The 121,896-nt window shown below is 34.8% G+C and overlaps 2 protein-coding genes across 2 annotated transcripts; one reads left to right on the top strand and one right to left on the bottom strand.

Moving 5' to 3' along the window:
* Window positions 1-209: 209 nt before the first annotated feature.
* LOC145685175 (uncharacterized) lies at window positions 210-48,998 on the bottom strand. Its single transcript, XM_081757528.1, has 14 exons — window positions 48,978-48,998; window positions 47,116-47,176; window positions 44,794-44,875; window positions 41,397-41,494; window positions 38,098-38,401; window positions 35,269-35,394; window positions 34,806-34,994; window positions 23,757-23,879; window positions 21,235-21,322; window positions 17,772-18,063; window positions 12,893-12,946; window positions 9,258-9,351; window positions 3,194-3,300; window positions 210-817 (listed from the first exon to the last, which is right to left on the bottom strand). Exons 1-14 carry the CDS (start codon window positions 48,996-48,998, stop codon window positions 711-713), a joined length of 1,746 nt encoding a protein of 581 aa, XP_081613654.1. The 3' UTR covers window positions 210-710.
* A 49,792-nt stretch (window positions 48,999-98,790) lies between these two features.
* On the top strand, window positions 98,791-112,675 carry LOC145685174 (uncharacterized). The gene is made up of 2 exons (XM_081757527.1): window positions 98,791-103,792; window positions 112,662-112,675. Exons 1-2 carry the CDS (start codon window positions 98,791-98,793, stop codon window positions 112,673-112,675), a joined length of 5,016 nt encoding a protein of 1,671 aa, XP_081613653.1.
* The last annotated feature ends 9,221 nt before the right edge of the window (window positions 112,676-121,896 follow it).

The raw sequence follows: 121,896 nt of genomic DNA, 5'->3' as shown, positions 1-121,896 counted from the left end.
ATACATCGCCTACATTACTTGCTCGATACTTATTAGCTGCCAATTAATTCATACGACTATTTTCACACATACTATACAAGATTAAGAAAAATAAAATACATACATAACAATTATTTTTTAAATGTAAATAAATAACTAGAAAAATATAAATACATGATTTCAGAAGACTTTGTGATGGAGCCTTCTTTTTTTCGTACATTATTTGTGCACTAGGTGAGATCAGATCATTGCATGCACTTCTATTGTATTACTTTTTATTTGCTTTTGGGCATGACATCTACTTGAAAATTTAACTTGCTCTGTTGATAATTCAACAAATCCATGCATACAGATATGATACTCCGCCCGTGATTCATTTCTAAACATACAGTACTTTAAAACACTAAGTTAGACATTTTTATGCGCATGAAATATTTCTGCTGTGTTGCAGATGCAAATGTTTGAAGGTTACAATATCACCCAATCTCATTTACTTACACTTATCCCAACAACCTTAATATTGCTTTATTATCAGTACAATCAATATAACAGGTAACATAATCTTTTAGAGTATAAAGTTATATTCCTCTTAGTGATTTAAACACCTATTGGTAATTGAGTAAACTACCATTGAGATCAAAAGGAATTGAAAAATCTTCTTTGAATCCCAAACTAGATTACTTTATTTGAAATTTCTTAATATATGTTCAGTCATTTTTTTAAGTTTTTTGTTACAGACGCAGTTGTATCAGTGGTTTCACTAAGAAGAAGTAAAGTATTTCCACCAAGCTCATGTAACTTGCCCCAATGAAGAATCCAAAAACTCCTCCGATAGAAACTGAAACATAAAACATATAATTAGATCCAAAAAAATTTATAATTATAATTTCAAAATTTAGTTAATTATTATTGAATTCTACACCTTACCATAATATTCTACTTACACATTGAAACGGTAAAAATGAATTATAACAGTTTAAGTTTAGTATATAGGTCTTGAATTAGAAACTAACATGTCCTACATTCGTTAACACGGTTGGATTGGAGTTGGGTGTCCAATACTGAGGCCATTTGAGACAGATTCAAAGGGCACACGTTCCCAAAGGCAAGTACGCTAACCATATAGCAAGAAAGGAGCTCTTACAATCGTTAGTCTAGCTATATTAAAATGTAACATTATTAATCAAAGGAAAATACCCCGAACTCGTACTTCTGTCTATATTTTATTTCGTTAAGGGAGAGAAATTCTACTAACCCTTCGCAGGCCGTGGGAAGTATATTTCCCTCCCACTACTTTATTTTTTATGCCCCTGGGGAAAAAAGTGTTACCATATTAGTCGATGCTGTAGTATTAACAGAACCTGACAACTATTAATTTCTGATCCTGCACTGAGTAGGTCTATTGTATCAGAAGTTATGAGACCTAAACGTGTCAAGAAAATAATGGAAACAATTAACCTCAATAGTGAGACAAACTTTCCAAGTTGTCACCTAAATTATGACAAAATTCGTCCAATTATCACATATCAACAACACATTTGATGACTCATGTGCTGCGCTGGCTGTTGAAATTATAGTAACTTTCAAAGGCAAATCATTATTGGAACAATAATATATACCCTTACTATTTGTGATGATACTAGGTATAAGGTGTAATGTTCAGCCAATTCTAAAATTGCCAATATGATAATCCTGGGTCTGCCACTGTCTCAAGGAAGGAATAACTTGTCAAATGAACTCTCACACTGCTATTGCTACATGTAATGAAATCGTGGTATGAGCACTTCTACCAGCTCCGAGAACGTTATCCAATTGGTCTACATTCCCGAAAATGGTAACATCAATGTATTTCCTCATTGATTAAGCAATTGTGAACGTTTTTGTATTCTGGAAAGTAAGCAGAAGAGATCGGCATTCTTAAGACTAACATCTATTCTTAGTCTCGGCTAACAAGACAGTTGATTGAAGATTTCTCAGTTTGTAAACATAAGGGACAGTCTCGTAGTTTTCTGAGCAACTAAATAACTGTTTCAAAGGAGATAAAGTTAAACATAGTTACTAATCACATGCCTGCTTTGGGCAAACCTTGCAGACGTCGACGGTGGTGTTCCACAAAAAATAAGTAAAAAAACCTATATTTCCCTCTGTGTGTTGATCCATTTAAAAAATCATGGGAAACAAAATGTGGTTATTAAATGTTAAAGCATCTTATTAATGTTATTTGTGAAAGTCTACATTATTGCAGCACTTCCTTTCCTGTAACTTGTTTGTCTAAGGTAAAAAAGAAAAGAAAATTGGTGAACATTTCATAGTTGCACACTATGGACAATAGGAAATATATTTCCCACCACAAAAATTTTCGCTAGATGTCAAGTAATTCCTAAAAAGAAAAAAAGAAGTTCAATGTGTTTAATTTTTACACCCGATGTGATTCCGAGTATTCATCAATTTCTAAAAAAAAAAAAAGCCTTCAAAAGCATTAAAGTAAAATTTTATTTAATTCGCAACCTACTGAAACCAAAGGAATTTTAAGAAATATCCCTAAATGTATAGATATCAATAAATACTAATGAATTTCGATAAAAATACAATTTGCAAAATACTAAGGAGATTTAATTGAAATAATCTAGACTAGCTTTTCCCAATCTTTCTGCAGTAGCGGACCCCTGTAGGTTTGTTAATTCTTTCTCTTGAAATCAAAAATGATTATTTAAAAATATTTTACGTATCTTAAAAATGAAATGATAAACTACAATTTCACAAAAGTAAATGTGCCATTTTGACAAGGGAACACTACTATAAATGGAGATATGTACCACAATAATACCAAATAGGCTTAATATTCTGAATTTGACATTCACCTAATTTGATGTGTGATTCATCTTTCATTCTACGTTCGTAATTTTATTTCTTTGTTTATCTTTTGGTATTTTATTCCTCTGTGCCATACACGATTCTGTTAATAAACATTTGGATATGGTATACCACACATTCATTTTAAAAAAAGAAATCTTGAAGGTTAATCGTAAGACATTAAATTCAAGGATTTTATTTATTTATTTATTTTTGTATGAATGCTCAGTACCATATGCAAATGTAGATATTAATATCCTCCTAATATTCAGCAGAACTTACTTGTATTCACTATTGTGGATTAGAGGTCTTTTAAATTCATTTATCTAAATAAAGACTGAAGAAATGATTAAATGTTTACCTGCAATATCCAACATTCCACGGACAACTTTGAGGCGGCGTCTCGTTTTACCTAATTTCATGCGAATATTCACTTTTATGTACTCTCCAACTTTCACTGAACCAACACTGAGAAAAATTATTATCCAAGAAGTTATTAGAAATGATAATACGTATTTAAAATTATATAATACTTAAATATATAGAACATAACAACAAAAGAATAAATAACGAAAAGATACAAAATTTATTATAGTAATAACAAATTGTATGTTTAAAAAAGTGTTGTTAAACAATATGCTTAAGTTTCAATCTGCGTGATAATTCTTGGAAGTATAGAGTGATCTCGTCTTTAGTTGTTTTGTTTTCATGAAATATTCAGGCACTAATTTTGAGTTAATTAATTATTACTAATATTCTTGCAATTACAGCTAAAATAGTCGAAGCCTACCTTAAAAAGTAGAATTTAAGATTGAAATTGATTTCATTTACATTGTTCTTCGATTGCAAAATTTATTTTGAAACACACTCAGACATTATATTTATCTTGTGGGTGTGGCATGATTATATCTATTTGGCCACCAACATCTCATAAACTTTACGTAAGTAAGTCCGTAAACTATGATAAGATTGCCATTGGTGCAAGTAAACTAATTTCGATTACAGAAATATAAAGTTTCTTTCCTTCGCGCTTACAGGTGGATAGTACCATTTCTTTCAAAAATTGAACACTGCAACAACAAAATTAACATAAACAATTATTTACGATACATATGAGTTTGACGACCCACGATTATGCTTCAAGGCTAAGGGGAAACGATTGTTACTTGTGCATAAAAGTAACAAAATAGTGTTACTTGTTAAAGAAAAGGCTAATCTACTTTGTCTCAGTACGATTTTACTTTTGTTCATTCAAAGCCAGAAGAAATTGTGAATGTAGATTAGTTTAGAGCCCCTGATTACATGTCTGATATTTAACAGTCTTCCTTATTTTACATACATATATGTATGTTACATTCGTCAGTTATATGTTATATATGTCCCTTTGTATGTGAAATCCTGACCGCCTAAATTGTTTCAAACGAAAAGTACGTATAGGTGGAACTCTTATACAGAAAGTATTATAAAACATGCATCTTCAGTTATACGTTTGCTGTACGTTAAGTCCAAAAACTACAGGATTTACAAATATAACATACGATTTTACGTACGCCCCCTACGATATTTTTCTCGGTGTGAGGATCCAAAAGCGTACGTTACTGTTTACTATTTTCTATTCAGAGCCCGGACGAAGCAATAACCACAATGTGCCGAAGATATTATTGGTATGCTCAATTGGTCGAATATTAACTTCAGTGTTAAGGAGGTCTTTAAAAAGTCTGTGGCTGACGGAGACAGTTCAGTATGCTAGTTTCCTCTTTTAGGCATTATCCTCAAATATTCTACGTTGTGTAATGTTATTTACTTCCGTTGCATTCCCTGATTCAAATATACTTTGAATATTTATAAAGTACGCGAGATTACAATGATTTACACCACAGTTATGCACTTTTGGATATATATAAATATTTTGCAATATATACCGTATTTGTCACAGTAAAATATTATACATTCAATCCTTACAAGATGGTTCTTCGTTCTATATATCTTAGTTACCACAACAACGAGATAAACAAATTTCATAACAACGAAAACAAGAAATATGTCAATATAATACAAAATATTTAAATTATTTCTTTATATATTCTCTTCTTCTTTTTCTTAACTGCTTGTGCCTTTTAAATAGCACTTTTGCCCGTAAATATAAACAATACTTAGAAAGTACATACAAAATATACATTATCGTTGTAGGTATGGTTCCCGAACTATAGGACTTCTTTAAATTGGTTACAATTGAAGAAAGAATCCTGGATCGTTAAACATTTCAAATACATAAATAATGAATAATAATAATAATTACCTTACTTTTTGAATAGTCTTCATATATATAAAAATTACAATTCATGAAATAATATATTATTTTCATATTATCTCAATATCATTCTTATATTTATCCAATTATCAATTTTAATTCTATAAGATTATCGATGAGAAAGACATTTTCAAAGTATGATAAGTTAATTAATTATTTTTAGGTCCTAAATAGATTCTTTAATTCAATATCATTTATACTTGCTAACAATGAAGTTGGTACAAGTTAAAAATATAACATAACATATTTCATTTATTCGGGCATAGTTAGCATAAATTTGATAGACAATATTTGTATTGATGCATAGATATGATTGCATAGAATGTGAACGAAGTAAAAATTATAAGGAAATCATAACAATATGCAAAGTGAAACAAAACAAAAACTAATCGATATCACACAAAATAATCACACAACAAAGAAATTATTACATTAAGAATTAACCTGAAACTTGGATATTATCTATATTGATCTTAGATAATATTCCTGTAGGAACTAACTTTTCAACTAATTGCATCCATTTACTTTTTGTATGCTTTGACGGACGCCATAACTTTAGCTTAAGTTTCATTGCTAAAAGATTCGATTAGGTTACATTGAATGGCACAATCTTGAGTACAGTCGCGTATGTTATTTACTTCACCAGTTCTTTAGTTCCTATTCTGAAAATTTCTGCCACCTATGTAATTACTACGAAATCTGGGATTACGTGGAAAATTAAATCGATTGTTTACATTATTCCTAAAAGCTGTACGATTATTATTTCTGTTTCTTCTAAAATTAGGTTCGGTCGTATTGCCATTACGAGAAAATCCAACATTACCTCTAGTATTATGATTGCAATCTTCTCTAACATTGATGTTTCGCACGGGAATATGATTAGCTTGATTTCTGTTAGTATTACCTTGCAATCTAGTCTGACTCTCATAATTTTGAACTATCATTATTAAGTGATTAAAATTAATACACTGCGAAGAGATTAATACTTGCTGTAGCCTAAACGGTAATAATATTCTTATTGATGCAATAATACATGATTCCTGCTGATATGGATTGATCTGTTTCAAGTCATTATAAGCTCAAATTACAAAATCTGTGAGACTTTTGTCCACTTTAGGATCAAAACGTCGGTTTCTAATCTGGGTATCCCGGTCTGCTAACATAAAATCGTTTTCAAAATTTGCCAACAGCGCATTTTTAAAATCTGTATAATTACGCAGACTACCTCTGATCGCTTTATACCATACCGAACAAGGTGGTAACAAAATATGTGTCAATATTTTGAGGAAATTAGCCTTATCTATACCAATTAGTTCACGTTCTTCAAATTTTTCTAAAAAGGTACACGCTGGGATGTCCTCAGTTCTACCTCTGAATTTAGTTGATATTATTTCATTAAATTTCACGCTATTATTAGTACTAAAATACCTTAGATGTCTAAGTTTTACGTGTGTATGGTTCCTTCAACGTGGTCTTCTTTCTGCGTCCTCAATATTAAGGATGGTGTCCTCCCTTTCAGAATAGACTACGGATGAGTTGCTGTCTTCTTCACATGGTCTCGATTCAGTTCTCCTATGTTCCTAATACACTACGTTGAGGGCAGGATCAGGATTACACTTGGGTGTACTGATTTTCTCTTTGATGGTCTGTACCTCTTCTTGCAGTCTCCGAATTTGGTTTGTATGTTCATTGACTTGTGTTTCTACTACATCAATAGTACTTCTCTCCAGTGCAAAGCTATGGATAATTTGCTCTATCCTATTGTCGGTTATTTCAGTTTGGTATTTATCTGTTGCGTTACTTGCTCCAATTTAGAATCCATCTGCTGTCCTATTTGTAGTTTTACTTGTTCCAATCTGGAATCCATCTCTTGTCCTATTTGTTGTGTTACTTGTTCCAGTCTGGAATCCAAATTATGTTACTTGTTCCAATCTAGTTTCCAATTTGGAATCCATCTGCTGTCCTATTTGTTGTGTCACTTGCTCCAATCTGGAATCCATCTGCTGTGTCATGGAATTCATCTGCTGTCCCAGCTGTCGTAAAAGATTAATCACATCCGTTGAAGTCTCAGTTGCTGGGATATTGACATCATCAACTCCTGTATTGGTATTCATTTTAGTTCTTCGATATATTTTTCTTTTATTAGACTATGTAATAAAATGTAATCCGTGATGTTGAGATAGCTTACTAAAACTTCTGACTGATCACAAGGTGCCACGGTTTCGACACCAGATAAATATGTAACGTTATTTTACTTCCGTTACATTCCCTGATTCAAATATACTTTGAATATTTATAAAGTGCACTAGATTACAATGAATTACACCACAGTTATGCACTTTTGGATATATATATATATACCGTATTTGTCACAGTAAAATATTATACATTCAATCCTTACAAGATGGTTCTTCGTTCTATATATCTTAGTTACCATAACAACGAGATAAACAAGTTGTCATAGCAACGAAAACAATAAATATGTCAATATAATACAAAATATTTAAATTACTTCTTTATATATTCTCCTCTTCTTCTTCTTAACTGCTTGTGCCTTTTAAATATCACTATTGCCCGTAAATATAAACAATACCTAGAAAGTACATACAAAATATACATTATCATTGTAGTTGTAGAGTTCTAAACAATAGGTGAAATATATTGAATTAATAGTGTTAGGAGCTCCATCGACCAAGTACCGTCATATGTGAAGTAGGAAATATCAAACACTTAGTGAATTGATGGTATGAATTAAGATACATATGCTTTTGTGCAAGCATTGTTTCACGTGAATGTGGAACTTTGAGAACCAGAAGCAATGTTGTGAAAAAAAGAAGTGGTGGTCAACAACGATCAACGATCAACTACAGCAGAGGACGACCACTACATTGTGAAATAGCCAATCAGTGACCGACGTCAAAAAGTAGATTCATTTGCAAGCACATCTAAGAGGAATGCAAATTTCCTATCTCTCGCTCCACAATGGTACGTCGACCGTATGGGTTGGTCTTTTTGTCCAACAGCCATTGCATTTTATTCTGTTGACATTCGCACATCGGCGTCACCAATCGCGGTGGTGCGAAGAGCATTAGGGCCGGACCGAGGAGTGGGGTCGCGTTCTCCGATGAAAGCAAATTCTGTCTGAGTAGTAATGCTGATCATACACTAATCTGCTAGAGGTGGGAAACGCTATGAACCCAGGAATCCTTTGAACATGATCAGTTTGGTGATCTTGTTATCTTTTGTGTGGGAAAGAATAATGTTGCATGAGCCTATTCATCTACGCAGTTTTTAACAAGATAAACTTATCGGACACCGTTATCGTGATACTGTACTCCTTCTTCCCGTGCGCCTTTTCAGAGGTGCAGTCGTTGAGTGCATCATTTGCTTTATGAATAGTAATGTGCGATGGTTTGGAACAGCGAAGGTGGCGGAGCTCTTGGAATAAGATGATATTCAACGAACGGAGTGGCCTTCCTGTTTCACTGATTTTAATCCTGTCGAGCAGGTTTGGGATCATATGGGGAAGCGTCTTGCAGTATGTTCCGATAGACCACGGGCTACCTAACAGTTGTCAACAGCGCTAGTGGAATGATGGAAGTCCATATCACAACAAATTATTACCAACTTATGAGCAATAAGAAGGCATGTTGCAAAGCACATTTCGCTGTAATCACACGCATACGTCTAAGGATCATTATTCCTCCTTCTGTAATGTCTGGAGATATCATGAGTCGAGTTGGTTCAGTGTAAGCCATTCAGACTGTATAATAGTATCATTTTTGTCTTTCTAATCATGTGTTTCTATCTGTTATTTCCTTTATCACACTATCGTACTACTTTCTATGAGTGATTTAAGTTTCACCAATATATGTCACATGGGAGTGATATAGCATCCGAAACTAACTTTCGTCTTTAAGTTTTACACATTAGTGCATATTGTAAATTTATTATAGCATTGATATCTATAACCAAATTGCTTTTCGAAGAAATATCCAAAGCAGAAGCCTTTCTTAGGCTTAGATAATATAATTAGATCTCAAAATAGGAAAAAAATGTAGAAAGGAGAACTGTTTCTAGCATATGAAATTAGGAATATAATTCTGAAACTCACCCATTAGTTCTCACTAACATAACACTGTCTTCCACACAGTTTCTTGGACAGTTACATCGAATCCCTTTATTTTTCTTTGAAACCTTTAGCGATTCTATAAATAAAACAAATATTAGGTTATAGTTATTCAGTTTCCATCAACTAGTGGCGTACCCAAAGGAAGTTATAGGGTATTAACTTAACCAAGATAATATATAAACTTAACATTTATTATATTAAAACATATATAAACAGCATAAATTATATAAACTTCGGAGTTTGAACCCTCGCATGAGGAACCTCTGCGTACCTCACTATCTTAAATTAAGTACACTGCTCCTTAACTTCTCTACAGCTATTCTATTTTCATTATATTTTCAGGGGGTGGATATAGTTTACTGGCTACATCTCAAGCTGATGAAAAAGTATCTAACTAGATCTTATAAAAAGAGATGCTAGGAAAGCTTTGCACACATTATTTTCTATCTGGCAAGGCGCGCATTAGGAAATTTTTGTTGGAAGGGGTCTAAGCTTCAGGAGGGACCTATGTAGTATTGAACAGGTATTACTTAACCTGTTATTCTCTTAACCTTAATTATTCTGTACCTCAAAAGACGATAAGCAATTGTAAAATGCTTCCACCTACTTTTTCGAAAAAAAAATGATAGATTATTTTTATGAGTGAAAGGGCACATATGAAGTGTAAGATCCAATTTTCATACTTCATAAATCATTTCCCTGTTAATCAAGTATAATTTTATTTAGAAAATGTACACATGTATGTTGAGTTAGGAAATTTGGAGGAAGTGTCCGGATCCAGTGAAATCGCCCGCGGTTGCGCCTCTGTATTCTGCTATGGGCTTATTATATTGAAATACGTATTTCATTAAAGCTATATAGGACAACTAATATAGAAGCTAAATCAGTACGGAGAGTTTCTCGAATACAATGTGTTTAACTTTCCCATTAGAGTGTTATCAGTTTTCAGTGTAAATGTTCATCTCACACTCAGTTCATAAGCTTTGGTGTTTATCAATGCTGGAAGAAGGATATTCTCAATATTCCTACCAAAAACAAAATAGTTTTCCACACTGCAGTCTATATTATGTTCCTTAATGTCTGCAGCCAATATGTTTTCACTGCAGCCAGTAAGTTTTCATCCCATCTGGCCTGAGAGTAATCAAAACGAACCACCATTGCATAAAGGGAAAATAAGTCATTCGCCTTGTCAGCAAGGGAAACGTTTTTAACATAAAGTATTATGTAAACTCTTGATAAACCGAGACCTATGAACAGAAATTTCGTAAGCAATAATGATAATACTAATTCAGGGAAGGTGTATACGTTTATATGTCTAAGGATAATGGTAATAATTATTAAGAACGTCAATGAAAGTAGATGAATGGCAAGAAATGACTAAAATGCTTCCGTGCAAAATTTTTTGTTGTCACATTCAATATCGATGAAATTAAAAATAAAAAAAATATAAACGTATAATCCCGCTCGTCATATCATATGAAGTTTAGAGTTTAGTCTCTCAAAGAAAAAGAAGAACAGGGACTGAACATCTTTGAAAATGATTTTTAAAAAATTGTGGAAACAAAGACAAACAAACAATTTAACTGAAAATGCTACACAATGCTGAACTTCACATCACCTGTAGATTGGCGAATATTATACGGATAACAAAGTTGAGAGGTCTAAGCTAATCGGGATACGTCAGTTGATTGGGAAAACAAGTGGAGAGAGATATTTGGGAAGATCGAGAAGAATGTTCGATAATAATATAAAGCAGGATCTTTGGAGGATACGTTGGAAAAACTTATAATTGATTGGCGTTGCATATGATAAGATCCAATCGAGAGATTCTGTTTCTGTGGCAACACAGACCTTTGATTCTTTAAGTCAAATTATTATTATTACGATTTCTATGTCTGTGTGTGTCTGTTTGTTATTTGCGATTTTCTCAATTTTTAGCCCTCCATTCGATAGAGCATCAAAAACTATCAGAGAAAGTCGTGGAATTTTTCATGTCACTCTTATCGTTCCCGAGATATTGACCGATTTCCGGAGATTTAAGGAGCCATATCTCGGAAACCACAAGTTAAAAAGAGATGATCTAAGAGAATTATGAATATTTTGATACCAAATAGTATCCGGTGGACAGTATGCAACTGGCACTGGTTTGGCCACTCGCCAGTTGGCTAGTGAACCCGGTTAATATCGGCATCAAAATGTTTACCATCCTCTTAGGTATTGATTAACACCAATATCATCTCTCTATGACTTAACGTTCCCTACATATTGTCCAAAAATAGTTCCGATTTTGAGATATTTAAGGAGCCATATCTCGGGAACCGTAAGTCATAGAGAAATCACATTGATATTTTTTTGATCAGTACCTAACAGGATGGTGAACATTTTCGTACCAAATAGTGACCGGTAGCCACGGGCCAACTCTCCACCGTTCCCCAGATATTGGCTAAAAATGTTGGAATTTCGAGATATTTAAGATGCCATATGTCGGGAACCGTAAGTCATAGACGACCCGCTCGGGAGAGTAATATTCCCGCGCTACCCTAGCCAGCTGTTTTAGCTTGGTCACAAAATTTATACCATGGGGTTCAAGGTGGAACAAAACGAGTCCTGCGGGATTTCGGACCCGTTCCTACTACTACTACTCGTTCTCCTACTTCTAGTACTCGTACTCGTACTCCTACTCCTACTACTCCTACTCCTCCCCCTACTACTACTACTAGTTATCTGCACAAAAGTAAGTAAATCACTTTTTGAGTATTATTTTCATCTTATTTTAATGAAAAAAGTTACGAATTTTTTTTTAAAAATAAAAAACTTTCGATGGGGCGGGTTTAAATCCACGCCAAAAGCGATTTCCGTTACTAGCCCATAGCGCTAGCACGCTTTGCCACGAGGACCGAGCGCAACTAGTGTATGTTTTCTCGTATATTTATGCTACGCGGCAAGAAACGCATAACACAAACCAATCAGAATAGTGTATTTAGTTGCTACTTCCGGGAGTATTACTCTCCCGAGCTAGTCCTAGTCATAAAGAGATGATATTTTGCGAATTTTTGCAAGAAACAGAAGAAGGTGCGGATAAAAAGATTTGCTTTTACATGTAGGAACAATCTCAGTTATTCTTCCCGCCCCATTATTTTTTTTCGTTGTTTTTAAGTTCGTTCTGGCAATGATTTTGGAGCATTCTCAACTGGTTATTCTATGCAAATATTGTATTACTATATGAACCGTTAACGCGTTCAGCGCACGAGGAAACAAGCGCACTTTTTGGTCATTTTGTACATATTTAATCATTAAAATTAAAATTTCTATGTGTAGCTCCTTTCAGAGCTTACAAGATTCATGGACCAGATGTAAATTACTCTTATAATTTAAAAAGTAGTACTAGTACTAACTTTTCCATGTACTTAAGCGTAACGTACAAACTTTATATCTATTTTTCTCACAACTTTGGTAATTGCCTTGATTCCCTTGTAGGCTACTCTGAATCCATCTTATAGCACTAAATAAGAGTGCATTTTGCTTTTGACTTGATTTACAAGTAATGTAGAATATGTTCGCCTAATCGTTAAAGGTAAATCTTGTAGTAAAATTGTCGGATGTACTGGTGTAATTACCCGCTGCCTGTTGAATGCACGCCATCTCCTCATCATTGCACATTCGTTGTTTGTCTGAAAGTAAAAGTCAATATTGTCATATTATTTAGACTTGGCAAGCAAAGTTGCAAATATGTATGTAATAGTACTAAATTGAAGAAATAAAATATTAAAGATAGATATCAGAAATATTTTCCCTTTCGTGGCTTTATTCCATTGTATATAATTAGTTCCATCTGATGTCAGTGGTGACTCATTGGTAGAGCTCACCTCTGGTGCGTAGGATCTCAGCTTCCGTCAAGTCCTCGGCCTTGTGGTGGACAAACAACAAGCGTGTGCATGGGTTTCCACAGCGGTATCCCATTTCCTCCCATTTTCTTCTTTCCGTAACATCCATTTCATCTTCATCGTCCTTAGTATCGGTGCGTAATCGTGGGATGTTAAACTAAAATAATATTTTCATCGGAATAGACTATGAATATTATACATTTGTGAAGCTTTTACATTTGGTTCCATCTTTCAAGGTATTGCTAACAATTTAATATTTCTGTTTTAAAACACCATTTTTGTGGTAAGAAAGAAATAAAGATATAAATCATATATGTCAATATAAGATTATGCTAATTTATTATAAAGTTGATATTATCAATATTAATTAACTTAGTAACTTCAATCCATACATTTTTTAGTTACTTCGTGAGTTGCTTACCCATATAGTAGCTCTTCTTCATAATATAATAAAATATTGTATGTTATGAAAGTTTCAGTTTTCACTTTATAAAGTTTGTTCTAAAATATACTCTAGTCCTAGAATGTATTCTTCATAATTAGTGCAATGCACAGGGTTAACAAATATTCTATTTCCTAGGACATGTAATCTCTTTCTTTCTGAAAAATGCGCCCGGGCTAATTTTTAATATAATAGTTATTAAAGAAAAAAATAATTAGAAGGAGGTTATTTATTGTAAATAATATAAATTAGATTGTGCAAGTGGTGAACAAAATCAGTCTCGTTTTAAAACGACTAGTGGTCATGTTGTGTTTTGAGGTTGGTACTGCTGATTACGTTATATGATTTTATTTTGTCTGTCAGTTCAATGTTGACATGTTGTGGGATAAATTACATGGCGTAGGGATTTTTATCATGGAGAGGGATTTATAATGAACCATTATCCTCATCATTATTATTAAGAACTTTCCTCAACAAGAAGGATTTGTCCTACCATCTTTAACTACCATTGTTAGAATGATTCAGAATGGGAAATAAACAAATACAAAGCCGAATAAATAACGAAATAATTATTGTTATATTATTATTTCCTTACTATATTATATATATATATCAAAAGTTTACATAATTATAAAATTTAGATATTTAGGGTATGTGTCATTATTGCACGACTCACTTCGTTACAATCCATTTTTATAGGCTTCTATCTTCACCACACAGGCAGAACAGCATTTGAAAGAAAGATAGTTCTAGTGGCGTGTCTAGATTTTTAACGTTTACATAAATCCCCTATCACAATACTTTGTTTAAACTATCAATACTTGAAGATCGTATTTTTAATTGCATGAAATTTGTTAACCGTAAGAATGAAAGAATCTGTTCTTAATAACTGAGTAATTCTTAGTCACCTTCATGGTTACTTTTATTTTCTCCCTTACATAGATTGTACGATGAGATTTATATTTATATAGAGACATTTCCAACAAAATGTATTGTAATACCACACTTCTATTTTTGTGTTTCCACTATTTTGTGCATGAATTCTTATTATATAAAAGAATACTACTAATTATTAGTATTAAAAGACTGAAGAATTTACTACTAGATCACACAGAGAAAAATCATGTCTCCTGACTGACAGGAGAAAACAGTCATATACGGAAAACGTACAATTTCTGTTTAAACCACTCTGAAACATATTGTATATAGAACATACAATACCTCTTATGAGAAGAACCTCCTACCATGCAGCTGCAGTATATGCTACCTTTTACCAGTATTTTATTGGTACAGACGCTATGAACAGGAAATACCTAAAAAGGGATGCATCATGCCACAAAAATTAACCATACACAATGACTGACAAGGAACAAGAAAGCGTAATTGGACAGGAAAACGCAGGGAAAACCTATAATTGACATAAAACCAACTATTGCTGACTGGAATAATATCTTTGACGTCATTAGGAAAAATCAGCTGGAAAGAGAAAATAGGAAATAAAGAGGTTCCTCGAAGAGTGAATGAAGAAAGAAGAATACTTAACTTGATATCAAAAAAGAAAAGAAATTGGTTAGGACACTGCCTAAGGATGAATTTCCTTTTAAAAGATACTTTGAAAGGATTAATTTCTGGAAGTAGAACGTGGGGAAAGAAGAAGGTGTCTGGACGATACCTGGATCAAGATCGAAAGTTCTGATACATTAACAAAAACTAAGGTTGGGAATAGAAATGAATGGAGAAAGATTGGTTTGCTGTAAGGACCTGTCAATGTGGCAAAACACTGATGATGATAGTAAGGTTATAGTAATGCTCATAATAAAATATGTAGGATTTGTTGCCTTCATAACGATACGTAATAATGCCCTCTTTTATTATGCCCTCTTTAAAAGAATTAGAATTATTTATGCGTTATATTGATATTTTATGAATATATACATACGAATATAGTAAAGAATTGTTCCGATTTACAAATTGTGGTTGAACGGATGTATGGAACCTATTGAAAATGGCGAATTACTTAAAACATTATTACTAACATTTCTAGCAGTAATAGCAGTAGAAAAAGAAGTAGAAAATTTGGAACAACTCCACAATTACTAGGAAACAATAACGTTTGTTGTTGGTTAGTCATAGTTTTACTAAGGATATGTCTTATGTATTCATCAATTGTTTGCTAAACATTTTACGTTCCCAGACAGTACGAATGAAGATTGAACAGCTGACGTCCGTTCGTAGACGTGTTGTTGGTATTTCCCCTTTATATAGCGCACGCTGTGAAGATCTAGAGAAAATGAATATGTTTCATGTTATTGTACATGGAAAGTATCAATATAGCAAATGATAAAATTTTCCTTAATTAACTCAGCGAGAATCGAACCTTATACCCTCAACTTGTGAAACCAACGTCTAAGACACTAATCTAAAACATTACTGTTAAGTAAGAGGAAAAAAGACTCGATGTGAAATGAATTTAATAAATTCCACACTTTTACCATTTCAATGTTGTAATAACAACGAAACACTCTAATTTCGGTCATGATAAAATACTTAAGTGTTATCTAGAAACAATAGTCCAGAAAATTCAAATTTAAAATGGAAATCTAAAAGACATACAAACATGCAAGGACATGAAGAAGAAAATGATCTTTAGAGGGATTCAAACCTTCAACTGGCACTCCTCTTGTCTGGAATTTGGCGCCTGAGACCACTGGATTAGCTAAACATTTAAGAAGATTTAACCTATTTCATTAATATTTCTCTTGTTACTCTTACATTAATATTTCTATTTCAATATTGATGTAAAACATTTCGTTCTGTGTTAACATTCCACACTCTTCAAATTGACAGTCTGCGCAGGAAAATACATTAAGCGATGAAATGGAACAAACATTTAAAGTGATGATCTGCTGTTCTAGACAGTTTATACAAGGCAGAGCGTTATCTCAATGCAGAAATTATGTACCAGTGGTTGAACAGAAATTTTTAACATGTGAATTTTAAAAAATGTGAATGTGTGTGAAATGTATATTCGGTCACCTGAACTAAACCATTGGACTTCATAACGACATCTTTAAAATCTGAGAAGGATTAAGTTAAAATACTGAACCTATATTATCTACGGGAGAGAATAACTACTCAATAGCTCTTTATTCTTGCATGCTATAAAAGTTCAAAAAAAGTTAATTGAAACGCATAGGAATTATGTTGTGAATAGTGATGGCATGTGGTTTATACTATCACATTAAGACAATGTTCTGGTCAACAGTTCTCTGCCCTTTATGAAAATGTTCTTTATTGATAAAAGAACTGAAATTAATATTTGATCATCGTCTTTGTTTTTGTGTCAATTCGAGCGAATCAAAGTGTAATTCAACTACTGACGCAGATATTTTGTCAGTCCGGTTCTTTCCAACCCGTGAACATTAATTTGATGAACATGGTAATTACATTTATATCTTCTATATTTCACGCGAGTTAATAAATCATAAGATTACTTTTACATTTGAACTTTCTTCCACATTTAAAGTATCTCCTAAATTCACTTTTTATTAAAAACAAATATTTTTGAGCAACTGATACTCATCTGTGTTTTACGAGATAATGTCAGGTGGTGGATTGAACCACTAAGTAACCGGGAAAACACCCGGTGCGCTCTCCCCTTTATAGGGCCATCCCAAAATCTATTTAGTAACGAAAATAAAATGAATATTTTCTGAAATGTTTACATTATGGTTCGGGTATAATTCGCAAAATAATAATTAGCGTATCTCCTAAATTTCCGTTTGTAATAACTGTTTAAGACGTGCGTAAGATTGGGTAACCTGAAGTTATGAATATATGACCATGCTTATCTTTCTTAATCAAACATCAATTACCTTAAAACATCTAAGTGCCTTTAAGTCAAAATTACTGTATGTCTTGTGTTTTACTAAAAAAAAAATTACATGTGGTAAAAGACCTTACATCAACAGAATCAATAAATGACAGAATATCTCCCCACCTACCAATTAGTATGATGCTATCCAAACACTTGCATCACTGTCCGTTTGATGGCGCACTCCCAATATTACTCCTACCGTTCTTTTCATAGAACAAGTCCACCCCTGAATGGCATATATCTTAACGAATCCCAAGCTGTTACCATTTTTGTAATTTAGTTTGGTCATTTACCTTGATTTCTTCCGATTATTGTGTCCGTACAATTACAGAGTTCCATATTCTTTTCTACTCTACACTGCCATAAACATGCTGTGTAGCTGTAGTATTGGAAGGCCCACATTCCTTCGTTTTCATCGACGAATCTACACCCTCTTGACTCTATTGGAATGTTACGAACATCTTCATCCGCAGCTTCATCTGTTAGGAGAGCTTCCGCATTCACTTCACTCGGATGAAATGGAAGAGGTATACCAGGAAGTTCAGCTTCTTGAGTTGGAATTTCGTAAGGCGAATGCATCATCATCTGTAAATAAGCCGTGAATAGAATTTAATTAGTGCATATTAATTGTATTACATTCATAATATACGAACATATTTGTATAATTTTACAACGAATTTTGTTAATAATAAAATTAAACAAAATAGTGGACAATATTGTGTTCGTCCCACACTTTCATTCCATCAGTTTTATCATGATCATTCATGTTCATTTATTATCCTTCTCTTTCAGCCTGAAGGACAATCGTGAGACGTAAAGCTGGATATTTTATTTTTAAGATTAGGAGTATATTACAACTCAGCGTAAATAATGACAATGTAATAACTTTATTGAGAGATCGTCTTGACAAGGACTTTTCGCGGAAAGCAATCATGTTTGATTGGGAGAAAAGCGTTTGTTTCAGGATGTACCAAAGACAGATAGTACATTGGACGTAAGAAGACGTGTGGAGAAAGATGTGCTGCCGTCGCCTGGTCAATTGCGATGTCTACAACGAAATCGCTTCGGAAAAGTATTTGTGGAGCATTTTCTATCAAAGCTGAACTGAATATACCGCGTTCAGCAATTCATGACCTCATTAGAAAAGATTTGCATGTGAAAGCACTTATTCTATCAGGAAAGTCAAAGATAGCAACCGGGACATAGAACTGACTGGTATTCACCAGGTTATTGTTTATGTTGATGATGTAAATTTGATAAGAGAATGATATGAGGACAGTAGAAAGAAATGCAAAGGCTTCATTAAACGCCTGAAGGGTAATGGATTTAGAAGTAAATGCAGAGAAAACTAAATACCTACGTAGAAATTCACCCTGATCCTAATACTGCAAATTATGGATACGCATATATATATATATATATATATATATATATATATATATATATATATATATATATATATATATATATGAAATAATACTTCCAATAAATTAAGTACTTTCAAATATATAGGATCAACATTAACAGGCCAAACCCATATCCAGGAAGAGATTCAATATTGACTCAAAATAGGAAATTCCTGTTATTATTCAGTCAAAAATCTTTTGTGTTGTTAAAGAATTTGAAGCTTAAAAATACAAAACGATAATTATACATGTTGTACTGCACGGTTGCGAAAGATGATTCCTTACTTTAAAGGACTAGCACAAACTGAAAGTATTTCAAAATAAAATCCTAAGGCAAATATTAGGATCCAAGACAGGTGGGAATGGGAAATGATGGAAAATTCATAACGAGAAACTCATAGTTTATATTGTTTAACTAACATTGCTAAGATCATTAAACCTAGCAGGCTTAGGTAATCAGGCTATGCAACCAGAATGAAGAAAGTAGAAACTCTGAAAATTTTAACTGGAAACCCAATCGAGAAATGATCATTCAGATGGGGGTACAATATTAAGATGGATCTCGCAGAATTAATAATACAAAGTAGGAAATACATCCAGTTGGCTGAGGACAGAAGACAGTGAAGAGTATTTGTGAACACAAGTGATGGATAGGTTTCGTGAACGGTTCGGCAAGGATCCACCAAGTCATCAGAGGAATTTAGTGAAAATATGTGCACATGTAAAGAGACTACCTAACCACCGTCCACACCTGGAAATGACGGAAGAAGAGTAACAGATATATCAGTCATTTAAATTAATAGTCACTCTTTCACAAGTTGATACACAACTCCAAACTATTCTAATCTTCTTAAAGAGGTGAGCACCAACTTGGGAAGAAAACTTTCCTACTCACCATGATATAACTACATATTTAGATTCTTTCTATTTTTCTTGTTTCCGAAGTTCTGTATTACAGAGGTTGGTTCATTTATATTAAGTCGAATTTGAATGTGACACTTTCCTAGGAAATCCATGTTTCCACCACCGGTTGTGTTCGATCTGTAGGGCCACCGGTTGTGTTGACTATTGCCCGACATCGGGATTTCCATTGCAGGAGATTGCGCTGCAGTTGGACCATCCCACTCCTCTTACATATTTTCTATAGGATGGAGACGGCGCAGACATGACGAAGGTACAGGTACCGCTTGAGGAGTCTGACTGCACGATAATCCATTAGGCTGGCATCTGGACTCTTAACAAGGATGTCAGAGAAGGCAATTCTCAAGATTCCAATTTTCTGTTCCTTGCTACGATAGAATTCCAACAATGTTTTCTAGGGTTCACCTCTTGTTCGTACAATACTGTCATTTCATGCTGGTGCATTTCAGCCAGGATATGAGTTTGGTAGTACGTAGCGTTGATTTTGACGTTTCACTCCACCTTTTAGAGACACAGTTTGCCCCTGTAGGAAAAACCGGCCACAATCATGAACCCTTTCGGAAAACTCTCTGGAAAATCGTGCTTCAGCCCCTAGCGTCAACAGGTATGCATGTAATGGTACGAACTTTACTACAATCTGTGAGGTAGATCTACCGCTCAAAAAGGGAAACAACAAATTTCCACCGATCACCCGCGAGATTAACTTCATACAGCCTCCTGTAATTCCTTTTATGCTCAGCCACATTGCACTGTTTCACGGCGTGCATACTGCTCTGCGAACGACCGTGAGGTAGTGGTGATTCTCGTCTGCTGACATGTGGATTTGCTGGTAATCGCACGCTGTATGCGGGGATTTTTTGAGGTCGCTGTACGCCGAACCACACACAATAGCAGCGGGGTCCTGTTCACGAGAGGCTGTTTCTAGCTGCTCACGTTAATGTGGAGGGATCAGGATTCTATACTGCGTATTTCCGTATAGTACGATTCACAGTGGCACGGTGATTGTACACTTGACAATTTCTACAATGCACGATACAGTGAATTCAGCGTTGGGAAGAACCACAATTAACCTTTCCTAGAAACTGTTCAGTTTCGGCGGCATCAGATTTATGCTTGACCGCACTGACCTATTATGTGATCAACGAGATATTGTTACTTGCCTTGTGGCAATATCACATCGGTAAATTGCGTATTCGGTTCGCGATGGCTTGATTTCAGCTCAACATAAATGAATCAACCTCTGTAATAGTGCCAATGAATTTTTACTTGAATAGCAATGCAAAAGGGACTATGGTAACGATCAGGTAATAGAAATATGAATTACTTGCCAGTCCTGTACTTACCATTACAAAAATTTAAAGAATAAAAATTTACACTAAACAAGATAATAATAGGTAATACACACACTCTAAAAGAAAAATCTGCTAACCTGTGATAGTATAGGCAATGCCATTGCCATTGCCTTGAAATCTACATCCGTGTCTTTGTCCAAGTATATGTGTTCACAAAGAGATTCTCTGAAATAAACAATTTCTATTAATTTACTATTATGCGTTAACATATGATGCCATTCAACTATTTTTTAACCATACACTATATCCTTAACACAGTAAAATAGCACTACAAAACTCCAATTTAAACAGATAATACTAGAAAAGTTTAATATCAGTTTCAACATATCAATATAATTGGTGTTTCCACATTGATATTAGTAACTATCTGATATTAAAAGAGTTGAATGGATCTAAAAATCCGTATTTCTAACTTGTCTTCAATTTGCAGGCTTTAAGAGTTACGTGGGAGAGAAATTATTTATTTGGGTTCTTTTTCTGAAACCTCACATTGACGGTAAGCAGTCTGAAGGTACGTTAATGTCACTGTAACGGTCATATTCAATTATACTTGAGAAAAGTTAAGTGACTAGGTGAGAGAAAGGAGATAGTATTAATCGGTGAAAGGAATAGACTAAAACTGTTAGAATATTCGAGGAGGTAAAGGAAGAAAAAATATATAAATTTGTGATTGAAAGTCTGGTGTCTATTATAGCGTTGAATCTATTTCATTATCGACATTCAAAAGGATACTTACTCAGATTGATATGTTTGTTCTCAAAAAGGTAATAATAAATAAAGAGATGAAACGTTTAATACGTATTCTACTTAACTATGACAGTTAAAGGTATAGAGATCATTCTGTGGAATAATAGAATTTAAGTAACAAGAAAGCACAGGGAAATTATTTACCTTTCCAGTCATAAAGTGAATGGCTCGGATCTAAGTCTTCTGCACTCTAGTAAAATTTAAAATTCTGAAACATTTGAGAATATCTTTTCTCCACAAATTCACCAATTCTTGGACTTATAACTGAAGAGAAATTAGATTATATGTTAACCTTACGGTATTTTTTGTAATTGTCAATACGGCCGTTACATAAGGTTACGTAACATTAAATAACACTTCAAGTTGCAAATTTGAAAAAAATAAATATCTCGATGCATAATTAATAATAATTCTCATGTTACTTGTGACATTTACTACTAAATTTGTACACATAACTCTTTAGAATACTATTCAAGCTAATTCTACAAATAACCTAGCTGTAATATCCTGTTCTATTACGAGTGCCTGGGGTCTATGTAGAGATGCAATGGTTGCCATGTATGTGAATATATTGATGACCATTTACTGACCCATTCCACCTCTATCGAGAACACATCTCACACATATACGGAGCCACCACCAAACAGCATGATGGTTTGGTAACTAAGATCTATTCTATGGCCTGATGGGTTTTGAGCCAGAAGATGTCAACTTTGTTAATTTAAAACAGATGTAACTGTTACCTTTAGAGCATATCACTTTTTTACAACCTTGTATGATTGTTACATTCAGACATCACGAAACCAGATGAAAGATCTCTGCTGTAACAGAGGCACCGGATGGTTCTGCTTCTGTGGACGCTAATTAATGACTCCCGTCCGAGTGAACACATAGCTAGTTCCGTGAAGTTAGTCCCGTCCTAGTGAACACATAGCTAGATTCGTCAAGATCTCTGATGACACTTGAGTCAGTGTTTTGTCAATTGCTTTGGACAATTCTCACAAGCTTTTCTGATTGTAATTACCAATTAGCTGTGCCTAATCTCTGCGCTATCCATGCTGGACGGTAATGACTTCTATTCTGTAATTATGATATCGTGATCGGGTAAAGTTAATTGTATCTAATTAATATATTGTATTGCTTTGTCATATACAACCGTGTGCCCCACACAATCTCCGTAGTTCTCGTTTGCTAGGTGTTGGCTAGCTATGTCCAGTTTCAGTTTATATATTTCGATTGACATACACGATTGACATACACTTGTATATTCCCAAGTCATCGATATATATACTTTCACCCCTTGACAATTCAATTATCAGTGCATTTGAATATCATATAAATAATAAACTATCTATGAAAATTTTCAATGCCATCAAACCCTCAATGAGTAATCTTTGTACGCAATTTTATAACTATCTGAAAATGTGAAATGTCCAGACAGAACTTATCATTTGAGGAAAGTAATATTTATTATTTTAAAGGATAATAATAATTTATTTTTATTGTAAATAGAAAGAAATTACGAAATTCCCTTTCACATATACAATTAATAGACAAAGTATAACTTGGTCTCCTAGATCTAAACCGGTCTTTAATGAAACTTTTGTTAATCCGTCAAGTAGACGAAAAATGACATTATTTATTATTCAACTGTTATGATTTCTAATGAAGTTTCAAATATTTTTGTAATATTTATAATGTAAAGGAATGGTAAACATCAAATTGTAATTGTATCTTGTATATTTTACTTCCATTGTCATCAAACGACTAATATTTTAGTAGCATGAGCTATATAACAATATTAATATGCAGAATAGATATTATATTTTATGTGTTGTGCTGTTCATCTTACCTGATTTGAAACGAATTTGTAGTTAAACAATAAAAATGGCCATCTGTTAAAGTTTTAAATGTAGAGCAGCAATCAATTTCAATCCCATTTACCGAACAGTTTTTCAATAATGTCTCGCAAGGCCTGTAGAATAAGAACATACATATATTTGACATGTTTACATTAGAATGATCATTACTTTACATGTAAATTTTCGTATGCTATTTGCTGAATAAAAGATTTAATGAGTTTAATATGACACCAGTGTCTTATTTTTAAAAACTACTACTCTTGTAGTACTAGTGTAAATATTTTCAAAATTAAATATTTTACCATTGAATATATCATTAAATCATGACCAATTAAAGATATCAGAATTCGTATTTAAAAAGGAGTTCTACTGTTATTCTAGTATTTCTATTTCACGAAATTTTAAGAGTTGTAAAATCATAGTCTAGGCATGTACAAAACTAGTAGTTTTGAGAAATAAGACACTGTTCGGTTCATGACGAGCAGTGGCGGCAATTGAACGTTAAAAGTGGGGGAGGCAAGACATGATTATTTGTATTTTAATCTTAGTCTCCTTGGTTGTTTCTAACACTTTGTTTGACGAAAGGTTGTATAACCAATAGAATAGTATGTTTTTCATTTAAAATGCCGTATATCGTATTTCATATTCTATTAAGTAAATTCACAAGAGCAACGTAAGTGGGTACTAGTCCTTTGTACTTTTAAACAACGAAGGTGTAAGAAAGATTCCATTCCTTGCTCATGAACATCTTAAAATTCTATCTGGAAAATTGTGTGATCAGATTATTTAATAGGTCTAACAATTTGCAAAACAAATAAATAGAAAATATAATATTAATCAGTAATGAATAATGAGACTTGTTTTGCAAAAGTTATATTGAAACTGGGGATTAATGAACAACTTATGTTTTTAATTCCATACATGCTATTAAATGTATGTTATTACTCTTAGAAAATGAAAGACAGTAAATACTACAAGCATATGCTACGACATTTAAAGAAATATTTGCTTTTGCAGCTTCCCGAAACATTCGTTCCCAATAGGTGCAGTTTTCACTTTTTTGGAACATATCAAAACACAACAATACTTAGAATCACTCTACACTCCAGTTATACAAGTAATCCTAAAACCTAGAATTATGTTGAGTTCACTAAATTTAATTGTATTATATATACACTCGCACACCCCTAAGCACAATACTTCAATCGTATATTACACTGCAAAACAATGGAAAAGGTAGAAGTTGTTTCTTATTTCTCTTTTTTTAATCAATAATTTTTATTACTAGAAAGAAGAAAATACATTTTAGGAACTGTCAGTTTTGGAGCAATTCAAGAATAACTTGTGAAATACTTTTTTTCGAAATGTTCTCTCAATTAGTTTCAAAGCGGCTGACTTACATATCAACCCCTTGTAAGAAATGAAAGTATGCTGGAATTGTTGTGCTCCAATAGGTTAATTTTTGGGTTATTTTCTGCAGCAATTAAAACGCGAGGCTTTCTTAACTCCTCGAGAAGACAACCAATACGTACTCACGTAACGGCAAATATTATATGGTACCATTTTTTCTATGAAACAGTAATACATACAAAAACTTTACATTTCCAAATGAAACTATATACATTAAGTTTCAAAAAAGTGGGGACAACTGCCCCTTTGCCCCCTTCCTAATCGCAGCTCATGATGACGAGAGTGGCTTGTCTTAAATACAAGCTCAATTGGTTGTTCGGGATTCACTTTCAATTCTAGGATCCGTCTCATATAGCCTCGGTGCTTAACACAGATGTTAAATTCAATCAATCAAAATCAAGTAATTAGAGTAGTGATGAGCAAATTCAAGACCAAAACCAAAACCCGGGTGGTCTTAGTCTTGCAAATCCGATCTTGGTCTTGGTCTTGGTCTTGGTCTTGGTCTTGCACACTCAGTCTTGGTCTTGCACATCCCATCTTGGTCTTGGTCTTGCTAGCAAGAGTCTTTCAAGTTTTGCTTTTAAGAAAGCTTATGCTTTTCATAGGTAAGTTTTACTCTGGATATAAGGGACAATAAATTCTACAATACGCCAATAGTAATGGAAATGCAATGTATGTCTCTAAATGTAATATAGTTTACTTTTGTGTAAGTAAGATGATAGTGTACAACCTAGGCGATGATCTTTATTTTTTTTCAATGGGTGCCCACGCTTCACTATTTATGAGATAAATCACTACGTTTCGTAATCTTTTTATATATATTTTAACACATCCAATACTCCACTGGTTACCAAACTGGGGAGGCTACCCCTGAGACGCATAAAAGAAAATAAAGACAGCACAGATTACTCGTACTATGAATTGCAAAACTATTTTTACTCTAAAGGTATCAGATTTGTTTTATCTTTTCAACACGATTTTCTAATCTTTGCATTGAACAAACTTACAATTAAATATTTAGATTTTATTTTACTGATTCCAATATATACTCTATGGGGCAGAGACATGGATATTACGCTAAAGCAATGAAAAAAGTAGGAGGCTTTTGAAACGTGAGCATGCAGAAAAAGGAGAGAATCAGATGGGTTAAACGAAAAACGAAATGAAATGAAATATTTGAGTTTTACGTCCCACGGTTATGTCCGTTAGGCTAAAGGAGACGGTGAAGATGAGAAATGAATGAATTGGTGGAATGAAGAAAGTGAGAGGAAACGGGAGAACCCCGAGAAAACCCACGAGCACGGTGTTTGTTTACCACAAAGTCCACACGGCGCGAGCTGGAATCGAACCAGGGACCCTAAGCACCGGAGGTGAACGCTCTACTACTGAACCACCGGGCCCCCTAAACGAAAAACGAATGAGAAGGTGTTAGAAATAGTAGCAATAGGGAACAAAAGAAGACTTTTAGATACAATTAAGTGGAAGAAGTGTAGTTGTTGCGAGTGTTAAAAAAAAAGAAAAAGAAAATAACCAGCCATTCAGTTTTATATCGAATAAGTGAAGTGATCGCTGTGCCAGTTCAGATATATCGTATAATAAATTTATCTTTATTCTACGAGCAGCAGCATATTAAAAAAATAATTGTATCATAAAAGAATAATCATAATAAAATTAAAAATCACAGTGAAACAACAAATAGGCTTTACGGGTCACACAATATTAATTTTGCATTTGTTTCGTCAAGGTCAGTTATCAGTTTTATCATTGACTAGCAGCGTTCACCCCGCTTCGCTGCGGTCACCCCGGAACGCAATAAACTTTGTTACTTAGATAATTTTTACTTTTTCGCTTTCAAGTGATATGATAAAAACCATAGAAGATTGCAGTAAATGTTAACATTATATCGCCTGTCATTTATGTTAACCCGTCCCGCTTCGCTGCGGTCACCCCCGAACGCAATAAACTTTGTTACTTAGATAATTTTTACTTTTTCGCTTTCAAGTGATATGATAAAAACCATTATAACGCCTGTCATTTATGTTAACCCGCCGAGTGACACGGTGATGCGGGTTGCATATACATACGTTTATTTTTATACCTATGATGAACTAACAAAGGATTTGTACGTAATGGACACCTGAATGGTCAATTATCTCAAGACACTGGTAATTGAAAATTAAAGTGATATGATAAAAACCATCTAGGGTCCAAATCCTAATAACCCCCCAAAAATAAAAGAAATTGGTTCAGCCGTATTAGCGTGATGAGCGGACAAAGGATTTGTACGTTCTCTTTTATATATATAGATATTAATATACGGTAATTATTTTGAAGTTATTATATTTTGTCAACAGCTTAATTCTTTGCTCAAGCATAGTTTACTGAGCTTGGAAAAGAAAAAAAGAAAGTCAGTATTCAATTAAAAGATTCAGATTCGATTCTTAAGCATTTTCGTTCTCTTTATCCAGTTAAAAAAGGTAAGTGTGATGATTAACTATATCATATGTTATTTGAATATTCTCTTCATTTCATATTCGCTCAGCTCATGCATAAAAAGTTTACGAGCACGGCACATGCCAACCTTTGATAGTTGAATGATCACGGTAAGTAATCAAAAATAAAAAATTATACCATTCTGACGTGCTCGAATACGTTGCGGTAGGCCGGTAGGTGGACTGACTTGACTATAGAACAATGCCTCATGCGGTCAGTTAAGAGTATTATTGCTCTGTGTCACGGTAGCAGAGTGTCAAAGACAGTGTTGTGACTAAATGGATTTTGAGTATCCCAGTCACAACTGGAATTAACAACGTCCTCGAAAACTCTTGTGATGTCAAATACAAATCGGGTGAGCAACACGTAGAACTTAAACATTCAAGGAAAGCTCGTGACGATACCGATGTTACGAAGTTGGTCGTCTTGCTTCGATGCTACAGTCCTTTTCCTGAACACACCGAACCGAACCTATGTAAATTGCTACCGGCATCACAGGTGGTGATACAATCACCTGTGATGAGGCTTTCGAGATTGAGATAATAGCACTACGAAGTAATATTGGAAGGAATTTCAAAGATGTAAAACTAAAGTGACGCGATAAGGTACGTTCCTGGGTAACAGTGACAAGTGGTGAACGGATACACGATGTGACTGTACCTGTAAACACTACACTACTGTTTCATCGAATAGTTGGAGTCGTTAAATGTACCGAAGATTTCGAAGAGTGCTTCTCCTACGAACTGGTACCAAGACCATTGTCTCTGATGATATTTCTTTAAGGAAAATGAAGGAGTCAGTATTGTTCGGAGTTTTGTATTTCATCGATTTAGCAGATCCAGGAAGTGACAATCATTCCGAACAAGGTGCCACTGTCATATATAGTGGATAACTTTTGCATCGAGTTATATGGCCTTAGCAAGGAATGTTTGGTGATATTTTCGATTGTTGCAGCACTTACCTCAATCGACATTATGGGACGCAAACAACTATTATATTTGACGGTTATAGCCAGAAAAACGCCAAAGAAATTAAATAAAAATGACAATCGCGAACCATTGAATCAACAGATGTCATATTACAGCTTCAACACCAGTGGTAACGCCTCGGGAAAAAAAATCCTTGCTAACAATTGCAACAAGAGTCTCTTCATTGCTCAGTTTTCTCGTCATCTTTCCACAGCTGGATTCTCTGCTAGAGCTCATTTTCAGCAACTGAAAATCTGGTTACGGGAAAGGCTGCAGCTGAAAAAAAAAGAAAGAAAAAGTGGGCTTCTGGTGTTCTGCCCAATGTGGATACTGCTGAGGCACTGGCTGCATTAACAGTTCATATAAAGATAAGGATTTATGTAAATGATGACCTACTGTTGTATACTGAAGAATTCGGGCATGTGGATAAACCTCATGATTTCGAAGATGAATGAATCGATACATGAATAGCAGAAAGACAAAAGTTGTAATTGGAATATATCACTGAACAGGTGCGTTTATCTCTTTAGACAAATGAAATAACTATCCATTTTCAAATTTTTGTACTAACATTTTCAAAATCAATAATTAACTAAGTTATGAAATTCCACGTTCCTTTCCATACATTGCTGCTGGTTCACAACTTTCTAGTGTAAAGGTATACATGTTGTAATAGCTGAGGATTCAATACATACATCTGTAAATTCTAATTGGCTAGGTCTTCATTACCTGGGCTGGAATAAAATCTAAAATACTCGTTTCGAAAAAAGGCGTTTCACGGTAGTGGCGACGGCCATTTTTCAAGATTGTGGTCTCAGCTCTACTCAGATTTCCCAGGACTTTTAGCATGTTGATTAGACCACTATTCCAAGCATCTGTACTGATTTTCTCTCTCTCTCTCTCTCTCTCTCTCTCTCTCTCTCTCTGTCAATTTTCTGGTATTTTGCGTGCGGAATAACGAAAACCGTTGTTTTATGGCATCAGAGGTGGACATTTTTTCAAGATGATGGTCAAAGCTCCACTCGAAATTCAATACTGCATTTTTCTTTAGTTTCGCAAGAACACTACTAATATGCTTTGAAATGAAATGAAATATCTAGTTTAACGTTCCACAATTATGCGTAGATGTTAAGGGAGACGGTGATGAGAAATGAATAAAATGGTGGAATGAAGAAAGTAGGAGGAAACAGGAAAACCCCAAGAAAACCAATGCACACAGTGTTTGCCTACCCAAAAACTCACGCAATCTGGGAATGAACCAGGGACTCCATGGGACCACAGGTGAACATTACCACTAAGCTGGTACTTGTGCATGACTCTTGAGCAAGAGTCGTGGGCTTGGTCTTGCATCGGGATTCCTGGTCTTGATCTTGCATGCAAGACTCTTGCACAAACTGCAAGACCAAGACTTTCGCTCATCACTAAATTAAAGTTCGATAAAAACATATTGAACTTACATAAAGTGTAAATAAAATAATGAAGACGGCATTAAGGTAGGATTAGGTGCATAAGATGATATGACACTCTTTGCGGATAAGATGTTAGGAAATTTGAGGAAAGACTGTGAAGAATATGTGATGAAAATAAATGTGAAAGATAAAAGCCATGGTGATTGGAAAGAAGTGGTCAGTATCAAGTATAGAAATGGGAAAGTAGAAGGGGAGAAAATAGAACGGGTGACTAGTTTTCGATATCTGGGTAGTATTATTAATGATGATATGAGTGCGAATGTGAAATAAAATTAAGGATAGGAGTGGCGAAAGAAACCTTAAGAAGGATGAAAATACTATTTTGTGGGACCTTGAATAAATAGTTGAGAAAAGGTTCATTAAATACTTCTTGTTGATTATTGTACTGCATGTGGCAGAAACATGGACATTACGTAAAAATGATGATAACCGACTGGAAGTTTTCGAAATGTGGATGTGGGAAAGAATGGAGAGTATTAGCTGAATCAACCGGAAAACGAATGAGAGGATGTTAGAAATGGTTGGAGAGAAAACAATATTTTTTGATATTATTAAGAAGAGGAAGAGAAACTCGTTGGGATATTGCCTAAAAAGCAATTGTATCATGAGGGACGTGGTAGAGGGTGTGGTTGTAGAAAACAATATAAGGGGTTGAGTTGAGTTGAGTTGATTTTAGTTTAGCGTCCCTTTCAGCAGCGAGGCTATATGAGACGTGGACCTACTGATTAACGTGGAATCGGAACCACATGAAACAATATAAGGGGTGAAGGACACTATAATTAATGGCCGAAATCAAAACAGAAAAATCGTACGTGAAGACGAAGAGGTTAGCAGAAGATCGTGGAGCATGGAAGCTTCTCAGTTGTATCAAGTGATCTGTCAATAATAGAAAAATACCTATGATGATGATAGATTGGAATAAACAATTCCAGTTATGGAGGTAGGGTTTGATGCACGTATGTAAATGATCATTATGTGCATTCTTGCTTTTTTTCTCAACCGACAGAAGCAGTGAGTCACCGACAAACAACCGAAGCGTGAAGAGGTGAAAATGAACAGCGTTGGAATTTCGTTTTTGGCAATATGATTGAGAAACTTGTAATTACAACGCTACTGGATTCTATGTCAAGCTTGGAGAACCCGAAGTGGAAACGATTCTCAAGATCGAGCAGGCGTTCGACAATGATAATAGGAGCATCTCGCGGATGAAGTGTGGACAACAGATTCAAATTTTCTTGATGAGACACAGCATTTCCGTTGTTGGTCATGCTTAACCCCGCCAAGTCCGTGCTGTGTTGTGCCTGTTCACATGCCTTGTGATGGCCTTGTTTTCCTTCAGGGAGAGATAGGGTTTCGGGAGCAGCGTGGGAAGATGCTTCGCTCTTGTCTATCCTTTGCCAAGAACTGACAATGTCTTCTAGTTGCCAGTGCGTATCAGGATAACAACCTACCGGCGGAGGTGAGGCTGCGGCTATCCTCCGAAATGGACGACTAACTGGTGCCATTGGATCTGGGAGAGTACGTGTGACCTCGTTATGTCCTCAGCGAGGTAGGTAGTTTTCAACTAACCTCCGAAATGGCCAACTAAGCCGTGCCCTTGGGTGCGGGAGATAAGGGTGCGTGGTACCTCAACACGTATGAAAGAGCAGGTAATTGATGTGCCCAAGGTGTAGGCGGATCCAATGCCCTACCGGAAGGATGAAGTAGGTACTGCCCTCAAATAGCGTGTAGTGCGTGCTCTTCGGTCCGGGATGGGATACCTAGTATCCTAACGCACACTCGTACCTCAGGAGGTAGTGTTTCTGCATACTGGTTGTCACCGACTGGGTGCAGTATTCAAGACCCTACCAAATGAGCCGCCGCTCCCACATGGCCATTGTCTTTAAAGGTAGACAGTCTACATCAACTATTAGGTCTGGTAATGTACGCTGTACCTCTACCGTAATTAGAGGCTGTTTCGTATTGTTTGAACGACCTTACCAAGGGAAGGTGTAGTGGTCCCTTCTAATGGTGGCCTCCACATGCCATTGGGTTCAGAGTGGTACCTAGACACGTAAAAGATAGGTAGCAACATATTGTTTGGGCAGACCTACCAGAGGAGACACGGCTCCCAAATGACATTGTCTGCCTTGAGTAGACTGCCTACATCAGTCATTGGCTCTGGTAATGTACGGTGTACCTCTACCGTAATTAGAGGAAGTCCCATATTGCTTGGACGATCCTACCGAGAGGGGAGTGTCGGATTTCTGCCTACTAGGGAACTAAACGGGGGTGGGGAAGGGGCCAATCCCAGGAATCTGGGTAACGGTTCTGATCCTGCCGAAGGGAGGAAACTGTAGGATATGAGCTGGCACCAAACTCAAATGGTGACTTAACACGTACTATTGGATCCGGGATGAGATACTGGACGTGTGCGTGGTACCTCTATACAACAAGGGTGTTGCCAGTTGAACGATAGAGATTGACAGGGCCGGGATTGAACAAGCCCCCTCGGGAACATCTAGGGCTCCCAGATTTGGGTTGGACTCTGCCGGGCTGTGGTAATACCGTGGGATTAGATACCATGCGGGACCTAATCCCAGGATCCTGCGTAACGGTGAGCGTATGGGGGAGGTAAGCTTACCTTGAATCGCTCGGGCGCCATACCTGCAAAGTATGGTAGGGCTGACTCGCTAGCAGCCTGACTCCTCCAGGAGGTAACTGATAGTTGGAGCTTAGGCTCTGCCTCGCAGTGAACGTATTCCACTTCCTCAGAGAATGGGGGTTACACGCTAAAGCGTCAAGGTTAGAGGACAAATCTTGACGGTGCACTTCGTGCACAAGGACACAAAGTCCAGGATTCGGGAAGGGTGCTTATGTTAGTGGAACCGGTCCATTAAAAAAGGCCGAGCGGCCACAGCACGTCTTGCTAAAGTGCGATAAATCGTGGAAGTAGATCACTAGCTCTAATGTTTGTCATGCTTACTACACTCTCTGCATGGCTTCATATGATTTCTAACTATTCTCCGAGCCGAAAAAACGAAAGGAACCAGATTTTAATCCAGATTAGACATTCAGAATGAAATGGACCAATGTCTTGCAATTTCCAGCGCTACCTTCAACAGTGAAAGAAACGTCTGGAAAAGTGTGTAGCAGTTCAAGAGCACAACTTTGAAGGATACTTATCAAGTCTTGATAGCACAAATGTCATATGCCTAGTTGTCTAAATTTTTCAGGAGACTGTTTCGAAGTTTCAAAATATTGGCAAAAATCAGGATCGTGAATAAAATAGTTGAACATTGAGGATTAAGTTAAACATGGTGTTGGCTTTTCTATACATGCTAGCATATCAAGCTATCATAACAAGTATCAAGCTATCGAAATAGTTGACAAAGTCAATATTGAGAAAAATTGGACATATGACATTTGTGCTCTCAAGACTCATTATGTAAGATTGTGGTATCTAAATACATATCTTTAAGTTTCTAAAGGTTTACTCCCGGTTAGGAGCCAAAGCAGCTTTTTTTTTTTTTTGTGCTGGACTAAATACAGAAAGATAATTGAAGAAATTATAAATATTTAGAATCTGACTAGCTAGGTTAAGAACACTCTTTACTTATGGTCGTGTATTGTAGAATCATTTAATAACTGACATATGTCTCAGAATATTCTTGTTATATATTTCATGCAATTATTACATATTGTAAAATAGCACACGGACTGGAATATATGATCAATGGTCACAAGGTACTATTAGTACTTGATTCAAAACATATTTAGGTTAAGTGAACTCATTATAATGTAAAAAATAAGAATTAAATATTTACATTTGCTCATAATGTACCATAAAAACGATAAGTTTCTGTCTGATCGCATCACACAATTACTAGTGAACAAATTGGAATTTTACTTTTCATGATTATCAACCTGAAGCCTCACATGGATCTTATGATATTAAATTGATTTAAATTTGTATCCTAAGGGGAGACAAAGGGAAAAATAAGACACATGGAAAATATATAAAGTTTCCCAGGTTTCAGGCTACTTATTGGCACAAGTTTAATTTCATGGAAGTCCATAAATTTTCACATAAACGACCCTACACGAGTTATGTTGAAGGTGACAAATAGACCAACCGCCGTTTTCCCCTTTTTACACTCGAATTTCGTAAAATCTCGTCTTATCCATAAGACAATTTTTAAAGAGAATATTTGATAAAAATTTAAAGTGCTTTCACAAAGAAATTTGAGAGAATTGAAAACCAACTGTTCAAGATATTTGTTTTCGTTAGAGACTGAATTTAGTAGATAAAAGAATATATTAATTAATAGTATAAAAATCAGAAGTTCAAATAAATATTTTACAAATGTTTAAGAAAGCCTTACAATTTCTGAGATTTGAAGACGACATAAAACATTCAAGCTTCCTTTTACCTCTTAAGGATAGTCTTTCGAAGGATAGTCGTATTAAAATCCTAGGATTCAAGGTAAACATTTGTATAAATTTACAAGTTTACACCCTATGGTTTCAGAGATCTGGTGATGAGTGAGTCAGTGCATTCATTCCTTTACGCATATGCTAACATGATTTTTCTCTATTATATATCATATTATTATATACTTACGTTATAAGTAAGTTGTGTAATTGGGAAAAATCTTGTTCATGTTTACTGTGAATGTACTGTATATTGCTTTTATAGTAAAATTGATATATAACTTACCAAAAATCACTTTTGTCTTTTTGTTCCCATGTGCTGCAATATGAGAAGGCTATAGTATTAGGCCTTTTAGATAACACAAGTGTATCTATTTCATAAGCTACCGAACTTAAGTAATATGTATTCCACAATTCAATAGATACAAAGATAGTGATTGCGACCATCAATAACCAGAGAATAAACCAAGCGATCCTGGAAAATGAAGATATGCTTTCAGTATAATGTCCATACTATTTAGTATTACACACAATAATGTAAATTTTACGTTAGGTTATTTAACTAGATGGCTTTATGGAAAATAAATAAATAAAAAATGGTTACTTGAAATATTTAGCCATTTTAAATTACATTTCACATATATATGTACATTTCACATGGATATGCGCGTTAAGGTGTTTGCGCAGTATACGAATAAAAATTACTTTCCTTGAATGTTCCTTATAAGGATAAACATTTACTTGTTTACCTGATTGTCCAATGCAAAGATGAGTACTGAATAGGTTTGAGACCATGAACTGAACTCTCAGAAGCAAACTGACCAATTAGTCTTGAGACCTTGGAAATAATCCTTTGAAAGATCGCAGGGAGATAACTGTGAAGGAATAAAACAGTATTAAAATAATAAGTATTTCTATTTTCTGGTGTGGTATATTGAGCATTGTATTTTAAGTCTAACAAGTTAAAAATCTATTCTGGAACAATGAAAGATTACTCGTTAGTGTTTAGTTGGAGGATAAATGTCCTTTCTCATTTGTATAAGATGTAACCTCAATCACATGGACTGTTGCCCAAAGTGCCTGTATTAGCGTTTGCCTTGCATCAAATAAAAGTGTTTTACGTATTAAAAGGTTAACTTACATGCGTAGTTACAGTAATTACTACGGACATGAGCCCGTGATTTCGTTTTAAGTGAACTGTTTAATTGTAATAAAAAAATTCGACACTGGTGCCAGTAAGGGCGCCCATCAGGAGGAGCAAGGTGGGGCGCTTGCCCCCTAGAGGAAATTGTACTTCAGAATATCGAAAATCCAATAGAATTTTACATTAGTTACAGCAAAATTTGAAACTATTTTTGTAACGTCGCTTATACTTGCCCCCCTTGGAAACCACAACATGGGCGCCCTTGGGTGCCATATACATTTTACTTAAAATACATATAAAATCATATCAAAAATCAAATTCTCTAAAATAAAAGTAATTTTAAAGATAAAAACTAAATTAAAAGTGAGTATAAAACTCTGATACTTATCCGGGAGCCATGTTGTACTATTCAAAATCATATGTTGCTCATTTATAGCCGAAACTACACTCCTTTCTTTCTTTCAAAACCAATTGAAGTTTTGTTTTCATAACACCATTATGCACTAGTAACCTATGTTCTTATGATGTCGACGACTATATGGAGCCAAAAGGGCGTTTGCCTCAAGGACTTCTCCACGGAGACATTGTCCCCAATGCACAACTAATGTCTTAACTAAGTTCGCAACATTATCTCAGCAAACAATAGTTTTTACCCTACATGCATGTACGTTCCAGTTTGCCCGCTTATAGGCGGGCAAAGCGAACTTTCGCGTATCAACATTAAATCTCGTCTGTCATCGACAGGCTTAATTGTTTTATTTCCGTTTTGTTGTATAATATGGCAAAAGGTCAAAGCTTTCCATACGTGTATAAAACATTCTGTTATTGTGTTTTGTTCCGACAATATTACGTCATGTATAACTTGTGTGCCACTTTGCCCGCCCTCTACTTATATATATATATATATATATATATATATATATATATATATATATATATATATATATATATATATATATATATTGTATATGTGTATATGTATATATATGCGTATATGTATATATATATTGGACAATACAGCACCTATGGTTTACTGGTCTATCATATAACTTAAGTATATACATACACAACTAAACTGGAAATAAGGTTATTGTTGGTGCACCCACTAAAATTTAGAAAATTCGGTTCTGGTATTCCTTCCGTATAATAGTTATTAACAATTATGTTGTAACATTATACATTAACAGTTTATACAAGATTCATAGTGCTAATTGTTTCAAAGATTCCATCTCTCTTACACTTTAAAATTATCCTATTCGAAGTGTACTATCGTATATAATTATTCATTACTCTCTGGTGCAAGAGATCTCGATAAGGTAAATACTGTAATCTTCCTGTTCAAACATTGTTTCTAATAATACATATACAATAGTTTTTACCATTATTGTTAAATTCCTATAGTAATCAATGTTGTAAGTAATAATTGAAGTAAAATGAATTTTCTGGAAAAGTCTTCATAAATTATTCTTTAAACAACTTTATGGCTTATGGAACCCAGAGGTTCCATGCCGTATTCACAAAAGCTCTCCACTGACTTCTGTCTTTGCCAAACTGGATCCAGTTTCTACTTTATATTCCTATTTCTGCGAGATCCATTTTACTATCGTCCTCCCATCTGCGCCTAGATCATGCTAATGGACATTTTCCGATTGGATTTCCATATATATAAAACGAAAAGTACATATGAGTTCTCGCTGGAGGCGCGAATAGCACTATATGGCCGCAGATAAAGAACTATAGAGTAGAACTATCGATCCTTCAAATAATTACATCTATTCTTTCCAATGGCAATTAAAGTCGATAGATGTTGACACTAGAACCACTTATTATCACAACAATCAATATACCTATTGATGGATTCGTAAAGCAGTGGTAATGGTTCCAAGCTAATCTATGACGTTGCTATATAGCTAACTCTTGATTCCCCATAGCGGATGAAAGAGGATCCGGAGATGTATACTATTATGTTGCATATTTGCATTATTTCGACCCGTTGAATAGCACTCTGTTCCCCGTGGGCGCCATTTTTAGAACACCCGATATATATATGACACTAAGTAAATATAATTAATTAATTTTGTATTGCTTTTCGTGTTAAAGAACTCATTGTATGATTAAAAATGATAAAAAAATAAAGTTGTAAGTAATAAAAAAGTGAAAAAACTGTTCAGTGTTGATATATTATTTGCTAAATCTTCACTCGTTGATTCGCTTTAAAAGTACACTTAAAACTAAATCATTGGAATCGAGATTCATATAACTTTTTTCTTCATCACCCATCATTTCCATCAGTTTTTACATTAAAATTATTAGATTATAGCATAATGATTTATAAAAAAAAACTTAATGGTATAGGAGACTAAGACTTAGGTCTTTACCTAAAACTACGTATAAATCCTCAGTCAAGGTTAAGAAAAGAAAACTGAATAATTACCTTGAAATTGCTTCCCAAGTCTGAGTGGTTCTTAACGTATTTGTGCTCCAAGCATTCGTTTTTATAATAATAACATGCGGTTGACATAGGCGGTGAGTTGTCCTACTACAATGTCTTCGTCTATTTATAAATGAATCATTGTAGAAAGCCGTAGGATTCTTTTCTTTGTTGAGTATTTTCTTTGATTTACAATTATATTTCGTGCAAACAAAGAACATTGCGTGGAAGATGAAGAAATAGAATAATTCAGTAAAAGAGATGAGACTGCATCCAAAAAAGAGAGAGCAAATACCACCAAATGACACTGAAACAAAAGATGCAACTAATTAGTAGTATATTAATTACTACAACACATTGTTTTTTTTTTAATCTTTCAATTCTACAGATAGTAATGATTTTGGTACTAGAAGCGGTAGAAATCCTATAAAAGGTCTGTAATGCGAATAAGGAGCGGAACCTACAACGATAATGTATATTTCTTATGTACTTTTAAGTATGATTTTCATTTACGAGCAAAATGAGCTATTTAAAAGGCACAAGCTATTAAGACGAAAAAGAAATTACATAAAGAAATAATTTAAATATTTGTATTATATTGAGATTTTTCTTGTCGTTGCTATGACGATTTGTTTATCTGTTTAATGTCGTTGCTATGGTAACTAAAAAGAAAAGTGATGTAAGGAAGAACCATCTTGTGTACTCTGAATGTATAATATTTTAATGTGGCGAACGAGATATAAGTTGAAAGATAATAATATATATTTGAAGTGCACAACTGTGTTGATTTATTCCAGATAATCTTGCGTATTGCATAAACATTTAAAATCAGGGAATATAGAACGTAGCTGACGAAAGAATTAACGTTACATATTTTATGGTGCCGAAACCCGGGACCTTGGATATCAGTTTGAAGTATTAGTAAACAATCCCTCAGTATCACGGGTTATCTGTTGCTTTGTAATAAAAGAAAAATTTACAGAAGACTATAATGAATGTGAATACCGGAGTTGAAGAAGTTGATATTCCTGGAAGTGAACTTCAACAGATGTAATTAAACTTTTACAACGGCTAGGACAACAAATGAATTCCATGTCACAACAGATGGATACTAAGTTGGAACAAGAGACACAAAACTTTGATAGCAGATTGGAATAAGTGGCTCAGCAAATAGGACAACAAATGGATTCGAAATTGGACACCAAATTGAAACAAATAGATTCCAGATTGGAACAAATGACACGACAAGTAGGACATCAGTTGGATTCCAGATTGAAACAGATGAATACGCACGTGAAACGACATCTAAGGCATTTTAGTAATAATAAGAATCGGGTGAAATTCAGTGAAATAAGGTCATTAACTAAATTTAGTGGCAGATCAGAAGATATTCCAGCGAGTACGTTTCTAGAGAAATTTGAGGAAGAATGTGAGTTAATTGGCATAGATAAGGCTAATTTTCTTAAAATCTTACCGCATATTTTGTTACCATCCTGTTCTGTATGGTACAAAGCAATTAGAGGTAGTTTTCGTAACTATTCCGATTTTAAAAATGCATTGTCAACTAATTTCGAGAATGGCTTTATGTTAGCAGACAGGGATGCCCAGATAAGGAATCGACTTTTTGATCCAAAAGTCGATATAAGCCATACCGATTTTGTAATCGCAGCGTATAATGACTTGAAACAAATCAATCCTTACCAGCAGGAGTCACGTATTATCTCATCAGTAAGAATTTTACTACCGTTTAAGCGTCAGCAAGTATTGATCTCGTCGCAATGTATAAATTTCAATCATTTAATAATGATTGTTCAAAATTATGAAAGTCAGATTAGATTGCAAAGTAATAAAAATAGAAATCAAGCTAACTATATTCATGTTCGAAATATACATGTTAGAGAGGATTGTAATCACAGTACGAGAGGTAATGTTAAATTTACTCGTAACTACAATACGACAGAACCTAACTTCAGAAGAAATAGAAATAATAATAGTACCGTTTCTAGAAATCATGTAAATAATCGAGCTAATTTCTCACGAACTCCCAGATTTCGTAATAATTAAATAGGTGGCAGAATTTTTAAAAAATAGAAACCAAAGAATTAGTGAAGTAAATAACACGCAGGACTGTACTCAAAATTGTGCTATTCAATGCAACCTAATCGAATCTTTTGGTAATGTAACTTGAGCTAAAGTTATGGCGTTCGACAAAATATATTCAAATTGTTCTGATTTCATTGTAATTCTTACTTCGTCTGAATTCTATGCAATTACATCTAATCAAATTTATGCCAACTATGCCCGAATAAATGAAATAGGTTAAATTGTATTTTAACGTACACCAACTTTATTATTATCAAGTATAAATGGCATCGAATTAAAGTATCTATTTAGGACCTAAAATAATCAACAAACGTACCACATTTTGAGTATCTCTTTATCGTCGGTAATTTTATAGACGTAAAATAAAATTGACTATGGAATAAATATAAAAATGATATTGAGATAAAATGATAGTTTATGAATTGTATTTTCATATATACGAGGGTTATTCAAAAGCTAAGGTAACTATTGTATACGAAATGTCTAACGGTTCAGGATTCTTTCTTTAATTGTGATCAATGTAAAGAAATCCCATAATCCGGGAGCCATTATACAACGCTAATGTGTATGTTTAATTTACTTTTAAGTATCATTTTTATTTACGGGCAAAATGAGCTATTTAAAAGGCACAAGCTATTAAGAAGACGAAGAAGAAATTACATAAAGAAATAATTTAAATATTTGTATTATATTGAGATTTTTCTTGTCGTTGCTATGACGATTTGTTTATCTGTTTAATGTCTTTGCTATGGTAACTAAAAAGAATATAGATGTAAGAAAGAACCATCTTGTGTACTCTGAATGTATAATATTTTAATGTGGCGAACGAGATATAAGTTGAAGGATAATAATATATATTTGAAGTGCATAACTGTGTTGAGTTATTCCAGATAATCTTGTGTATTGCATAAACATTTAGAATCGGAATATGTAACGTGGCTGATGAGAAAATTAACGTTACAAACCTAGGAGAAACTCACAAATTATGGCTTCCTAACATGTCTGTTTTTTTTGTTGTCATTCTTCCATCTTTTCTCACATTGTCATTTCACCAATTCTTTCACAATCATTCTTATACAATTATTCTTGTGTCATCTTTAATTATGAAAGGGTAATTCTAAGAGTTTATTTTCACTTTTTAAAAATTGAATGCAAAGATTTCTTTTGGAGTGTTATTAGTACGGAAAATTCAAACTTACCTAACATTTCCAACTTGCCGAAAATGACGTCCCTTGTATATGCAACTGACGGAAAAACAGGCATAGAATAGAAAATTCCAGGAGGAAATTCGTTGTAACTGAAAATTAAATGTTCTTAGCTTGAAAATAGATTCTCCGTCTCTATTCATTTCTTATTACTACAATAATTATAAAAAGGTATTATTTACTACAGAATATGTTACAGTGACAATACAACAGCTATTTAACGTTGAAGGACATTAAGTATTTTCAGTACTATCCTATTTTAGGTGGGCACATTTACTTTCAGAAAATATAACTTCTCTTATCACGAAATGTTCTCTTACTGTCTTATAAAGTATTTCTTAACCCTTTGCTTCCCAAAGAATGAATTTATGAAGAAAATGAAAACCTTTTATGAAACATATACTTATTATGATACTAAAAGAATTACAATAAAATTTTGGACCAATAATTACAGTGTTGCCAAATGTCGTGGTTTCACTCTGAAGTCACTGGGCAATAAGTGCTATTACGTTTTTACTACACTAAAGTAAACATATTTCTATATATTTGATGATACTAATAGAAAAACAGAAATACTAATAGAAATATCACGACAATGGATATATTGGGGCAACATTTACAGCAACCAAATGTTGTGGTTCATTTGCAATCACCAGGCTATATCTAACATTGTTCTTTCTTATTATAGTACTGATCAAAGCAGTTCTTATGGTTGTGTTTGTTATATACAGAGTCCAATATTGCAAGTATTGCACGTCGTTTGATGAGGTTCCTGTGCAGTGTTACAGAATGCACATTTGCGACATGTTCCTCTTACTGGCATATGTGAAGCTTTTGTAAATCTTGTTTCAAGTGGAGCATACGGCTTATGTTTACTGAGACGTTGCTTTTGCTCCCTTTCCGGAAGTTTGGTGATGTTGGTGTCGCAATAATTCCAGAAATACACCGAGTCAGAACTGCTTCAAAGAGAATGGGTTCTCACAGTTCTTTATGAATCAGAAATGCATTACAACAGTCACATCAAGGAGGTGCCACAAAATTTCCCTTCACCCCACGCCCCTCGCCTCCGTCAGAATTGACATTTAAATTTCATTACACTATATACGGTTTCCATCACTGGGGAATATTGATTTCTATAAGAAATACAAACAAGTACTCTAAGAAAATGTATGAATTCTAATAAAAATGGTAAAACCTACGGGAAACAATGTGTGCTGTAACATGTCATTGTTGCCCAGTAATTTCAATCTGAAATCATATATTTTCAAATAAAATATATTTAGGATAGATAATTCGACAGGAGTACAGTATCAATATTACCTTTCCTCCTGAAACATTTGTCCCGAAAGGGATAAAACAGTTGGATTTCTCCGATGATACAAGAGAGCTGCTACAAACAACAAACTCTGAACGTCAATTGCCTATACAGTTTCAGCGCGAATGAAAATCATAGAAATAATTTAAACTCCTATCCCTAGATGGTTTGCAAAGTTCATACTAAAAGGTGGTTTTCTTCTAGATTAAGTGGACTGCATGTAGAAAAAGTTTAAATTGCGGTTTCACACTGAAACCACTGGGCCGGAAAGGATGAAGGAACTGCATTACTGAGTGCAGATTTACTTTAGAAGACTTTAAAAAATGGCATTGTGCTAGATGGCGACTATAGAGCTCGAATGCTATTTAATCGAATCAGTAGCGGAGCAGGGGAGCCGAGCGATATCACAGGGATGCGTCCGTAGGGAGCAGGCGCCTCAGCTAAAGTGGGTATACGTATAAACAAGGATAGTGTAAAACATATCCTATGGGATAAAAATACATGACTTACGTGTCGCACAGCTTTACAACATTTCTTTGATAATTTTGCACACTACCTTCATATAGCACTTTACTTCATCATGCCTTCCTTGTATAAATTAGTGGTAATTTTTGCATTTTTCATTTCATATTTTTACTTTATTATACATGTGAGAGATAAGATCGCGATGCATTTTGATTACTTATACAATCCTATTCGAAATCAAGTAGCATATTTCTTCCGTAGACTTTACAAATTTATGCCCTAAAATAGGATGGACCGTTCAACTTATATGGCGGAATCAGATAATAATTATTAATTATAAGGTTGTTTTAAACACTTAAAGATCCAGATATTGTTTGGTTTAAAACATCTGGATTCCATATTTTCATAACATCTAGCTCAGATGTAAAAAGTGCCAATATAACAAACTCTATGGGGATTCGCCTTGGCGAGGATGTTCATTCTATATACGTCTTTTTCTCTATCTGATATTTGGGAAATAAATGTTTCAACAGTGGCCAATTGCTGAATGAGAAGGACGACCTTATTTGCATATTTAATAAGTTTAGTTAAACCCTTAAGTTTTAATTAATCTAATGAACTAGTTTAACCTGTAAGATTATTTTTTTAAAAAAAAACGGTAGCAACAATATATGTTTTACAAGGCAAATTCTTACTTTAGCTTCAAAGAATGTTCGCCATGGAGTTAGTAAAATACTGGTCACGACACCGAAATGCATAATAGCTTTATTTTATTACCATCTACATGACAATAAAATCACTTGTCAGTTAGATGTAAGAGCCTCAATGAACCATCTTCAGGACCCATGATCGTAATTAATATACAGGCATGTTGTTACTGCATCTTGACATAGGCACTATTACCTTTAAAAGAGGTATTCTTTAAAATACTATGTAAAGGTACTGAGTTTTCAAACTCTGCTTGTTTCCTCTACTGAAAACTATTAACTTCCAATTTATCAGTTTTCGTTAGTATGTATGAACTACTCTGTTTTGAACCGCCGAAATATTTGTCTTTCTAACCAGGAGACTTCACAAGTAATACAAGAAATCTCAAAGCAATGTAATTGAAATATCTCATATACGAGTATTTATTCACTTATCGCTCGAACAGCTTCACCAGAAAATGTTAAATTTTGTTTAAAATGCTATCTTTATTACTTATTATTGTATAGAGAAACAATTTCTGTACTCTTGATATACATGTATTTGTTAAACTTTTACTTCGTCATAGACGTTCATATTTTCATAGGGAAGCACAGTTCCACAAACATATTAAATTCAAATCCAATAATATCATTACTTTTAAATTACTACTTTTAATAATATAGAAGTTTTATCTTATAACAAAAGTACTACATGATTAACATAATTCAGTGACTTTTACATAATTCAGTAAATTACAAAATAATGATTTTTAGCATTTGCATATTTTCCTTATACAACAACTGACAGAATGTTTTGTAAAAAAAAAAAAATGCATCATTTATTAGATGGATAAATCTGCTTATTTTAATCTTAAGTGCAAAGTTTATAAAAATACTTACGATGTAAAATTATTTTCTTACTCACTTAGCTCTGCTAGCAAACTTTGTCTCATAATTCTCTTCGTCACATGATGGGTAACATTTGCATTCGCCTTCAACCTTTTTCCCTTTAAAAAATAAAATAGAGTAGATTCAAATTAGGTATACTCAAACGTAAATCAATTAATAAATTTGCAACTTGTGAAAGTCAATATTGTGGCGGAAATGTTATAACTGTAAAAGGTGAACAAATAGTCTATTTGCGATTAGTGATTTTCCTAGAAGTCAGGCCAGGAAAGACTAGCTGTCCTAGGCATAGAATTCCTGTTCCTAGTAGGGGCCTATACAATTTACTTTTACTTTCCTATGCGTTCCAATATCTATTTACACTTTTATATATATATATATATATATATATATATATATATATATATATATATATATATATATATATATATATATAGGGTGTAACAGAAAGGTATGGCAAAATTTCAGGGGTGGATCCCGTATGGGTAGACAAGCAAAAAAGTTCATATGACATATGTCGGGAAATGCATACTTAGAGAGTTATGGCCATTGAGCCGCTTAATGGTGTGAAACAGCCACATTCTGGTCGCTCCTTAATGTGACTCAATTTAAACCTCAATAACTTAAACCCTAATTAAGCTAGGAAGATAATTTTAGTAGCAATGTGTTCCTGAAGGATGAAGCTTTCCGCCGATATGCATTTTATGAGTGTACCCCCAAAGGGGAAGGAATGCCATCCCCAAAATCTTGATGCAAAAACCACGTAATTATCGTTCCCTGTCCTCCGTGGTACCTCCCACATACATAAAATACATATCGGCGGAAAGCGTCGCCCTTCAGAAAGACATTGATACCAAAATTATCTTCCTAGCTTAATTAGAGCCTGAGTTAATGAGGCTTAAATTGAGTCACATAAACGAGCGACCGGAATGACCTGACCTGAGTACGATGGATTTCAGTTCGATTTCCGTTGGACTCCATTTTGAGCTACAGTCTACGCGGATGTAGTTTTGGTGCTAAGAAAAGGTACATTAAATTCCAAATATACAGTGAAATTGAAGATAGCATGTTGCTTACAGCACTTAAGAATTAATTGGTTAAAACCTTTTAAAGAATGTATTAGTTACACTGGATCCCCACATGCGAGTAAACATAAAAGAAATCATATTATTAACCATGATCTACATAATTATATAAAAACTTTGGCGAAATGTACATGATATTTTTAAATGGTTATCGGAGGTTTAATTAAATGTATGTAACTTCTCTTTTACAGGAGTGAAACATACCTTAAAACGAAAGGTAACTCAAGGAGTTATTTTTCTACTTACATGTACTATTTCATAACTCCGCAGTAGCACACGCTAGTTGTAAAGATAGTGACGACTTCCGAGCGTAAAGTCTTCTGTGCCTTGGAATTTGCTAGGTATAACTCAGCAACTGTAAAGCAATATGCTTTCCGGCGGAGATATCGATGTGATCTCCTATCAGATAGCAACAACCGAAGTTGGTACAAGCAATTTCAGAATACTTCTGCCTGTGCAAGAGGAACAACTGCGAAAGACGGCATGTATCAGATGACCAACTGAAATAAGTCAGTGTAAGTTTCGGAGTAGCAGGAAATCAATAAAACTCGCTATACAAGATCTACCAATGCCAAACTTGATTGTTTGGAGGGTGTTATGAAAGAGACTGCAAACGGAACCATACTGTCTGCAAATGTTAGAAGCCTTAAAGGTTGAAGGTAATATGACCCGTACGAACTTCTGCGAAAAGTGCTAGACATGAAAGATGATATTTCACTTTGTGACAAGGTTTACAAAATCTCTAACGACATCTTCTACGATTTTTTAGTGTGTGTGTGTAAAGGATCGTGTATACGTGCCACCGGCACTTACCGACCTCCTCGAATTGTGGCACAGGATTGTTACAGCAGTGAAGTCTCTTACACCAGACATATGCTTCAATGTCGGAACAAATTGACTGCACGCAAGATGTATGCCGTGTCGCAAGAATATCCTACATTGAACACTTGTAAGTTGTGACAACGTTCTGCTTGAGTTTCAGGTTGTTTCATTTCTGTATATAATATATACTTAATTAAAACACCCATAGTCACTTAGGAACACCCTAATTTAATACCAAATTTGCTTAGAATTTTAACATAATGCTATCTAGTATAATTTCGGAACATAAGTAAATATAATACCAATTTCTTACTTTAGTCATTGATCACTGTTAATCACGCATGTTTGTAAATTTGCAAATATGAAAATTCGATTACAGTATCTTTATAACATATTTTACTTACAGAAAGTGAGTACATTTTTTATGAATTTACGTACGGACAAATAGTCTTGAAATACATACAAGTCCTGAAGTATTACACTCTTTATAGTCACCTAAAAAGAAGATAAATATATGAAATTATAATTTAATGCATAGGTTGGGCACAACTACAAAATATAGATTTCACGTTATATTTTATATAAGTCGTCCAATTCGAAAAGTCTCTTGTCCATGCTTTTGGAATGTATTTTTCTTTCGTGATTTTGAATTTGTTCTGATTTATCCCATTTAATGTGTTTAGGTATTTATTTTCCATTAAAAAAAACTTATTTTGCTAAATTAAGGTGATATAAAACTGATTTCCCGAAAGTTTTGTAAAATGGACAAGAAACGTTTCGAAAATGGACATATATGTAGTAATGCTTGTGCAGTATATACGTATTGCTGTTTGTAAAAATGTAACATCGAGAAGGTATGAAATGAATAAGTATAAAATAATAGAATTTCTATCACAGAGTATGTTTGAACGCTTAACAAATTTAGCATGAGCTCACATGAGCTTCACATGAGAATGAGCTTTCCACAATGAGTTCACTCCTTATTGTAAGCAAAGCTGTCATCTACGCATAAAACGAATTCATAGATATGATTGTGTATAACAGAGCGCATACATCATATTCCAATTGCTTACATAGAATTATTTACAATTAAATTTAATTGCGTGTTTTTGATTTGTTGCAGTTTTATACTGTTTAAGTGAAAATGGAATAATTTCCAAATAAAATCTAACACTGTTTTTCCATGATACATATGTTGGGTCTAAATATTCATAATAACAAAAGATTATATATATACGTACATGCAGACCTTCAAATTTGCAATACTGCTTCTAGTGATTCCCACGCCTTGTCACAACGTTCTCCGTTTCTAACAACTGCTCGTTACACTGAAGGATATTAACATAGCTAAGAGGATTAACATAAGAGCATTGCAAAGGTTTCACATTTTCTTTCCTCCAATGAACACAAAATAATTTTTGTTATACCGTTTTCATCATCATATCTTTTCCTTTTATACATGTTTACCATGCCAACAATGTTAGGATCACTCTATTATGACTATTAAATTGTCATTAAATCTCTTCTAAACTGAACCAATTACGCGAAAGTTAGAAGCATTAATTTTCTTAAAGATATAAACAGGACGTTCGGTATGTTGACAATTCCATGTAGTAACAAACATTTAAGAAGAAACTAATTGCTCAAGACACAGACAGACCTAAACAAATCGTTCGAGAGCTTTTTACACAGGTCGAAATATACAAAAATCGAATTTTTACAATAACCTCAAGTTTACCGCAAACAAATATGAAAAATAAGAAATATATTGTTTAGTAATACTATGATGCAAAAATTTAATTATATATTATGCCTTATAAATATAGTTCTTACAATATAGACGGTAAAAAATAACTAATTAATAATCACTCAACAAAGTTAATTACTTCATACATGATTCACTAGATGGTTCTCAAAAAAGAATTTATAAATTTAATAGTGTCCTATGAGGTCTACTACTTCTTACCTCAGGTGTGAGTACTGCTCGTAAATTTTACTTATATTAATTAAGTAGTAATGCATGAATTTACGTATGTTCAGTGTATGTAACTTGAGGGCTATATGTAGTTTTAAAATTGATATGGATTTCATTTTGAGTTCTTGTGTGTTACGTTCCGAAACATCGAGGTTACAAAAGATGGAACTTACCACTGACAGTGCTCCAAACCCTGACTATTCGTTAAATTAGATGTAGTTGGCTTGTGCACAAACCATCATGCAAGATTAACCCTCACACTATAAACTGTTTCCTACACACTATTTCGCGTTCAAAAGTGCACAATTCCAGGATTCTTACCACCACTCTCGGCAAGGACATTTTATGTTATCTCATAATACGTATTGGTCCGCATTAGTTTTTTTAAAATATATACGAGGTATGAAAAAGTTTCGAGACTAGTTCTGTAACACGCCAACAAATGGCAGTGCAAGGTTACACACAGGTACAGGGAGCACCAACCTATGAAGTCAGTGTGCCTATGGTGTCAGTGTGTCATGGTCCTGTGTACATCAGAAGCTGTGCAGCTGATGCTATTCTGCCTACGTGTGTTACCACGTCTGCGATTTCATCATGGACAGCAAGTTTGTACAACGTGTGAACGTTCAATTTGAAGTGAAATTGGGCAAATCCACCACACAGACGCTTGACATGATTTGGGAAGAGTACGGCGATGCTGGAATGAGTTGAGCCCCGAATGTCCTCCGTCAGACCACTTAAAACCTGGCAGTAGAACTTGCTATTGACTGTCTGGTCCTTGGGGACGAATTCGTGATGCACAATGCTACGAATGTTGAAAAAGAAATTGAGCATGCACTTGGTCGAGCGGTGTACCTGCCTCACCTTTTTCGGTCGTGGAGATGATGGGTTCTTCCACTGTGAAGACTGTCGCAGAGTCGTACCCGCACACCCAAGTTTCGTCACCGGTAGTGATCCTCGACATGAAGAACAGGTCATCCACGGCATGCTGACGGACTTCTTGGCAGACTTCGACGCCATCTCCTTTCTGCTCCTTGGTCAACAGCCTGAGGACGAACTTAGCAGCAGCACGGCTAATAATATGTGTTCAAATAATATGTGATGATTGCCTGGACTGTTTCCTATAACACATCGACAGTGGCAACAATGTTGTGGATTATTGTCCAAAGGTTCTCATGCCCAAGTTGCCGAATCGTTTCTACATTTTTGGGTGTTGTGCTCGTTGAAGGTCGTCCTGATATCTCATCGTCTTTCAGGATGTTCTTCCGCTCTTCTAGCGTGCATGCCACTCAAAACATTTCGAACAACTCATTGCAGCATCGCCATACACTTGCCGAATCCTGTGAACAATATCTATGGCTTATTTGTCCAGTTTCACACAGAATTTCATGTTCACTTGTTCTTCTATCTTGTTGTCCATGATGAAATCAGAGACGCGTAACGCGCGTGCTCAGAACAGCACCAACTACATAGCTCTCGATATACACAGGACGATGTCTCCTGGCACATTGACTTATGAAGGTCGGTGCTCCTTGTGCTTGTGCGTGCAGCCTTGCACTACTATCTGCTGCCGTGTTAAAGTACTAGTCTCGAAACTTTTTGATACCACTTCGCATATCAAATTCTTACATAATTTACACGGAAACAGTGAAAAAGTTCGTTTTGAAATGTTCTTGAAACAAATTTATTTTTTAATTTTTAAACCATACATTATTATATGACTTTTAGTACAAGTTTTCAAGTACACACATTAAAATGTATCTTTTTCGTTTTCCTTTTGGAGAATATTTCTTAGTAAACGAAATAGTAAATCGATTGCGTTCATAAATAAGTACTCCCTAAGTCTTCTTCTTTGCAGACAATTCTCAGATGTCTGTCATTGTAAAAAAAAAAAAATCCATTTCATGTAGCTTCGTAGCTTCGATGCTGAAATGCAACGTTCAATCAATTAAAATATTAATGTAATCAACAAATTACATTAAGTTAATACGAATTAAATTAATGTAAAATCTAAAAAATGTTTTTATATATATATAAAAACGACTTACCATAACTGTGAAATAAGTGAGGACAACAGCCGCAAATTTCCATAAGAGGTTTAAGCTGACATTCTAGTTTACAAGCCACTGGGGTGTAAATCGGGCTTATATCCATAGGTTGCTCCTTATGAAACAAACATTTTCTTTGACTCAAAGATAGTTCTTTCACTGCAGGTGTACTGGTTGTTGAAAATAAATCCATTAGGTATACGAGTAAGACTCCTTTATCTTTATCAGTATATTCAATGAAGTTCTTCGTTATTTGTGGAAACTCGTCCGGTGAATTCAAGAAAACCTTTTAACAGCAAAGTTTGTTAATAAAATGAATTATAGCACATAATTTCTTTTGATAACAGATAGTGAACACAAGAATCAGAGTATACTAAGTACATAAGATACTTTGAAATTGGTCATTGTAATAAAAATAAATATATTTTTTATTTCTATTCTATCAGGCCTTGTTTCCATTTTGTACTAATACACAATAACACACTGAGCAAGGCTATGTGATAATATGTAAACAAACATAATGAACAAACTCCATGGCTCTGGATAAGTAGAGTAACAAATAAAACCCAGTTCTGACCAGAGCAAAATTAAATATATTAAAAACTATACTTACAATGTGTTACAGTTTCAAGGACCTAACGTCCTCTTCATCACACACAAACATCAGATTGTTTGTGTCTGATGAAGAGGACGTTAGGTCCTTGAAACTGTAACACATTGTAAGTATAGTTTTTAATATATTTCATTCTGCTCTGGTCAGAACTGTGTTTTATTTGTAAACAAACAGTATCACGTAACAGTTTCAACACAATAACTGTGTCTTCATCAGACTTCCACTCCTTCTGGCTTCTTGAGAGTTGGTCATCACTTATATAGTCTCCGGAGATTAACTTTTAATTAGGCTCTGCCCCTCCATTAAAAAGTAACACTTGTGTGGCTTTCACTTTCCCTTTTTAGCTGCACACGTGTCCAATTAAAAGTTTACTTTTTTCGTTGGATACATTCTGCCTTTTAATTATCCTTATTTTCCTTATTAATTTTTCCTCTTTCTTTCTTCTTCCTTTTCATTTCTTCTTCTTTAAGCAGAATCTTCTCCCACTCTTTATTTATCGAGAATCTTGCATTCCAATTCATCACCTTGTCTCCTGCCCTCATAATCTCCCTAGCTTCCTTCCATTTTCTCATCAAAGTTCTGTTCTCTACTTCTATGACCTCTGCTCCTTCCCACCCTATCCTGTGGTTTGTCTCTCTGTGTTGCTTGTATATCACATTGTTGTCCCTTTTCAATCTTACAACGAAGAGGATAAGATAACAAGAGACATAGCAAGGGAGAGAAAGAAAGAGGAAGAAGACAAGAACAAAAAATGGTTTGGAATAGAAAGCCTAGGCAAAGAAACAGAGAAGATAAAGAGAATGCTTCGGAAAGCAGGAATTAGGACGTACAGAAAAGGAGGAAGCAGAATAATTGAATTAGTAAGAAGAACCAAGAGAAAAGCAGTAGAGGACAAAGATCAAAGGGGAGTAATATATAGAGTAGGATGCGCGGAGTGTAACAAAATTTACATAGGAGAAACTAAAAAGAAAATGCAAGAAAGGATTAAACAGCACCAGGATGATGTAAGATTGAAAAGGGACAACAATACGATATACAAGCATCACAAAGAGACAAACCACAGGATAGGGTGGGAAGGAGCAGAGGTCATAGAAGTAGAGAACAGAACTTTGGTGAGAAAATGGAAGGAAGCTAGGGAGATTATGAGGGCAGGAGACAAGGTGATGAATTGGAATGCAAGATTCTCGATAAATAAAGAGTGGGAGAAGATTCTGCTTAAAGAAGAAGAAATGAAAAGGAAGAACAAAGAAAGAGGAAAAAATTAATAAGGAAAATAAGGATAATTAGAGGACAGAATGTATCCAACGAAAAAAGTAAACTTTTAATTGGACACGTGTGCAGCTAAAAAAGGGAAAGTGAAAGCCACACAAGTGTTACTTTTTAATGAAGGGGCGGAGCCTGATTAAAAGTTGATCTCCGGAGACCATATAAGTGATGACCAACTCCCAAGCAGCCAGAAGGAGTGGAAGTCTGATGAAGACACAGTTATTGTGTTGAAACTGTTACGTGATACTGTTTGTTTACTTATTATCACATAGCCTTGCTCAGTGTGTTATTGTGTTTTTTTATTTCTATGATACTTTGAGAAGGATCATTGCGATAAAAGAAACATGTTTATCTATCCTAAACTGGCATTAAGACTTGTATATACGTACGTTTAGTTTAAATATACGAAGATTTAACATATTTAACATTTTCAAAACATACTAACAACATTTATAAACATGTTCATCACACATTCCAACTTCAGGTATGGTGAATGACGTCGGGCATATGGCCTCCTCTAGTGCGCCGGAATACAATAACTAACAGCTACACTGTCATGAACCACCGCAATGTTTTGCTCAGAGCGACCACTACGACGACGCCCAGGACTTTTAATGTTTGCTATTGAACCCGTTTCAATGAAATTTTTCGTAAGTCTGGGAACTGTTGATTCATTCAGTGCCTTATTTCGCCCTAGAATCGCGCGAAGTCGCCTTACAGTTGCTGCATAACTTTTTTCGTTCTGATAAAAAATTTAAATGTTTTCACAATTAGCATATGTTGCACTATAATAAACTGCTCCATGATTAGACACAAACTGAAGAAATGTCAGAAATTCAGACTAAGGTGACAATCGAAATGTTTGTGGGTAGAGGAACAATACAAAACAATGTTGACAACCGCAAACAAAAATTTGTCAGGCGATCCAAAACAGGTGCGCTTTTCGAATAACTGATATATATACAGGGTGTTAATGAACTATACCGACAAACTTTAAGAGGTGATTACTTACATCAAAATAAGAGAAAAAGTTCATATGGACCTATGGCGAAAAGTGCATAGTTTCAGAGCTAGGGCTGTCCAAATTCGCGAAAAAGTCAAATTTCAAAAGGCCCTATTTCAAATTCAAGAGACTGTGGATGGTGGTCCTTATCAGCGTAAAGGAAATTACGCATACGCAATCCAAAAATGCATATTTCATTAATGTTCAATAGGTGTACAGTTATTCGCTGCAGGGTGAATTTCCCAGACATGCCATCAACCGAATTTTGAGATATCCTCTGACTTTATTATTGGTCCAAAGTAGGCAAACGATAAGCCTTGATAGCAGCGAACACGGAGTTCTTTGGCACGATGTCGAAAATGTTAAGGATCGTCAGGAACACAGTCTCTTGTACTCGGGAAAACGCATGGTGCGATGTTTTCTTTCACGCTTATAAGTGAGGAAAATGTGAAATATACCGAGGCGAAATACATATCATCACACGTTATTCCAAACTCAAAGGAGTAATGCTGCGGCCGGTTCCTAACACTTCCGCCTTCACTCCGAAGTTGGATGTTCATTTTTGTCAAAGTTTACCTCCTGTCTACTTTGGACCCTTCTTGAAATCAGGGTATATCTGAAAACTCTATTGAAAAATCTGAAAATTATAGGTAATACCAGTAGGTAATACCCTCTACACCTATTGACAATTGATGAAATATGCACTTTTGGATTGTGTATGCGTGGCTTCCTTTACGCTGATAAGAACCACCATCCACAGTTTCTGGAATTCGAAATAGGGCCTATTGAAATTTAGCTTTTTCGCGATTTTGAACAGCTCTAGCTCTGAAACTATGCAATTTTCGCAATAGGTAAATATGAGCTTTCTCTTATTTTGATGTGAGTAATCACCTCTTACAGTTTGTCGGTATAGTTCGTTAACACCCTGTATATGTAACGAAAGTTGTCAGTTTCTATTATTGTTAACAGAAAAGAGATGTATCGTCTGTATATATAAAACTGTTAATTAATTTATCTCTTAGTTGTAAATTTAAATCCAAACCACGTAATGTTCACAAAAAAGTAGAAAGAACTTCGTAGCATTAACAAATTATTTTTACCTAATTATAATTACCGGTGTTACAATACCCACAATTATCTTCAGTTAACGATTAGATGGGTTACAGCAAAATTTCTCATGAGGTTATGTGGGAACATCGAAAAAATAGTATATGAAACAAATAATTTTACTATCATTAATAGAAGACAACGTTATCCAATTCTAACATATATTTTTACATTCAGGTTGGTCTATATTTTTTCTGTTTCTGTACTTTTTATATACCTAGCTGTCATAGGCGCCGACTTGACGAAAATATTGGGGGGTCCAAGCAATGAATAAATATATCATCATCGTATTCAACCGTTTTCAATTAACTGCTTGATGAAGGCCCCCTCCCCCCCACAAATCTCGATCCGCTACTCCGCTGCAAAATTCACACTCCATTGATCTTCACTTGTCAGGTCAGTGTTGCCAGAGTGTTGGTTGAAGCTTCAGTGCTCTATTCAACACCAGTCTGAAAAACGCCTTTTCTATCGAATAAGAAGGCTGTAGGGATGGCCACGAGCGACTTCGAGCGAGTTTTCTTTGAAACTCGACTCGACTCGAAACAGACATATTTAAGCTCGACTCGAAAACTCAGTTCGAAAAATTTCCTCCAACTCGACTCGAATTCAGGTCGAGTTTCGAGTCGAGTCGAGCCAGAACGAGCCAAATGGAGCTAAATTTTATCTAATTTCAAGTGCTCTCTTCAACTATCCTACATAGACAGTGTAATTATTATCACTGATACTAGGCCTACTGTTACTACAACTTATTATATTATTATTATTATTATTATTATTATTATTATTATTATTATTATTATTATTATTATTATTATTATTATTACTATAACAACACCGTGTATAAACATGAAAGATAGGTAGTTTCTATCTGAATACTAAAACCTAATTGACTGCCGACCTCGGTAGCCGTGAAGTCTAGGAGGCATGGCCATCGTTGACGAGATTCTGGATTTGAGTTCCTTAGAAACAAGGATTTGGCTAAGGCCAAATATTGTTAAAAGTTATAGGGCGCTGGCCAAACATGTTCAAAACTGCTCGGCTCGGGCTTATGGTTGTCAGCCTGGGTTAGCCGATCTAAGCCGATGGCTCACCCAAACCGAGACGAACAGAGCTGATAGCTCAGTTGGGGTGAATCGATGGCTCATCCCAACCATGCCGGCTCAAGCATTTCACTCCGTTGAACTGAGCCGAGCAAGTTTACATCACTACCCGGGTTGAGCTTCTGTTTGGGCTCAAAAATTCGACCGTGCAGGTCTCAGCCTTGATGGTTAGAACTAAAGTATATACTTAAATTGGTGCTAACGACATTTGAGGTCTCGTTATAAAATACTTTGTCGTCTCGTTATCGAGACGAAACGAGATACATGCAGTGTCCCCTCTCGTGAACAATAATAAAAGTATTCTACTTTATCGCTTACATTTCTTATGGCTTTCGCTTTCCAGTCTAATCATACCATGATTTTAAACCGAGCTGAACGAGCGAGCCATTTATCAAACTCGACTCAACTTGAAACTCGACCTAAAAAGCAGCGACTCGGTTCGGAACTCGACTCGAGAAAATTACCTTTGACTCGACTCGGAACTCGATTCGAATTCGAGTCGAGTTTTAGCTTGACTCGTGCGCATTCCTAGAAGGCTATTCCTAACGTTGAATTAAAGGAATGACGAAGTTTACAACAGAAATTCTTGCTCCTCTTTGTTAATTCTTCCTCGGCCGGATTATATTGGAGGGGCGAGGACCCTACCTCTAAATATTGGGGGGGCAAAAGTGTCCTGCCCCCCCAAAGTCGGCGCCTATGCTAGCTGTAGTATTTCTAAACAATATCAACGTTTGAGAGGTGACACCACAGAGGAGACACCTAACACCAAGAGACTATGAAAAATATAGACCAACCTGAATGTATAAATCTTTCCATCGGGAGTTATGACTAGGCAAAAATTTGAAGAAGAAAATTATCAACAGCAAAATTATCGAGAACAAAATTTTAATTGAAATCGTTGGAGTATAAAGTAAATTCTCGGAAGAAGAATTGTCATTGTGATCGATATAGATTTTGAATGTATGACTTATCGTTTACAAATAATAACAACAATAATAATAATAATAATAATAATAATAATAATAATAATAATAATAATAATAATAATAATAATAATAATAATAATAATAATAATAATAATAATAATAATAATGTATGTTGTTTGGGAGTTATCAGCTTCTGTAATAGTGTAATTATTACTAAGGATGTTTTGTGCTATACGAACAATTAGCAACTTTTCCTAATTTCTCTATTCTCAAATGTTTTGTAGAATCAATCATTGCCGTGTATGTATACCAGGACTAATGTATTATTGCCTTTCCTACTACGTTTGTTACTTTCCTACTACGCCTTTTCCCCTTTTAAACTTCGTCATACTTGAGTTTCAAAGTGGCATGTACTTCGTAGTACCTTTTAATCCATATACTGTTGCGATACCCTGAATTGTAAAAGCGTTAAGATTTTTTTTTACTGAGAACTCTTTTATTTAGATTATAATAAACTTTTGTAATTTGGGGTGAGTGGGGAAAACACTTTTCGGTCTAGGGGCTTCAAAACATGAAATCCGTCCCTACTTCAATATAGAGGGTGTTTCAAAACAACACCGACAACGTTTGGGAGGTGATTCCTGACGCCAAGATAAGCCAAAAAGTATAGACCAATTTGGGTGCACAAATGCTTCCTTTCGGAGTTAGTCTATAGTCGTCGGAGTTAGTCGAAATCATGGAAAATTGAGCTTTAAAGGCCCATAGGTCCAAAACTATGGGACCTACCGTAGTCGGGTCAAGACTTCACTGACGAACTACTATGTGCCCTATCCAAAAATCCATGTTTCAAAATCCTGCGGTACTTCCGCAACAGTTTTTATAGAGTGAGTTTGGCTACGGGCTTATAATTTGAAGTACTCACCAACTACCTCTATAAAAGTTGTTGCGGAAGGACCACAGGATTCTGAACATGAATTTTTGGATAGGGCACATAGTAGTTCGTCAGTGAAGTCTTGACCCGACTACGGTAGGTTCCATAGTTTTGGAGCTATGGATATTTAAGATTCATTTTTTCATGATTTCGGCAGCCTATAACTCCGAAAGGAAGCATTTGTGCACCCTATACTTTTTGTCTAATCTTGGTGTCAGGAATCACCTCCCAAACGGTGTTGGTGTTGTTTTGAAATACCCTGTATATTTGTCGTACTTTATTTGAAAATAAAAGGTAGACATCAGCCAGGGCTAGTAGTAATACGCAATTGCCAATAGAAATGTACCAATAGAAAAGCTCATTTTGCTTAATAAAAAGAATTTGCATTGTTTGTATACTTGTAGAAATATACTAACTATAACATCCCATTGACGGAAGCAATTCGAAAGACAACTTGAAGGAAATGAAGAGACGCAAGCAAAGTTACAAACACAACCTCTCAGTTCCGAGGCTATTGTTTTATGTACAGGTCATCATCGACATGAAAGCAGACGGAAGATTCAGTGATTTTTCGTTGGGCGATTTAACGTTAAAGCTAGAACTGTTGGACTGGTTTTATAGTTCTAGGTATTGAACTTCTATAAGTAACTGAACGTATTATTCAGTCTACTTTTTACCTTCGTGGAGTGATCAAGTTACTATGAAACGCGAAAGTGAGACGCACAAAGATTGACCCAGAACGTCTACAATGGATTACATCGGCAATACCCGCCTTGAAGAAAAACACCCGGAGTACTTCGAAGACCTGTGTGGGCAACTGTCAATGCACAGTATTTCCACCCCCAGTGACACATGTTACTCATCATTACAGTGAGTATTACAGTGTTTTATTCGTCAGGAATTTATGCTGGAAGCTATACAATTCCACAATTACTGTTACTTTAGTGAGCCAGGTAAATCTAAATCTTCATTTCTGCAAGTTACTGGTCCATTGCATACTGTGCGATGAAATTAATTTTCACTAAATCAGAATACCTAGATTATACATCGTTACAGAAGAGTATCAGCTGTTTCTAGTCCTGGTTTCTATGAAATTACATATATTGATTTCTTGTTCAAATGGCCTCATTCTGAAGCAATATAGATATTTGTATTAATTTTAAAGGAATCTTCCCTTTTACTGAAGGATAGGAAAGGACAATTATTCTGCACGTGCCCTCGTCGCTTTAGAAAACACGAAAGCATTTGCGACAATATTGTTCACTGATACATAACATGATCATAATACTGGTATTACCGTAGATTTTGTCTTAAACCAATGGTATATGTTCTTCAGTCGATTAGAATAGGTACCATATCGATTTCATCTGTTTTAATATGATTATCTAGTTTTCGTACTGGACTAAACACTGGTCGATAATCAAATAATCTAATTGAATTAAATTTTACCCTTAATACAATGCGATCGAAAAGTAATTACACACCCAATGTCATACAGTAGTTACAACAATACGTAGCATAGACTTGGCATGGAGCTGTTGTGACTATGTTACATAGCAGTTGATATACCATGTGTCCATAAATTGCCTTTACAAATTTAATAACTTTGAAACTGTATTAGATAATAGCAAACAATTTTCAACATTACAAGATAACTCATAAACATTTTTCCTCATGCATATCAATATGTGCACGCCTAGTGGCACTATAAAGTACAGTCGGTATTCAATTTCTCTTTATGCATTCCAGGAACTCACAGTGACATATTCAAATGCACTGCGAGTGCGTGTCTTCAGAATCTGTAGGTAGATAATCTTGGTTTGGTACACTTGATCCTTTAAAAAAAAAAAAAACACCATAAAAAGCAGTCTATTAGTGTGAAGTCATGCGATCATGGCAGCCACCAAATCGGACCCACTCCGTTCAATCCACCTATCCGGAACTTTCCATACCCAGAAATTGATAGACATCTAGGAATAAAGTGTGGTGGTGCCCCATCCTGCTGAAATAAACATCACTGTTGATGGTAGGCTCGCTGAAACAGAATGGACCAATGATGCAATCGTGCATACGTCTGCACTTCACATTGATCTTGAGACTGTCTCTTTCCATTTTACGTGTAACATCACGACGCTCTGATTCCCATATATGAATCTTATGATGATCAAATTTGTCAGATATTTGAAAAGTTGACTTGTCGCAGAAACAAATCTTTTCCAAAACGTAATTATTTGCGTCAATCTTGGCTAGCATATCGACTGCTAGTTGTTCGCGCTGAGGTTTGTCCGTAGGCTTTACTGCCTGAAGCAGCTGTACCTTGTAGGCATAAAGACTAAGAATTTGACCACAGTTGAACGTGGCATTTCCAACTCTCTGGCCGCCATATGCATTGATTTTGTTGGTCTCCTTGCAAATGCCTGCTGTGTCTTGTTCACGCTGGCGTCCAAGCAAATGGGCGACCCGTCCCTGTTTAAGCACTGCCTGTTTCCATAAATTCCCCTCCCGAATAGATGGTTGGGATGGTGGTCCCATATTGTGTCCAAAAGTTTCGTTGCACTTAGTTATCCGGCTTCATTTCTATGAACCAGGTTATACACTGACCTTTATCCTCTGGAGTTTTACATTTTTTGTCAAATCTGCGTCACCTGAAAAAAAAAAACACTTTATGAGTTTTGTCAAATGTTGAAAACCATTTGTTGTATCTACCGTAATTTTAAAGTTATTAAAGTCTAAAGTTGAAAAGACTATTTATGGACACTCGATGCATTTTGAACTTTTTTTGATCAAATATTCATGATCTACCACTTCTTTCATATTCTTTTACCGATCAAGCCTCCGTAAATTTCTAGATTACCTTCCTCACGCAATGACGACTAGAAACCGTAATGCCTGGAAATCTAACAGAAAACTTATCTTTTATTATCTATTTGTACTCACCATACTCACGCTTAACGAGAAATATTCAGTGTTCTAAAATAGCACCAGTCTCAGGACCACACAGAAAGACGTGTTTTTTTTTTAAGTCAAAGACATATGGACAGATAATAAAACTACACACACACACACACACACACACACACACACATATATATATATATATATATATATATATATATATATATATATATATATATATATATATATATATATATATATATATATATATATATTTGTCATAATGTCGACATCCTGGCGAATTGCAGTTATCACAGAATTGCATACGTTTGCAGGAAACTTGCACCGCTTGGAATAAATCTCTCAATATGTAATCATTTATATGTATAGGTGTTTAGTTATTTTTGAAACATACTGTATTATTTCTACTTTTTAGTTTCCAACCAAGCGTTAAGATAATAATATGTTTCGCTAAGTTTTATATATGGCAGGTGGTTGTGTAAAGTGGGTTAAGTCAAAAAATAGTGTTTTTGAGAAATCCCATTTGAAAGTTCAGACATAAATCTAAAATCCGGTTTTGGGCAAATGATTAGCTGCTGTAGCTCTTCGTGGAAAATAGGATTGTTTTTTGGATTTATGTCTGAAACCCAAAAACCGGATTTTTGAACTACTTATATCTGAACTATCAAATGCGACTTCTCTAAAACACTAACTTTTGACTTAACGCACTTTACACACCAACCCGCCATATTTCTGACATGTTAGTATTACGTCAAATTCTTAGAATAAGCAAGATAAAGATTCTAATACTTAACTTTCAGGTTGAAACTTTAACACTTATACTTCTAAATCTTATTTTATACAGTGAATGAGAATATTGTTTTATAACGTATTTAAGAATCAAACGAAGGGTCATCATGTACAAAATGTATATGAAAACTATTACAATACTTTCCTAGTGTGTTTCCATTAAATCTGGTTTCAAAATTTCCTTAATTTTATTAATAATGAATGTCATCATATCTTAAGAAGGATTTAAAACTACATTTAGATTACCTTTAAAGACATTGACTGAGTCAATGCATATCCCAATTTCACATCACTCATATCGTATTTCTCTATCTTCGTACGTTCTTCGTTATCAAACCTAAAAATTTAACAAAATAAGATCATCGTCCTTTAATGCTTAAATTTAACTAATCCCAAATTAACAAATACGGTTAATAAAATGTTTAGATTGGAATTTTCGGGATACCGATTAGAAAAAAGTATGGAAAACTATATACAGTGTATCCGTAACCCAAGGTTGATTGCCTATATCTCTTGAACCAAGAACGGTAAAGACCTGAGACTTGAAACAAATGTAAGCTTGTACTACGTAGATATTTTCGAGATCATGACAAATGTTGGAATTTGTAACGTTTATGTGAAGTAACGCAAGATAGTACCGAAAGTCTAAAATAAAAAAAAAAAATGTACAAAATGAAGAAAATCTATATCACTTGCAGAAAACTGATTTCCTGCGGGTGAATTCCTGTGTATATATATATGCAGAACAGATGCATCAACATTTATCCGTTGGTGCAAAAATGTAACAAAATTGATCTAGATTTGCCATGTAAAAAAGCTACTTAATGCAAGTCCATAAAACGAGTGTGGTCATTTGAAAGAAACGTGGCCCCTGCCAACGCTGTTGTCGTCAAATTACTGCAACAGGTGTGTTTTAGGTTAATTAATGATAAGCAATGAGAATTTACACATAATTGATAACCCAAATTTTATGCAAAAATTTGCGATAAAAAATTGCGAAAACAAGCTTTAATTTTCATCCCATTTCAGTGAATTAAAATTGAAAATTGTATATCGTGATACTTGCTAATAATTACTTCAACTATATTAAAAATACGTGAGCATCTATCAAGTTATCTAGTTTTGTATAAAATAAGTATTGTGATAAAATTTAGTTCTTAAGTTCTCTGAGTGAGAAATTGACAGTCTGTAGTAATTTAAAATTGCTATAAGTATAATTTTCTTCGTTTCCATGAACACAAAAGGACTAAATAATAACTTCTACGCTATTCCCTTCGCCAGCAGTTTTGAGACTTTGATGTGTTACAGCGAGTTATGGCAAGATTAATTTATGTATAATGTAACATTTGTTGTATATCCAATATTATGCCATAAATATAGGAATGAAATTTTACACACTATACTTCAATAATTAATATGCCCTCCTCACTCTACTCTAGTGTCATAGTTCGTTAAGGGGCCTGGAGACGGTACATACTCTCAAATGAAAGCTGAACGATAACTTGGTAAATGCTGATTACGTAGAAGCATTAACGTCACACTACATAGCTCATCAAAAGCTCCTTCCTTGCTAAGCGGTAAGCTTGCGCGCCTTTGGCGTGGGAGACCCGGGTGCGATTCCCGGTGGGAATTTATGTGGTTCGGATTCCACGTTAATCAGTAGGTCCCGTCTCATATAGTCTCGCTGCTGAAAGGGACGTTAAACTCAAAATCAACTCAACTCGATAGCTCATCAACTACTTCTTTTACATATTCGATATAATTTCTCACTCTTCTTCAGCTCCATCATACCAAGTAAGCTTGTATTTAAAGGATGTTATGTACATATTTACTGTTTCGTAATGCCTTTAGCGATTGTATGTAGATTTCGTACTTATTAACTGGATAACGAGCCCTTGCATCGCTAAAGGAGGGATAGATTTACTCATTTCTTGTTTCCAGAAATTCAGGTCCTTTGATAGAAGAAGGATTTCATTTTTTGACCTAATTTTGTTGCGCTGATATTTCCTTTTTCTCATGAAAGCTCCAGTGATTTTGTTTCCTGCAGGCATGCATGCTTGATATTATGATTGAATTGTGTATTCATTTTGTGATATATTTTAAATTGTCAGAAGCTGTCACTATTACGTTAAATTGTGCTAATTGTTCAATGCATTTCAAATGGCTTTGTTTCGCCGTAACGCATTAAGGAAAATTCTCTCTCATAATACAGTGAAACTTGCCTATGTTGGCTACTATCAGATCCATTGAAAAGAGACCAATTTACAGAAAATAATCGTGATACATGTGTTTTAGACCAGAACTTCAAATATTACTTGATAGTAAATATGTTTTCCATCAACTTCATCCATATAAGCTTTGTTTTACTTCTCCTTCTCCTTCACATTCGAAGCTGAACTTTACCTGACAGTGAGCACGGTGTGAAGCTAATATTTTACTAATCCTTCCACCTTCTATTCGCTTTTTAGCTAATATAACCACATTTTTTTTTCTATTAATCTTTATGGTGACTCTTTCGACATTTTATTACAAGTTCCTAATATTTCTTCATTCTCTTTCTTCTCCTACATTCTTAATAAACTTAATTCTTTTTCAGTTTCTTCATTTAGATAAATTACCTCGAACTTTCCCCTCGCTATCGCAAATCTTTTTCCATTCTTCTTTACTTCATTTTCCTTTGTAAAGTCATTCTTAGCGCAATCTTGTTGTTACACAACTTTACAACGTATTTTTTTTTCCCATCTGCCTCAAAAGGTATTTTGCTCTCTAAAAGTTTTTCTGTACTCACTTCCTGCTTCCATTGAATTTGCCTTCTTCATTATAGAAATTTTCAATTCTTTTTGAATTCCTCTTGTCATCGTGCTCATATTTATTGCATATTCGCTGACTAGATTGAGTTTCCTCCTTAATTCGTTGGCCAAACATTGTTTCCTCTTCTTCAGGGCAATTCTGTTTCCACACTTTTCTATTTCTAAGTTTTCAATGTTTCTTCTAAAATATAAGCTTCTTAGCTCTCTTGCTTGTATAATATTATTTAGTTACCAGATAGTCTCTACGTTCGAAATGGTCTATCACAAGTTACTTCCTGAGTCTATTTTTTTTTCTCAACTTATAAGTTACGTGTTTCTGAGATACGGAACGAATGATTTTACTTTACACTCTCAAACTTGGTGTAAGGGGTCGGGGATTTTATTCCCGGTGGCAGATCCTTGAACTTTGAACGCATCACAGGTATCATTGTGTTTTCAAAATTGTTCAGAAATGAAATACTAATATTATAATTTATTTGTGTGGTTTCCTAGAGAAGACAAAATACTCCTTAGTAAATTAACCACTGATTGTCAGATAGTTTTATGTTTTCCTTAGTTTGTCATCTAAACAATAAAATCATAATAATGCTTATTGAGTTAAAGGCTTATTCTTTCGGAATAGGAATATATCGATAACACAGACTATTCCACGGCTGCAATGGCTCAATGGTAGTGCACTTACTTCTGATTGTGGGGACTCTGGTTCGATCCCAGCTTGCGCTAAGTGGACTTTGTGGTAGAGTGTGAGTTTTCTTGCGGTTCCTCCGTCTTTTTCTACTATCTTCATTCTATCGTTTTGTTCTAAACCATCATCCTCGGAATGTAATGGTAAGACGTTAAAGTAAAAAAAAAAAAAAAAACTCTACTAAGTAGTGTTTTCGAAGTAATTAATAATTACTTAAAGAACTTATCTCCTGTTTTAATATTATTTAGAAAACTTCCACTAAAATTATCTCTTGTTACAGGACTAAAATAAATGATAGAAAGGTTGTAAATGACTATAACTTCCGTTTCTCTGTTCGCCTAATGACCACTTTCAATAAACATTCCACCAGCTACATTACCATTGATATTTATTACCTCGAAAGAATGAAATCTTGGTAGTTTATCTCCTATATATATATATAGTGTATTCTTTTCAAATTTTTTCAATTCTTAAAACTAAGAACAATTCAATATAACCTATTGGTACATTTTCCATGTGTGTTTCGATTTCTCCTCTGATTTTCAAACGATTTTCTGATAGTGTTATAGAGCTCCTTCGTGGCTAAGCGGTTAGCGTACGCGCCTTTGGCGCGGGAGACGTGGGTTCGATTCCCGGCGGGAGCTCAAGTGATTCGGAATCCACGTTAATCGTAGGTCCACGTCTCATATAGCCTCGCTGCTGAACGGGACATTAAACTCAAAATCAACTCAACTGATAGTGTTATATTTATAGATAGATTCTAAATAATCATTAAGATCTTTTAAACTATACTCTTCTTCTGAAACACAATGATTTATCACCATACTTAAATCAGTTTCTTCATTCTCTAATATTTGGGTTCAAGTATCTGCTATAAAAACCAACCAAATCCATTTTTAATTTCTAATTACTATTCTATTATCTAATTCATAGTAAAATCTTTTCTTTAATAGTTAATTATTACCAATAAATTCAAAAAAAACATCATTTGTTACATAACAAATCAATAAGTTTGATTTACCTAAAAATATTCAAAAAAGGTAATAAAATTAATAAAAACTATCATATAAAAATTAGAATAATTTTAAAGAAGTAAAGAAAAAATACAACTTGTAAAATATGTCTATTATAGGTTAATAACTTTTATCAGTATTATTATCAGCAACAACTGGTTTTGTTAATGTGCCAGTATTTATTTCTGTTACTGTTTATTAATTATAGTCTTTAGCTACAGAAAGTACAGTAATAAGCGTTTTATCATCCAAATTAAACATTAGCAAGAAGAAAAATTAATATAAAACTATTGTTAATTGTATTAACTAGTTTAAAGAAAATTGGAAATAATACAGGGGGAGTTCGAAAATAAGTTTCCCCTTTTGTTTTACCCAGGACAGCAAACTAGTCCTGGGTAATGGGGGAAGCAAGGCAGCGGTTCCACGCGCAGCACACCCAAACACAAGTTTGCCTGCGATCCTGCAGATGGCGCCGTTGTAGCGCCTGTGCAAAGTGGAGGACAAGTGCTACTAACAGTGTTTTGGGACGCCCAAGGAATGTTGTTGCTGGACTTTTTGGAGATTTGAACCATCACACCGCTGCGCGGTACTATCACACCCTGTCGAACTTAAAGGAGGCGATTCGGAAAAAGCTGCAGAGGGTGCGGGGTCTCAGTGGTAGAGCGTTCATCTCCGGCGCTTGGGGTCCCTGGTTTGATCCAAGCTCGCGCCGTGTGGACTTTGTGGTGGACAAACACCGTGCTCGTGATTTTTCTCGGGGTTCTACCGTTTCCTTGCACTTTCTTCATTCCACCATTTCATTCATTTCTCGTAATCATCGTCTCCTTTAGCCTAACCAGCATAACCGTTGGACATAAAAAGATTTAATCTCATTTCGGAAAAAGCTGCCTGGCCTTCTCACAATTGGTGCATTCCCGAAACCAGCCACAGAGATTTGGGGAGGCCATGAATATATTAGGGGGGCCAAGTCATTAAAAATTCTCTTACAAATATCTAAATTGTGTTTTTTCTTATTAATAATTGCATTTCGTATTGAGGTCTGGAGGGAACACGAAAAGTTTAGGGAGAGCCCGGCCCCCTCTAGCCCCTCTCTGATTGCGGGCCTGATCTGGTGTTCTGTTGTTGAATGACAATGCAAGACCATATTCAGAAACGGCAACGCAAAGCCATATTGCAACTCTTGAGTGCGAGCGCCTTGCCTTGCCTTCAGACCTGATCTTGCACCCCAGTGACTTCCATCTGTTTCCGGCTTTGAAGAAAACTCTCGCTGCAGGCGCTTTGGAAGCAATGCTGAAGTTACAGAAGCTCTTCGACGCTTCTTCCGTATGCAGTGCCCTAATTTTTTTCTGGAATGGTTTTTGAAGCTTATAGACCGGTATGACAAATGTCTCAATGTACGTGGGAATTAAGAAGAAAAATAAAGGTACGTCTGATCTTAAATGTCACATGCTATTTTTGGTGTTGCATCCCCACCTCTGTCCACAGTCGCCTGGAGAAACCTATTTTCGGAATCCCTCTTGTAATAACATTAAACGGAGATATCGAGAAAGAGTATAATGAAGAGGGATTGATTCAAGTTAGATTGTTTTTATCTTGTATAAATATTTTTAAAAGTGCTAAAACAATTAGTAAGAGATAACGTTGATTTCTTATGTATATTTTGTCAAGATCATACTGATCTTGAAGATGTATATAATGAGTTTGTTGGGAGATATTTCTTACGATAGATTTAAAGAGATATGTTTTACTTGCTGGAAATATGATTATGGTTTTATAGCAATTGATATGACAAGATAAATAATGGAAAACATACAAATAAGAAAAAGAACTTTATAAACAGCTACCATACATATGGTTTAAGGTTTTATGGTTTATAACTATAAAATTTATTATCAAACATGGGGTCGTAAGTCGCAACCTCCTCTCAAATGTTAGATATGTTAGATAAACATATCAAAAGATAATAGCAATTTAAACAGATCCACAGTTACTGGACCTTGTATTAAACGTTAACGTACAAACATCAAGTCAACGTCTAACGTCGAATGTGCAGTGTCTAAACGTCAACGTTCAACGAGTGCACGTCAACATTCAAACGTCAAAGTTCAACATGCAAACATCAACATCTAACGTTCAACATCAACATTTAACATTCAACATATAACGTCCAATATCAATGTTGAAAGATTTTCTGTATAATAAATGTACGAGAAAGAAATTGAAAGGAACCTTAAGTTAAAATTAGATAATCATTAAAAATTTTAAAACTTCAAGGGAAAAAAAAAAACAAGGAAACGGTGAACCAAGAACGGCCAGTAATGGGTGCTATTCACATTTTAAGGAAATGAAATTAAAGAAGTAACAGAACAAAACAAAAATCCATTATTTAAAAGAGAATGTTACATACTTTAAAATAAATTATACGTTGTAAAGATAGAATAGTAATATGGTTTTCAAATATTTTCTTTTTGTTTTTTTAAGTTCTAAAGATCCATGCGTTTTTTTCAATATGTAATCACATCTGTTCTAAATAATAAATTTAAGATTTCATATAGTAAAACTTAATCAGAAAATTTTATATAATCATTCATAATTTAATCTGATTTAATAATAGATAATTTGACGCAATATTTTTTGTTCATGAAATGCGTTTATGACATTTTGGACATAAATTCACTTAAACGATCGTCCCTGTCAGCGGCGAGGCTATATGAAACGGGATCTACTGATTAACGTGGAATCCGAACTACATGAGCTCCCTCTCTAGGAATCGAATCCGGCTCTCCCACGCCAAAGGTGCGTACGCTAACCGCTTAGCCACGGAGGAGCTCTGGATCGTCCTACTGAGAACGTTCTTGTAGAATGCGAGAATAATCAGTTCTCAGAAAACGATTAAAAATGCCTAAAAATCTTGGCTTTTGGAAGATAATATGGGTTTTAGTGGCATAATCCTTACTTTTGTTCATTAAATTGGGATACCGATAAGGTTATCTTATTAGATTTTTCGTGTTATGCGTAATTTATATAGCTACTTTTGAGTTATTAAATCGCTATATATATATATATATATATATATATATATATATATATATATATATATATATATATATATATATATATATATATATATATATATATATATATATATTGTATTCTGCTCTAATAGACTTTGTACGACCTCTGTTATAATTTTGTAGTTTTTTCATCAATATTTTATTTTTAGTATTTTAATTTGAATAACATTTTCTAAAAATTATTTTTTGTATTTTCAATATGTAGCTCGTGTAGGCCATTGGTCTTCTGGTGATGGAGGGAAAAACAGCCTTGTTCCTAACGCTTCCATTAAAACATAGTCATGCATTTACTCTGACCTCATGTTTAGAAAAAAGAAAAATCTGGAAGCTTGTCGAAATCTGTGCAACTGCCGGTATCAATTTGATTCCCTTGCATAAAAAACCGTGATAGATAAAGAAAATGTTTTCATATGCATTCAGCATCTAAACCATAGAATTCATCTTCGATCTTATTCTTCTATTGGAAACGTAAGTTATAAATTGGTCACTTTCCGTTTTAATGTTGTTATATCCCATAATTTGGAAGTTCATCGCTGTTTCACGAATATAATGCATCTCACTTGTTCATTGAAAATAAAAAGTAGAACTGAGTAATAATTTAAGTTGACAGTTAATGGAAATGATAAGACTTCAAAGATTTAATTAAATAATGGATTTATAAGAAATCAATTAATTATTATCATTACTATCATTACTGTTTTTGTAATTTTTATTTTATGCTGTACTGTTTATATAACCAAAGAAGTCTTAACCTTAAAAGAAAATAAGTTTTATTCTTCATTTTAAAGTAAGACCTGCATCAACTTAGCTTTATGAATATCTTTGTTATTTCACTTTGAATAGAATCATACTCAGTCCATTCAAGCGTTGTTGCTTCCCGGATGTCCTTAAATATTTAATATTATTATTATTGCTATTATTAGCTTTGAAAATTGCGTTTCCCAAATGCAAATGTAACAGGAATGATGAGTAGAACACAGTAAGCTACTGCTATTGTATCGTGTTATGCAAAAATGAACTAAGCGTCAAACTTTGAAAATCCACGTAAATGCGACGATTGGTTCCTGATACGCATAAGGGAGCTTAGCTCTCATATTTTCTTATTTTTACTTATAACATTTTTTTACTTTAGACAATTTTTTGTTTAATACAATTTTCATTATATGTTACACAATTTAAAAATCTTTGGCACCGCTTCTCCTTCCTTATTACATTAAAAAGTGTGGAAAACAAATTTTAATCTTAACTACATATAATAAAACTATATGAACTGACATAAATTAAAGGGGTACTTCCGGTTGTCGTGGAATGTTGACATTTGGCATGACTGTAGCTTTCCGGGATAACCTACAGAAAAATTGCCAAAAGTGAATATTTTTAATTTTTAAGGGGTCTAAAGGGGATTTAAAAAATCCCCATATTATTTAAATGGGCCTTTTTTTTTTTTTTACCTATACTCTCATATTTTAGGTGCTCGGAATTAAAATAAAAACTTGAAATTTGGTATGCTTATACGTTTTCGTTAGCGCCACCTAACTAAATCAGAAAAAAATCAACTTTAGGTTGGTTTTATGAAGAACTGAAAAGTCTTCCCTGTGTTATTTATAGGACTATGGGACATTTTCTACACATCAAAATGTTTGGGCACTTCTGGCAAGATTAGAATGATCGCATTTGGCATCATTGTAGCCTTCCGGGACTAACCGACAGAAAAATTGCCAAAAGTGAATATTTTTAATTTTTAAGGGGTCTAAAGGAGGGATGAAGAAATTCCCATGTTATTTAAATATGCTTTTCCTTGGGATAGAAAATGTTAGCTTTTAGAGAGTTGAAATAGTAAAAGAAACTTGAAATTCGGTAGAACTGTGGGTTTAAAAGGTGCGAGGTCGTAGACCCAGCAAACGTGGGGTCTGGGGGCGCAGCCCCCAGCTAGCAAAAGGATAGTTTTGTCATAAAAAAAAATGCACAATTACAGCATAGTAACACTATTTTCTGGTAAAGTAACAGTTTCTTTCAAATTTTTCGTTTGAGACTTGTGTTCAACGCTAGCATTGATTATATATAAAACCCAATAAGACATGTTTTATTCAATTAGATCTACTTCGTGGCTAACATACGCGTCTTCAGCGCAGGAGTCCCGGGTCCAATTTCCAGCGGGAGCTCATACGGTTCAGATTCCACATTAAGCTGAAGATCTACGTCTCATATAGCCTCTCTGCTGAACGGGATGCCGAACTACAATCCAACTCAACTAATCAACCTAATAGCTGAAGGAAATAACTACTTATATTCACGCTGTCTTCAAAGGAAGCATTTTACTTGTTGAGCTCCTTCATACTTAAGCGGTTATCGTACGCGCCTTCAGTGTGGGAAACCCTGGTTCGATTCCTTGCGGGAACTCATGTGGTTCGGATTCCACGTTAATCAGTAGGTCCCGTCTCATATAGCCTCGCTGCTCAAAGAAGTTAAACCCAAAATCAACTCATCTTCCTTGTTGCTCTTCATTAGGTTTCTCAATTTCATTTTCACTTCCTTGCTCCAAGACATTAGATAAACACAACGAGAACGTCTATTGGTACCTCATTGCTTTATGGTTAGCATACCCGCCTTTGGTACGGGACACTTGGGCTCGATTTCCGGTCAGAGCTCATGTTGTTTGCATTCCGCGTAAAGTTGTAGATACACGTCTCCTTTATAGCCTTGGTGCTGAAAAGAAATGCTGAACTCCAGACTAATTACCGGTAAACAAAAAGGACGTCCCAATGTCAGTCAGAATTCGCAGCTTTTGACACCCAGTATGTATTCTTCCGCTTTTTAAAAATATATACGTGCTCCGCGCCATTCTGTTTATTACGATTGACTTTATTCAATTCCATTTGCTACATTTTATCTATGATGTCATTGAGGAGTTGCTATTGGTGTAAAATATCACTGAAATGATATGTATTCTCCGTAGCTACGCTACATGCTATTTTCTGCATTTCTTTAACTCGCATTTTGATGAAAAGATTAAAATGAATTTAAAATAAGGCACCTCTTAAATATAGCTAAATATTATTTTTCATATTAACCCCTCAAACTTGCATTTAAATCCATACTCTCTTACCCCACTGGTGAGGTACCTGATTCATTCACAGCTTCCGTTAAATGAGCATTATGATAGACATATACTGTGTCTCGGGGTTCTCCTGTTTCCTCTCACTTTCGTCATTCCACTGTAATCATCTATCTCATCATCACCTCAGCCTCGGTGCACAATCGAGGGCCGTTAAACTATAAAAATGTTCGTTTTTTAATATATATTTTTTATTCTCTAATTTTATGCCTACTACAGAATATTCTAAATCATTGTTGATAAAGTTGTAGTTTCTATTCTTGTGCTTAGTGTTGTCGTTGCTGTGAGCAGAAACATTCAGTGGTGCGACTTAGGTATTATCGAAAGGACGTATATAAAAATAGCTTGTAAATAAATATGGAGACTTGTTTAAAAGTTTTTACATTGCAAAGTACGAAGCACATTTTCCTTACATAGACGATATTATCGATACAGTTAGTTGCGATAGAAGGTGCACCGAATACCAAAGTAGGGACAGTAATGGTAACATTGTATGGAGCTTCAAGTTCGACAAAGAAGTAGTCACAAAATATTTCATATTCACTTTGCGAATGTATGCCGTCTTCTGGATTTCTCCACAAGAAATGTATGTGACTGGAATACTTCCTTATGTTAGTATTCGATCTGACTTGCCAGTGACGATTGTTTCGCTTTACACTGCGATGAATCTTCGAGCTCATTAACTACAGATGCAGCAGGTGACGAAGTTGAAGAAATTGATGAATTACCGTCCAACAACACCTTCTTATACTTTCTGCACATTTCTAACTCTCTCACCACCCTTGACTTAGATGATAGCAGAATTGTAACAACTGAAGGTAACTTTCTAGATGATATTCCAGAATCAGAACTAGACGGAATAATCTTCGACACAGATTCAGACACGTCAGAAAATAAGAAGTCATGGTGGAGCTATATTTTCTGCTGCTTCATTGGCTGTTTCTAATCAAGGATTAGTGTGCTTTTATGTATTTGGAGCCTCTATTTCATCTACAGAGGTCAGTTAACTGGGAAGACTTCAGCAACTGACATCTTCAGCTCACACACTAAACTTGAAGCCCCTGAATCGAAAATACCTATATATACCACTATCTACTCATTTAGTAAACAAGAAGAAAGAAAATTTTAATTGTAGATGCAGTGCCTTGGCTCATATTACTGAAGATAATTTTGATTGAAAAGTAACGGAATCTAATTTTACACAATTATAATTACATTAAAAACTACGAAATAATGAACGAGAAATAATATAATGGAGATAGACAAGTTGTCAACTATGAAGACAGATAATCGGCTTTCTCCAATGAAATTTTGAATCTTCCTCGATTAACGCTTGTTTATAAAAGAAGAGCTTTCGTTGTGAATTAGAGTTACCACATATAGAGCAACATTGTATTCCGTAATATTGTACTAGTGTCCTAATATATTGTAAAGAAGCGAAGCATTGTTGCTTCTGTTTTTTACAAAAAAAAAGTCATATAAAATAAATAAATAAAATAAAATGTAAATAAATAAAATAAAATAATGATGATGATACTGATATTGTGTTTCTGTATGACGTTCACTTTCCTTAAGACTATGGTTGCGTGAATGTGTCACTGATTGCTGAACGCGAACCCATCGGGCCCAGACGGGCAAGCTGTCAACACTCACTGACCCATCCACTACACCAATCATCTCCGGAAAGTAGAACTCAAATCGTCCCAAAATGTGAAGATTTCTAAGCCTCCCTCATTCTCACTCGCAGTCCAGCATCCCGATCCGCAGGTCATAGCCTGCATCCCATCAAGAGATAAGGTTACAAACCACAACCCGACAGAACAAGACACTGACCCAAGAGTGAAACTGACGGTGAATGCTTCGAAAATCTAAATGTTTGTGTTTACTAACCCAGATAAAAAAAAAAAATCTCGAATCAAATCTAAATCGCGCAACGGGATGGAATTTCGAAAAAAAAAAAAAAACTGAATGCCAAAGTGAATTTAGTTGATCTTATTAACGAAGTGAAATTTCCTGGCAGGTCTGTGATTCCAACCCCGGTCACACTCAGTGAAATCGATTCTGTACGTCTCAAGATGCTATAATATACTTTCGTTACACTATTCACGTACTGCTTTTCAAAACTCTACTTTCTGAGTACTAATACTATTGAAGTCACTATACTACATAGTTTTAAAATAATTAGCTTTGCACTGGACAATGAAAGATTTTGTTTCGACTCGCACACTTTATTACACTAACTTTCTGTATGATAAGAAATAACAGGAGAATACATTAAAAAAAAAAAAATCGCAAAGGTTGGAAATTGAGGAAAATTCTTGACATAGCTGAATGGGTAAGTCCATCATTGCATTACATACTCTCTTCACATATCATGAACAATTCTACATACGTTTAGTTTAGTCAAAAACAATTTGAAAATAAAGACATTTACTACTATAACCACATGAGCCTTGTACTACACAGGTACCACTTATTACGGCTGTGTGCTACATACTATACTTTCTTTTCTTAGTATTTTCTCTTTTAGATACCGTTGTGAAAGTAGGGTCAGCGCGGAGGATTTATACCAACAAGGTGACCTCCCTTGTATGAGCTCAGACCTCATCCACTTTGATTCCACAACAAAACATTTTCTTTGAGACAATACATACACTAAATAAATCTACATGAAAAGAAAGTACACTTAACCTAGTCCCTAGCCTAACTATCTAACTAACTTAACCTAAAACATATAAAAATCACTTTATTCAACAGATTAATAATATAGCACACACCCTGCCATTCTACCGAGGACGTATGGGACGTCGACCATTCAGCTTTAATTTTGAATTGGAAAAAAAAAAAGTCTTAAATTATGTGCTTAATATTCGAATTTCCGGTCTCAGGTGAAAGGAATTTAAAATACATAACGAACGTGTTGTCACTGACGAGTATCTCCCATTACCAATAGTTATCCAAGCACCCTTGTTATCAATGTGAGCCGAAACTTTGTATACATTTTGTCTCATCGTATTCAAACTACAGTGAAGGTAAGCACAAACCAGAGAATGGATTAATTTTGTAATATAGCAGTACGGAAAAATAATAAATAAAAAAATATACGAGATTACATATTCAAAATATAATTTTGGGGTGAAATGTATGTACTCGAAAGTATACACATTTCATGGACTGTTGGTAACAAACGTCCACACTGAAACTCCAAAGAACAATTTTCCCCCCATTGAACGACTGATTTATGTCACATTACTAAGTTTGTATATTGTATAACTTAGGGAAAACTACGCAGCGTTTAGCACATTTTATAAGGCATCACAACACCAATAACATAACACATTTTTCCAATCCGGAAGAGGTTAGAATTTAGAGGTTCTCACGTGGCCAAAACAACAGAAAATTTTGATGCTATCTTCTATAACTTACTTGGATTCCATGGGAAAAATATAGAATACTTCTCTCCCACGTCTGATGGTTGTTGTTATTTTACACCAGCTCTCGAGGATGGAGAGCCTACCTCAGTGCACAAAAAATAAAATCATCGGATCTGACATCCATGAGTCGACAGTGAAGATGGCTTTTCCCCCAAACCACTTTCGGTCTGACGTGAAAGATTTGCTCTCACTGCAGAAAATCCTATGTCCGTTGAGCACAGCAACCTACTCACTGCCTTCCATATTATGTCCACAGATATCAAAGGTATCAATTATTTTGTGTCGAAACCTTTAACTACTTCTCTTTCACGTTTTTTTTTATGGACGGAGATTATCGTACGTCCATAACTTAACACTGCTTCCGGTAAAGACAATGACAATGGGAAGAAGATCCCTAATTGGAGGTTCATTGTGACGTAACTATACGATGATAGGTGTATCTATCAAGATCAAAGAAGCCGAAAAATCTCAACCACACCTGTGATTGCGGAAGATCCAATCACAGATAATTTAGATTAAACAAAGGGATGCTTCAAGAAGCTACTATGGCTGACTTTACAAATGAAAAATTTTAAAGAAGATTTTTGAAATAAAAATTTTGAATTCTTTTGAAGATCCCCTAAGCCAAAAATATGAATGAAAATTGATTGGAAAGGATTAAAAACGACCAGAAATTACCTTATTTCCCAAAATAATATTATATTTTAGCTAAATATACGAATAATTATTCAATGTAAATATATTACCATATATTTCCCTCTAAATATACTAAAATCATTAGTTCAAGGAAGTTAACGCAAATTTTGTGACCTACTTCAAATCGAGTCATTGCTTTAATTATATATTAAAAATAAAATTTTAATAAATATTAAATTCATATATACACTGGTTGCCCAAAACTTCCGGGCCATGTTACCTTATACGATGTATAAGGTAACATCCTCCGGGAGCTTCGGAAAAAAAAATCTAACTTAGAAGTTCTAAGTTAAGCTCCTTTTTTTTCTCTAATCTAACATTTTAGTCATAAAATACTCTAATGCAATGCAATCAATATAAGAAATGTTTTGAAAATTTTTCAAAGACCTTAATCCTAACAAAGAATTTTATAACTACACTATGTGAAAGAAAAGAAAATTGGACAAAAATAGACACAAAACAAACAAGAATTACCTTAATCTAAATTTAACCTACGATTCTCTTTCTTTTTTTTTTCTTTTTCGACTATGTTTTGTTTCTGTTCAAGGAATCCATATCGCAGTCCTCAATCTCCCTTAGTGAGAGCAGCGACATGCATTCTCTGAACTATTCCTATTCACTTCCGGTGGCTGCGTCATCGGCGGCATGAATGACGTATACGGCGGAGGCCAACCAGTGGACATAGCCATGTTCACCGCTGGGGAAGGAGTGGATGTGGGAGTCGCCACTCCTCCTCCAGGAGGCAAATTCGGCATGTATCCCGGATAGGCTTGCGCTCCCGGTATGTGGTTCGAACTCGGCGCGCACTGTTGGGATGCACCTCGATGACATCCAAAGTTCATTGCTCCCGCTTGGTAGTTAGGGTTGGAAACATATGGAGCATTCTGGTTTCCGTTCCCCCAGTTTTGCCTTCGGTTGTTGAACCAGGGTCTTCTGGCCTGAAAGTTTCTTCTTCGACCTCGGTTCCCCAAGAATCGATTGCCATTTCCATTTCCCTTGGCATCACCATTCTTCTTTCCTTCGTCCTCCTCCGTCTGCGACGAAGTGTCTTTAGTCTGTTGTGACTTTCCGTTCTTTTCTATCTTTTTTCCTATCTTGGCCTGCCGAATGTGCAGACGCTTGAATTTCTTATCTGTCACAGGTTCCACAGGTTCCGGATGACCTTCTATTTCGGCTATCTTAACAATCAGATGCTGAATATTCTTGGGCTCCACGGCTCGCAACAATTTTGCATCTCCAGCTGGCAGACAATCTAGGACTATTTCAATGAGTTCTGTCTCATCTGGATGTTGTGCCACAGCATAGTATTCGGCTATGACCTTCCAGGCAAAGTCAGTTAGCCGGTTATACTTGGACCGGTCAAATTTCATTCCTTGGATAAATTTCTTCTGCAGGCGTTCCATCCTGGCCGAGAAATAGTGCTCCTTAAATAGACGCACAAAGTCCGCATAACTGCTGATGTCTTTGCAGACCGTTTGGTACCAAGTCTTGGCCCCAGCCGACAAACAAAACGGTACCAAAACCATGCGTTCGTATTCCGACGCAGAGATTATCTTAAACGCCTGTTCTAAACTTTCAAGAAAAGACCTGGCCAAACCATATTCTCCAGTGAAGTTTGGTAAGTGATTTAGTTCCGACAGCCTTAAATTTAACGCTCTATTTCCAGAACATCCCTCATATCTGCCGGGATTCAGGGGAGAGTTGCAGCCAATCACAGGGCTCTTTGCATTATTATAATTTTGTCCAAAATTCGAATAAGAGGTATAATTTAGGCCAAAAGGTAAGTTGCCTGGCATCGATACCACTGTGTGACTACATACTCCCTCCGGAATTCCAACAAACGAAGGAGTCCTGTCTGCGGCACTACTGGACACTACATGACTTAAGCTACATACATTGGAAGTCGAGACCGAAGCCTGAGACCACGTCAATAATGGGTTTAAAGTCCTAGAGGCAACCTGACCACTCATGATATCCCCACAGGTGGGACTGGAATTGTTCGTGACCAACGAATGTGAATTTAAGTCAAACGGCCAGACATTCTTAGTGTGAACGTTGGTCGGCTGACAGACAGAGACTGTCACCGTTGGGACAGTACGAGTCTCCCCAACCGAAGAGACTGGTACATCCACTCGGGTGTCAGAGTCTGTTCCGTCAGAGTCAACCCCCTCACAACCAACAAAGTCACGTGACCGCTTGCGACCGACACGACCTGGTTTACTTTGCTCCTGATCCTTCACCAAAGTTTGGATCTTAGCCTCGAGTACGTCATAAGATTTCTGGGTGCTCGACTCGAGATGCGATAGTTCTTTTGCGAGCTGATCACATCTGCGATTTTGCTTTTCTACTGACAACCGGAGATTCTCCTCAACGGTGTCTACCCGCGCTGTTATCGTATCCTGAAATTCCCCCACCGAAGTGTACAAATCGCGAAGTTCGTTACGGAGGTCCGATACGTCCTTGTTTACATTTTCCACCTTTTCATTTACAATTTGCACCATTTCCGACTTTAACAAATCAAATTTTTGATTCATCGCGTACAAATTATTATCTACTTTCTCAAACCTTTGGTTCATAATACTGTCAACCTTTTCAAATTTTTGGTCCAAAGTTAAAGTTAAAGTTTGACTAAAACGTTCTAACACTTTTGCAAGGTCTGTCACGGATGCAGGTGAACCTGCAGTTCCGACACTCTCTCCACCGTTGTGTAAGAGTTTCTCTCCCGTGTCGTGCGTCGCGGTGTTCCGTTCACTTCCACTTTCCTGTGACTTGGAAAGCGATTGCACAGTCAGCTGTTTGGCCACACACGTTTTACAAAACCAGGGCTCACTACACTTATTCAATTCTTCTACCTGCTCGTCGGTTATACCATAGCACTGTGCATGCACCCATCCAGAGCAACCGTCACAATAAACACTAAAGCCCTGTATTTCTTCACTACAACATACATATTCATCCGGACTACGGGATTCAGTACTCGACCTGCTACCAGCAGACATCTCCATTTCATATAAATTGTTTTCCCCAAGTTACACATATACAAACTTAAGAGTGACTACACATCGTTCAAGGAGTCGTTTGTCACAACAGTCCCCATTACATTACACTGCTCTTTCAATATGATTCACTTAGCACTCGCGAAAGGTTGGAATAACAGATCCTGGCTGTGGAACGCCAATTTTACAAAAAAAAAGTCATATAAAATAAATAAATAAAATAAAATGTAAATAAATAAAATAAAATAATGATGATGATACTGATATTGTGTTTCTGTATGACGTTCACTTTCCTTAAGACTATGGTTGCGTGAATGTGTCACTGATTGCTGAACGCGAACCCATCGGGCCCAGACGGGCAAGCTGTCAACACTCACTGACCCATCCACTACACCAATCATCTCCGGAAAGTAGAACTCAAATCGTCCCAAAATGTGAAGATTTCTAAGCCTCCCTCATTCTCACTCGCAGTCCAGCATCCCGATCCGCAGGTCATAGCCTGCATCCCATCAAGAGATAAGGTTACAAACCACAACCCGACAGAACAAGACACTGACCCAAGAGTGAAACTGACGGTGAATGCTTCGAAAATCTAAATGTTTGTGTTTACTAACCCAGATAAAAAAAAAAAATCTCGAATCAAATCTAAATCGCGCAACGGGATGGAATTTCGAAAAAAAAAAAAAAAAAACTGAATGCCAAAGTGAATTTAGTTGATCTTATTAACGAAGTGAAATTTCCTGGCAGGTCTGTGATTCCAACCCCGGTCACACTCAGTGAAATCGATTCTGTACGTCTCAAGATGCTATAATATACTTTCGTTACACTATTCACGTACTGCTTTTCAAAACTCTACTTTCTGAGTACTAATACTATTGAAGTCACTATACTACATAGTTTTAAAATAATTAGCTTTGCACTGGACAATGAAAGATTTTGTTTCGACTCGCACACTTTATTACACTAACTTTCTGTATGATAAGAAATAACAGGAGAATACATTAAAAAAAAAAATATCGCAAAGGTTGGAAATTGAGGAAAATTCTTGACATAGCTGAATGGGTAAGTCCATCATTGCATTACATACTCTCTTCACATATCATGAACAATTCTACATACGTTTAGTTTAGTCAAAAACAATTTGAAAATAAAGACATTTACTACTATAACCACATGAGCCTTGTACTACACAGGTACCACTTATTACGGCTGTGTGCTACATACTATACTTTCTTTTCTTAGTATTTTCTCTTTTAGATACCGTTGTGAAAGTAGGGTCAGCGCGGAGGATTTATACCAACAAGGTGACCTCCCTTGTATCAGCTCAGACCTCATCCACTTTGATTCCACAACAAAACATTTTCTTTGAGACAATACATACACTAAATAAATCTACATGAAAAGAAAGTACACTTAACCTAGTCCCTAGCCTAACTATCTAACTAACTTAACCTAAAACATATAAAAATCACTTTATTCAACAGATTAATAATATAGCACACACCCTGCCATTCTACCGAGGACGTATGGGACGTCGACCATTCAGCTTTAATTTTGAATTGAAAAAAAAAAAGTCTTAAATTATGTGCTTAATATTCGAATTTCCGGTCTCAGGTGAAAGGAATTTAAAATACATAACGAACGTGTTGTCACTGACGAGTATCTCCCATTACCAATAGTTATCCAAGCACCCTTGTTATCAATGTGAGCCGAAACTTTGTATACATTTTGTCTCATCGTATTCAAACTACAGTGAAGGTAAGCACAAACCAGAGAATGGATTAATTTTGTAATATAGCAGTACGGAAAAATAATAAATAAAAAAAAATATACGAGATTACATATTCAAAATATAATTTTGGGGTGAAATGTATGTACTCGAAAGTATACACATTTCATGGACTGTTGGTAACAAACGTCCACACTGAAACTCCAAAGAACAATTTTCCCCCCATTGAACGACTGATTTATGTCACATTACTAAGTTTGTATATTGTATAACTTAGGGAAAACTACGCAGCGTTTAGCACATTTTATAAGGCATCACAACACCAATAACATAACACATTTTTCCAATCCGGAAGAGGTTAGAATTTAGAGGTTCTCACGTGGCCAAAACAACAGAAAATTTTGATGCTATCTTCTATAACTTACTTGGATTCCATGGGAAAAATATAGAATACTTCTCTCCCACGTCTGATGGTTGTTGTTATTTTACACCAGCTCTCGAGGATGGAGAGCCTACCTCAGTGCACAAAAAATAAAATCATCGGATCTGACATCCATGAGTCGACAGTGAAGATGGCTTTTCCCCCAAACCACTTTCGGTCTGACGTGAAAGATTTGCTCTCACTGCAGAAAATCCTATGTCCGTTGAGCACAGCAACCTACTCACTGCCTTCCATATTATGTCCACAGATATCAAAGGTATCAATTATTTTGTGTCGAAACCTTTAACTACTTCTCTTTCACGTTTTTTTTTTTTATGGACGGAGATTATCGTACGTCCATAACTTAACACTGCTTCCGGTAAAGACAATGACAATGGGAAGAAGATCCCTAATTGGAGGTTCATTGTGACGTAACTATACGATGATAGGTGTATCTATCAAGATCAAAGAAGCCGAAAAATCTCAACCACACCTGTGATTGCGGAAGATCCAATCACAGATAATTTAGATTAAACAAAGGGATGCTTCAAGAAGCTACTATGGCTGACTTTACAAATGAAAAATTTTAAAGAAGATTTTTGAAATAAAAATTTTGAATTCTTTTGAAGATCCCCTAAGCCAAAAATATGAATGAAAATTGATTGGAAAGGATTAAAAACGACCAGAAATTACCTTATTTCCCAAAATAATATTATATTTTAGCTAAATATACGAATAATTATTCAATGTAAATATATTACCATATATTTCCCTCTAAATATACTAAAATCATTAGTTCAAGGAAGTTAACGCAAATTTTGTGACCTACTTCAAATCGAGTCATTGCTTTAATTATATATTAAAAATAAAATTTTAATAAATATTAAATTCATATATACACTGGTTGCCCAAAACTTCCGGGCCATGTTACCTTATACGATGTATAAGGTAACATGTTGTTTATATTTGAAATGTTACTTGTACGTAATGTATGTTTGAAATGTAATTGTAAACAAATTGTTTAAAATAATTGTAAACACGTGACAATTCATACGCAATGAGGAAAGCAATTTTAGTTTTAAAAAAAAAATGCTTTGGGAAGTTGGGTAACGATAAGATCACTGTGGATTAGTGTTGCCAGACCAGTCAGTTGGAAAAGCTGGAGATTCGAAGATAAAAACAGGAGAAAGCAGTAGACACATACAGTGGTGGCGTTTGAATGTAAATCCGGGGGGGGGCAGTAAAATTTGCCATTATTAAGAGGGCAGTAGTCAAAAGAAGCAATCCAGAATTCATTTCCGATGAACTACGTTGAGCAAATGAAAGTGAAAAGTCCCTATTTATATTAATATTTTTTGATACAAACATGTGTGAAGTAAAACGTAGTGAAAGAGCAAAGTGGAGTGGGAAAATGTCTTTTCATGCAGGTAGCGATAACGTAGCTATATTGTGCAGTCACACATGACCGTGGCGTAAGACAATTTCTTGCTGACGATCGCGGAGAAACGATCTAAGCCAGTCTTCCAGCCCAAGTCCCAATTTAAACAACATTTACTTGTAAATCTTACAGAAAGTCATAAAAACGCTAACCATAATGCATATAGAGAATGACGTACAGTTATATTCTTTGGATTCATATTATATACAGTAAAGCTCTATAACTATATGCTCTACAGAGCTTTGTGTATTATAACAGAAAAATTTCGTCTTTTTATGTGAGGAAACATTGAAAATTCAATATTAATAATAATAATATTTCCTCAACTTCTCGAAGTAAGGAAAAAGCAGGAGATTGTTCACTTTTCATTTTCTTTCGCAGTAGATCAGTAGAACGTAGAAAAAACAGGAGATCTCCTGCAAAATCAGTAGATCTGGCAACACTGCTGTGGAGAAACCAATGGAATAAATGGCTGCTGATGATCGGAATGAAGGTTTCAAACCTATACATCTAATTTTTATCTAGGCATGTTTGGACTTTATTGGAAAGAAAAAAGGAAATGAAAATTAATTACTGCCATTTTTCCAAGATACGGTATCTTCAAACGTTAGTCTTCGAAAAATTTGTAACTTCTCACTTTCGAATAGAAACAATAATAAATAACCATCCGTTGTTCAACCTGAGTTATTATGTATATTATTGTTTTGAAACCATGAAGAAAAGATGCATATAACTTAAAGTATAAAACAGCGGTTCTCAACCTCGGGTACATGAAACCCATGACATATACTGTTGTGAAACACCCTTCTGTTCCCCATGTAGACGCACTCTGAAAGGGGTAACTAGCTTAGTTATTTTGTTCTGATCTATTTAGAACTTTATCCAGATTGCAAGTTCGGAAACACGACGGTGAGGCCCTCGAAAGAAGGTGAATATAATCGGATGTAGTCGATAAATCGGTTGTATACTGTACAATTAGATAAGTTGTACTAAATACAAATAAAAGAACAACTTAAATCTCCAGATGTAAATAGTAGCTTCATTGTTCATTTATCTCAAGAAGTTGTAGATACATAGCACCCTTAAAATATTCAATGAGACCTGGCAACTAATGCAATTAATAATGAATTACCAATACATATCTTACTTCGAGTTGCAAACCATATTATCACAGCTCTGCAATTATTGACAGTTACTTGCTCATTGGACATTTGACAAAACTTCAAAATGCACGATGAAATAACTTCTTTCATTATTTGTCGCAGTAGTAACTCAATATAATATTATTAAAAACATTTATAATAAATATCGAAGAACATACACATGCACCTATATTTGTAATAGTCAAATTCCAGTTCCATTTTACTAAACAAAATTGCAGGTTAGGTGTTGTATTATGATCAATAAACTGAATATCAATTAATTGTGATTATTACTTTTGCTCAAACTCAATGTTAAAGAACGTAAGATGATCATGGTATCTTCAGAACTCATTTTGTGCGATAAATATTATGAACAACTTACTTGGTTTAATGACATCAAAAGAAAAATACATCCGATCTGTTTTGTACAGCTAATGTCGTCTTTAGGATTCCGGAAGGATGCTATTTTATAGACACATCATTTTCACAAACCTCTTATGCCAAATCAAACAAAATTAATTTCAAAGTAATTTGTCGTTACCCTTTTAAACGATGACAACACAATGTATCTCATCACGCTACATTTTGTTTCATACCTGGTTACAAAAAAAAATAACTTTCAAAGGTAATTTATATCCGCTAGAAAGTCCATTCTGCAGTATTCTAGGCGCAGATAAAGAATATCATATCCTATTACCAGATACATTAATAGAAATGAAATATGAACTTCACTGCACATAAGTTAATTAACCAATAATAAATGAAAATAAACAAGCACAGATTGACATAATGTCGGCAAATAAGAAACAATAAAATAAACATAAATCAGTCGACATTTGAAAGTTGAAATAAAAGTGCACATTACAAAATTATTCTGAAACATTATTCTGTAAACGGATCGGCTGAAACGGTCCGTTACAGGTTGCGACGGGCTTAAGAGAAAAAAATTTGTTGCCAAGAATTAGAAAACAATTTTTTAAGAAACATTTAAAACCCTTAGCAAGACATTTCTAGATGTGCAAACGAAATTATACAGTTTAGCATATGTATTTAACGACTATTAACAAGTTAAGAATTAAAACACAGTTTTCAATAAAGCACAATTTTTAAATATTTTTACGACCATATAGGGTCCAATGTATGTGTTTATATATTTAAAAATTAAGAAGCAAATCAGAAATTAGAACGTGTTTGACAAGAATAAACACGAATTCTCATATTCTATATACATCATTATCTTCCATCTTTTCCTCTTCCAAACCATCTTCTCTTTCCATGTTGTACGTTTTCTTTTCCGAAACTTCCAATTTGTTTGAGTATTTCGTCTGTCCCGTTTCTCCTTAAAGTACTCTTTTTCTCCTTTCTTTCTTCTCTCTTTTCGATGAATAATTCGCTTTTTCCAATTCAAATTTGGGTTTACATAATTTTCTTCTGCTCTATCATTTATCCGTTTGATTACCATTTTTATTTTCCTCTTCCTCTTCTTCCTGTGGTCAATCACTGTATTTCCACGTACTACTTTCATTTGCAACTGAAGGCAAGATTTCCTCTTTCTTTTCTTCCAATTCAAATTATGCTTCTTTCTCCCTTTCACAGTTTTGTCCTCATTTCCAACTGAATTATGTTTTCGCCTTTTCCTTTTGTAGTTTTTCATAGCTTTCTTTATATGAATACTCTGTAGATATGCTTCTTCCCACTTATTTATCTTTTGACCAATTTTATTAACTGTTTTTTCACGAGATCCTTTACTGGTTCCATTACTTTCTTTAACAAACTTAGGTCCATTTACGTCCTTTCTGTGTTCTGCAGACTCAAACTTTCCTTTGTCATTGGTATCATTTTCTAATTTCATTTCCACGTAATTTGGGTTCGGTTCTGCTTTCTCTTCCATATTACATTTAGTCACTTCATGCAAATTATTGCTACTTATTGTACTTTGGTTTCGCAGTGCTTCCACATTCTTCCGTTTTCCTGAATACGGTTTTATATCTTCTACAACATATTGCTTCAACTGACTTACTTCTGTTCGTTTTCTTTGCATTTCCGAACTAACTATCTCAAAATTTTCTTCCATACAAACGGTTTCTATCTTCAAATCTTTGTCCCTATCTTCACTAGTTGTTCTAAACTCGTCTTTCATCTCTTCTGATTGTGGTAACAAATTAAAGTTGCTATTTCCATCGACCTGTGTTTCAGTTGACTCTTCTTCTTCACTAAATAATTCCTTTAGACTGACAACTTCTTCATCTTCTGGTTGAAGTAATGTCAAAGGACTATCAGTTGACGATTCTTCCTCATCCATATGTTTTGTATCTTTTGTCTGTTGGTCTTCCCTTATAACATCTCCCATAGCTCGAACGTCTCTTCGCAAAGTTCGAAGTCCAGCATGATACTCTTCTGCCTTTTCGACTACTTGACATAGCTTATTCAAAATCATTTGTAGTGTAATATCCTGTGTTTGGCCTGGTGACGCAATATCAGTAGTATAATTGTTTTTCTCGAGCACGTTTCGAGTAGGCTTTGTTTCTAACCGGGTTGTATCAGAGTTTTCATTCAAATCGTCCGATGCGTTATTTCCGGACAAACGCAGTATTGGCACATTGTTTTCTCGATGCACGCCTTCTCCGGGTGCACTATTTTCACTTCCGCACTTAGTACACAGCCATTTCACTTCACTTTGACATAAATAGTCAAATTCTTCATTTGGTATGTTCATGCACTCGAAACGGTACCAGGACCCACAGCGACTACACATGGCAGAGTTTATGATTTCGTCACTTGACGATAAACTAGTAACTGACGCGCAACACGCGTATGCACTGTCCTGTCTATTAGCAGTAGAAAGTTTATTACTTCTCAACGCCATTTCTGTTTTCATACAATACCCCCGGAATCCTATGTAAACATTGGTGTAATAACGAATAAGTTGGAATCTCCACACTTCTTCAACGACAACACAACTCCCGCCGTAGCTTCTCAATCAGATAGTAATTCTTAAAGTAACCTGATATGTCCTGTCACGGTCGCCATTTTGTTGTGTTACTCCTTATATTAATAGGTTACAGGTTCGGAAACAAGACGGTGTGCCCTCATAAGAATGTGTTCCGATGTATTTTCTTACAACTAATGTTACCTGTAGATTCCGGAGAATATTGATTTACAGATGCATCATTTTTTTCTTTAAACTTCCTGGCAATAAATCCCTTTCACAAAATATAGAAAGCAGAAGAATAAATAATTGTAGTTTTATATGTTTAGATAATTATTTTGTGATTTAAAATTGCACAAAATTATCTTTTAAAAATTATTTAATAGTCTTGTTTTACGACAATACACTATATATCTTCACTTACTTTCTTCTTCTTTAAACTTAATTACAAAAAATGTTCAAAGATTATTTATATCAGAAAAATAAGTTTACAATATGAACATGAGGTATTTAACAAATAGTAAACTTAAACCCAACAGTGCAGATATACATAACGTCGGCATATTGACATTAACATTGAAATAAAATGAACAAAGCAGTAGAAAACCTAAACCCAACAGCGCAGATAGACATAACGTCAGCATATTGAATAAACATAAACCAAGCATTCAACTGTCAACATTGAAAATAAAATGAACAACGCTGAAACGGTCCGTTACAATACGCCGAACCGTTCGGTTCACGTTAATTAGTAACCAGAGAAAAACTGACTTAATCTTTGCTTACAGTGTAAACAATGTATACATATATCAAAAAGCCTTAACACAAGGTACAATAGATAGGAAATAAAAGAAAGGAGTGAAACACTAAATACGAAAGTGCTTAATCAAGTAACTAATTTGTATTCGAAGTCTGCAGAATTTAACGGAGGAAGTTCACAGTAATCAATTTCGTAATTGAATGAATAATTAGAAAAGGTTGAGTGTAATAGTTTATTGTCCTTTTTAGCACTGAGGCTATATGAGACGTGGGTCTACAGCTTAACGTGGAATCCAAATAACATGAATTCTGATGATCGAACCCCTATTCATCTCGCCTAAGGCACATATGCTAATAATATAACCACGAGGGAGCTCTATAGTTAGAAAACAATGAACTGATATTACTTATTAAAATTTATGAGAGGATTTGTGCCTAGTCTACTTATAATAGGCTAATCGTCTATGTTAGACGGGCCATTTTGTTTAACACGTTTTGAACTGATAACAGTTTTTATTGATATAGCCGACTTGGCTGCATGAGTTGCGACGTGTAAACATAATTATACCTCGCAAGAGGATTCAAGACAAGACGAACCTTTGATATGTAGTGTCCTATTTTATTGAATATAGAAAACCAGTTATACAGTTTAATGAACTACAAATTCCTATCTACTCCATATGAATTTTACAATAAAGTTTGGCTGTGTTACAGGTTAAATCGAATATGCATCACAGTTATCTTTAACGTAGCCATTACTAACTTTATGTATCGCAATATTAGGAGCATACAGTTGTAAAAAATTCTTACAAAATAATAGTTCATCGTTTGTAAAAATTTTTGTTTCGAAGAATGAATCAGTAATAGTAAATTCTTACTTTTCTTGAACAATCTATCTCTTTATATGGTGCGAGACAAAAGCACGTTATCTGACAAGGTACATTCGCGAAGTGTCCCCTCGGGATTCATGTAAAACTGACTTAACTTAATTGCAAAGAACTCCATGGCTCAATGTGTATTGTACTAATTTTAGCGGCCCATATGGGTAATTTGCATATTTATTAGCCGTCATTTACCCGGAATTCAATCATACACTACTATAACGCTCGGTCACAAAATTGCTTTTAGTTCCTTTAGATGTAACTGAATATGAATTTGGGCATATGGAAAACAAATTGGATCAAGCACTGCTTCTCTGACACGTGTTATGCACACCGGCCGCCATCTTGGATCCGCCATATTGAATTCAACTTTCGGTTTTTCAAATGAGAATAGGTGCATGTGATACATCAAATTCATATAAAATTTTCTCGGAAATACATTGGTGTAGTGAGTTTTACTGTTGCTTGTACCATTTGCGAGATATTACATGTTAAATCCCTCTAGGCACTTCGCGAATAGACAATGCAGAGTAATATCAGTTACGCTTACGTTTTTGATGTTGACAAATCAAAACAATTAACTGGAAAAGTACTGTAGGTATAAACAAACTCTACAACATTGGTGTCATAATCTTACATTTCTGTGAGTGATTGTTATTACTTCCATGTTATACTACGAACAAGGAAGTATTGTAATGAACTACAAATTCCTATCTACTCCATATGAATTTTACAATAAAGTTTATCTGTGTTACAGGTTAAATCGAATATGCACCACAGTTATCTTTAACGTAGCCATTGCTAACTTTATGTATCGCAATATTAAGAGCATACAGTTGTAAAAAAAATTCTTACAAAATAATAGTTCATCATTTGTAAAAAAATTTTGTTTCGATGAATGAATCAGTAATAGTAAATTCTTACTTTTCTTGAACAGTCTATCTCTTTATATGGTGCGAGATAAACGCACGTTATCTGACAAGGTACATTCGCGAAGTGCTCCCTCGGGATTCATGTAAAACTGATTTAAATGCAAAGTTCTTCATGGCTCAATGTGTATTGTATTACGAACAAAATGCCTAATGTAAATCTAGATACGACCAGATTTTGGTGAAGATCTACCATATATCCTATTTACGTCTGTGTGCATGTACTTTCAGAAAACATTTCGTCATCAATAAATCACGTAAAAGGTCACATATACATACGGGGCTCTGCACAACTTTTTAATGGTTGAATTTGTGAAGTGCCTCACATTTAACACGCAATATCTTGCAAATGATACAACCTACCGTAAAACTCACTACACTAATGAACTTCGGAGAAAATTTTGTATGAATTTGATGTATCACATGTACCTATTCCCATTTGAAAAACCGAAAGTTTAATCCAAGATGGCTTCTGGTGTGGATAATACGTGTCAGAGAAGCAGTACTTGATCCAATTTGTTTTGCATATGCGCACATACATATACAGTTACATCTAAAGAAACTAAAAGCAATTTTGTGACCTAGCGTTATAGTAGTGTATGAATTCCGGATATATGAAGGCCCATAAATATGCAAATTACCCGTATGGGCCGCTAAAATTAGTACAATACATTTTGGGCTGCGGAGAACTTTGCATTTAAATAAATTTTAGACGAATCCCGAGGGGACACTTCGCGAATGTACCTTGTGAGACAAACGATTCGTTTGCTTAAAGTTATACAAACACAAATGTTAAGAACAAAAGATCTTATTTTGGGATTATTTGAAAATTTGAAATTATGAGACTGATGTCGGAATGAGACCTTGGGTTTGTGGTTGAACATGTGAAAGTGTATTCAATATTTTACCATGTTATTTCCAACTTACTTAAAGTTTTAAGATTTTTAAAGTCACTTGAAATATGCAAAACATATTTAAAATTCCACAACAACAATGGCTTGGAATATACTTACTCGTTATCAGATTCGTCAGAAAGTGTAGAATGAACTGCTGTGCATAATCCAAATTCAGTTCTTATGGGATATTTTGTATATACAGATCGAAGATAGCCATGTACAACATTTACCTTTGGGTTATTGTTTGCCTGCGTATAAATAAAAGAATATATACACAATATTGATGAATCGATGGCAGAAGTTCATGACCTAAAAATACAGACATATGACCTATAAATGCTCTAAAAAGCATGGAGAAATTACCTGAAAATTGTCAAATATGACAATTAAAATTGTAACTGTAACTTTGAGTAAATACAACAAATGAAGGATAGTAGTGTCCGCGATACCAGAAAAGAATACATAGATTTTTCAATAGAAATATGTGAGTTTGATTTTAAACGAAGATAACCAAACAAAATATATTTAAACAATTTAATGAATAAAACAAATATGGTAAATTATTCAATATAAAATGCACTAATTCCTAGCATCTCGGTCTACTGTGCAGGATGGTGGTACAGCAGTGTATTACGTGTCACTACATGGGTTATCAATAATAACAACGAAAATATATAACAACAACAAAGAAGCAACTAACGAAATAATACATAGCAACAATTCGACAACACTGTACCCTCAGAAGATGTTCTCTGTATAGTACGAGAGACTACACTCAAAAATTTCATAGATTGACGGTGATAATCGGAACGCACCTTTTCGTTCTTTTGAGTAATAATATCGGTAGATGTGTGTCAAGCTTCGAGACTCGTTGCGATCATTTTAGTTTCAACATCTGATCTTACACCCGAGTTTGAGTTTGATAAAGATGCTTGACACTTTCCTGTTGACAACACAGGAAGAAAAACTATGGCCGTTTCACTCTATAATCCATCCAATCACGTAGCAGTAGAGCTTAAAGCAGAAGACAGAGTCAGACAGCGCGCTTGTCGTTGGCTGCTAATGGTTTCATGTCCTTGAAAGCACTCACTTGTTGCCACGTCGTCATTCCAATAAGCAAAACCTGTGCCGCTGGGGACGTTTAGATGTATGCGCTAAATTGCAGCATAGCATTAACTTCACGCGGTTCCAGGCAAGCGAGGGTAAACAAGATGGTCGGGCCAGGCAGGAAGTAACAGCGGTGGACGTATAATACCTATAGTTCAAATCATCTTTCTTTCGCTTCTAAATTATCATCTTATGAGAGAAAGTGTTTATCTCGGTGCAAGATCTCGAGCATTTGCCAAAATTGAAAGAATGCCAAAAAATGATGAAAAATTACTAAATCATCGAAATTTAGGAAAAATTGCACAGAAATACCTGAAATCGAAAAAATGACCTAAAAACTGAAAATCTGCAATGAAAAATGCTCTTTAAAATTACCATTTTGCTTTGTTTCAGAACCAAGTGTAATATTAATTCTACTTTATGAGCATTGTGTCCTTGATATCAGAGAAAAACATTTCATCAAATTCCGTCTCCTACTGAAGATGTTTGGAAAAAATGAAATCTTTGAGTTTTACGTCCCACGATTATGCCGGTTAGGCTAAAGGAGACGGTGATGATGAGTAATGAATCAAATGGTGGAATAAAGAAAGTGGGAGGAAACGGAAGAACCCCGAGGAAACCCACGCACAGGGTGTTTGTCCACCACAAAGTTCACTTGGCAGGGGTGATTATGTTTGGATTGGTATATCTATCATAGTTGCAATTACTCCTTAAGAGTAATATATTAGGTTCTATTATAGTTTATAACCTACGCTTACACTGTAAGTCTTGATGAAGAAGTAATTTCCAACAATAAGAAAATACATGTCAATATTTTCAGTTTTTCTTTCGTTTTAGTCATTTTGTCATAATAAATCACAGTACAATCTTCTATTTATTCCATATGTTTACTGCTAATACTCAATGTATAACGATGGCTAAGTGGTAGAGCGTTCACCTCCGGTGCTTGGGATCCCTGGTTCGTTTCCAGCTCGCGCCGTGTGGACTTTGTGGTGGACAAACACCGTGCTCGTGGTTTTTCTCGGGGTTCTCCCGTTTCCTTCCACTTTCTTCATTCCACCATTTCATTTATTTCTCATCATCACCTTCTTCTTCAGCCTACCCAGCATAATCGTGGGACGTAAAACAAAGATTTCATTTCATTTCATTTCAATGTATAACGAAGTTGGGACCTATTATTTTTATTCTTGAAACAATGTATACTTCTCAAATGAAATATCAGCGCTATCTGTGATCGTTTTGCTTCGATACCTGTCAACAGATTGACGGACGAAACTGTTCTATAAGCACCGATTACACACTATCCAATTTGTCTTCCCATGGAGTGGCAATTGTGATGCGAAGTGCTGCCTGGGTGCCACCTTTGCGCTGCGTCGACAAGCAGGTTGCACTTCTTGATCACTGTTGAATTAAGTAAAGCTTAGCATTGATACTGTTAATTTATCGAACATGGAAAATAAAAAGACGAAGAAAATATTTGTGTGATTCCAATAATTTTTTCTGATTATATGATGAACACAAAGATATATTCTAAATTTTATGGCCAAAGTTAGTAGGAAACAATGAAAACTTGTAACTTTATAAGACCATCTAATTGAGCTTCTAAGCACGGTACGAGACAAACTAAGGTCCATATGCACAGTTAGTCTTATAGGGCCTCTTAGCCGATCCGTGCCTGGGGGATGCCTCAATTTTAACTTTGACTGTACATTGCACTTTACTTTTAAAGTGATCCCTCCTTAACTGAAAAGAAAAAAAAAATGAAAAGTGAAGGAGGGATCACAGGGCACAGCTTCTAGTGAAAGAAAAATCCAAGGAAGGGGCAGAAGAGTGAACATTCACTACTTTATTCTTTACTGATTTTAGTTCCCCGCAGAGTGGATAATTAGGTAGCCCCAAACAAATGTACGATATATTTCACCAAAGTCGAACATTTTTAACGAAGCTTAACGTGGAACATACCTTTGAAATTGGAAAGAAGATAAATTCACGCTTTCATTTTTGGAAGATCTAAACCGCAAGCTGAAGGAGATATTCTACATGCCATACAGAAAATATATATTAAGCTTTGTCGTAATCGAAAATCTTTTACGGGATTTGTATTCGAAAATTGTCTTGTAAATCATGTGTAAACTTGCAACTTGGGGTGGATTTTACCATCTTTAACCCTCATATACCTGATGAATTGGTACCCCAAACAATAGAGTTATTTCCGCAAACAAAAGGAAAGCACATACCGACTTTCAACAAATTGGATCCGATTTACGAGAGTTGTCAAACAAACGGACGGACAGAAGGAAAAATCACACAAATGCCAATTGAGTCTAACAGTAAAAGTTTCGCTAACGATCTTTTTAATAAATGACTCCATCTTCCAAGAATGTTCATGTTGTTTCCATATTGAGTTATTTACAAAAAAAAATATGCCTAATATAAACTTGAAAGAAGTTTAGGGAAATTCCTTAAGCAGTGTTTTGATGTAATTTACAAGCTATATAAAATACGTATAATTTCAAATGTTAGATTTTAGTTTAATTGCACCAAACTAAGGAGATAAACATAGCTACATACCTTTCTCGTTATTACACTTAAAGAAGTGTTGAATATGTTGTCTTCATTTGTGTATTCTGGGAAGTCTTTTAAATTGGAATTGGTGATTCCTGCCACAGTTAGTATGTACTTCAGAAAATAATCACTCTTAGATTTTGATTTCTGAACAGCAGATCTGTAGAAAACATGGGAAAAGTTATGATAATATTTTAGAATCATTTTGTTTTTGCGCAAATTAAAGTTATGTCAAAATGCTACTTACGAACATATAACGAACTCGTTTACTACATTAGAGCTCCTTCGTGGCTAAGCGGTTAGCGTACACGCCTTTGGCGTGGAAGACCAAAGTTCGATTCCCGGCGAGAACTCATGTGGTTCGGATTCCACGTTAATCAGCAGGTCCACGTCTCATATAGCCTCGCTGCTGAACGGAACGTTAAACTCAACTCAATTCACAATTGTATTAGAATTCTTTTTATAAACATCGTGCGCGTGGGTTTTCTCAGGTAGGGATCCTATATTACAAACTTTAAAAAACAAGGCGTTATGTATATTACGGGCCGATCCTTATTGCTGCGACCTTCCTAAAGTTTACTTGGGCCCCCAGGATTTGGATGTCTTCACTTATCTTGCTTTGCCTTCCCGTATATTTGATACATATTCCAACGAAGTGCATATACCTGAACAATCTTCCTCTGCTAATGTTACTCAGAAATCGGCGCCATTGTATATATATATATATATATATATATATATACAACTGGACGATCTTTAATTAGTATTTCAATAACAATGGGTCCCAAATGAATTCACTGCTGCCAATACGAGAACGACGACAGTTTCATATTAATATATCATTCTCGAATTCACAAATATGTTGGGTATATAACGAACTTCTACGCAAGTCGCCCTATGGTAGCAGCCTATATAAGTCAAACAAAATATTTGGACAAACGTTTCACATATTTCCTTATGAAACTACAGCAGGAATTACAAAAGAAGCACACGTGAAGGTGTACTGAGGAAAGTTTAATGCTTTTGTACTGGATACAAAATTCTATTATTTACTTCTTCCGAAAAACAAAGACAGACGATTCTATCACTATTATCTTTTGAATTATTCAAACTTCATATTGGTATGTTTTCATTCGGATAGTGGTCAAATATGAGGATAGGAGAATAATAGAAAGAAATGCAGAGATCTTATTAAACGCTTGCAGGGACATGGGTTTAGAAGTAAATGCAGAAGAAACTAAATACATGGAATTCGTCGGGACAGGAATACAACAAATTATGGATGCGTTAAAATATTAAATAATATTTTTGATAAAGTGGATAGTTTCAAATATCTAGGATCAATATTAACAGAGGAAAATTATATTCACGGAGAAATTAAATGTCGACTAAAACCAGGGAATTCGTGTTACTATTCGGTTCAAAATCTCTTGTCGTCGCGAATTCTGTAGAGGAATTTGAAGCTTAAAATATACGAAACGATAATCAAGCCTGTTGTTTTGTATGGCTGCGAAACATGGTCACTTACTCTGAGGGAAGAACATAGACTGAAAGTATTTGAGAACAAGATCCTGAGACGAATATTCATACCCAAGAAGAACGGGAATGGGTAATGGCGGAAACTTCATAACGAGGAACTACATAATTTATATGGTTTACCCAACATTGTTAGGGTCGTCAAGTCTAGGAGGCTTAGGTGGGCGGGTTATGTAGCTAGAATGGAAGAAAGTAGAAACGCTTTCAAAGTCTTGACTGGAAGACCAATCGGAAAACGACCATTAGGAAGACCTAGGCGCAGATGGGAGGACAATATTAAGATGGATCTCGCAGAGATTGGAATACAAAGTAGAAACTGGATGTAGTTAGCTAAGGATAGAAGTCAGTGGAGAGCTTTTGTGAACGCGGCATTGAACCTCCTGGTTCCATAGGCCATAGAGTTAGTTAGTTAGTTAATAAATATGAGGCGTTCAGAAGCCAAACCGATTAACTCCATTTTTTTTTTTTTTTTTTAGTTCTACACATTTTTGACTTGGAAAAGATACTTTCCTTTCAGAGGCAAAATCGATTTACTCCATTGTTCATCAATTTGCCACTAAAATGCATAAATGTTCTGATCACTCTTATTTAAATACATTGTATCTTAAGTTATTAAAATGCTCAATACTGAAAAGTCCCGTTTGATGAGTTAATTGGTTTTAGCATCTGAACGGTTCAACACTTCTAATAATACTGTACATACTTTTTTCGGTGAACATTTAAACAATTTTAAGGTGGTAGATTTGCAAAATATTTACTTCTATATAATCACTCACATTTTACTAAAATCACTTAAACTTTTTAATTAATAATTTGATTTAAACATTTTCGTGAACGTTTAAAAGTTTCGATCCTACACAGTATAAAGTAATTGTGTCGATTCAACACAATGGCTCTTTGTTACCCGAGTTGTGTTAAATTCTGATACAATCCTGGTGCTACTTCAAGTCCATCGCACTTCTGAGTAAAGTATTAAAATGGTAGTAGATAAATCAACTACCTGACATGAGGAGTAGTCATTTTAATAATACACTATTGTAAACTGGAAATAATTATAAACCAGAACAAACACTGGTAAAACCAAATGAAAAATATGCCACGTATTCGATACGGATGTAGTAAATAAGCGAATAGTACAAATGAGGTTTCAGAAATTTAAAAATGGCGACTAACACTTCCAGGATTCATTACGGGTGGTACGTCCACAACACATAGACAGCCAGACATTTAAGTAGACTATAAGAAACAATAATGACAATACATGTGCGGCATTCGAAGTAGCATGCATTCGCAATGCAGGAAGAATTTGCTAATATCATCAGCAGATTAGGAAACAATATAAAATGGGTCCCAAATGAATTCACTGGTGGTCAATAGGAGAGCGACGACAGTATCAAATTAATATATCATTCCAGGAATTAACAAATATTTTAGATATATAACGAACTTCTACGCAGGTCGTCCTATGCTAGTAGCCTATATAAGTCTAAGTCTAACAAAATATTTAGATAGATATTGCATCTATTTCCTTATGAAACTACAGTAGACACTCTTTAATCTTCACATTTAGGACCACGGCTGTGAAAGATTATCGAAAATCAATATAGTTTTAACGGGAATATTAAAGATAAATCACAGAACTTGATACCATAGCAAAACTGGTGGACGCTATCTACTCAAATTTAATTTTGTATTTTTTCATATCTATAAGTTATGCACACAATTACAGTAAAGTTAGAGGCACAGCGTACTTACCAGGAGGAAGAATGGAACATATGTCAAGCTGCAAAGAGTAGTTTGTAGGGATCAACAAAACGCAGATTTAGTAGTTGGTCGAGAAACCACGACTTCGTAGAAGTTGGAGACCCAACTAATACTAAACAGCTGTAGTTTGCCATGAAAACAAAATAGGCTCCTTTAATGTCTGTAAACACTGAACGGTCACCTTCGCAGTAGAAAGTAAACCAATAAACTAAATATTATGTTTTCTAATATTTTCATTTAGAAAGTACTATGTTTGAATATACAATAGAAAATCAAAGAGAAAAACTGGAAATTGTAAGAGATTTGCAGTTTGGTCGCAGGAAAACGGCTGATCCATTTGAAACGAATTTGGAAACATAGTAAGAACCTACCTTGAAGTGGGATTATACGATGTCACTTTCATTAAAGTGAGGAGGAAAGGGTTTTAAATTCATGTCCAAAATAGAACATCATTATGGGTTTGTATCATTATACTTTCCATGAATTGTGTATCTTAAGGTGGGAAAGTGGTCAAATATTTTCCACAAACCTAATTTCCCGTAACAAGAACGGGCATTTAAGCTAATATATAATAAACATATATTAATTGAGGTACCAATAATTATCTCAGCTTTCTAATAATAGGATTAACACAAAAAAAAGAAAACTTTCAACTTCATTCCCTAAACAGGAAAAAGAACAAATCGTATAATTTCCAAACCACAAACTTAAGGACATGAACTTACTGTCTAATAAATTTCTTCGCTAGGCGAGTATTTGCTATTGGATCGTTACACATTATAACCGATGGCATTCTGAATTCCCATTCATTTCTGTTCCTTGCAATTGTCAACACTGTTGGATTTTCTTGGTATTTATTCCACGATTTCATTATAATAATGGCAGTAGCAAAAATGCATAGAAAGAAGCAGGACAACCACAAAACTCTGTAAAAAAAAAGATGCATCATATTACTCAAACGTAATATTTAAATGCAAATAGTAAAGCACAAATACATTGTGGTAGTGAGAAGGTATTAGTCTTATATTTTTCTTTAACTTACAGTATATCTGTAATAATGTAAAAAAATCACAGCATTCCTAGTCTCTTACAAGGATACTTACGGAAGTGTCACTCACCGATTTGAGTAAACCTTTGTACATTTGTAGAACATCAAACGACAATGGTGAAGATTTAAGGGTGGAAACCTGTTCGGCCGCATTTCATTATTCTTTTGTTTTGTATTTGGCAACACTGGATGATTGATAGTGCTTTATAAGTGTCAACGTGGCGTGTGTGACTGCATAGTGTGTAGTTGCTTATGCATAGCAATTATTGTATTTAGTTGTGTGTTTACAATATAATAAATAGTATATTGTACAACAAACTTTGTGTTCAAAATAATACAGTCCACGAACATTAAAGTGGTCCTTACCGACCGGATTTTGTTCCAGTTGTGCATGTGCATGGTTTGCGAACTTGTGGCGCAGTATCTTCATTTTGTAGTGCATTGTGAAAGTGGTGCAGAATTATAACAATGGAAGAACTCATAGGTAAGAAAACTGTCTTGAAACGTGAAGTGACAAGGTTAATACATAAAGTGAACGAGAATAAAGACAAGCCCAACTTCAGTATCAAGCTGTACACTGAACGTGCTACGCAATTACATGGCGATTGCACAGAGCTCATTACAAAGTTCATTTCTGTGGGTGGTGAAAGTGAGTTTGCAAAATATGACGGAGAATTTAATGAAGTGCAAAATAAGTTGGACTCTGTCTTAGAAATTTTGTACAATATGCAGTCACCTAATACTGAACAGGTAAATACATCAAATAAACAGTACACAGATGTGAAGTTGCCAGACTTAGAACTGCCTACATTTTGTGGTAGAGTGCAAGATTGGCTATCGTTTCGTGACTTATTTGTTGCTGCTGTTCATAATAATAATCGGTTAGGAAATGCTCAAAAGTTGCAGTATTTGAAGACAGCTGTATCAGGAGAACCTGCTATATTGTTGCAGTCTATTTCCATATCTGATGATAACTATAAAGTAGCATGGGAGTTACTTAAATCAATATATGAAGATGTGAGGGAGCTAGCGAATCATATTTTGAGCAAGTTTGTTACTCAACCAGCTGTGAAGAGTGAGTCATCAGGTGAGTTACGAAGATTGGTTGACAATAGTGTTCAGTGTGTGTGTGAACTTAAATCCTTGGGCCTTCCAGTGGAACATTGGGATGTGATTTTAATTTACCATGTGGGTGAGAAGTTAGATAAGAACACCAGAAAACAATGGGAGCTTTCATTGAAGAAAAACGAACAACCAACTTTCGACCAGCTGAAAGAGTTCATATTACAACGTGCCAAAGCGTTAGCTGCAGTGAGTGCAAGGTCACCGGCAGACACGTCTGCTTTAAAAACAAACAAAAAAGGCAACACGTTAGTGCATCATTCAAGTCCAATTGTGTCGTGTATCATGTGTAAAAATAACCACAAGCTATATAAGTGTCAGAAGTTCATAAATATGTCAGTGAATGATAGGCATAGTTTTGTGAAAAAGAATTCGCTTTGTTTCAATTGTTTGACCTTAAATTGTTCCGTAAATAAGTGTAATGTGAAGCAGGGTTGCCACACTTGCAACAAAAAACATCATACTTTATTGCATTTTGAAAAGAAGGATAAAGTAGATCAAGTAAATTGTTCTCATTCTATAAATCAAAAACTAATTCCTCAGGTGTTGTTGTCCACCGCTGTCATAAATATCAAAGATGATGCAAATAAGTTGATACAATTTCGTGCACTTATCGACTGTGGTAGTGAACTATCGTTTGTAACTGAACATTGCGTCCAGAAATTACGCATAAACAAAGAGAAAATAAACATGAGCATATCAGGTGTTACTGGTTCTAACGTTGGAAATTCTCATGCAATAGTTGATTTGTGTTTTCAGTCATTGTACAGTAATAATAATATTCATACTAAAGCAATAGTAGTCCCAAGAATCACAAGTAACTTACCCAGAGTAACTATTCAAAATATAGGTAATTGGGAAATTGTGAAACAAGTAAACTTAGCTGATCCACAGTTTAATAAAAGCGGCCCTATTGATGTGTTATTAGGTGCTGATGTTTTCCCATTATTGTTGCTCAGTGGGAGACACGTAGGTATGAATGGAGCTCCGTCTGCCATTGAAACGGTGTTAGGTTGGGTATTGTGTGGTCAGATTAACTTAACGAATAACACATCAAGTGTTCAGTCATATTTTGTTTCTGTTGATCTCAATAAAACATTGCAAAGATTCTGGGAAGTAGAGGAGTTGCCAACTGTACAACATTTATCCGTTGAAGAGCAAAAATGTGAGCAGTATTTTGCTGAATCTTACAAACGTGATGTTGATGGCAAATATATTGTAAAATTGCCTTTTAAAGAAAATGTTGAGCCTCTAGGTGTATCACGGGACACAGCAGTAAAGCGATTATGTCAGATGGAACGTAAGTTACAGAAAGATCCTGATTTATGTAAACAATATTGTGATTTCATGAAGGAGTACTTAGACTTAGGTCACATGGAAAAAATTCCTGATGTAGAACTTGATAAGCTTGTATCTGAATCTTATTATCTGCCGCATCATTGTGTCTTAAATGAAAGTAGTTCTACCACTAAATTGCGAGTTGTATTTGATGGTAGTGCTAAAACTAGCAGTGGAGTATCTCTCAATGACAACTTAATGGTAGGTCCAAAATTACAAGATGATATTATCCCATTAATATTAAGGTTCAGAACTCATCCAATTGCATTGTGTGCTGATATAGCAAAAATGTACAGACAAGTTAAGGTAGATCAAACTGATTCTGATTACCAGAGAATAGTGTGGAGAGAAACAGTTGACCAACCTATTAGTGATTTTAGATTGTTAACTGTTACTTATGGAACCAGTTCGGCTCCATATCTGGCTGTAAAGTGTTTGCAACAGTTAGCTGTAGATGAAGGTCATTGTTATCCCAGAGCTGCAGAATTAGTCATGAATGATTTCTTTGTTGATAATTTAGTTTCAGGTGCAACTGATAGTAGTGAGGCAATGGCATTGTACTCAGAATTAACAGCATTATTACACAAAGGTGGTTTCGAATTAAGAAAATGGTCTACTAACGATATGAATGTGCTAAATAGTATACCTTCTCACTTAAGAGAAACTCAGTCGTTAATTTGTTTTAATGAAGATGAGAATGTAAAAGCTTTAGGTATACAGTGGAATCCATCAAGTGATTCATTTTCATTTTCTATTGTTGTTCCCACTTCTAAGTCAGTAATGACAAAACGAATGTTACTAGCTGATATTGCAAAATTGTATGATCCGCTTGGTTGGTTATCTCCAGTATCCATTGTTGCAAAATTGTTGCTACAATCATTATGGAAATTAAAAATTGAATGGGATGACGTACTTCCAAATGATATTGCTCGCTCGTGGGAAGCATATTGTCAAGAATTGCCATTGTTGAGACAGATTAAGATCAAAAGGTGTATTTCTTCTGAAAACATTGTGAAATATGATCTAATTGGGTTCTCAGATGCTAGTGAAAAGGCGTATGCTGCAGTAACATATGTACGTTGTATAGATACATCTGGAAATGTACAAGTATACCTGATTGCTGCAAAGACCAAAGTTGCCCCTATAAAGCAAATATCAATACCTAGGTTAGAATTGTGTGCTGCAGTATTGTTATGTAGATTAGTCAATACGGTCATTAAGGCAATGTTAATCAAGTTTGAACAAGTTGTCTGTTACACAGATTCTACTATTGTGTTAGCATGGCTTTCTTCATGTCCGAGTAAGTGGAAAACATTTGTGGCTAACCGAGTATCTGAGATTCAACAATCAATTTTTATTAAATGGGCGCACACATCGAGCAAAGACAACCCAGCTGATTGTAGTTCTCGTGGTTTGAATCCGTCACAATTAGAGTCTTATTCACTATGGTGGAATGGGCCAAAGTGGTTGATGGAATCAGAGTTACCTATTGTAAATATTAATTGCAAAAATCTAGATTCTGTTCAATGTGAGCAAAAGTCTTCAACTGTTAACATGCACATTAAGGTTGACTGTACAATAGTAGATAAATTTTCATCATTATCTAGGTTAGTTTGTGTTACTGCTTGGTGTAAAAGATTTATTAGGAATAGTAAAAGTAACCAGGAGTTAAGATGTAGTGGACCATTAACTACAAAGGAGTTGTCAAATGCATTAATACATTGGATAAAACAAGCTCAAGAATCTGAATATCCACTTGAGATAAAATACTTACGTATGAAAAAACCTTTGCCTTATAATAGCAAACTATTGTGTTTAAATCCATTTCTTGATGAAAATGATGTCATGAGAGTTGGAGGTCGCTTGCAAAATGCTAGTGTAACATATGATTTCAAATATCCTATCTTACTTCCAAAACATGCTAGAATTACAGAACTTCTTGTAAAATCTGAACATATAAAGCATCTTCATGCAGGTTCACAGTTACTTTTATCTGTTTTGCAACAAAAGTTTTGGATTATTGGTGGTCGTGACTTTGTAAGGAAGATTGTAAAAAGTTGTGTAACATGTCACAAACAGTCAAGTGTAACAGCCTCTCAATTAATGGGTCAACTTCCTGTTGGTAGAGTAACACCAACTCGTCCATTTTTGCATTGCGGTTTAGATTATGCTGGTCCACTAATGTTAAAAAATATGAAAAGTCGAAATTCAAAATTGTTCAAAGGTTATGTAGCACTCTTCATTTGTTTCAGTGTCAAAGCAATCCATTTAGAATTGGTAAGTGATGCTTCAACAGAGTCATTTATTGCAGCTTTGAAACGTTTTATAGCTAGAAGGGGAAAACCTACTGATATTTACAGTGATTGTGGTTCAAATTTCATAGGTGCAAACAGAGAATTAAAATCCTTACTGAAACTTGTAACGAATGATGATTCAAGAGAGTCTGTATGTAATTATCTCAGTATGCAATCTATAAATTGGCATTTTAATCCACCATCCTCACCTCACTTTGGAGGCATATGGGAAGCTGGTGTAAAGTCTGTCAAGTACCACTTGAGACGTGTAGTTGGTAACACTATACTCACATTTGAAGAAATTTATACAGTTTTGTGTCAGATTGAAGCATGTTTAAATTCTAGACCATTAACTGCTGTATCTTCTGATCCCAATGACTATCAGGTATTAACCCCTGGTCATTTTTTAATTCATGATGCATTAGTAGGAATACCTGAACCAAATTTATGTGAATTAAAAATCAATCATTTGTCACGCTGGCAATTAACTCAAAGATTGGTCCAACATTTTTGGAACCGTTGGCAAACAGAATATTTGTCTCGGCTGCAACAAAGGCCAAAATGGTGGTGTAAACATGCTAATATCAAGGTCAATGACTTAGTATTAGTGAAGGAAGATAAGACATCTCCTCAGCATTGGAATTTAGCAAGAGTAGTTGCTGTTCATCCTGGTGTAGATAATATTGTTAGAACTGTTACTATTAAAACTAGCAAAGGTATCTTCAAACGACCAATTGTAAAAATTTCTCCTCTTCCATTTAATGAAGAATAATATGTAGTGTTGAAATGATATTTCAAGGTGGGCGGTATGTTCGGCCGCATTTCATTATTCTTTTGTTTTGTATTTGGCAACACTGGATGATTGATAGTGCTTTATAAGTGTCAACGTGGCGTGTGTGACTGCATAGTGTGTAGTTGCTTATGCATAGCAATTATTGTATTTAGTTGTGTGTTTACAATATAATAAATAGTATATTGTACAACAAACTTTGTGTTCAAAATAATACAGTCCACGAACAAAACCAGCCTTTGAACGTTACGGGTAGTCTCCAAGCATAGACAGAAAACCATCATTTAATATAGAAAAAAATATACTGCCAGGGAGGGTTAGGACAGATGATACAGAATTTGACGTCAAAATTACAAAATTCAAAATGGCAGATCCAATATCGTGATTACAATTACAAAATATCTTCTGGTTTGAAATTCTCTGCAGTTAGTCAAGAACAATTATAGTTGGCAGAGATTACTACGAAGACGTTGCAGACCAATTTGAAACCCCTTTCTGTGTATTTTAATGGGATGCTTGATAGCGTTTACAGGGACACAAACAGTAGAAAGTGTAGCACAAGCAATAAATCTATGACTCACAGCTACAGCATACATCCTTTAATTTCTGAAAATGGTGTTTTTATCACCGTTGTTAATTATTTTGCAGGAAAATAATGGAACATTTGATCCTATAGTTCACATGATTTCAAGAGGTTTTTCTCCCAATGTCTAATGTAAAGTCCATTTTGTAATTAGATTCTTGTAGTGGTCACAATTCATAAACTTTTCAACCTATTTTACGAACAAAAGAGTACGTGAAAATAGAAACCATTCTGCACTAACAACTGGTAGAATTCAGCCTCTTGATGTGTTCATCGTTAGGCCGCGGAAATACTTCTTAAGACATTTTACTGATATTGTCCTCTACAACTATAACATAAATTTACATATCCGTAATAATATAATTTAGATCCAAATCACTGATTCATAATCAGTTTCCTTCTTCCAGATTTGTAAATCTTATTAGATATGCGTGATACAAAAACAGTTATTTGGAAGAAGATTGTGCCGCATTTTGCAATTTGTCACAGTTAATGTTGTAATAAGGTGAACTTGGTGTAAACAATTTTTATGCATCACACACTTTTTTTTTTTTTTTTTTTTTTTTTACGAAATATCATTACTGTGAAGCGTTTTCTCAATGAATTTGTAATTATAACAATTGAGGATATATGAAATTCTGACATAGTGAGAAGCTTGGGAACTCACTATACATAAGCACCCCGAAAAGGGAGAGGGGCAGAGACTTTAATCAAGCACTCCGTTAAAATAAAGAGATTCAAATCAATAGAAAGGGGTTTCAAATCGGTGTGCAAACTTCTCCTAGTAACACCTGCCTACTGTTCTTGACTAACTGCAGAGAATTTCAAACCAGAGGACATTTTGTAATTGTAACCATTATATTGGATCCACCATTTTGAATTTTGTAATTTTGACGTCAAATTCTGAATCATCTGTTCTACCCCCCCCCCATGGCAGTATGTTTTCTTCTATATTAAATGATGGTTTTCTGTCTATGCTTGGAGACCACCCCCATCGTTCAAAGGGTGGTTTCTACCCTTAAATCTTCACCATTGCCGAAACAAAAAAAAAAAAAATGTGTTGCTTATTTTTCGATGTTCTACAAATGTGCAAATTTTCATTAAAATCGGTGAGTGACACTTCCGTAAGTCTCCTTGTTAGTCATGCTATAGAACACCGTTTTCCAATCTTCCTGGTGCTGCGAACTCTTGCAGTGACTACTAACTGGGCGGTGTTATGCAACAACCAGTCAACCTACAAATTTTAAAAAAATGAGTTAACCCTGCTTGAGGGTTCGAAAATATGTAAGGAACTTACTAAAATATCCTGGTAACGTGTTTGCGATCGGTCTGCCATCTAAGAAGAGAAAAGTCAACACACATACGGTAATATCTTATGGGTTCGAGAAGCCTATAACTGCGATTTCCTCAAAACTGACTCGTGGATTGAATGGTTGTTGCATAACACCGGCCAATTCTTCGTGGCTCACCGTGAAACAAAAAAAGAAAAAGAAAAAAGAAAATAATATGTATTTTACGTATCACAAAATGAAGTGATAAATTAAAATTTTACACAAAATATATCATTTATTAGAATGCAATACTGTTGTAAATAGAGACATACGAACAAAATACGATAATACTAAATACAGTTAGGCCTAATATTATGAATTCAACGGTTACCTAATGTGATAATTCATGCTATTTTTTTAAAGTCAACTTCCATATATCTGGATTGAAACTAGATAATTTCAGACGAGATATGTACGTTAAATATGCTTTTATATTTGTTTTTCATATGTGTTTGATGAAAAACGTTTTCTAGCACAGATAGGTAGTGTCAAATGGCTATACGTGTTTTACAGTCCTTTTAGAAATATTTGGATAACGAAGGAAACAGCATTTTGAACGTCGAATTACAAGATTGCTCGATAAAAATGATATGGAATCTTTAAGTTTTATGTCCCACGATTATGCAGGCTAGGCTAAAGGAGACACTAATGATGAGAAATGAATGAAATGGTGGTATGAAGAAAGTGGGAGGAAACGGGAGAATCCCGAGAAAACCCACGCACACGGTGTTTGTCCATCACAAAGTTCACTTGGCGTGGGCTGAGATCGAACCAAGGATCCCATACACCAGAGGTGAACGCTCTACCGCTGAGCCACCGCGGCCCAAGATTGCTCCATAAGTTAGTTGTTCTTCTCGACAGAAGATAGTCGATAACCTATCTAGAAAAGGAACTTTCCTGCAATGATTTTTTTTTCAGGACAACTCGGAAAATGTCAGAGGCCAATCGTTTCATATAATCATATACTTTCAGTGATATCTCTAGAAGAGGTTGTTCACTGAAATCAATGAAATCATCAAGTTCGTAAAAAGAATTGTTTCCTTCCTCCAAATGTTTGCACCACAAATTGAACTTCTCGATTGTTGCCTCTAACTTGTTTTATACAGAAAACACAGTGACAGATGCACTTTGAAGGTTCGAGTAAAAGTATTCAAGGTGATAATTGGTGACAGGATTTGATTTTGAGTTTAGCATTCTTTTCAGCAGCGAGGCTACATGAGATGTGGACCTACAGCTTAGCGTAAGATCCAAACCACACGAGCTCCCGCCGGAAATTGAACCCGGGTCTCCCACGCTAATGGCGCATATGCTTATTGCTTAGCCGCGAGGGAGCTCGGGAAGAGGATTTCAAATATATTTTGATAGTTAAGTTCTTTGTAAGAGCATTGTAGTATCATTTAGGTACATCATAGAGGGAACCATAGCAACATCAAGCAAAAAGTTGACTAAAAATGCTAATTGCAAATTACAAACATCCCAGTTGTAAGCAAGATGATAAGATAAAGGTTAATGAAAATAAAGTACCCGGCACTCGGTGGTCCGCGGACTGCAGATTGGGAAACACTGCAGAGTTGTCATTTCCAACTGACCTATGATAATGTAGGAACATAGTTTTAAAGTCGGAAGAAGGGCTGTGAGAAGTAGATATGGAAAGAGAGGGGAGAGGTCCAAGTAGGAGAATAAAACGAAACTAGTGTTTTCAGTGTCTTAGTTATAATAAATCAAAGACTAGCGTATCTGGAAAGCTATTGGCTACATCATAGATTCCTGTTTGCCTGTCACTGCTGTCTTTTATCAACGCCAAGTAGAGGTCTATACGGACTCGGGCCGAGCTCGCGGGCCTAAGCCCGACCCAGCATGCGGGCCGGACTCGGATCTACAGGGTATATATCACTTCGGGGTCGGGCCGGGCTCGGGCCGTAAACTTTTAAAAATACTATCATATTTCTCGGCTCTTTTCGGCCTAGCTTTGTAAATATACAAGGATGTTTATTGGACTGTTCATTCTGGAGAACTTTTAAAGCACAACCAAAAAATTAAACCTCTAGTTGCTGTACATAAACATACAATTTTGCTGTAGGGTAAACCTACCTAACTTCGTGATATTAAGGAGGATGACTGAGAAATACACATTTCCAAGCATACAGGATAGATGTAATTTCTATATTAGAAAGACCAAACATAAACACAACTGCTGTAGTGAAAGAAGCACAAATAATACAGAAGAAAGAATATAAAGAAACAGAATACACAATATGTGTAAGCTACCTAACTTCGTGATAGCATATCTTATTCCGTGAGGGTGTGTACCTAATTTCGTGATACTGTAGTATACTCACGTTATGTTAATTATCACCGTCTGTATCACTCATTTGTCATTGCACAAATGCTGCACATGAAAATGGTTATGTCAGCTGAATTTAAACTCTTTCTCCTTTCATGAAACCACCGTAAACAGGAGCAGCACTGTATCCTGGGGCTACAATTCTTTCCCGAACAGTAGCGCTCGGTACTACTAGCGCTCAACTCATCATTTGCTTACCTGACACTTGTTCTTTTTAGCTGGAGAATCACGTTGCACTATAGTGACATTTGCCGTCGACTTGTGGCCTGATCAGGAAGATGAACTATTGCCTTCATGTCTCGTCGAGCTTTTCTGCTACAAACAGTGTTGTTTTTGTCAGGCAGGATTGAATTCAGTACACAGAGGACTATCCATCGATGGTGTAGAACTACTGGTCTAAGCGAGTGATTCATCCTTAGCGCATACAGACCTAGTTGGGTCCAGGGAGGAATCGAGATGTCTTGGGGCTGTTCAAGTGTTTTACTGGATACTGTGTGAGGATTCAGAGGAAATATTTCCATTTTAGTGAAACCAGATATGATATTATTTACGGAAAATGCTTTAATGAAGGAAAAGTTGAAGAGAGAGTGAAACTCAAAACGACCATGAGCCATTTTGACACAAAATTTATAAGAATATGATGCAATTTGATAAGCATCTATTGCTTTACAGTTGCATTATTTCTTCAAGATTTCACATAAAATGACATCCAGAGTATTTTTAGAGCAAACGTCTGTTACAAAAGCTACACAATAACACAAAACACAAAATATTTGGTCTTCGAAGGTCAGTTGACTGAGAACTACTTTCTACCCTGTGCACCAACTAACATCGTGAATGACGTCCGCACGGTAACAGTTGCCACTGGAAAACCTTTTCACCGCTTGTCGGTATTCCTACCCTCTCTTGAGCACCGCTGTAACTCTATCTATAATGCATACGTTTCTCTGTGAAGAATAATTTGTCTCGTATCACGAAATAAGGTATATCACGAAGTTAGGTAGGTTTACCCTACATAAAAAAAAAGAAATAATTATTAAGTTTCTGTAATTCGGGCTTATTTCGGATTCATTTGATTATCACACGAGCTCGGGCCTGAGTAGAGCCTAAATGCTAAAACATGTGTCGGACTCGGGTCGGGCCTCACATCATAAATTCATGATCAGGGCCAGACCTGGACTAAAATTTCCGGCCCATGCAGACCTCTAACGCCAGGTTCTTTGTTTTCTTCTTGTTCTCTCTATGTCGTCTACTGAAAGTGGGAGCAACAAGTTGTGAGGTAGCGTTGCCAACTGGCAGGTATTACATCGGCCTGGCTAGAAATATTGCTGTTATTTTGATTAAGGCTGGTGACCGGTGCAAATTTGTTACCAGTCCCTTTATGATCGGTATTTTGAAATCTGTAATCGAGAATAAAACACCGAACATCGAAGTTCTCAACAGTACCTTTACAAATACAAGTTTCAGTTTTATTATACATTTTGCGATATTAAAAAAAAAAAAAATCTAAATTTAAATTGTCCATCGGTTGTTGGGAAATAACTGGTAGGTATTTCGTTAGTACAGTGTTTGTTACATTGTTTACTTTCATGTCCCTAGCTGCCGAATACAACTTTCATTAAATTTCCAACTTCCTCCTTAGGACTTCTTAAAGCAATTTCCTATAGTTGAAGTATAAGTTTAAAGAGTAAATTTCATTTTGTAAATTCCAAATTACCTCGTAAGGATTAATATACTTTTGTTCATCTGTTTCGATAATTTTAAAGAAGTGACAATTACTGATAAATACAATAAAATGATCAATACAAATTTCAGTTTCTCATTTTTAGCAAAATTTACCTGTTAAGCTTATTAGCGAATGTACTAAGGAAATACAGAATACAGGTGCTAATGCACTTTTGTCGACGATAGTACATTTCCTTTCCATGGCTTTGTCCGAACAGATATATTCACACTTAGGCCTATATCATAGGGAATTTTGAGGGGTGTCAGTAATTTTATTTTCCAGAGTTGACAACCCTATTGTGACGTCACAGAGCATCCAGTTGGAAATGAGAGCTTGAGCATAGGTTGCAGAAGGTATCCATAACGAAAAAGTTTTTAATGGAATATTTTATAACGTTACGGTTTATGCATTCAAATGCTACACAGTTTAAAATTTTCTTGGAAAAAACTTTTTGAAGCTCCAAATATTCTTCTGCTATGCGCGAGTAATATTAATTGCGACCATGTAAAAAACCCTTCTGCTAGCTTCCTATAGCGATAGATTTTTTTCTCTAACTACTAACTTTAAATGCACATAATTATCTTTATTTATTGTCTAAGAACTATAAGAGCCTAAATTTGAGACTACAACATAATTAATATTTTACTTACCTTTCCCAGATGCTACGTCCTTTATGAATAATTTCTTTAAAGCCGTGTATTGGTGTTTCTTGCAAAACACGTCTGACGTAAATCATCATATTGTTAATGTAATTGTGACAATGTTGAAGGAACAGATCAATGCAGAAGTTGAATATTTGCTAAACAAAATACTAAAAGATTTTCAATTATTTTAATTATCTACATGCAGAAAATTCTTCACAAATTAACAAGAAATACCTTTTATCTATTTTTCATTCACATAGTTTTCAACTACATTAGGTTTAACATTGTAGCTAAGGAGATTCTTGAAATGCCTTTAATGAACAATCATTCCCTAAGGGAGTTTCAAGATAAGTAAACATTTTATCCTCTTAGTACAAACTAAACCTGTGTTAGATGAAGCACTTTAATATTCCGTAAATGGCTTTAAACGATTATAGAATGTTGTTGAACAATCAAGATGGATTTTGGTTAATTCATTGGATTCAACGTCCCTTTCGAGCATGAGAAAAATTACAACACAAATTGTGTTCCTGATTTTACTCGTATATAAATATTTCAATTTTAAGTATTTGTAATTTTTTTGGGGCTACATCATATTTTACTAATTTTACATGCATTACAATTTGATGAAATTTCAATTTATTGATAAAGCTAATAAACTTCGTTAAATACATTAAAGAGGAGCACTAAAACGTACCTTTATAAATAATTTATAATAAGAATTATGAATATCTAAATATTTTTACCTAGATGTTTATAAAACCCATAACGCTTATATATTTTGAGGGTTGCATATTAGCATTATGCGAAACGTACTTTTATGATGAATTATGGATAGACACCATCAAAGTAGGCTTTGCCAGTGAAGATACCGACAAATTTACTTCATTAACGAATTCAACCGAGATAATCGCTCTAGCTATCTATTGCAATAAACAAGATTCAAAAACTTGCTTTCTTCAAGAATTATCGTGTGGAGCAACGTACGTACGTACTAACATTACAACATTATCAGGTTCACTACCGTGAAGCTAATAAAAAATGTTACATCATAATATTAATATGACTGTCAATACTTCTTTGAAGGTATCATATTCTTTCTTTTACAAATATCCAAACAGCTGAAACATGCTCAGCCGTCAGATACGCTTCCGTGCATGATTAACGTCGTAGTATAGTGACTGCGACAACTCGTGAAGACTAGGTTCTACACGAATCATAAAACTGTTTTCTCTCATGTGTGATGCAACGGCAAAATTCGGTACGATTCGTGGAGTTGTCTTCCGAACGCATACTTGAGAAAAATGAAACAGCAGAAGTAGAAAACATGGCAAACGAGCGACAAATAATAAATCTTAAAGAACTTTTGCAAGAAGACTAGCAATTATTCGAATTAAATGTTAACAATAATTACAGCAAAAATATCAAACATTATTATTATTATTATTATTATTATTATTATTATTATTATTATTATTATTATTATTATTATTATTATTATTATTATTATTATTAATAATAATAATAATAATAATAATAATAATAAGAAGAAGAAGAAGAAGAAGAAGAAACTTATGAGATATCCAACAACACTCTACACTCAAGTGATGTTCTCCGTATATCGCGAGAGATGACACTAGCAAAATTGTATAGGTGGCGGTTGACGACCGGGACACATCCTCGCGTTCTATTTCGTTGATGAAATTGTTCTCGCGATCACTATAAGAGGCCGACTAACACGTGATGCTAACTTCCCTATTTGGTGATACATTGGTGGTGTTATCCATGATTTATATCGAAAGAAGCCAGACACGACTATTCTGCAGGGTTGTACACACACGTAAGGATAAGAGTTAATTATTTAATCTTCCTTAATTTCTCCTAGTATGTTTGGACAACCCTTTTGGAAAAGTCGTGGCTGGCTTTTTTCTGCATAAATCGCGCGTAACATCATAAATGTGTTACGAGTTCCCAAGTAGCGCAGATCATTGGCCCAACGCTAGGAAATGGTTAATTTGTTGCAATTGTTGGGTCAAAGATGGGCCAGCATATGTGCTACTTAGGTCAGCATCATGTGTTAGTCAAACTATTAATATGACCCTAAAAATGACTCTGCATAGGACCCAGTGTGTTTAGAATCTAGTGTTTTTATATTTGTGTCACTTAGATTGGGATAAATGAAAAACTTTAATTTAGAGAAAGTTGTAAATCATTAGAGTGGCAAGTTTTGTAAAGGTACTACTACGGTTGTATAATCCAAGTCTCTTTTTCAAGCATTTCTCTGGACAAAGATGCCCTCATCGGTTGCAACTAGAATGAATATTTTTAAAATGTATCGCTTCTCGTGCTGAGGAGTGTTGTATGGTGATACATTGAAAGTTTTCCTGTATCAATAATTATATAAGAAAGTTGTAAATAGGTCATTCCATGTCAAATCACCTAGAGCACTGTGCTTTAATGTCTCAGATTCCCTTAAATTTTTTTCATACATAAATATCAAATGAAGTTATGCTAAATTAATTTTTTCTGATTTTTTGGATGAGAAATGGGCCGGGGAGAAATTTTTGAAAAATGTTAATTTTGCTTCAATTTTACTTTCCGGCACTCAGCATCATGGAACAAAATTACCATAACTTCCTTATTTTTGAAGTTATTGGGCTCATCCAGATGTCAAATGAAAGCTTAATATTTGCTCTTTCAGTAGATTTTAAGTAACCTTTCAAAAGGTTACACTGTCAAACATAAATGGGCATACAAAACAAATTATGTCATTGCTCAAAAGTTACAACTATGAAACTTTTGAAACTTTTTTGTAAATTCATCTTAACACGTACATGGTACGGTTAAAAAGTAAAGAGGGTGTTTTTTTTGTTTTTTTGTAATTATTATTTTTAATGTACGGAAATATACAGTTTTTAAGTTTTGTTACAAATTATGTCATTGCTCGTAAGCTACAACTATGAAACTTTTGAAACTTTTTAAATAGAATTATCTTAGCACATACGTGATATGGTTAAAAAATAAAAAAGTGTGCTTTTGGTACTTTTGTATTTATTTTTATTATTATTTTGGTATTTTATACGTACGGAAATATACAGTTTTAAGTTTTGTTACAAATTGTGTCATTGCTCGTAAATTACAACGGTGAAACTCTTGAAACCTTTTTTTTATAGAATCATGAAAAATGAAATGAAATCTTTGAGTTTTACGTCCCACGATTATGCCGATTAGGCTAAACGAGACGGTGATGATGAGTGATGAATGAACTGGTGGAATTAAGAAAGTGGGAGGTAACGCGAGAACCTCGAGAAAACTCACGCACACGGTGTTTGTCCACCACAAAGTTCACTTGGCGGGGGCTGGGATCGAACCCGAGACCCCTAGCACCAGAGGTGAACGCTCTACCACTGAGCCACCACGGATCCTTTTTTATAGGATCATTTTAGCACATACATGATATGGTTAAAAATAAAAAGTGTGTTTTTGGTATTTTTTCATTATTATCTTTGTACGTTGGAGTGTAATTTATGAATCGCTCTGGGCCTTCTATATTCTACTGGCCAGAAAATGATGACTTTTATTAGATACCTTTTGAAAGTATCATCTGGGAACTTCCTGTTCTATCTCTTACAAGCCAATCAGACCGGAATTACGCAACTGGAAGCAAAATTAAAAGAAGACATCATATCATCAATGAAAAGAATGAGCTGTGAAATATAGGTCACATTTTATATGTAAATCTAAGTAATTCCAACAAGTATTACTGGTATATATGGTTATTGTTTTCATCTATGTACATTAGTCTATTATTTCTTATTTCTGTTGATAGGGTTTGTAATAATCACTCAACCCATTACATTCCTAGGCCTATATTTTCCATTCACAAAACCGCAAGATTATTAGAAAAAAGGTATCCCAGTTTGTTATTTAATCATACCTAGTAAATGAAAACTAATCCTATAAAAAGTTACAAAAGTTTGATAGTTGTAAGTGATGGTACAATTGGGAAAAAAGTTGAAAGTCGTAGTTAAAGTACAAAAATATATATTATGGTAATACCAAAACTACACATTACACCGGAATCCGGAATTGGCCATCACTACTTCAGAGGAAAGGCATAATCTGTTAACAACAGTAAATGTGCATATTTCTGTACATTTAAAACACATAATAATAATAATAATAATAATAATAATAATAATAATAATAATAATAATAATAATAATAATAATAATAATAATAATAATAATAATAATAATAATAACAAAAATATCAAAAACACCCTTTTTATTTATTAACTATATCATGTATGTGATAAAATAACTCTATAAAAAGAAGCTTCAACAGTGTTATAGTTATAACTTATGAGCAATGACACAATTTGTAACAAAACTTAAAAGTGTATATTTTCATACATGTAAATTTCAAAATAATAATAATAATAATAATAATAATAATAATAATAATAATAATAATAATTACAAAAATACCAAAAGCACCCTTTTTATTTTTTAACCATATCATGCATGTGCTAAGGTGATTCTATTTAAAATGTTTCAAAAGTTTCATAATTGTAACTTACGAGCAATGACATAATTTGTATCCAAACTTATAACTGTATATTTCCATACATGTAAAATACCAATATATATATATATATATTAGTTACAAATTACCAAAAGCACCCTTTTTATTTTTTTAACCATACCATGTATGTCCTAAAATGATTCTATTTAAAAAGTTTCAAAAGTTTCATAGTTGTAGCTTACGAGCAATGGCACAATTTGTAACAAAACTTAAAACTGTATATTTCCGTACAAAAAAATAATAATTACAAAAATACAAAAAAAACACCCTCTTTACTTTTTAACCATACCATGTACAGTACGTGTTAAGATGAACGTTCAAAAACGTTTCAAAAGTTTCATAGTTGTAACTTTTGAGCAACAGTAAAATTTATATTAAAAAAAAACTAAAATTTGTTTTTTATGCCTATTAATGTTTGACAATGTAACGTTTTGCAAGGTTACTTAGAACCCACTGAAAGAGCAAAAATTAAGCTTTCATTTGGCACCTGGATAAGTCCAATAACTTCAAAAATAAGGAAGTTATGGTAATTTTGTTCCATGATGCTGAGTGCCGGAAAGTGAAATTGAAGCAAAATTCACACTTTTCAAAAACTTCTCCCCGGCCCATTTGTCATGCAAAAAATGGAAAAAAAAATATTTTAACATAGTTTCATTGGTATTAATGTATGAAAAAATTTTGGGGATAATCTGAGACATTGAAGCACGGACATGTTTTAAAATTAGGTGATTTGACATGGAATGACCCAAATACGACATACCAACTACGTAATGAGAAAATAGTTAAATATTGATAAATATTTGTTGATATACGCGTTTAAGAAAAAGAAGATACCGTATATTTTTCCCGCTAGAAAGATAATATTGAACGTAGTATTAATTTAAGAAAATCTAGAAAGAATAAATTATTTTACTCCGTGCAAATAAATCACTATTTACATCATTTTTTTAAAAAATTTAAAGTATTTAGAAGAATATCTTGTACTTGTCCTTGTCTTTTAAATTGCCCCTCAAGTAAGTTTTAAACAAACATCATTCATTCGGATAAACTCACATTTAAACTTTTCTCATCTAATCACAATATAAGCAGTAAGTGAAATCAAATTCTACAGAGTGGAACTGCACACTAAGAATGTACATACTAAGTTTTCAATATTTCATAAAAGTTTGGTTTTTAAAATGAGTTTAGCACCACTATTGCAATTTAAGTAGCACTCATAGTTAGGGCTATTTCGGTATACTCATCTCATATTCCTGCCTCCCTAAAATTAATCACCACTCAGTAAAATATTTTGCTAATAACCCTTTCTCAAGGTTTGTAATTCCTCTACGACAAAAAATGTGTTATACAACACAATTTTTACACAGGACAGTGGTAGTCCAAGTATGACTACTGCTTTACCATGTTATTTCAACACTAAGTGCCTAGTGTTACTTTTAACACATGTTTCCGTTTTGACACAGATCCGATGTTGAATGGTGTTTAATCAGACAACGGAATTCATTTTTGCAACTTAAAAATAATACATCAGCGGTGTTAAAGAACTTCGTGGATGAACGGAGGAACGCAGAAATAGAAACACTGCCCGAGGTTCTTTCAATACATCCCCACTTGTAAGTATTAGTAACAACCCAGCTTGCATAATGAAAGCAATCTACTGAGATTCAAATGTTGATAACTGTGAAAGTCATCAGCGATAAGCCAAATCTATTAGTTGCTAAGGAGAATGACTTAGCAAAGGAACCACCCACAGCCATTTCAAAATTCTGTTTGCTGGGGTAGATATTTTATTTTGTGCTATAAACAAAGCTTTAAGCGGTATATTTGTCATTTTTACCAAGTAACGAAGAACGCAGCATATTTTTTGTAATCTTTCATAAAAATAGTTTTGTGAGTCTATGAATTGACATTAGCAGAAATTTTGCCATATGTTTTTCCATGATTTTAACTCTTGACCTTTATGTATTTTAAAGCATGAAGACTCTTCAAGATTCCATTAAGCCAAGAACATTTGACAACGTGTTTTGATTACTTTACTGGTCATTTCCCAATCATCTTTCATTCATGAAGCTGGTTGCCAAATTGCATCATTAAAGTTCTATGTTTCACTCCTGTTAACAACTTTTAAAAATTTATGCCAATACTTTATTATTCCTCATAATAGTCATTTCCGATTAATTGGAAAGAAAGTTTTATTACAATCGTAGTTGTTTGACAACTGTATACAAAATAATACCAATAATGTGTTACTAACCATGTCAGGAAGTTGATTGGACCACTACCATTTCATCCATTTGCTGCAAAAACCGATAGCGATGAAATAGCAACAGGCATGGATTAAAATTTAACACAACTCAATTAACACAGAGCCATTGTATTAAATTAACACAGCAATTTTTACTGTATATATTCAGTATTTGTAGGTTCAGCAAAATCCAAACTTAACACAAACTACTTTTCTCTATATTCTCCATCTTCGTTATGTCAAAGGAAACTGTACTGAAATCTGAAGTAACTCACAAATATGTATGGCACATAATCTGTAATGCTTTCCAAATTTGAAAGGAGTTTTTAAAACGATCTTGGTATGAACGTTTCCTCGAAAAATTTAAAGAAATGTCTGTATTTTTTTAACAGTGCTTTCCTCAGTCTGTTCTTCCTTCTGGAAACTACCATCCTTCTCTTATCTACTATTTGTAGATCCTTATAGTTTTCCTTTGTTTCTTTCTCTTTTACTTTACATTCGCATGTTTAGCCCTTTCGTACCGTTTTATCTGGATTTCTGAAGAAAGAGTAGAATGAATCCAGCATGACTCACGATACAGTATTGGAGGTAGCCAATGCAGTGCTACATGTCACAATGCAATCACACAAGATACACGAGGGAATTAGTAGGATACACTACGTAGAAAAACTTTCAAATGAAATCCTAACCGTATGGTATTCCAATTTCTAAGTAACATATTACATATTTTTCGCTCGAAACAAAAGTGTTTTGCACGTGTACGTTATGACTGCTTGCTTCTCTTCCCTTCTCCGTACTCATATTGTTGATTTTTCGTCTTTGTTCCACGTTTTCTAGATTTATTTTTCCATTTTCTTCGTCTGATCTTCTCATTCCTTGCGTACTCTTCATCCTTCCCTCCTATTCATAGCCAAGAAGAAACCATTCAATTGAGTCGGTGCATTAAATTTTGAACGAGAATTTGTGCATGAGGAGAGTGTCCGCAAAATTCTTTTCAGGCTTTAAACGCCAAACACAACATTCCTGTGTGTCGTCAGGCTCCTTACTCACCCGATATGGTTCCTTCTGATTATCGGTTATTTCCCAAGCTTAAAATGCCACTATAAAAGGGACCAGCGCAATGCGACACCATGCCTGCTCACCATTCCAAAATCTGCGTTCCAGAAGTGTTTCCAATATTGGCGGAAGCTCTGGGAGAAGAGTGTGCATTACCAAAGGGACGACTTTGAAGGAGATTACTGTTTCGGATTTCCAAATCAATAAATGTATTTTTGGCAATCTAAGGTTCCATACTTTTTGAACACAGCTCGTATAAATAAATTTAAATATATCATTTCTTTGAGGTCATTTCTCTCGCATCCTTATGGACAGATATATTTTTAAATAGTTACATTAAACTCAGCAACCTCGAAAGAATATAATTAGCTCAATTAAGAAGGTATCCAAGAATGAGCACTTTTAGCATTGACATAAGGCGATACATCCAAGCTCTTAAATTTGAGGTTACTTTTATCGTGATCCCATGGATAGATATATTTAAAAATGGTTTGATTGGATTCATCATCCTCAAATTACTGTCAAAAGTGAACGAGAAAAGACAACAGAATTTTCGTAAGAATCAGAAATATATAGAAACTTGGACACCTTTAACCAGTGCCATGAGCGTTAGTTCCTTACCACATATTGCGGAGAAAAATGACCTACAATAACTTTACCGAGTCAGACATAATTTTAATGTCAATTCTAACCCTAATTTCTATAACAGAACTTTTTTGTTGGTTCTGCTATGGCAGGTACGTTTGTTTTGTAATCCTACTCTCTTACATGTTAGAGGCGAAATAATGTAGTGGGGAACAGCGTATACTCTGAAAGTTGACCGTGTATAATGATCTGTACATCCGCCAACTACACCGCATTGAAGCCCGAGCTGTGGTTTGGAGCTCATGTTAATAATAAGGCCCCACTTTCATAATCTTGATGTTACATGTTGCATACAGCACGAAAACTTACAAAGAAAGAAAGATAAAAAGAAAGAAAGAATATGCTATGATTTCGAAATGAAATATTTCTGTTTAACGTCCCGCTATTATGCTCTTCAGGCTAAGATGATTAAAGCAAATGAATGATAATGGAAGAATTAGTGGAATGAGAAAGTAGGAGGAAACGGGAATACCCCGAGAAAAGCCACAGACACGATGTTGTCCACCACAAACTTACTTGGCCGATTATCAAACAGGGGTCGTAACGCACCAGCGGTAAGCGCTCTGCTACCTTGCCCCTTGCTATGATTTCGAGTTGTCTTAAAATTAAATTGGACATAGAAACACATATACTGTATATTCAAAATATAGCATTTTAATACATACTTTTTTCCAATCTTATTTCTAAAAAACCAAACCTGGAAAATACTGGCATTAGTCTTCACTTACATATAAACCACTTTGTATGTTGTACTAGAGAGCCATAAATTAATTATCTACGCAAAAAAATACAATGTCACAATGCTTCCTTAATATAATTATCATTAATTGTATCAGCAATAATGCCTACATCGCAGGAAATTGTCCAATCATGTATATTTTTTCCTACATCACTTTCTTATTATACAGGAACACATAAAATGTGATAATTACCATGTTGTCAGGAAAGAAAACATCAGACGCTGTTGTAATGTTAAAGATAAAAATCTATTTTATTTTCTCATATGTACTAATTATTGCTAGATGGTTATACAAATGTCAATCCAGGTGCACGCAAATAAGCACATTATTACTTATAATAAGCAAAAACAGATGATAATTACATGCAGCGATTATTTATTTTTTCTTCGGACTTCAATCATATTACAAAACAGTACGCCTACTATACATGTAGTTAGGTATGACATGTTACAAATTATGTACCTAACCCTGTTTAATTAATTAGTTCTTATAGTATATAGCATAGTGTACTTGCGAAAAGTAACAAGTACAATAAAGAAAAACAAACAATATTAATGTTAAACTACCAGTAACTTGTTGTGTACCCCAAAATTCTTATTCTGATGAAATAATTACTTATGTTTAATTCATGACATTCTTTGCTCTTTTCAAAACCGCAAACACAAAAGAGTCTCTCACGTTGTATATATATATATAAAGGTAGCATAATGCAGAAGTACAATAGAGGAAAATAAACAATATTCATATTTAACTGCCACTAACCTTGCTATGTGTCATAAGATTCCTATTCTTATGAAATAATTACTTTATATTTATTTTATGACATTGCTCGCTCGTTTCAAAAACACTTACAGAAACGAGACTCCCACGTTGTAAAAAGTAAGTGGTAAAGAGCTTACCTTTGGTGCGTGGGGTCCCTGGTTCGATACCCGGCCGCATAAGTTTCTTTTAGCTTTTAAAGTTTCCACCGCATACTTCGGACCTACATCGTCAGACTATTATTTGTTTCAGTCTCTGCAGAACTCTCTAAATAACGTAAAATTAGTTTCAAATAAGACATGTGAAAACCTACGTTGTTATGGAATGTGCTAGTGGCATCGATGAAGATAACCGTGATAATGACAATGACTAACCTGACTTATTTAGATAATAAAAATACTCAGTTTGTAATTTGTTAAAGTATTATGTATCGATAAATAAATGTAGAATTAATTTTCTTTTTCCAGTTTCTTTGATAGTGGCAGAAGATACACAATGCTCACAATGCGTAGGTTGCTTTTATTTTTCACCTCCCAGGGGCGGGGGAAGCACAGTGGCTCAGTGGTCCCATTCCCGCTGGTCTAGTGGCTAGCACGTGCGCCTTTGTTGTGTACGGGGTGCTGGGTTCGATTCCCGGTGGGAGAGCCTTTGGAATCTTAACTGTTCTGGATGTTTGTATGTTTGTTTTAGGCAGAGTGAAGGTTCATTCAAATTCTCGTGTTAAACATGTATGGCGCTCTTACAATTTTAGTGAAAATATAATTCGACACTATCACACACGAATACGCATACGAACATCAGAGTAGACCGCGTTGCATAGTCACTAACGCTCTCGCGTTTGGAACGATCGTTTCCAGGTTCGATTCCTAATGAGGACACTCGGTTGAAAAAGTGTAAAAGCTTTCCCAGAGCAGGCATCTACAGAAGTTTCTTCTGGGGTTTTCTCGTTCACGTCAGACAAATGACAGGATGGTATCTAACTTAATGGCCTCTCGTTGCTTCCTTCTTTCCTCATTCCTTTCTTCCTTCCCAATAACACTGATAGTGTGATCGCCGAGGGACGTCATCCCTTATATTTGAAGGGATAACATTGCCATAGCTGCCAAAAGCCCATAAATCTAATTCCTAATCCGAATCCTACTAATATTTGATTTCTGACTGAGGTTTTCCTAAGGGTTCGAAGTGAAGTAACCGAGTTTTATTATATATATCTCTTCTTTTTCTTTCTTGAAATGTAAAATGTAAAATGATCGTTGGCTTTACGTCTCTTAAAGGAAGTGAAAATGCCTTTCTATAGAAAATTAAAATAATATATAGATAAAAGAATCACAATATTGTTTATTTTAACCTAATATTATATTCCAAACGCA

Source organism: Thermobia domestica, chromosome 5 (assembly GCF_964235325.1).
Source record: "Thermobia domestica chromosome 5, izTheDome1.hap1.1, whole genome shotgun sequence".
Lineage (NCBI taxonomy): Eukaryota > Metazoa > Arthropoda > Insecta > Zygentoma > Lepismatidae > Thermobia > Thermobia domestica.
Note: the sequence above shows the minus strand (reverse complement) of the source record. Positions and strands in the feature narration are given on the sequence as shown.

What these genes read in the sequence shown, in the direction of transcription:
- LOC145685174 (XM_081757527.1), top strand. Translation starts at nt 98,791, where the DNA reads ATGGAAGAACTCATAGGTAAGAAAACTGTCTTGAAACGTGAAGTGACA.
- LOC145685175 (XM_081757528.1), bottom strand. Translation starts at nt 48,998, where the DNA reads ATGTCCTTGCCGAGAGTGGTG. An exon ending in CGGCAAGTTGGAAATGTTAG is followed by an intron (nt 38,402 to 41,396) that starts GTAAGTTTGAAT and finishes CTTTTGTTTCAG; the next exon opens with TGTCATTTGGTGGTATTTGC. An exon ending in TCTTTGCATTGGACAATCAG is followed by an intron (nt 34,995 to 35,268) that starts GTAAACAAGTAA and finishes TTCATTTTCCAG; the next exon opens with GATCGCTTGGTTTATTCTCT.